Source organism: Rhinopithecus roxellana, chromosome 3 (genome assembly GCF_007565055.1).
Source record: "Rhinopithecus roxellana isolate Shanxi Qingling chromosome 3, ASM756505v1, whole genome shotgun sequence".
Lineage (NCBI taxonomy): Eukaryota > Metazoa > Chordata > Mammalia > Primates > Cercopithecidae > Rhinopithecus > Rhinopithecus roxellana.
The window spans coordinates 111,061,126-111,205,304 of NC_044551.1; the positions used below are offsets into that span (position 1 = coordinate 111,061,126).

The window sequence follows — 144,179 nt, forward strand, 5'->3', positions numbered from 1 at the left end:
GTGGGCTTGTGGTCACTAAAGGTGAGAGTGTCCAGGAACCTGGCTGACTATTTTTTTTTCCTTTTCTTTTCTTTCCTCTTCCTCTTCTTATTTCTTCTTTTTATTCTTTCTTCTTTTCTTTTCTTTTTTTTTGTTATTGTTAAGGGAAAGTTGAGTATCAAAAGGATATGGAGATACAATTGGCCTTACACACTTGTTTAAAATACAATCCCTGTATTTGTTCTCGTCTCAGAAGCGCGGGGCTTGGTCATTATTACCTCTTGGATTTCAGGAAGGCTGACTCGAGATGCGCCGTTGCCATTTCCTGGCCTTCACTTATGTGTTTATTTATTTTCCGGCGCTGGCAGTCAGCCCCTTTGTTGCGCCTCCTCTGCATTCGTTGCTGCCTGGCCTCGCACCTCCGAACAGCGCGATGGGGCTTTTTCCCGATCTTCGCGCCGAGAGCCCGGACGGCCAACCTCCAGGCGTGCCATAAAGGCCGGGGATGCCGACCCGGGGCCGCGCTCCGCCGAGCCGACCCGCTTTGTGTGCGCGCCTGTTTGTCTCCGCTGCGGTCCGACCGCGGCCGCGACCCCCGAGGAGGCGGAGCCTCCGCGCGCCCGGCCCCGCCTGGTGAAGGTTTCGCGGCCGCCGCCGCCCTGGTTTGTTCCGCTAGATCGCGCAGCCCGGAGCGCTGCGCCCGCATCCCAGGAGCCCCGAGGGCTGTCCTTCCACCCCGGCCCGCTTCCTCCTTTCCCCGGCGCGTTCTCGCTTTTGCGGGCTAACAGCTTAGGGCGGGGCGCTCGGAACACTCAGACTAAACGCAGAAAAAGGGAAAAGACGGCGTCCACGCCCCCGCGTCGGTCCTGCAGAGTTTGGGAAGGGGCGTCAACATGTCGGAGTCTGGGGAGATGCGGGAGTTTGGCTACATCCTGGAACTGCTCACTAAAGGAAAGGTGAGTGATGGGACGGGGCGCCGCGGCCTGGGCCCCCGACTCCGGCACCGCCGGGCCCGCCGCTGTGGGCGTCCGTGCTCGTTCCAGCGCCGGGAGGGCGGGAGGCTGCGGTCCGGGGCCGCGCTCGCAGCCCGGGGTCCCAGCAGCCGCGGAATGCAGAGCAGCCGCCTTTTCTGTCTTGCCTGGCATCTCTGAGACGCGCCAAGAGGGGACTTTCGGGCGATTTGGGGGCCAGCGGGGCCGCAGCCGGGTCTCCCGGACCCCGCAGGGCAGAGCCCAGCGTCCGAAGACGGAGAGGAGGGCGGGCGTTGGCCAAGGGGACGCCCCGCGCGCGACCAGGCCACCCAGGCATGGTGACTTCGAGCGGGTGACCTCGCCTGTCCGGCGCGGATCGTGGAGGGAGGGTCCGCCCAGCGAGTGAACAGGCTGGAGGGTGGGACGGGTCAGCCCGCAGTCAGGGCATGTGGTCGGGAAACAGGGGCAGCACCTTCGCTCGCCCTGCCCTGGCCTTTGCAGGCCTCCTTCCAGGTCCGCAGCTGCGGCTGCTCCAGGCCGGGAACATGTAAAGCAGCCTTTCTTTGGTAGGGAGGGGAAGATGCTGGAGGAGCGAGACTGCAGCCCGCACCTGTCCTGGAGCCTTTAGGAACCCAGGCTGGCGCCGTCGGTGGCGCCCGCGCCCACGCCCTCGGCGGGCGGGGCGGGGCCGGGCCTGAGCCCGTGCAGGAGGCTGCGCTCCGCGCTGCGCCCAGGACTTGCCGGCGGAAGCTCCTAAGTGGTTTGCAGGCGGAACGTGTCGGGAAATACGGCGGCTGCACCGCGCACTGCCCTCCGGGACTCGCAGGCGGAGAGAAGGCGGGAAAGGGCGTCAGCATCTGCTGAGCCTGGAGCTTCGAGAAGAGGTGATGGCACAAAGCAGCACTCACTCCCTGCGCGCGGTTAACAGAAAGGAGGATGATTCTGTAGCTCTGATGTGAGCGCCTGAAACCCTGCAGTCCCACAACCCACTAACTCCAACGCCGCCTGTATATATAGCATATGGAGTAGTTTTAGCTTCATGCCCGACAGTCCTAGGGTCCCGGGGCTGGTGAGCTGGTTTAATGCACTCAGCCTAAAAAGTCCCAAATGAACCCTACGCCTCTCTGAATTCTCTTGTTCTACAGGCACTGAATACGTTCATCAGAAACAGAATATTCATTAACATTGCGAAAGTGGAGCTGTCTCGGGCCTTCCCTACCATTTACAACCCCGGGTCGGAAGTACCAATGGAGAACCCTCGTTCCACTTTTCTTCCAAGCCCAGGCTCCATCCTGTACCTCAAGGGGCATTCAACACACATTGACCAGTGTATCCGAGCTCTTTGTCTCCCCAGCAGCAGCCCCTTGACCACCCTTCGGGCCTAGGGTGCATATTGCGGCCCACCCCTCCCTCTGAAGAATGGACCGTGGGGAGAGAAGTCCCCGAGAAAGAGGTGGCTCTGAGCAAAGCGGCAGGCAGCCAGAGGAGGGCCAGAACCAGGGCCTCTAAAGAGTGAGAGGTGCAGCAGGGCCCCGACTGCCCAGGTCTGGGAGAGTGGCTGACAGGGACATCTATTTGGGAATGACGAGGGGCTGGGGGTCAGGGAGGAAAAATGCCTTTGGTTGAACACAATAAATGGACTACTCTTGATAGGGTGGAGAATAAGATGATAGATGAATTTTGTCTTATGGTGCTCAGATATTCTTCAAAGTAAGCCAGAATTGTATTAGTTGGCTATACTTTCCTTCAATGACAGACAAATCCTGAAATTCTGAGAGAATAATTTCGGGGTAGGACCCAGGGATTTGCATGTTAACAACAGCTCAGGTGTGACCATGAAGCCGACTGATGGATGTCCATGAACACGAAATGGGGAAGTAGGGCAGAACCATTAAAACTCATTATAATCAAGTCAGGTAAACACAAAAAAAAACCCCTCTCAGAATAGCAATAGGTTCATCATAGTATGTTCACTATAATGAAAAAACAAACTAAGTTTCTGGCTTCATTTACTGGATTTCTCTGCTCTCTCTCTCTCTGCCTCTCTTCACTAGGCTTCAGCAATGGGCCTGCAGCAAACACATGAGCATTCCCGGTTGACTTCTAAAGGTGGAAAGGCCCGGTGTCCCTTTGAAATATCTGAGGGTGGAAAGCAGTCTCTCCCAAGAAGAACTTAGGACAGTTCCTCTCTGTTTTGTGGGGGTTGGAGGGGGAGAGTTGGTCAGCAGTAGCCTCCTAACCATTTCAATGTAAGCTTATTTCTTACCCACTCTCCTCAGGCTCAAATCCTGCCCCGCCCGGCAGCCCCAGCCCTAGCCCATTTAAGACCCCTGTTTTGTGTGTGGTTATACAGGATTTGAACACTGAATATTAACCATGGAATAGCAGACCTTTGAGACTGACTTGCTTTATTTTCCTCTGTGGAGTTAGGTTCCACTTTGTAGTTCGGGTTTGTAATGTATTGAATAATGGGAAACTGGTCTAGTTACGGGAGTTAAAGGAGAGCAGAGGCCTGTAGTTGGCCTGCCCCCCGCCCCACCATCCCTCAAAGTTGAGACCACTGAGTTGACCATCCTCTTAATTTCTCTCACTTTTCCCCCAGATTTGTTTCATCCTGTACTGGACTTCTCAAACTGCACATAATTAAAAATACATAGCTTTACATTTTTACAAACTTAATACCTGAGTATATGCTTGTTGTGAAATATTCAAACTTCACAGAAAGTTTTACAGAGTAAAAAGTGGAAGTTCATGCCCACATCCAATCTCATTCCTTCCCCACTGGCAGCAGTTTGTGTGTCTATTTCAAATTAAATTAGCATACCATATGTTCTCTGAAATGTGGGAAGTGAGCCTTTTTTCTTAGGGTAACCTAAAACCTACAGGACAAACTGGATCAGCGTATTTACTCTATTGTGATGGCTATGTTAATATTTAAAGTACATAGTGATATGTGCCATTGTGACCTTTCTGCTCATCAAACAATACTGCATAAGTGTAGTTAATACTTATGATCATTCTCAAGAGGCTTAAAAATATAAATGTATTTCCTTATATTTCACTAACAGTGAAACTTTTACCATTTCTGAAAGCTGTCTTTCTGTTTATTTTGCAGCTAATCTCTTTGGATTAAAAGAGGTTTCCAAATCTGTGGTCAATATCTAAGGTTACTCAAAGCAGTATTTTCAAACTGTTTTGGTCTCTTGAAAGATTGGCCTCACTAATTTTTTTTATCACCATCATACACTCTTCTGGAATCATATAATGAAGATTTGATGGCAAGGAATAATGAATTCAAGTTTTAGTATATCTGTTTGTATTTTGTGCAGTAGCATATTTACATTTATGTGTGAATAAACAGAAGGTACATTCGGTTCCCATAATTTAATAATTACTGTTCAGGCATATCTAAGGAGTAAAATAGTTTCAGCAAAATAAGAGAGGCTTTGTAAATCTTATATTTAATTTCGATAGGGAAATAGGCAATGATACCATTACTTGGTGAATTATTATTTTAACTTTGAACATCTTTGAGGCACAAAAAATTCAAGAATTTTTACAAACACAAACTTTAAAAAAAGAAGACACACTCTGAAGGAATTAGGCTTGGAAAGTCCTCAAATCTAGACTAATAAAAGGTCGTAAACATCTCCTGGGACCAAAACAAAAATACCACCAAATGATCTGTTTCAGAAGAATGAATAGTTGCTCACACAACTAAAATCTAAACCAGGGTGATAGTAGTAAGGTTTTCCCACTGTGTAAGTATTTTTATTTATTTATTTATTTTTGAGAGACAGTTTCACTCTGTTGCCCAGGCTGGCATGCAGTGGTGCAATCTCGGGCTCACTGCAACCTTCACTTCCAGGTTCAAGCGCTTCTCCTGCCTCAGCCTCCCTAGTAGCTGGGATTACAGGCACACGCCACCATGCCCAGCTAATTTTTTGTATTATTAGTAGAGACAGGGTTTCGCCATATTGGCCAGGCTGGTCTTGAGCTCTGACCTCAAGTGATCTGTCTGCCTTAGCTTCCCAAAGTGCTGGGATTACAGGGGTGAGCCAATGTGTCCGGCCTACAAAGTATTTTTTAAAGGTTTTTAAAATATATATATTGAAATTGGGCAAAATGTATGTGCTGTGGAGAGTAGGGAAGGCAGGCAGAAGATTTAGATTTTTGCAATATTATTTGAAAAGAGCTAATTTCATAAATACAATTTTCCTCTTTTTTTATTATATTGCGCTAAAGATAATTTGAAGAAAAAAAAAGCGTCTCCTAAGCTACTTTGTAAAAGGGTGTTTAAATCCGATTTTTAGTGAAATTGTAAATTCTGTGTTGTATACTTACCTGTGGGCAGTGCAATAAGGATGCTGGACTGAGACCTGGGTTTGAATCCTGGCTTTTTAGTATATAGCCATGTAATCTTAAGCATATTACTTAATCTATGGGTGGAGGTGGAGAGGAATTTTACTTGTTACATGTCTTCTCTGAAAAGAATTATACCTATTTCACAGGGTTACTACAAGAGTTAAATGAGTATTTTATGCAAGTTTCCTAATACTGTTATTGACACATCATAGGCCCTCAATAAATGAAAGCTATTACTTCTAGCTTTTATCACAACAGGGTTGGGCCTTGAGACACCTTATATCCACACTGTGATCATTAAGAAGTGGAGGTAGGGTTGACAGATAAAATACAGGATGTGTGGAGTTGAATTTGAATTTAAGATACTTTTTTTTTTTTTTTTTTTTTTTAGAATATGTGCAATGTGATATTTGGAACATATACTAAAAAATTATGTATCTGAAATTCCAATGTAAGTGGGTGTATTGTGTTCTTATTTACTAAATCTAGTAACCCTGAGGGGAAGAATAATGAGGTGTGGTCAAAAGAGAGGGACCTGCTAGATTGCCTCAAAATACTACCAATTTTGTTTACCTCAAGTTGGCCAAAAAACCTCTTTGCCCACTAGTTATGCAGCCAATACACTCATCATTAATGGAAAAGTGTCTGTGAGAGCAGCACTGGGTTCCTCTCATCTTCCTAATTGCAAATTGTTGCTTTGGTGCTACTGTTTGGTAGATAAACGCTTACGAGATTTTGTCTTAAATAAAAGTTTAAATGGTGGAGAAGACAAAACATCAGACATCAGTGTACAAAGAGTAGGTAGTTGTGTTAAACTGAGTGCTAGAAGAGTTCAGAATAAAGGGAGATAATCAATGAAATCAAAACTAATAAAGGAGGCTCCAGAAGTGCAACTTGAAAGATGAGGAGGATTTGGCCAGGTAGTGGAAATCTGAACTCGCTGGCTCTCTGGACTCCTCTCCTCTGACTTTGTTCCCATAGAAACACTTTATGACTGGTAAGCTTGGCCTGTCAGAAGCTTGAGTCAATAATTGATAGACAATGCCATTCATTATCCCTTCACTGGTAACCTCCTGATACCCAGTAGTACAGGTGGTCTGTGTGCCAATCTACTCTAAAACCCTGTAATTTACTTTATTTCCGTACTTTCTATTTTCTATACGTCCAGGGTCTCTCTTGATTTTATATCTATGGTTGCTTAATGATTAGGGGTTCCCAAAAGGGGGCAGGGTTTAGGGAATATATGGCCATATTACCTTGTTTCTATTTCTTGTTGAATATATACTAATAGAATGGTAGTACCCTGCCTGTCTGATCTCAGATCAAACCAGTTAATATGCACCATGGTCATTAGGTCCTGACCCAGCCAGAAATTTAATCTCTTGTTGGGTATTAGGAATCAATATGGAAAGAGACCAAGTCAGCTTATGGAGTAGTATATGGTTTATAGGGTAAGGGGTTTATATTTTAAATATCAAGCAATGAACATTGATTGAGGCTCTGTTTTATCAAAGACTGAATTGTGTGTGTTTGGAGAGGGGCGACTGTTGACCTTTTGGACTTCATGAAGTAGATGGATGTGAGACAGCTCATGTCCCTGTGATAGAAGAGCAATTAAGTGATACCAGAAGTGGAAAATAAGATATCACAATGAAGGCAAGAGTATTGAAGGTCTGTGAACTTAGGGGGATAAGAATGGAATAGGTTTTCTTATTTTGCATTTTAACCCAGATTTTAAAATAAACTACTGAAATAGGAGGTGCTAGGATACTCCAAACTGGGGAGGAGTAGGCACCGAGGGATAGCATATACAATGGAAACTAGGGGAATAATGATTTTTTTAAAGTTCAGATATTTCATGCCATTCCTGCTAAAAAGCCTTCCAAAGCTGCTCAACATCTACAAAAGTATAAAGGCCTTCGATACTTTACCAGACTTAACATTGTTACTACAAGTTTATCACCCTTCCTCTAACTCCTGCTCCCCAACTCATGTGCGCACGTACACACACACACACACTCTCTCTCTCTCTCGAATACACGTGTCCACACACCCCCTCGCCCCATTATGTTCCAATACCAAGCTGCCTGTGGTCCAGGACTGTAGCTTATTCTGCTCCTTGTGCAAATAGAGGCATGAGGACAGGGCTACACACATGGAACGTCATCTGTAAATACTGAATTGATAGGCTGCTAGGCATGTGGAGAGGGGACTTAGAGTGGGCATGGGAATCGGCTGTGAGGATGAGAAAGAACAGAATCTGACAACAACCTATGATTTAAGGCTGACCAGAGATAGACAGGGAAGAAGAAAGGAAGATAAAAAGCAAGCAAACAAAACCCACCAGGATTTTAACTTGAGGAACTGGGAAGGGTCTTGGTATCCTGGGAGACTGGGATGTTTGGATGTTGCAACAGAGAAGTTGATGACTTGACACAAAGCACGGCAGCCCAGGGAGACAGAAATGATCAGGGAACTGGGAAAGCAGTGGTTTAAAATGGCAGTTTTTGTATTTGTCATCTTCCCCCCACCTTTTGTTTTTAAAAGTTTATGGATAGAACGGATTAACATGAAAAAGTTTTAGAAGTATAACATGTACATATAAGATGCAAAGATAATACATGTGAGTGAAGAGTAAGTCTTGTATACCTGACTCTACCCCTTACTTCTCCACAATGGTTATCATTTTTTGTGCTCTATTCCAGATGCTTATTTTTGTTTGCCTATAATTTTTGTTTGCCTCATCTTTTGGCCAGAGTGGCAGCATATAGAATCCATATGGTTTTGTACTTTTTTTTTTTTTGAGACAGAGTCTTGCACGATCTTGGTTCACTGCAACCTCTGCCTCCCGGTTTCAAGTGATTCTTCTGCCTCAGCCTCCTGAGTAGCTGGGATTACAGGTGTGCGCCACCACGCCAGGCTAATTTTTGTATTTTTAGTAGAGAAGGGGTTTCACCATGTTGGCCAGGCTGGTCTCGAACTCCCGACCTCAGGTGATCCACCCGCCTCGGCCTCCCAAAGTGCTGGGATTACAGGTGTAGACCACCACACCCATCATATTTTAGAAATCCTTTGTCATCAGTACACTGATTTTAACTGCTGCATAGTATTCTATGGTATGAATGTACATTATGGATATTTAGTTATAAGGTCTCAATAAGCTCTTTGTACATGCTTTTGTGCACACATGCAAGTATTACAGTAGAAACATTCTTAGATGTGGAATTGCTTAGTCAAAAGGTATAAATACTTAAAATTTTTGATAGGATTTGTAAAATGTCCCTTTCAGATAAGCTGTACCAACATATACTACCACAAAAAGGTTTGAGCAAAATAAGAGAGGCTTTGTAAATCTTATATTTAATTTTGATAGAGAAATACGCAATGATACCATTACTTGGTGAATTATTTTAACTTTGAACATCTTTGAGGCACAAAAATATTCAAAAAATTGACAAACACAAAATTTACTTTAAAACAAGAAGACGCTTATACTCTGAAAGAATTAGGCTTAGAAAGTCCTCAAATCTACATTAATATAAGGTCTTAAACATCTCATGGGACCAAAACAAAAATACCACCAAATGATCTGTTTCAGAAGGATGAATAGATAGTTGCTCACACAACTAAAACCTATACTGGGGTGATAATGGTAAGGTTGTGCCCACTGCATAAGTATTTTTATTTTTTTTGAGACACAGTTTTGCCAAGTGTATTAACATCATGTTTGAATTTTGTGGATCAGGTAGAAAATGATAGCTCAGTGAAGTCTGATTTGCAAATCTGAAGGCCATAGCAATGTATTTTCACCAAAATATTGTCTATACAGGCTTTATTTTTAATTCCTGCTAATGGAGACTTCTAATCACTTTTACTGTGTCAACTAATAAGTTTTGGATCAAAGCAGGTGTGCTGATGTGAAATTACAGCCCAAGGGGAATTATTTCGCTCAAAGGCCAGTGTGAGAAAGACTCATAAAGCTTTCTAACGATTGAGCCTTTAAAAATATATATATATAGGCACCTAATTCACGCAGGCATTTGTTATTCTCCTGATTAGCACTTTTCAGAACCTGTGGGAAGGAAGCCTTCTCAAGTCTAGCACCTGCGGCCACGGAACAGGCATGAATCCGGATCAGAACAGCCCAGGCATTATTACCCGGCAAAGCTTTCATCCTCTGTTCACCTCATCTGTAAATGGAGGGTGTTCTATTAGAGAAAATTGCTGCAGTCCCTCAATGTTCTTAATTCTACACTCCTTATTTAGATGCCGGATTGGAGACAAGGCTACCGCTGCAGGCAGGGCTGTGGGAAGACGGCGCAACTCGCCACAGCGCGACTTCTCCCAAACAGGAAATAAAAGTGGGAAGCATTTTAAAACCTAGAGGGACGTCTCGCTACAGCTCTGTAGTCCCTACTTACCCAGAAGTTTAGGGCATCTGTTCTTAAAGCCTAATACATACGAATGAATTATTTAGCTAGCCAGGAAGGCAGTGGCGTGATCTAATAATCCTAAGTTAATTTGTTCTCCGTGTGTCCTGAAAACAACACAAGAAACACACCTGGGCCGTGGCAGGTGACATGTGCACAGCCAGTCCCTGAGGTGGTGCGCGCCTGAAGCGGGGGTGCCGGAGCCACTCAGGACCCTCTGTCCTGGTCCTCGGGAGGCAAGCCGAGGCCCGGGTGGCGGGGGGTCGCTCCCTTTCCGCGGCCTTTTAAATTCAGTCCCTGGCCAGCATCCGGGAGAGGAATCCCCACCCTGCAGGCGGTCCCCGCGCCACTGGGCAAGAACGTGTCGTGACCTCGCGACTCGGGGTATAGAAGCAAAAAGCGGGATACGAGTGCGCAGTGCCCAGTTAGGGACTATGAAGTTCACCCAACGAGGGAGCCAGGAGAGAACGGGGACGAGCCGGGCGGGACAGGGAACCCCAGGCCGCGCCTGGCTGGGGACGGCGGAGGGGCTGGCGGGGTCTCACTCGGGGCGCCTTGCGCAGCTCTGCCGTGCGCGCCGCGGCCATTCAGGGAAGGTGGCTTAGGCTCGCGCTCGCCCGCAGCGTCCTGTGCTGAGCCTGGAAGCGGGGCTTCGAACCGCGAAGGAAGAAAGCGCAGTGGGAGCAAACTGAAGGGCGGAGGGGCGGCGCGGGGCGAGGGGCCAGGGCTGCAGCCGGCTGCTCTGCCGCAGCGGAGATCTGCCCGCCCAGGCGCCGCCCCGGCACCCGCCCACCGCCCCCGGCTGCCCTCACTTCCGCTCCCCAGAGGCCCCCCAGCCTGGCATCGGGCGACGGGCTGCTGCCCGGGTGGGAGTGAGGGGCTGCTGGGTAGGGAGGAGGTGGCGGCGGAGGGCGCCGATTCCCAGCCGCGTGCCACACCCGCGCCGAGCCGAGTCCCGCTGAGCCCAACGCTCAGACACCCCGCCTACCAGCCCAGGCGGCCCCGCCTCTTTTGTGCGGCTGGCGCTGTTGCCTGGGCCACGCCCCGGCCACGCCCCGGCCACGCCCCGCTGTGCCCCGCCCAGGTCTCTGCGCGGCGCCCCTCCCAGCCGCAGTCCGCAGGAGCCGCTGCCGCAGCCGGACGCTGGGCGGGATTCCCGGGGCCGTCGCTGGGAGCGGAGCTTGCTTCTCCCGCGCCCGTGTTTTCGCCGGCCCCGGCTTACTCTCCCCGCGTCGGTCCGCTGGCCAGGTCCGCCTGACCAGCGCGTCTTCCAGCTTCGGACCGAGGCTCCACGGCCGCCGCAGGGACCCGCCCACCAGACCCTGCGCGGGGTTGCCGGTGTGCCTGAGGGGAGCGTGCCGCTGATGACACCTGGCAGAAGGCAGCCATGGAGGGCGATGGCTCAGACTCGCCGGTGAGTGCGCAGGGGACCGCCGCCCCCCACCTCGAGGGCGGTGTGCTGGCTGCTCTTTCTCTTTCCTCCGCCGGGAGCCCGCAGGGTGCCTCCTCCCGGGAGAGCAGGGACAGTCGTGTGGGGATCCTGCTTCCTCTTTGCCTTCCTCCGCCCGGGCTAGGTTCTGCAACCCGGGGCGTCCCCTTTCGATCCCCAGGAGCCGGACGTGGGGTCCCCAGAGCCGGAGAAGAGCCCAAATCCGGCGGTTGCCCACCTGAGCACCTCCGGGAATCATGGAGGTTCTCTCTAATGGAGCTCAGGCTGCAGAATTACTTAGCGTGAGGGAGTCGGGTGCGGGCGGAAAGCTGGGGCACGTGCCTCGCGCTTGCGGGACCGCCCTTTGTCTAGGCGTCGTGACCCCCGCGGGCCGGGCCGGCTGCCGCCGCCTGGGGCAGAGGCTCCTCCCCGGCTTCGCCTGCCCGCGGGGGCGGGCCGGGCCCGGGCAGCTGTCAGCCTACAAGTGTTTTTGTTTAAAGGTGTCGAATGTGCAATTCTTCCGAAGTTTCCCGAGGAACCGCTTAATTGAGGGAGCCGCCTCGTTACACTTAATCAGTTTGTTTCTCCCTCAATGACTGATGAACTAAATTTTCTTTTGGCACTTAATGTCCATTGTGATTAAAACGTCAGATTCAAGACACTGCTTCATGTACGAGAAAAATGGAAATGATTTTAGAGCCTCCCCCAGAGAAGTAAACCGTAACTGACCATATTGATACATAAAATGGAATGTTAAGAACCTATTTTGGACATCCCAGACAAGATTTTCTTTTTCTTTTGAATTAGGTGCCAAACCCTTTGTGAAATGAGATAGAGATACGATGTGAATATTTTGTATTCTTTGATGTGAATTGTGAGGTTTGGTTATCTTATTTCCAAATCCATGAATAATTGGGAGGTGATATGGCTCTTCATCACATATTTGAGTGATGCAGCAAGAGACTGCGTTGAAACACCCACTAACAATGATAAAACCAGTTGGCTCTAATGCGGTTAAATTGTCAGAGATTATTGAAGCACTTTGTGTCACTTTAGGGAGAATAGGTTAGCATACATTTTTAAATTTCATTACATTAAGTCAATTTTAATTTTCTATGTGTTTCTAGTAGCTGAAACGATTGTACAAGGTTATAAGTGCTTTGAAGTTGAGCTATCTTTAAAATTACAGGGATGCTGACTATAGGATTCATATATTTGAAGTCTGGGATACATGGAAAAAACTACATAGAGAAATGATGGCAAAACTGATAGGAGGTCATCAAACTTTTTTAGTTGTGATGAATCTAAAATGCTTCTCACTTAAAATAATGAAAGCCTGTAGTATTGAGAGCATTTGTAGTGGTGCTTATACACCTTTTTAAAGGGTCTTCTACACTCTTTTAATATTCTGTTATGGTTAGGCTTTGTGTCTACACCCAAATCTCATCTTGAATTGTAATCCCCAGGTGTTGAGGGAGAAACTTGGTGGGAGGTGATTGGATCATAGGGCTGTTTTCCCCCATGCTGTTTTCGTGATAGTGAATTCTCTCAAGATCTGATGGTTTTATAAGGCAATGTTGTCTGTTCTTACTCTCTCTCGCCTGCTGCCATGTAAAACGTGCTTGCTTCCCTTTCTGCCATGATTGTAACTTTCCTGAGGCCTTTCCAGCCATGTAGAACTGTGAGTCAATTAAATCTCTTTTCTTTATAAATTAGCCATTCTTGGGTATTTCTTTATAACACTGTGAAAATGGATTAACATAGAGAATTGGTACCAAGGTAGTGGGCACTGCTGTAAAGATACCCAAAAATGGGGAAGTGACTTTGGAACTGGGTAACAGGCAGACGTTTGAACAGTTTGGAGGGCTCAGAAGAAGACAGGAGGATGTGGGAAAGTTTGGAATTTCCTAGAGACTTGTTGAATGGTTTTGACCAAAAGTCTGCTAGTGATATAGACAAAGAAGTCCGGACCAAGGTGGTCTCAGATGGAGGTGAGGAACGTGTTGGAAACTGGAGTAAAAGTGACTCTTGCTGTGCTTTAGCAAAGAGACTGGCAGTGTTTTGCCCCTGTCCTAGAGATTTGTGAAGCTTTGAACTTGAGAGAGATGATCTGAAATTGCAACTTACATTTAAAAGGGAAGCGGAGCGTAAAAGTTTGGAAAATTTGCAGCCTTACCGTGGACTAGAAAAGAAAAACTTATTTTCTGGGCAGAGATTCAACTAACCGCAGAAATTTGCTTAAGTAAAAAAGACTCAAATGTTAATCGCCAAGACTATGAGTACAATGTCTCCAGGGCATGTCAGAGATCTTGGCAGCAGTCCCTCCCATCACAGGCCTGGAGGCCTAGCAGAGAAAAATGGTTTAGTGGAGTGGGCCCAGGGCCCTGCTGCTGTGTGCAGCCTCGGTATCACAGGATTCTTAGGGTGTCCCTTTGCCAGCCAGAAACCTCTGTGGCAAGTGTTGTCTTTGCCCAAGTTTTGCTCAGGCCCACTGGACTTGTTCTGCCCACTTGGCCTGACAGACTGTGGTTGACTTTCACTATGGCCCAGACCCCACACCTGCCAAGGGCAAGCCCAGGTGCAGAGCAGCAAGGGGTGCATGAGTGAGTGAGCACGGGGTACAGTGTGTGCAGCCAGGCATGCTGGCCGTGGCGGGCAGTCAGGTCCAGGTGCCAGCATGGGTGCCGGCTCCTTGCTGTGGCTGGAACAAAGGTGTACCACAAGTGGCTTCCACTACAAGCACTGTGGAACATGATGACACCCAGAAACTTGGAGATGCCAGGAACTGCAGAGCCACAAAGAGGATGTCACAGCCCTGGCTTGGAGAGCTCATAAGTCCAGGCTCCCTAAAGGGCTGCAGCTCTTGTCTCCTCTCTTGTCTCCTCCTCGTCACTCACAACATGGCGAGCAGCGGGGTGTATTTTAGCCCTGTTTGTGTTACAGCTTGTTTAGTCCTGCCATTTGGCAGGTCCAGAGTTCCTGTACTGTGTCCAGGAAGAATGAGCTACATGGACAACTGGAGGGTAAACAAGGTGAAGAGGTGCTTTATTGAGCAAAAGAATAGCTCTCAGGAGACCCATAGTGGGTAGCTGCTTTCTGCAGGCAGTTCCTCCCAACAACTGCAGCTCTCAGCAGAGAGGAGCCCCAGAGTGGGTATCTCCTCTCTGCAGGCAGGTCATTTTGTCGAGTGTGCAGCCCTCAGCGGACAGGAGACCCAAGTGGGTAGCTCTTAACTTCAGGCAAGTCGTCCCATCATCTGCCAGAGTCTGGCTGAGTTTGTGGTTTATATGGGCTTCAGAGGGGAGAAAGTGTGTGCTGACTGGCCAATGGGTGGCCATGGGTGGGCCCAGAAAATTCACTATAAGTTCTCACTCCAGTCAGTGGAACTGGCAGCCTGGACCCTAAGCTTTAGGCTATCTGTTGCTTGAGGTGGGGTTTCAGCAGGGATTTGTCCCTTTCCTCCCAGGAACCTGTCTGCCTCCCACTGCCATTCGTAGTACCCAGACTGTTTTACCTGAGGGATGCATTCAAGTACCATGTTGAGTCACCCTCAGCCCTGCACATGGCCTCTCTCCCATGTTCATCAGCACCCAAAGTCCAGAGGGGGCTGAGGTGGCAGGGGCCTAGTGTGTCAGCATCTCCTCAAATACACACACACCTGACCAGGTCATGACAATGCCCGGGCTTGGCCACAGCTTTTCTCCAAAATCAGAGTGGGCACTGGGAATGGGGAGAGGCCAAGCAGCAGGAGCAGGCATTTCTGAGCATGCAGGGGAAGAGGGGCATCCTGGGCCACCAAGAGCATAGGAATGCCCTAGTCCACAGCTGGGTGGCTGCATTTGCACCCGGGAGCGTGGGGCTCCCTCCCCACCAACTCGAAATGGGTAAGGGCTCCTGCCTGTTTCTGGATCCCGCTGGCTCTGCAGAGTAAGCAGGCCCGGCTGTGCCTTCCCAGCTGCAGCCAGCATCTTTGCAGCAACTGTTCCAGATGGGTTGCAGCTGCCATCACTGGGGCTTGGTGCCCTGTGCCCCAGCTGTTCCAGTACCAGTTGTGGCTAAAAGGGGCCAAGGTACAGTTCAGACCATTGCCTCAGAAGGTGCAAGCCCAGAGCCTTGGTGGCTTACACATGGTGTTGGGCCTACCAGAGCACCAGAGTCAAGAGTTGAGGTTTGGAAACTTCTGCCTAGATTTCAGAGAATGTACGGAAACACCTGGATGTCCAGGCAGAAGTCTGCCGCAGGGGCAAAGCTCTCATGGAGAACCTCTGCTAGGGCAATGCAAAGGGGAAATGTGAGGTATAAGCCGCCACACAGACTCCCCACTGGGGCACTCCCTAGTGGAGCTCTGAGAAGAGGGCCGTGGTCCTCCAGACCCCAGAATGGTAGATCCAACAACAGCTTTATTCACGTGTCTGGGAAACCTGCAGACACTCAATGCCAGCCATGAAAGCAGGTGGCGTGGGGGGCTGTACCCTGCAAAGCCACAGGGGTGGAGCTGCCCCAGGGCCATGGCAACCCACCCTTTGGATCAGCAAACCCTGAATGAGAGACATGAAGTCAACGGAGATCTCACTTGGGAGCTTTATGACTTAATAACTGCCATTTTGGGTTTCAGACTTTCATGGGGCCTGTAGCCCCTTTGTTTTGGCCAATTTCTCCCATTTGGAATGGGAGCATTTATCCAATGCCTGTACCCCCATTGTATCCTGGAAGTAACTAACTTGCTTTTGATTCTCCAGGCTCCTAGGCAGAAGGGACTTGACTTGTCTCAGATGAGACTTTGGACTTGGACTTTTGAGTTAATGCTGAAATGAGTTAAGACTTTGGGGAACTGTTTAGAAGGCATGATTGGTTTTGAAATGTGAGGGCATGAGATTTGGGAGGGGCCAGGGCCAGAATGATATGGTTAGGCTCAAATCTCATCATAAATTGTAATCCCAAGGTGTTGAGGGAGAGACTTGGTGGGAGGCAATTGGATCACGGTTAGATTTTCCCCATGCTGTTCTTGTGACAGTGAATTCTCACAAGGTCTGCTGGTTTTATAAGGCAGTTTCCCTGCTCTTGCTCTCTCTCACCTGCCTCCACGTAACGCAGACCTGCTTCCCCTACTGCCATGATTGTAGGTTTCTTGAGGCCTCCCTAGCCAAGTGGAACTGTGAGTCAATTAAATCTCTTTTCTTTATAAATTATAAATTATATAGATATAAATTTCTGTATAAATACATAAAATTCTTTATAAAGAAATTAAATATCTTTATAAATTTCTTTATAAATTGGTAATTTATATAGAAATATCTTTATATAAAGAAGTATCTTCATATAAAGAAATATAAAGGTATTTATAGCAGTGTGAAAATAGACTAATACATATTCATGAAGTGCTTTTAAGATAATTGCTTTGATATACAGCATTAGAACCTCAGGCATTTTAGCTGCATTACAGTTGCAGCATATGAAAAATGGTCGCATTTAATATAGAAAATTGCTGATAATTCGGCTTGTAAATAGATACGAACTGGGGTTCCATGAACATACTGACTCAGCTCGTGTTTAATAGCTCCTGTTATTTGCCAGTTACAGCGTTAATTCACTAAATAGGAATATAGTCTTACTGTAAGTGCTGTATTCAAAATTTTTATTGACATGATCTACTTTTAGGATTTCACTGAAGTCCTAAATCAGTGCACTGGTGATGGAGATTCGGATGATGGCTTTGTAATTTTTGATAGAATATCATGGTCCTCTAATATTTTACATAATTTTTCTCTTCTTTTCATTTTTGCCCTTTACTATCTCATGTTCCTTCAGTTCTGGGTTATGGGTGTTGAGGGCAGTTGATGGTATCAAATTTTATTGGGGAAAAGAAATTTAAAATTTTTTTTAAAAATCATTTTTTTAATTCTTTTTGGAAAAATAAACACATGTACTTATTCAAGAGGTATAAGAATGTTAATATATTTACCCACAAAGAGCCTTTAACTGGATTGTTTTACTCTCAATTTAAGGTTACCATTAAGAATATCGAAAGGGAGCTCATTTGCCCAGCATGCAAGGAGCTGTTTACCCACCCATTGATTCTTCCTTGCCAACATAGTATCTGTCATAAATGTGTAAAAGAACTCCTGCTGACTCTCGATGATTCATTCAACGATGTGGGATCAGACAACTCCAATCAAAGCAGTCCTCGACTTCGGCTCCCCTCCCCTAGTATGGATAAAATTGACCGAATTAATAGACCAGGTATGTGTTAGAACTGTGGGCTGCGGTGGTGGAGGGGGTAAGCTTATAGATATATATTCAGTGATAACTGGAAGGAAAATTATTTTTGTCATCTTGAGGGTTAATTTTTCCAGATGAATAAATTGAAACTATAGTTATAAAGGGTCCTCCCTCACTGTTGAAATGTCAAAATGAACTCTTGGCTTTTGATTCATACTTAAAGTAGATATTGGATATTGAACATGAACTTTGTGTTAAACTCCTTATTAACTGTGTTTGTAAGTCTGAGCACGGTGGCTCACACCTGTGATCCCAGCACTTTGGGAGCCAAGGTGGGTGAATCACCCGAGGTCAGGAGTTCGAGACCAGCGTGACCAACGTGGGGAAACCCCATCTCTACTAAAAATACAAAAATAGCTGGGCGTGGTGGTGCATGCCTATAATCCCAGCTACTTGGGAGGCTGAGTCAGAAGAATCGCTTGAACCTGGGAGGTGGAGGTTGTGGTAAGCTGAGATCGCACCGTTGCACTCTAGCCTGGGCAACAAGAGTGAAAATCCGTCTCAAGAAAAAAAAAAAAATCCTGTGTTTGTCTTTAGGATTTTTTCTGACTGTGTGAGTCCTTGATACATAAAATAATGGACCACTGAAATACTAACTAGGAAAACATTGATAATTCATGTATGGTAATAGGTAAACAAATGCTGCAGAGTTAAGGAGTGGGACTACCTAATGGCTAGTCCTAGATAACTTTTAAGGGAATTATTTTTTGTCGTTTTGTCCCTTCTGGTCCCATTTGAGGGTTTTATTTTCTTCATCCCTCATCCCTGTTTTTTTTTTTTTTTTTTTTTGAGACAAGAGTCTTCCCTGTCTCTCAGGCTGAAGTGCAGTGGCATGATCTTGGCTCACTGCAGCCTCCCTCCCCTGGGCTCAAGTGCTCCTCCCACCTCAGCCTCCTGAGTAGCTGGGACTACAAGCGGGTGCCACCATGCCCAGTTAATTTTTATATATTTTTGTTTCACCATGTTGCCCAGGCTGGTCTCAAACTCCTAGGCTCAAGCAGCCTGCCCACCTTGGCCCCCTGAAGTGCTGGGATTATGGGCATGAGCAACTTATTCCAGCCTCTCCATCCATTTTTGTCTGTTTTTAAAAGAAGGATTTTGAATGTCATAAATAGTAGAATTCTGTAGTAATGTATAGAAAATGAAATTGATGTACAGCACGTATATCTTTATTACATAGCCAGTGTTTAAATTGTTTCTTGTTGGGATAATGTTACTTTTTCTCTGGACAGATGTTGCAGGATTAAGGTAGATCAAAATTAACTTGAAATCACTGGAGACACTGAAATTCAGGGCCAAATACTAGTACAGAAGTCAGCTGCAAGGACCAAAATGAGTGGAAATAGTACAGGCTCATGTTAGGCATGTCCTTATGGAGGAGAGTCAGTAGTGGTCCTAAGTATCAGACTTCAGAGCAGCGCTTCCCATTTTGGGCTTTGAAGTTTCAAGTTTAATCTTTTTGTCCACTCTGTCAGTTTCTCCCTCTTAAACTATAGGAGTAACTTTTTAATCTAGTAAAAAAAAAAACTTTCAGAAAAGAGTCTAAGTTACGTTTTAGAGAAGGTTATCTTCTTTTGGTCTCTGTGATAGGGAGTCTTCTTGGGTGATACTTAATGTGTGCTCCATCAGAGAGAATGGAGAAGAGTAGATATGCTGCTATTAAAAGTTTTTCTTTTTTTAAAAAATATGGCAATCACTAGTTATTTGGATGATATTTTGCACATATGGAAGTTGTATGTATATACAAAAAAACAAGCAGCGTCACATCAGGCAAACAGAAAATTCAGAGAGTATGACGTTATAAAGGGTCATGATCCTTGTGAGGTCATCATCTTTATGTTTCCTCCCTTGCTACCAATCTGGCATACTGAGGACGGAAAGACAGCATCGCTTGAAATCAGTCCTACCAGCTTAACAACTTGATATTCTGTTGGTATATCTTCATTGACTGATTGAGAACCCCTGCTTGATTGACCAAAGAAAACTATTTGTATATTAATATTTAGCACAAACAACATTTTAGTTATGTACTAGATAGTTCTACTTATAATTAGTTTGTGCTTATATACATATTTCATGAAATTCTGTAGGCTTTTAATATTAAGATTTGGCTGGTTTTTTGTGTGATTCATATGAAGAACTAGATGAATGATTTTCTGTTTTCAGGAATTTACCTAGCATGGAACTCTGTAGATGCTTAATAAATATTTGTTGAGTGGATGTTGAATGAGAAACCTCTGCCACAGAATTTGTACAGAGCATGCCACAATGGCTTATATTCAGTAATAATGACTTTTGTCTTTTGGAATATGAGCTCCATTACACCGTATGTTTCACTGTCTAGATACGAAGTAGAATTACTGAGATGTTTCTCCCTCTTCTTTAGGAAGAACGCTATCAAGTTAGATTATGTCCTGAGAGGGGTAAAGAACGATTACGGGAGATGAGAAGGGATGACTGCAGAATATGATAGCTTTCTTATGGATAGAACGAGTGTGCTGGTTATCTCTAGCAGAGGTCCCAGGTCAATGCGTAGATGGAATAGGAAAGCACATTTAACTTAGCATGAAAGAAGACACACACACACACACCACCCCCCCACTAAGGCTGTCCCCAGAAATGAAATGGGCTGAGTATATCAGACTCCTGCCACTGGAAGTGTTTACATCAGGTGTCAAATTTAGATGCTGCAGGGCCAAACAGGTGCATTAATGAAGAGAGCCCCAGGCATAATAAATATAGGACTCCCCTTCATTTTAGTTTTTTTGCTGTAAATATGGAGACAATAAATATTTGATTTTCCCTTTATCTCAACTACTATAAGAAAACTATCAGCCCAAAGGGACAACAGCCAGCTGATTTTAGGACTCCCTGTTGGAGAAGTAGGGTGTGGTTTGGGACTGTGGAGTCTAAAGCAGATGCCTTGTTAAAGGGGGCAGTAACCACTTGCACTATCAAGGTTGAAGATGCCAGATTGTCAGATGTATTGGTTTTTCACAAAAACTTTATAGTGATTTCCATGTGAAATCTGGTTTTTAAATATTTTCAATTCAGATTATTTAAAAATACCACACCAGCTCAGTAGGGCAGGACAGCCAAAACGTATCTTTGGCTGTGACCCAGACAGCATTTGGGACATCAGTATTTGAAGACTTTGTTTAAAACAATGGGTGGGTGGCCACTGTCTGCAATATTGTGGAGGGTATTTCTGCTGTGGGTGGTAGGTTGGGCCAGTTGTTCTGTCACATGCCATATCTCCGGCACTGAAGTTCTACGCCTTATTGAATACCAGTGGAATTCATTCATTCAACAAACATTTGAGTACCTGTTGGTTACCAGATATGGCTAAATGGTTAAGAACAGTGAACAAGATAGACCCACCTCCTGTTTTTTTTTTTTTTTAAAGACACATACCCCTTAGCACTGTACAAAGCTTATAACAGATTTATTACTAGGGCATAGTCCTTTATCAACAACACATACAGAGCAAGTTAATAAAGAGAGAGCACCCAAAGGGTGAGAATGCTGTAAGTACAGAAGTCATTCCTGGAGGTTTTAATGCAAATTTTAGGATTGTCTTTTACCAGTTTTAAACTAGTAGAAGTCATTGCAGTACAAATGTGATGTTACTTGCCTCTATTTATTGGGCATTTGCCTATAATCCCTTTTCTGGTAGATTCATGAGTAATATTCCTTTTTTTCTGACAGCTTTCTTTTTAAATTTTTATCCTTTAGACATTTATTTGAGACAGGGTCTCACTCTATTTGTTACCTGGGCTGGAGTGCAATGGCTTGATCAGAGCTCACTGTAACCTCTAACTCTGAGGCTCAAGTGATCCTCCTGCCTCAGCCTCCTAAGTACCTGAGACTAGAGGTGCATGCCACTCACTCTCTCCCTGCTAATTTTTAAATTTTTTTGTGGAGATGAGGGTCCCACTTTGTTGCGTAGGCTGGTTTCAGACTCCTGACTTCAAGTGCTCTTTGTGCCTTGGCCTTCCAAAGTGCTGTGATTACGGGCGTTAGTCACTACACCCAGTCTGGTTTTGTCAGTGGTCTAATAAAGGGATTAATTAAACCTGGATTTTCCAGTACGGTAGCCACTAGCTACATGTGGCTATTGAGTGGTTGAAATGTGGCTAGTCTGAATTGAAATATGCTGTGAGTTAAAATACACAGAATAAAAAAGACTGGGAAATGATCTTTAATCATTGTTATATTGTTTACATTTTAAAATCATAGTATTTTGGATATAGTGGGTTAAATAACATTATTAAAGTTAATTTCAATTGTTTTTTAATATATTGGAAAATTTAATATATACTGGAAAAGTTAAACATAGTATATTGTAGTTTTGGCTCATATATTTCTTTTAGATAATGTTGCATTAGACTTTTGACAGTTTTTTTTTTTGAAGGGTACCTTTAAAGGAGAGTGAGATTTGTGTGCATAACACAGTAGCATATTAAATTATGTACAAATAAATGCCATATTACTGTATCCTTTGGGTCATATGTATGTAAGCTTTCCCCCCATTTTGTATTTTTCCGTTGTCTAAACTGAATATATTCAGTTTTAGTTTTTTGTTTTGTTTTGTTTTTTAACAATTTTTAGGTCAGTAAAAAGTCAAACAAAGGATGTTTGATTTCACTTTGCATTTGCAACATTTACTGTAAGTATGATTGTTTAAAAATGAACAAGATATAGGACAAAGTACTGTCTCTTAAGTGCTATATCATAATGATTCTAGTAAGATTGCTTGATGGATGTTTTATACTACTGGCTTCATAAATACCATATGTACCAGGAAAAACACATTTTTACTGTTAATTCAATAATTGTATTATTTTCAGGACACAATTACCGCTTTCTCTTTTGTTAACAAGTTGTGAATCTTCTCTTTGAAATGAAATTCTAAATCCAGCTTTCTGTTCATTGTTCACAGCATCACAATGGAGATCTGTGGGGTGGAGAGGTAGAAAATGTTTTATTGCTTTTGTGGCCGCAGGCAGTATGGTGTTAGATTTAAATTAAATAATCTTGTGTAAGGTTCTTAAACATCAGTGGTCAAGTCTTCAAAATTGTGTAGAGAGTGAACAAATTGGGCTGAAATGACTTAAAGGTCAACAGGACTACATTTCCAAGCAAGTTCTGATGTTTTTAAAGAGAACACTGATTATTGGTGCTTGCATTTTGTCGATATACTGACAAAATATTTTTGAAGAAAATGATTTATACCGCTTTTGTATGTTTTTTTGTATATGGTATCTTAAAAATCCTTTACATTTGCTTAGTGGAGCAAAGCTTGATATTGCTACATGTAAAAGGTTAAATAAGCTAATGCTTTCTTATGTATTGAAAAATGTGATTAAAGGTATTGATTATTTTTCTATTTAATGATATCTTTGCTCATTTTATACATATAGAGTCTTTGTTGATGTTTTAAAGTACTTGGCATCAGAGTTTTAGCATTGAGGTCTTACCCACTTGTGGGTAAGTGTACACTCCTTTTTTAGAGTTTTGAAATATTTGATTCTATGTAAAAGATGGGGCAACCTATCTTATTAAAATTTATTTTTACTCCAGTTGACCTTTAAAAATAACATAGACTGCTTTTTTATGGGATGCTGGTGATACCACCCTCTATTTCATGGGAGAATAACACCTGAAATTTATCCCCTTTCTGTCTTTTTCTCTTTCTTCTGCATTTCTTGACTTAAAAATCTTGTAACCACGATTAGAAGTCATGTATAACTCTTTCTTTTACAGGCTTTCGAGAATATAAATTTTAAGTGTTGAAATTTGGTAATTAGAAGGAGAGATAGGAGCAGTTTGCTTTAAAAAAGCTACTACCCATTTTTGATTCAGAGGGTAGCTGAGAAAAATAATTTTTACAGGGTGAAGAATGCCGATATCATACCCAAAACGTAAATGTAACTCATAGGCATCAAATAGAATGTGCCAAAAGAGGCATTAAGGTGGCGGCAGAAGGTATCAGGCCACTGCTAAACAGCCAGAGCCCAACAGTAGTGTCCACCATTGGGAGAGGTAGTTGATGAACTGTCAGGGATAGCGATGGGGAAGTCGCAGCCAAAATATGGGAGAGGATGCAACTGGCAGAGGTTTGCAACCTGTTAGTTAGGAACTGACTCTCTTCTCTTTGTTTTGAAATACTTTATTTTCTCTTTGATATTTAATCGGTTAAATGAATGACTGAAAGCTGACTTTTTTAGGGGATTTGCTATAAACCAATTTGAAAATTTTTGGAGTCTTTATTTTAAAATTATGCTGACTTTTTAATCTATCTTTGAAGGAAAGATTTGTGGGAAAAAGAATAGATTCTGCAAGGTGCTAGTATTCACATAATTTGCAAATATCAGATTCAATTTGACATATAAAATTGCATTTCTTGTTCTACATTACTTCCTTACCTTTCCAAGCCATCATTATTTTTCTTTATTTTATTTAAAAAATGTTTTAATTTCCATATGTTATTGGAGTACCCGTGGTGTTGGGCTACATCAGTAAGTTGTTCAGTGGTGATTTGTGAGATTTTGGTGCACCCATCACCCGAGCACTATCCACTGCACCCTATTTGTAGTCTTTTGTCCCTCACCCCCTTCCTCCCCTTTCTGCCCGAGTCCCCAGAGTCCATTGTGTTATTCTTATGCCTTTGCCTCCTCATAGCTTAGCTCCCACTTCTGAGTGAGACCATATGAAGTTTGGTTTTCCATTCCTGAGTTACTTCACTAAGAATAATAGTCTCCAGTCTCATCGAGGTCACTGTGAATGCCATTAATTCATTCCTTTTTACAGCTGAGTAGTATTCCATCGTGTATATATACACCACAGTTTCTTTTTCCACTCAATTGATAGGCATTTGGGTTTTTTCCACATTTTTGCAACTGCTAATTGTGCTGCCATAAACGTATGTGTGCAAGTATACTTTTTGTATAATGACTTCTTTTCCTCTGGGTAGATACCCACTAGTGGGATTGCTGGATCGAATGGTAGTTCAACTTTCAGTACTTTTTTTTTTTTTTTTTTTTTTTTTTTAAGATAAAGTTTTACTGTTGTCCCTCAGGCTGGAGTGCAATGGCGTGATCTTGACACACGGCAACCTCTGCCCACCAGGTTCAAGCGATTCTCCTGCCTCAGCCACCTAAGTAAATGGGATTACAGGCAAGCACCACCACAGCTGGCTAATTTTTCTATTTTAGTAGAGGCAGGATTTTGCCATGGCAGCCAGGCTGGTCTCGAACTCCTGACCTCAGGTGATCCACCCACCTTGGCCCGCCAAAGTGTTGGGATTACAGGTGTGAGCCACCACGCCTGGCCTCTACTTTTAGTTCTTTAAGGAATCTCCACACTCTTTTCTGTAGTGCTTGTACTAGTTTGCATTCCCACTAGCAGTGTAGAAGTGTGCCCTGTTCACTGCATCTACGCTAACATCTGTGTTTTTATTACGGCCATTCTTGCAGGTATCGCCCTGTGCTTTTGATTTGCATCTTCTTGATCATACAGTGATACTGAGCATTTTGAAATACGTTTGTTGACCATTTGTGTATCTTCTTTTGAGAATTGTCTATTCATATCCTTAGCCCACTTTTTGATGGGATTGTTTTTTTCTTATTGATTTGTTTGAGTTCATTGTGATTCTGGATATTAGTCCTCTGTCAGATGTTTAGATTTTGAAGATTTCTTTTCCATTCTGGATTGTCTGTTTGCTGACTATTCCTTTTGCCATGGAAAAGCTCTTTAGTTTAATCAAGTCCCAGCAATTTGTTTTTATTGCATTTGCTTTTGACTTCTTGGTCATGAACTCCTTGCCTAAGCTAAAGTCTAGAATGGTTTTTTCTTTTTTTTTTTTTTTAGAATTATTTTATTATTATTATTATTATTATTATACTTTAAGTTCTAGGGTACATATGCATAATGTGCAGGTTTGTTACATATGTATACTTGTGCCATGTTGGTGTGCTGCACCCATCAACTCATCAGCACCCATCAGCTCGTCATTTACATCAGGTATAACTCCCAATGCAATCCCTCCCCCCTGCCCTCTCCCCATGATAGGCCCCGGTGTGTGATGTTCCCCTTCCCGAGTCCAAGTGATCTCATTGTTCAGTTCCCACCTATGAGTGAGAACACGCGGTGTTTGGTTTTCTGTACTTGTGATAGTTTGCTGAGAATGATGGTTTCCAGCTGCATCCATGTCCCTACAAAGGACACAAACTCATCCTTTTTTATGGCTGCATAGTATTCCATGGTGTATATGTGCCATATTTTCTTAATCCAGTCTGTCACTGATGGACATTTGGGTTGATTCCAAGTCTTTGCTATTGTGAATAGTGCTGCAGTAAACATACGTGTGCATGTGTCTTTATAGCACCATGATTTATGATCCTTTGGATATATACCTAGTAATGGGATGGCTGGGTCATATGGTACATCTAGTTCTAGATCCTTGAGGAATCGCCATACTGTTTTCCATAATGGTTGAACTAGTTTACAGTCCCACCAACAGTGGAAAAGTGTTCCTATCTCTCCACATCCTCTCCAGCACCTGTTGTTTCCTGACTCTTTAATGATTGCCATTCTACTGGTGTGAGATGGTATCTCATTGTGGTTTTGATTTGCATTTCTCTGATGGCCAGTGATGATGAGCATTTTTTCATGTGTCTGTTGGCTGTATGAATGTCTTATTTTGAGAAATGTCTGTTCATATCCTTTGCCCACTTTTTGATGGGGTTGTTTTTTTCTTGTAAATTTGTTTGAGTTCTTTGTAGATTCTGGATATTAGCCCTTTGTCAGATGAGTAGATTGCAAAAATTTTCTCCCATTCTGTAGGTTGCCTGTTCACTCTGATGGTAGTTTCTTTTGCTGTGCAGAAGCTCTTTAGTTTAATTAGATCCCATTTGTCAATTTTGGCTTTTGCTGCCATTGCTTTTGGTGTTTTAGACATGAAGTCCTTGCCCATGCCTATGTCCTGAATGGTACTACCTAGGTTTTCTTCTAGGGTTTTTATGCTATTAGGTCTAACATTTAAGTCTCTAATCCATCTTGAATTAATTTTCGTATAAGGAGTAAGGAAAGGATCCAGTTTTAGCTTTCTACTTATGGCTAGCCAATTTTCCCAGCACCATTTATTAAATAGGGAGTCCTTTCCCCATTTCTTGTTTCTCTAAGGTTTGTCAAAGATCAGATGGCTGTAGATGTGTGGTATTATTTCTGAGGACTCTGTTCTGTTCCATTGGTCTATAGCTCTGTTTTGGTACCAGTACCATGCTGTTTTGGTTACTGTAGCCTTGTAGTATAGTTTGAAGTCAGGTAGCATGATGCCTCCAGCTTTGTTCTTTTGACTTAGGATTGTCTTGGCAATGCGGGCTCTTTTTTGGTTCCATATGAACTTTAAAGCAGTTTTTTCCAATTCTGTGAAGAAAGTCATTGGTAGCTTGATGGGGATGGCATTGAATCTATAAATAACCTTGGGCAGTATGGCCATTTTCACGATATTGATTCTTCCTATCCATGAGCATGGTATGTTCTTCCATTTGTGTCCTCTTTGATTTCACTGAGCAGTGGTTTGTAGTTCTCCTTGAAGACGTCTTTACATCCCTTGTAAGTTGGATTCCTACGTATTTTATTCTCTTTGAAGCAGTTGTGAATGGAAGTTCATTCCTGATTTGGCTCTCTGTTTGTCTGTTACTGGTGTATAAGAATGCTTGTGATTTTTGCACATTAATTTTGTATCTGAGACTTTGCTGAAGTTGCTTATCAGCTTAAGGAGATTTTGGGCTGAGACAATGGGGTTTTCTAAATATACAATCATGTCATCTGCAAACAGGGACAATTTGACTTCTTCTTTTCCTAACTGAATACCCTTGATTTCTTTCTGTTGCCTGATTGCCCTAGCCAGAACTTCCAGCACTATGTTGAATAGGAGTGGTGAGAGAGGGCATCCCTGTCTTGTGCCAGATTTCAAAGGGAATTTTTCCAGTTTTTGCCCATACAGTATGATATTGGCTGTGGGTTTGTCATAAATAGCTGTTATTATTCTGAGGTACGTTCCATCAATACCGAATTTATTGAGCGTTTTTAGCATGAAGGGCTGTTGAATTTTGTCAAAGGCCTTTTCTACATCTATTGAGATAATCATGTGGTTCTTGTCTTTGGTTCTGTTTATATGCTGGATTACGTTTATTGATTTGCGAATGTTGAACCAGCCTTGCATCCCAGGGATGAAGCCCACTTGATCATGGTGGATAAGTTTTTTGATGGGCTGCTGAATCCAGTTTGCCAGTATTTTATTGAGGATTTTTGCATCGATGTTCATCAGGGATATTGGTCTAAAATTCTCTTTTTTTGTTGTCTCTGCCAGGCTTTGGTATCAGGATGATGTTGGCCTCATAAAATGAGTTAGGGAGGATTCCCTCTTTTTCTATTGATTGGAATAGTTTCAGAAGGAATGGTACCAGCTCCTCCTCGTACCTCTGGTAGAATTCAGGTGTGAATCCATCTGGTCCTGGACTTTTTTTGGTTGGTAGGCTATTAATTATTGCCTCAATTTCAGAGCCTGCTATTGGTCTATTCGGGGATTCAACTTCTTCCTGGTTTAGTCTTGGGAGAGTGTAAGTGTCCAGGAAATTATCCATTTCTTCTAGATTTTCTAGTTGATTTGCGTAGAGGTGTTTATAGTATTCCCTGATGGTAGTTTGTATTTCTGTGGGATCAGTGGTGATATCCCCTTTATCATTTTTTATTGTGTCTATTTGATTCTTCTCTCTGTTCTTCTTTATTAGTCTTGCTAGCAGTCTGTCAATTTTGTTGATCTTTTCAGAAAACCAATTCCTGGATTCATTGATGTTTTAGAGGGTTTTTTGTGTCTCTATCTCCTTCAGTTCTGCTCTGATCTTAGTTATTTCTTGCCTTCTGCTGGCTTTTGAATGTATTTGCTCTTGCTTCTCTAGTTCTTTTAATTGTGATGTTAGGGTGTCAATTTTAGATCTTTCCAGCTTTCTCTTGTGGGCATTTAGTGCTATAAATTTCCCTCTACACACTGCTTTAAATGTGTCCCAGAGATTCTGGTATGTTGTATCTTTGTTCTCATTGGTTTCAAAGAACATCTTTATTTCTGCCTTCATTTCGTTGTGTACCCAGTAGTCATTCAGGAGCAAGTTGTTCAGTTTCCATGTAGTGGAGCGGTTTTGATTGAGTTTCTTAGTCCTGAGTTCTTGTTTGATTGCACTGTGGTCTGAGAGACAGTTTGTTATAATTTCTGTTCTTGTACATTTGCTGAGGAGTGCTTTACTTCCAATTATGTGGTCAATTTTGGAATAAGTGTGATGTGGTGCTGAGAAGAATGTGTATTCTGTTGATTTGGGGTGGAGAGTTCTATAGATGTCTATTAGGTCTGCTTGCTGCAGAGATGAGTTCAATTCCTGGATATCCTTGTTATCTTTCTGTCGATCTGTCTAATGTTGACAGTGGGGTGTTGAAGTCTTCCATTATTATTGTATGGGAGTCTAAGTCTCTTTGTAAGTCTCTAAGGACTTGCTTTCTGAATCTGGGTGCTCCTGTATTGGGTGCATATATATTTAGGATAGTTAGCTCTTCCTGTTGAATTGATCCCTTTACCATTATGTAATGGCCTTCTTTGACTCTTTTGATCTTTGATGGTTTAAAGTCTGTTTTATCAGAGACTAGGATTTCAACCCCTGCTTTTTTTTGTTCTCCATTTGCTTGGTAGATCTTCCTCCATCCCTTTATTTAGAGCCTATGTATGTCTCTGCATGTGAGATGGGTCTCCTGAATACAGCAGACTGATGGGTCTTGACTCTTTATCCAGTTTGCCAGTCTGTGTCTTTTAATTGGAGCATTTAGTCCATTTACATTTAAGGTTAATATTGTTATGTGTGAACTTGATCCTGCCATTATGATATTAACTGGTTATTTTGCTCGTTAGTTGATGCACTTTCTTCCTAGCCTCGATGGTCTTTACATTTTGGCATGTTTTTGCAATGGCTGGTACCGGTTGTTCCTTTCCATGTTTAGTGCTTCCTTCAGGGTCTCTTGTAAGGCAGGCCTGGTGGTGACAAAATCTCTAAGCATTTGCTTATCTGTAAAGGATTTTATTTCTCCTTCATTTATGAAACTTAGTTTGGCTGGATATGAAATCCTGGGTTTAAAATTCTTTTCTTTAAGAATGTTGAATATTGGCCCCTACTCTCTTCTGGCTTCTAGAGTTTCTGCCAAGAGATCTGCTGTTAGTCTAATGGGCTTCCCTTTGTGGGTAACCCGACCTTTCTCTCTGGCTGCCCTTAAGATTTTTTCCTTCATTTCAACTTTGGTGAATCTGGCAATTATGTGTCTTGGAGTTGCTCTTCTCGAGGAGTATATTTGTGGCGTTCTCTGTATTTCCTGAATTTGAATGTTGGCCTGCCCTACTAGGTTGGGGAAGTTCTCCTGGATGATATCCTGAAGAGTGTTTTCCAACTTGGTTCCATTTTCCCCCTCACTTTCAGGCACCCCAATCAGACATAGATTTGGTCTTTTTACATAATCCCATACTTCTTGAAGGCTTTGTTAATTTCTTTTTCTTCTTTTTTCTTTTGGTTTCTCTTCTCGCTTAATTTCATTCATTTGATCCTCAATCGCTGATACTCTTTCTTCCAGTTGATCGAGTCGGTTACTGAAGCTTGTGTATTTGTCACGTATTTCTTGTGTCATGGTTTTCATCTCTGTCATTTCGTTTATGACCTTCTCTGCATTAATTATTCTAGCTATCAATTCTTCCACTCTTTTTTCAAGATTTTTAGTTTCTTTGTGCTGGGTACGTAATTCCTCCTTTAGCTCTGAGAAGTTTGATGGACTGAAGCCTTCTTCTTTCATCTTGTCAAAGTCATTCTCCATCCAGCTTTGATCCGTTGCTGGCAATGAGCTGCGCTCCTTTGCAGGGGGAGATGCACTCTTATTTTTTGAATTTCCAGCTTTTCTGCCCTGCTTTTTCCCCATCTTTGTGGTTTTATCTGCCTCTGGTCTTTGATGATGGTGATGTACTGATGGGGTTTTGGTGTGGGTGTCCTTCCTGTTTGATAGTTTTCCTTCTTACAGTCAGGACCCTCAGCTGTAGGTCTGTTGGAGATTGTTTGAGGTCCACTCCAGACCCTGTTTGCCTGGGTGTCAGCAGCAGAGGCTGCAGAAGATAAAATATTGCTGAACAGCTAGTGTACCTGTCTGATTCTTACTTTGGAAGCTTCCTCTCAGGGGTGTACTCCACCGTGTGAGGTGTGGGGTGTCAGACTGCCCCTAGTGGGGGATGTCTCCCAGTTAGGCTACTCAGGGGTCAGGGACCCACTTGAGCAGGCAGTCTGTCCCTTCTCAGATCTCAGCCTCCGTGTTGGGAGATCCACTGCTCTCTTTAAAGCTGTCAGACAGAGTCGTTTGCGTCTGTAGAGGTTCCTGCTGCTTTTGTTGTTGTTGTTGTTTAGCTGTGCCCTGTCCCCAGAAGTGGAATCTACAGAGACAGGCAGGCTTCCTTGAGCTGCTGTGAGCTCCACCCAGTTCGAGCTTCCCAGCAGCTTTGTTTACCTACTTAAGCCTCAGCAATGGCGGGCGCCCCTCTCCCAGCCTCGCTGCTGCCTTGTGGTTAGATTGCAGTCTGCTGTGCTAGCAATGAGGGAGGCCCCGTGGGCGTGGGACCCTCCCGGCCAGGTGTGGGATATAATCTCCTGGTGTGCCCGTTTCCTTAATGCGCAGTATTGGGGTGGGAGTTACCCGATTTTCCAGGTGTTGTGTGTCTCAGTTCCCCTGGCTAGGAAAACGGATTCCCTTCCCCCTTGCGCTTCCACGTGAGGCGATGCCTCGCCCTGCTTCAGCTCTCGCTGGTCGGGCTGCAGCAGCTGACCAGCACTGATTGTCCGGCACTCCCTAGTGAGATGACCCCAGTACCTCAGTTGAAAATGCAGAAATCACCAGTCTTCTGTGTCGCTCGCACTGGGAGTTGGAGACTGGAGCTGTTCCTATTCGGCCATCTTGCTCCGCCCTTTCCAGAAGAAGCTAGAATGGTGTTTTCAATGTTATCTTCTAGAATTTTTATAGTTTCAGGTCTTAGTTTTAAATCTTTAATCCATCTTGAGTTGATTTTTGTATGAGGTGAGAGATGAGGATCCAGTTTCATTCTCCTACATGTGGCTAGCCAATTATCCCAGCACCATTTGTTGAAAAGGATGTCCTTTCCCCACTTTTATGTTTTACTTTGCTTTGTTGAAGATCGGTTGGCTGTAAGTATTTGGGCTTATTTCTGGGTTCTTTATTCTGTTCCATTGGTCTATGTGCCTATTTTTATACCAGTACCATACTGTTTTGACAACTATGGCCTTACAGTATAATTCGAAATTAGGTGATGTGATACCTTCAGATTTATTCTTTCTGCTTATTAGTTTTGCTTTGGCTATGCAGGCTCTTCTTTGGTTCCATGTAAATTTTAGAATTTTTTTTTTAAGTCTGTGATGAATGATGGTGGTATTTTAATGGAGATTGCATTGGATTTGTAGATTGCTCATGGCAGTCTGGTCATTTTCACAATATTTGATTCTACCCATCCGTGAGCATGGGATGTGTTTCCATTTTTTTGTGTCTTCCATGATTTCTTTCAGCAGCATTTTGTAGTTTTCCTTGTAGAGGTCCTTCACTTCCTTGGTTGAGTATATTCCTGTTTTTTGTTTTGTTTTGTTTTGTATTTTAGTTTTTTTTTTTTTTTTGCAGCTATTGTGAAAGGGGTTGAGGTCTTGATTTGATTCTCAACTTGGTCACTGTTGTTGTATAGAAGAGCTACTGATTTGTGTACATTAATGTATCCTGAAACTTTGCTGAACTTTTTAATCTGTTTTAGGAGCCTTCTGGAGGAGTTTTTAGGGTTTTTGAGGCAAACAATCATATCATCAGCAAACAGTGACAGTTTGACTTCCTCTTTACCGATTTGGTTGCTCTTCATTTCTTTTTCTTGTCTGATTGCTCTGGCTAGGACTTCCAGCACTATGTTGAAGAAGAGTGGTGAGAGTGGGCATCCTTGTCTTGTTCCAGTTATCAGAGGGAATGCTTTCAACTCTTCCCCATTCAGTATTATGTTAGCTGTGGGTTTGTCATAGATGTGTTTTATTATATTGAGGTATGTTCCTTGTATGCTGATTTTGCTGAGAGTCTTAATCATAAAGCGATGCTAGATTTTGTTGATTGCCTTTTTTGCATCTATTGAGATGATCATATGATTTTTATTTTTAATTCTGTTTATGTGGTGTATCACATTTCTTGACTTGCATATGTTAAACCATCCCTGCATCCTGGTATGAAACCCACTTGATCATGGTGGATTATCTTTTTGATATGTTGTTGGATTTCGTTAGCTAGTATTTTGTTAAGGATTTAACTTCTATGTTCATCAGGGATATTGGTCTGTAGTTTATTTTTATTTTTGTTTTTGAGACAGAATTTCGCTCTTTTTTGCCCAGGCTGGAGTGCAGTGGTGCGATCTCGGCTCACCGCAACCTCTGCTTCCCCAGTTCAAGCAATTCTCTTGTCTCAGTCTCCTGAGTAGCTGAGATTACAGGTCCCTGCCACCATACCCAGCTAATTATTTTTGTAAGCAGTGTTTTGCTCTTGATGCCCAGGCTGAAGTGCAACGGCATGATCTTGGCTCACCGCAACCTCCGCCTCCTGGGTTCAAGTGATTCTCCTGCCTCAGCCTCCAGAGTAGCTGGGATTACAGGCATGTGCCACCACACCTGGCTAATTTTTTTGTGTTTTTAGTAGAGACGAGGTTTCTTCCGTGTTGGTCAGGCTGGTGTCAAACTCCTGACCTCAGGTGATCTGCCCACCTCAGCCTTCCAAAGTGCTGGGATTACAATCGTGAGCCACCACGCCTAGCCTGGTCTGTAGTTTTCTTTAGTTATGTCCTTTCCTGGTTTTGGTATTAGGGTGATACTGGCTTCATAGAATGAGTTAGGGAGGGTTCCCTCTATCTCCATCTCCTGAAATAGTGTCAATAGGATTAGTACCAATTGTTCTTTAAATATCTGGTCGAATTCTGCTGTGAATCCGTCTGATCCTGGACTTTTTTTGTTGGTAATTTTTAAATTACTATTTCAATCTTGGTGCTTGTTAATGGTCTCTTCAGGGTCTCTAATTCTTCCTGAATAAGCTAAGAAGGTTGTATCTTTCCAATAATTTATCTGTCTCTTTTAGGTTTTCTAGTTTATGCATGTAAAGGTTGTCATAGCTGCCTTGAATGATCTTTTGTATTTCTGTGGTGTCAGTTGTAATATCTCCTGATTCATTCCTTATTGAGCTTATTTGGATTTTCTTCTTTTCTTGGTTAATGTTTCTAATGATATATCCATTTTATTTATCTTCGAAGAACCAGCTTTTTGTTTGATTTATCTTTTGTGGTTTTTTGTTTGTTTGTTTGTTTCAATTTCATGTAGTTCTGCTCTGATCTTGGTTATTTCCTTTCTTCTGCTGGGTTTGGGTTTGGTTTGTTCTTGTTTTTCTGGTTCCTAGAGGGGTGTCCTTAGATTGTCTCTTGGTGCTCTTTCAGCCTTTTTGATAATAGGTGTTTAGGGCTGTGAGCTCTCCTTTTAGCGCTGCCTTTACCATGTCCCAGAGGTCTTGATAGGTTGTGTCACTATTGTCATGCAGTTTGAAGAATATTTAAATTTCATCTTGATTTCATTTTTTTTTTTTTTTTGACCCAGTGCTCATTCAGGAGCAGGTTATTTAATTTCCATGTATTTGCATGGTTTTGAAGGTTCCTTGTGGAGTTGATTTTCAGTTTTATTCCACTGTGGTCTGAGAGAGTGCTTGATATAATTTCAATATTTTTAAATTTATTGAGGCTCATTTTGTAGCCTATCATATAGTCTATCTTGGAGAAAGTTCCATGTGATGTTGAATAGAATGTATATTTTGTAGTTGTTGGATGGAATGTTGTGCATATAACTGTTAGGTCCATTTGTTCCAAGGAATAGTTTAAATCCATTGTTTCTGGCCAGGTATGGTGGTTCACGCATGTAATCCTGGCACTTTAGGAGGCCAAGGCGGGAGGATCACCTGAGGTCAGGAGTTCGAGACCAGCCTGGACAACATGGTGAAACCCTGTCTCTACTAAAAGTACAAAAATTAGCTGGGCCTGGTGGCACACACCTGTAATACCAGCTACTCAGGAGGCTGAGGCAGGAGAATCTCTTGAACCCGAGAGGTGGAGATTGCAGTGAGCTGAGATTGTGCCACTGCACTCCAGCCTGGGTAACAGAGCATGACTCCATCTCAAAGGAAAAAAAAAAAAATCATTGTTTCTTTGTTGTCTTTCTGTCTTGATGACCTGTCTAGGACTGTCAGTGGTGTATTGACACCTCCCACTATTACTGTGTGGCAGTCTATCTCCTTTCTTAGATCTGTTAGTAATTGTTTTATAAATGTGGAAGCCCCTGTGTTAGGTGTATATATGTTTAGGATTGTGATATTTTCCTGTTGGACAAGGCCTTTTATCATTATATAATGTCCTTCTTTGTCTTTTTCAACTGGTTTGCTTTAAAGTTTGTTTTGTCTGGTATAAGAATAGCTCCTCGCTTTTGGTGTGCATTCACATGAAATGTCGCTTTCCACCCCTTTGCCTTAAGTTTTTATGAGTCCTTATGTGTTAGGTGACTTTCTTGAAGGCAGCAGATGGTTGGTGAATTCTTACTTATTCTGCAATTCTTTATCTTTTTTTTAAGTGGAGCATTTAGGCCATTTACATTCAGTTGGTATTGAGATATGAGGTACCATTCCATTCATTGTGCTATTTTTTGCCTGTATACCTTGTTTTCTTTGTTTTTTTAAATCTTATTTTTGTTTTATAGGTCCTGTGTGATTTATGCTTTAAAGAGGTTCTGTTTTGATGTGTTTCCAGGATTTGTTTCAAGATTTAGAACTCCTTTTAGCAGTTCTTTTAGAGGAAGCTTAGTAGTGGCGAATTCTCTCAGCATTTGTTTGTCTGAAAAAGACTCTTAGCTTTCCTTCATAAATGAAGCTTAGTTTCACTGCATATAAAATTCTTGGCAGATAAGTTTTTTTTTTTTTAGGAGACTGAAGATAGGGCCCCAATCCCTTCTAGCTTGTAGGGTTTCTGCTGAGAAATCTGCTGTTAATCTGATAGGTTTTCCCTATGGTTACCTGGTACTTTTGTCTCATAGCTCTTAAGATTCTTTCCGTCGTCTTAACTGATAACCTGATGACAATGTTCCTAGGCAATGATCTTTTTGCCATGAATTTCCCAGGTGTTCTCTGTGCTTTTTGTATTTGGATATCTAGGTCTCTAGCAAGGCTGGGGAAGTTTTCCTCGATTATTCTCCCAAATACGTTTTCCAAATTTTGGATTTCTCTTCTTCCTCAGGAACGCTGATTATTCTTAGGGTGGGTCCTTTAACGTAATCCCAGGCTTCTTGGAGGCTTTGTTCATATTTTCTTATTCTTTCTTCTTTGTCTTTGTTGGACTGGGTTAGTTCGAAGACTTTGTCTTCAAGCTCTGAATTTCTTTCTTACACTTGTTCAATTCTGTTACTAAGACTTTCCAGAGCATTTTGCATTTCTATCAATGTGTCCATTGTTTCCTGAAGTTTTCATTGTTTTTTATGTATGCTATCTATTTCCTTGAACATTTCTTCCTTCACTTCTTGTATCATTTTTTGGATTTCCTTACATTGGGCTTTGCCTTTCTCTGGTGTCTTCTCAATTAGCTTAATAACTAACCTCCTGGATTCTTTTTCAGGTAAATGAGGGATTTCTTCTTGGTTTGGGTCCCTTGCTGGTGAGCTAGCATGATTTTTGCTGGTGTTAACCTTGTTTTGTCATATTACCAGAGTTGGCTTCCTGGTTCCTTCTCATTTGGGTAGGCTGTGTCAGAGGAGAGGTTAGGGCTCAGGGTTGCTGTTCAGTTCCTTTTGTCCCACAGGTTCTTTTTGATGTAGTACTCTACTGCATTTCCTATGGATGTGCCTTCCTGGGAGCCGAGTTGTAGTGATTGTTCTCTCTTCTGGATCTATCCACCCAGGAGGCATACCAGGCTCTGGGCCAGTGTTGGGTGTTGTGTGCCCAGAGTCCTGTGATATGAACCATCTTTGGGTCTTCCAGCCATGGGTACCACCAGCACCTGTTCTGATGAAGGTGGCAGGCAGTGAAATGGACTCTTTGAAGCTTCTTAGCTTTGGTGGTTTAATGCACTATTTTTGTGCTGGTTGGCCTCCTGCCAGGAGGTGGCACTTTCCAAAGGGCATCAACTGTGGTGGCAGGAGGAGGAACAAGCGGTGGGCAGGGCCCTAGAACTCCCAAGATTATATGCCCTTTGTCTTCAGTTACCAGGGTAGGTAGGGAAAGACCATTGGGTGGGGGCAGGGCTAGGCATGTCTGAGTTCAGACTCTCCTTGAGCAGCTCTTGCTGCAGCTGCTGCGGGGATTGGGGTTGAGCTTTCCAGGTCAATGGAGTTACGTTCCTAGGAGGATTATGGCCACCTCTGCTGTGTCATGCAGGTTGTCAGCGAAGTGGTGGAAAGCCGGCAGTCACAGGCATCACCCAGCTCCCACACAATCTGAAGGGCCAGTCTCACTTCCCCTGTGCTGTTTCCAGGCAGTGAGTGAGCCGGACTGAGAACTTGCCCTAGTCTACCCACCTCCCAGCTGCAAAAGCAAGTATGGTTTTCCTTCTCCTGCCTGTGGAGTCTGCACACTGGATTTACACGCTCCCCCAAGTTCTGGCCAGAAGGCTTCCCCATCAGTTCAAATTGTATCAAACTTCAGCTGGAGATTTCCTTCTACCTGTGGCCTTTTCCCAGAGCCTCTGGCTGTTCTCCAGAAGGACCCCTGCCTGTGAGGCCTGACAAAAACGACCTGATGGGGGCCCAGTGAGCTTCCAGGGGTTTTCCCGCTGCTTCCTCTACCCTTGTATTTCACTCAGCTCTCTAAATTGACTCAGCTCCAGGTAAGGTCAAAATCTTCTCCCGTTATTCGGGCCTTCAGTTTCCCCAGTGGAGGTGTGTTTGGGGGCAGATAATCTCCCTTTCCCACTTCCACAGTTTGGGCCCTTGCAGTATTTAGGGTGTCTCCCAGGTCCTGTAGGAGCAATCTGCTTCCTTCAGGGGGACTGTGGGTCCTCTCAGCTTTCCTATTTTTGTAGTCATTCTGGAGCAAAATTTCACAATGCTAGCCTCCACATGCTGCTCTGTCAGAGCTGCAATCTAGTCCTTCCTCTCGTGATAGTGCTTCAATCTAGTTTGCAATGATCCGTCTATTTTTCTTTTTCATTGTCTAATGCAATTGAGCAATACTATGCAATATAACTTTCTATTATAATGGAAATGTTCAACCCTGTATCATATGATATGGTAGCCATTAGCTACATGTGTCTCTTGAGAATTTTAAATATGGCTATGGTAACCGAATAAGTGAATATTAAATTTTATTTAATTTTAATTAAATTTTAAAAGTCACATGTGGCTATTGGCTACTGTATCAGATAGCACAGCCATGGAAAGTAGAAAGTTGACTCTTCCATTTTGTTCTTAGTCCCATTGCCTTGATTTTTTTAATTAGGTTTACTTCCCGGAATATCCTAAGATTCTCGTTTTCTTTATTGCTCTGACCATCTACTGTTTGTTTTTATGAAAACAGTGAAAGAAGTATAAGACAGATGAAATAAAAGTTCTTCAACATTTGTAAGAAATATTTGAGAACTTTCAAGATCTGCTGAGAAAGATAGCCAAGATATCTATTTGAATGAGTTGTGAAAAATTACATCTTAATTTAATGTCTGATTTAAGAAGTTTAGTGTCTCACACTTTTTTTTTTACTGTAAAAATACATTAGCAGAGGTATACAGAAAAGGGGTGAAACTTTTTTGTTTTTGTTTTTTCAAATTTCTGAGGACCCAAGTCTGGGTGTCACCAGCATACATGTTAAAGCTTGATTTTGTTGTCATTATTTACTTTTCATTATCCCATTACCTTAATTGGTCATAATCTTCATAAAACCAAAAATAACTCATTTTTTTAACATTTTTGATATTAGTTTTCTATTTATCTAAATTTTCATCACCTAGTTCATGTATGGAAACCTGCAATTAAATATGAATTTCCATTTTTTTAAACTTGACCACTGCGCCATACCATTTCCAGAATTGTTTGGCTTGTTTTTTTTCCTAAATGAAATGTTCATTGGCATGTGATTTCAAAGTAGCTTTGCTGCTTATTTCATTATATGCCTGCTGTGGTGTGAAAGATTTTGGATTGTATTGCATGTTTTTAGAATTATTATCTGAATATATTTTAGGATTTTCAAATTTTTATTGGGCAGCTTTTTTGTATGCATTAATGTTTAAAAATGTAAAAGTTAATAAAATATCTTTAAATGAAGATACTAAAATATTCTGCATGTTTGTTGTATAAGTAGATTTTGGGGCCCAGTGCCATATAGCATGCTATAACATCACTTCCAATAAGTAATATTGTGGGCTGATTGCTAAATTTTACCTGAACTGATATCATGTCAGACATCTTTTAAGACATTCTTTTGAGTGATGACAGTTACATGGTATACCAAATTCAGCCATTCATTTTTGATATTGGATACATGGTAGTATGAAAGAATGTAGGTTAAGAAGTTTGTGTTTATGTTAAGGGAGTTATTTTGTGGGCAAGTAAGACTACATACTCTTAAGAACAGATTTACAGCTGGGCGCGGTGGCTCACGCCTGTAATCCCAGCACTTTGGGCGGCTGAGGTGGGTGAATCACAAGGTCAGGGGTTCAGGACCAGCCTTGCCAGATGGTGAAACACCATCTCTACTAAAAATATAAAAATTAGCCAGGCGTGGTGGTGGGCGCCTGTAATCCCAGCTACTCGGGAGGCTGAGGCAGAGAATTGCTTGAACCCGGGAGGCGGAGGTTGCAGTGAGCTGAGATCACACTCCAGGCTGGGCGACAGAGTGAGACTCCGTCTAAAAAAAAAAAAAAAAAGAACAGATTTACAAATGGGGTAATATGGTATGCATGCACCTGTGGTAAATGGACAGCCCTGGAGTCCTGTGAACCAGTGAGTAAGGACTGTCATACATTGGTTTCTTGATTTATTAAAATTGGGATAATGATACTAAAAAGTGTGATGTTTAAGGTCATTCATTGTTTTATATATGTTGTAAAATTATTGGCAGTATTTTTGGGGTAACTTTTGGCTTACTGAATTAAGTAATCTTAGTGATTCTTTGTTTCAGGTCATAAGAAGATGTTAAATGGTTGGTCCCTCTTAAAAATCACTGAATTATAGGTCTATGGATGCATTTTTCACTCTTCTGTAGATTGCACTCGGTTAACTCATGATCTTCCCTACTGAGTTTTTCCAGATAAAACAATACTACAGTGGGAAACCCTCTATTGTAGTGTTCTTAAAAATTCTGTGGTCACGTCACATACTCTTTTGAAAATCTGATAAAAGCTGTGGGGTTTTACCAGAAAATATTCGTATGTATATAGATGAAAGATTTCTAATAGTTCATGGATCTGCCTGGCGCCTCTTCATAGGCCTTGTGCTAGGGACCCCTGCTCTTTTATGTATCAACTCATTTCCTGTCAGTCAGCAAAGACTGTTCATTTAAATGCCTTTGGATATAGTGTATAAAAGTAACTATAAATGCTAATTATATAATTTTAAAAGATCTTGACCCCATGTAGTATTGTATTATATGTTTTATCTTTATGATTTAATATGGGCTTGATGGGGGTTTTCTATAGAATATTTTCCTTTTTGATTTGATAACTAATAACTTGGGCTTGTCTTTTGTATACTAAGGAAAAATTTTTAAAAACATTTTCACAATACAAATTTCATGTGGAGCCACTTTGGATACTGTTTTTGTGATATATTTGTAGATATGTTTCTAAGACATGACTCCTCTTTCCTTCACTCTAATCATTTTCCTACAGCTGTAACTAAACAAAGACTTACTAATTACACAGGCTGGAAGCGCAATTCATTGACCCCGAGGACAACTATTTTTCCTTGCCCTGGCTGTGAGCATGATGTGGATCTTGGAGAACGAGGAATCAATGGTCTGTTTCGAAACTTCACTTTGGAAACTATTGTGGAAAGATATCGGCAGGCAGCTAGGGCAGCCACAGCCATTATGTGTGACCTTTGTAAACCACCACCTCAAGAATCCACAAAAAGCTGCATGGACTGTAGTGCAAGTTACTGCAATGAATGCTTCAAAATTCATCATCCTTGGGGTACAATAAAAGCTCAACATGAGTATGTTGGTCCAACTACTAACTTTAGACCCAAGGTAAGTGAAGTTTTTATTAGAGTGTTATTTTAACTTAATGTTGTGAAACTTTTATGTAACTTAATGTTATGAAATAAATTACTGAGTCTAGAACTTGACAGAAAGGAAGTAACTTTTAAAGCAAGTGTGAGAACTTAAGGCCTAGTTGGCTGGAGTTACTTACTATGGGGCTAAACATCCCCACCAATAGAGGGCAATATTGTGGCTTATTCGATTATAATCCAGTGTGATATACTACAATAAATGAATGTTTGTAATGATAACTCTGATTAAAGGTTATCTCAGATATACTCTTTTTTTTTTTTTTTTTTTTTTTTTTTTGAGACGGAGTCTCGCTCTGTCGCCCAGGCTGGAGTGCAGTGGCCGGATCTCAGCTCACTGCAAGCTCCGCCTCCCGGGTTTACGCCATTCTCCTGCCTCAGCCTCCCGAGTAGCTGGGACTACAGGCGCCACCACCTCACCCGGCTAGTTTTTTTTGTTTTGTTTTGTTTTTTTTAGTAGAGACGGGATTTCACTGTATTAGCCAGGATGGTCTCGATCTCCTGACCTCGTGATCCGCCCGTCTCGGCCTCCCAAAGTGCTGGGATTACAGGCTTGAGCCACCGCGCCCGGCCAGATACATTCTTTAAGATTGAAATGGTTAAAGTTAAAAAGCTTTTTTGTGCTTTAGTGTGATAAATCCATAATTGCTCAAAAGGTTTGACTGCGAAACATATTTTTGTTTTTAGTTAGCTAGAATTGTACAATGAATAAAAGTAATTACAGCCTATTATTTTGTAGCTTGTAGCTTGTGATATAATGGTTATATGTTATCTAAGGTAGAATTTGCATTTCTTAAACGTTCTGAGTAATTTCTTTAATATTGCTCAAAAGAAGTTTATGTATTGTTTGCCCTGCTGTGTGCCTGGAAATAAACTGATCTTTTGATATCTTCACTTCTTTCTGATTTATATCGATTTTTAAAACATGGGGTTGAGTTTTTCCAAGTTCTTATTCCTTATAACGTAGTAACCTGTGTATGGAATTCTATTTGCATTCTTAAGTGTAAAAAATTTGTAATAAAAAATGGGAAAAACTCAAAAGTTTTTTTGAAACTATGAGCTATTTCTTAACTAGTGAAGGATTGGCAGATTAAGGCAAAAACAATCTGTGCTATCACATTTTGAATGACCTTTCTCAAACTGTGTCAGTCTGACAGTAGATTCATCAGATAGCTTTTAATCCTCTGTTATGTTCCTCGTTTTAAATGCTCAAGGCCATCAATTTTTAAAAATTTGTAACTTCAACCTGATGTTTTAATGTTTCTTTTAAATGAGTAAATTGATTTCTACCATGAAATAACCTTTGATTAAATGACTTTTATTAAGCTTGGGTCTTTGTGAATTAAAGATTTAAGGAAATTTTAAGTATAACCTTACAGTTTCTATTTACAAATGTAATAAAAGATTGATAAGACCAAAAGAAATACAGATAGGTTATACTGAGAAACATTTCATTTGTCAAGTAGTTAGTGCTACTCAATATAGTAAAATTCTAAAACGGTGTCCAAAATGGTGTTCCTTATTGCTATGGAATATTTGCCTATAACGTTGAACTCTTTTGATCATTTCTTGCAGATAGACAAACTTTGTATTTTATTTTAAATGTAATGGCTTTGGGGATGTGGAAGCTTGGACATGCTGAAAAACTTGAAACATTTTCCAATTGTTTTTCTCCTGAGCCTATGTATTGGTATTAGGACTTTCTGTATTGTACTTTTTGTTTGTTCCTTTTAAATGTAAGTTACAAAATTAGCTGGGCATGGTGGCACATGCCTGTAATCCCAGCTACTTGGGAGGCTGAGGCAGAAAAATTGCTTGAACCCAGGAAGTGAAGGTTGCAGTGAGCAGAGGTTGCAGTGAGCCGAGATTGCACCATTGCACTACAGCCTGGGCGACAGAGCGAGACTCCGTCTCATAAATAAATAAATAAATAAATAAATAAATAAATAAATGTCTATAAGTTATCAGACAAGTTACAGTTGCTTAAAATGTAACCTATTGGAATCTTTAACAACTTTTGATTTTATTAACATACTAAAAGGAATTTCCCCTTTCTTTCAAATGAAAAGTTATTTTACATAAAATTTCATATATTATTTATCAGATAGCTTTTAGTCCTCTACGATAATAGTTTACAGAGTAAAAAGGTAGACAAATCAGAAAAACAGTTCCAAATTTGGTCAGTGCATTTGTAATTAATTTGTAAAAGGAAACACATCTAGAAGCTTATAAAGTTTTCTGAGACTCTTTTAGTAACAGATTTCTGTTACTGAGGCCATGAGTCTCATAAATTGTTATGGTACTTCATTAAAAATATTGACTATGATCGTTAAGAATTGCCTCATCAGTGTGGTCAGATGGCCTTTCTAACTTGGCTAAGTGTTCATTCCATTTGAATCTGATAGGAATGAAACTCTAACCTAACAAGTTTTGGAGAAATAACATTTACATATTATGAAGAGATTGGGCACGTTCAGGGGGTATGGCTGTAGACAACATCTACACATTTAATCATTTGAACCCTCAAATTGAAAAATAGTAATTCCGATATAGAGAATTTTCATGCGATGTATCAACCATTTTTCTTTTTACATTCATATTCACTTAAATGGCTTTGTTTAGTGATTTTGTAAAGCAAATCTTTGTATTTTGGTAGTTTGCCAGGTTACTTGAAACCTAGATCCTTAATCACACTTTTATTCTTTATGCAATAGATTTTAATGTGCCCAGAACATGAAACAGAGAGAATAAACATGTACTGTGAATTATGTCGGAGGCCAGTTTGCCATCTATGTAAGTTGGGTGGTAATCATGCCAACCACCGTGTAACCACCATGAGCAGTGCCTACAAAACCTTAAAGGTAGGACTTATTTTTGGAACAGAATTTTGATTCTTCGTAACTTTATGCCTTTAACTTTTAATTTATAAAATCATGATGTGTTATATGGCCTTTTTTGTACTAAACTGAGTTAAAGTGTTACTTAATGATCTACTAATATTAGGTTGTTAGTATTTCTGATCAGCAGTTATTTGTGGCACTGATAAGGCCTGGTATATATTGTCACCTACATTGCATTAGCTCTGAATTCTGAGGGAAGAGAGAAGGGTGAAGGACACTTCATCATGATACCCAAATGAGCCCAATGTCTATAATAATGGATGTACACGTAGGATTGACATACTTTGAAGGGTTGTGGCTGTTTTAAGACACTTGTTTCTTATTTCTTACCTGTAGAATTAGTATTTTGTTCATTCTGATGGCACCTTTACAATTTAAAACTGAATTACTTCCTTTCTGTTAGCTTTATTGATGACGTTTAAAACTTTCAGATTTGATAATCAACGGCAAAGCAGGCAGTGGTAGAAAACTTTATGTTTTATTCTTTTTCCCTTTAAACAATATTTTTAAAAGAAATCGTCTGCATACCTACCACCCATTTTGTTTCCTTCCTCTCTTGAACAATACGCGTATGCATTTTTTGCCTCTTAATTGCATATATGCAAACTGTTTTGTGTTTTGCATTTTATATTTATGTTGTGCTCTATCTTCTCCGTGCATATGGAATACAGGTATAATTGTATAATTGTTCTTGCCTACTAATTCTCTCATCTGTTTCACTACTAGGTCAGTTTTGATTGATTTTTTTTTTTAATTAGAGTTTATATTTCTCTGCTACCTTGCATGCCTGCTAATTTTTGATTGGCTGCCAGTTATTGGATATTTTTGTATTCCTGCAAATGCTGTTTTCTTTGAGTATGTGATTAAGTTACTTGGAAATGTTTGGATCTTACTTTGTGAGGCAGGACAGAACAGCTTTTGGTTCTAAGGGCTAATGTTACCTGACTATCGAAGTAAAAGCCTTAGATTACTTTTTTCAATGCCCTGTGAATTTTGAGGTTTTTTTTTTTTTTTTTAATCTCACTGGTGGGGAATAGACACTCTTTCCGGCCTTGTGTAAGCTCCTGGCATTGTTTCCTCAGGGCCTGTAGGGTGATTCTTTGCCTGGGCTTGGGCAGTTTCCTCACACACAAGAGTTGATGAGGACTGCTGAATATATAAGGGGGACTGTTTGTGTCTCTGGAGTTCTTTCTCTTTACAACAGTCTCTTCTTAGGTACGTGCTTTACAACGTATGGCCTCCTTGGACTCAGCTGCATCTCCTCAGGGTTCTTGGTTTGCCCTCAGGAGACTCTGATATACACTGGTGTTTGAGAACGACCGATCCAGAGGAAAGCTTCTGTGCAGTTTTGAATTCCCTGAGAAATTAGCCTCTGATTAGTGCCTAAAGAACTGGGGTCCTGATTTATCTAAAGGAGTTAGTGGTAGCCTTAGTCTTTTTACATTTTAATCTTCAGTGCCTATTTTCTGTGTGGTGCATATACTTTTTGGAGACAAAACTGATCTAGTCTTTTAAAACAAACTGGCTATGTTTGAGGGGACTGTTACGACTGGAGCTGTCTCAGATAAAAGCTATTCTCAGATAAACATGTAGTTGGCCAGATACTTTGAGCATTAAAACTCAGAGAGTGGTGCTTTTAGATCATGCGTCTGAATTCTGCCCTGTATTCTTCTCCGGTCCTTACCTCTTTGAGTCAATTAACTTATCTTTTCCTATCTTGTAGTTCTAATGTAAGCTGCTATCATAGAACTAAGCCTTACTTAAATTTAAATGGCCAAATTTGTCTCATTGCTGCCATAGTTAAAAAAAGGTACCACCACTTGCACCTAGTACTTCTGATCTCCACGTGGGCCTGCTGGGGATGGTATTGTCAGAACTGCCATTTTACTTTCAGCTTGGTGGTAAGAAGTACCTCTCAGCCTGCGGAATAGTGTTGAGTGTTTAATAGTGCCCCCTTCTTGAGCACCCTTTTCCTTTCAAGTCATCGGTGGTAACTGAGCCTGAAATGCTCAGATCGGCCTGTAAGGGCTACAGCTTGAAAGTCATTTTCGGGATGTTCTTGTTCTTATTTAGACTCTGAATACATTTTTCTGTTACAACTTTTTACCCCATGGTGTTTCGGGGCTTTTGTGTTTGGTTTTTTGTGTATTTCAGTGTAGGTTTTCTGGGCAAGACCAGAAATCTCACCAAAACCTGTGACGGTATTTCTATGGGAAAGAAACTATACTTACTTCAAAATGTCTGCCTTACAGACAGATTATTCAGTGAGCTCTGGAAATTGCCTGTTTTTATAAAACTATTTTCATTATTGTGTAATTATTTAATAGGCTGGGATGGACTGTGAATATTATTTTGGAAGGCTCTTTGTTGCTATTCCTATTATGTATAGGTGTGTGTGTGTGTGTGCACATGGGTGTTTGTGAGAGTAAATTGTAAAATCTGAAGACAAAACTATTTGAATTGCTGCTCTTCCATTTACTTAGAAGCCTTAGGAGCAGGAGCTCTAGGAATGACAATGAAACAATAAAAATGTATTATTTTTGTATTCAGAAGTTTTGACTCTTATTACCTTGTTCTTTTTTTCCAACTGATTCTAATATGTCATACATCCTTTGGCCCTCTGTGCCTCAGGCCGTTAACTGTTTACTCTAGGTTCATAATGATAATTGCCACAGTTGATTTTATTATCTGTTTATCAGAGGCTGTAGAAGAGGATGAGTCCTGTGTAATTAAAAAAAAAAACAAAACAAAAACTCTGCACGGTCTTTGTTAAACTCCCGTTTTGCCCATTTGTGTTATGAATGTGTTTCAACAGGAGAAACTTTCAAAGGATATTGATTACCTTATCGGTAAGGAAAGCCAGGTGAAGAGTCAAATATCTGAACTAAACTTGTTAATGAAAGAAACGGAGGTAAGTGATAAACCGTCTTGCACATTTTAAATTATTGTTATTTTATCTAGACATTCACTCATTTGTTCATAAAATGCTGAGAGTATTATATGAGCTGGGAATGCAAAGTTGTGTTAGATTTCACCCCTGCTTTTCTGGGGCTGTGGAAACAAGTATAAAAAATGAATTACAATGTTGTGCGGTCACTTCTGTGATAGAGCTAGTGATTAAATGATACTGGAACACAGAGGGAAAAATGACTATTTGTGTGGCAACTAACAAGATCTCAAAAGTATGTAATAGTAATATAAGGGAAATGATAGGTTTTACTTATTTTTATTATATTTTTTAAAATTAATAGATCACTTTTGGAAAACGTGCTGTATGCAGATTAGACCAGGTTCATTTTAAATTTCAGGTATTCCTGAGTGTATACCCTATATATGTTCTCCAAAAGGCATATATCAGAATGTTGGTGGCTGCCTTGTTTGTAATTGTCACAAAGTGGGATCTACCCGCATGCCCATTAACAGTAGAATAAAAACAGCAGTAAGAATGAATGATGTGCGGCTGCACACAGGAGTGTCGATTAATCTTGCAATAATGTTGAAAGGAAGGTGCCAGATACAAAGGAATGCGTACTATGTGATTACATTTATAAAAAGTACCAAAAAAGGTGAGACTAGATGATGATGTGAGAGTTGAGGGGTGGATTAGTGTCTGGAAAGGTTCTATGGAGGCTTCTGGGATACTGGTAATGTTCTTTAATCTGGATTTTCTGTTGGATGCTGGTTATATCGAGTGTGTGGGTAAAGACTCATTAGTCTTTATACTTACGTGTACATTTTTCCATTTGTGTATTATATTTTAATAAAAAATTGGAAAAGATAACAGCATTTTAAAAATATAGTAAAAGGGGATTGGGTTGGGTTATTTTAAAAGTCCAGATATGCTTCATTGACTTTGTTGTACACTTGTGTTTCTTCTCCATTTGAAACAAAGTTGAGCCATGACTCCTGATTTTTAGTAATTAAATATAAAAATATCCCAGCTAGTATGACTCTGTTACTTGAAGAAATTTTTTTCCAATATGGGGTGAAATTATTGAGAAATCATGTAAATTAACACCCTTACCAGTAGTGCTTTTGTTTTTAATATTATTTTCCTGATCTTTACTGATTGCATTCACCACCCTGTCAGTCGTTTCTCCATGCAGTTTGGGGTTTTCTTTTTCATATTTTTGTTGGATTAAATGACAGACTGTCTCAACACAAAGCAGATGAGCACCTCAGTAGTTTGCTTCAAGTGTTGCATCTTTGATCATTTTATTAATAGCCTTGTTTGTTGGTCCTCTCGGTCCTGCTGCCCTTCACTTCTGAAATAAAGACCGAGAGTCTGTTTTGGGATTTGTCATCAATAGGTTAAAAATTGCGGAACTTAGGTGTCAAGTATTCATGTAGACACCGATTCCCTGGGGTCGTGGGGACATTATTGAGTTGTTTTGTATCATTTGCCTAAGCTGTATCTGCAGGCTTATCAATAAGATTTTTTTTTTTTTTTTGAGACGGAGTCTCACTCTGTCGCCCAGGCTGGAGTGCAGTGGCTGGATCTCAGCTCACTGCAAGCTCCGCCTCCCGGGTTCACGCCATTCTCCTGCCTCAGCCTCCCGAGTAGCTGGGACTACAGGCGCCACCACCTCACCCGGCTAGTTTTTTGTATTTTTTAGTAGAGACGGAGTTTCACCGTGTTAGCCAGGATGGTCTCGATCTCCTGACCTCGTGATCCACCCGTCTCGGCCTCCCAAAGTGCTGGGATTGCAGGCTTGAGCCACCGCGCCCGGCCTAAGAATTTTTTTTATGGTAGATAACTTGCCTCCATTCTTGACCTTTACTCAGTGATGGTGGTGATACTGTCTTTTTATCTGTAATTATACTTACCTGGAAAAAAATCTCTATAATGATATTTCTGAGTTTAATGTTGTGATTTGTCAGTGAAATACTATCAAAATATCACTCCCTTCTGCTCCTTCTCTTTTAAAAATATGTGGTTTTCAGGGTTAGGAAACAGGAGATCTGGAAAAAATTTCCTTTCATTATATTGGTGTTGGCTGGAAGCCATTGGAAAATGCACAGTACACTTCTGCCATATATTGTCAGCTTTTAAGAATGTTCTTGGCCAGGCGCGGTGGCTCACGCCTATAATCCCAGCACTTTGGGAAGCCGAGGCAGGTGGATCATGAGGTCAGGAGTTTGAGACCAGCCTGGCCACAGGTTTCACATGGCGAAACCCAGTCTCTACTAAAGATACAAAAAAATTAGCCAGGCATGGTGGCGCACGCCTGTAATCACAGTTACTCGGGAGGCTGAGGCAGGAGAATTGCTTGAACCCGGGAGGCGGAGGTTGCAGTGAGCCAAGATCACACCATTGCACTCTGGCCTGGGTGACAGGGCGAGACTCCTTCTCAAAGAAAAAAAAAAAAGGCCGGGTGTGGTGGCTCACACCTGTAATCCCAGCACTTTGGGAGACCGAGGCAGGCAGATCATGAGGTCAGGAGATCCAGACCATCTTGGCTAACACGGTGAAACCTCGTCTCTACAAAAAATACAAAAAATAATTAAATGGGCATGGTGGCAGGCGCCTGCAGTCCCAGCTACTCAGGAGGCTGAGGCAGGAGAATGGCGTGAACCCAGGAGGCGGAGCTTGCAGTGAGCCAAGATCGCGCCACTGCACTACAGCCTGGGCAACACAGCGAGACTCCGTCTCAAAAAAAAAACAGTGGTCTCAAAGACTTTTCTGTTGGCTGCTGTGAGTCTGTTGTAATAACTGCTTAGGAGCGCTTTGCCAGTCTTCTCAAATCATGAGCTCTGATTTTATAGGAATTCAGAATGTTTAACCAATAGTAGGATCATTTTCTGACAGTTTGTATGAATGTTTATTTACAGTATGTGACATTGTGGTATGTACTTTATGTAAATAACCTTTTAAAATCTCTTCACAAAAACCTAAATGGTTTTTCTTATCCCCTATTTTCAGAAGAGAAAAACAGAAAGAGAAGTGAAATGATTAGCATATGGTCACACAGCTAAGTCAGAATTTAATTATAATTTATATTAATGTGAAGAGGATACTTTTGTTTTTATATCTTAGTAAAGAATGTCATATTTTAGAGTTTTGTGGCTAAAACCTTTTTTAGGCTGGGTGCGGTGGCTCACGCCTGTAATCCCAACACTTTGGGAGGCCAAGGAGGGTTGATCACAAATGAGGTCAGGAGATCAAGACCATCCTGGCTAACACTGCAAAACCCCGTCTCTACTAAAAATATGAAAATAAATTAGCCAGGCATGGTGGCATGTGCCTGTTGTCCCAGCTACTTGGGAGGCTGAGGCAGGAGAATCACTTGAACCCGGGAGGCAGAGGTTGCAGTGAGCTGAGATCGTGCCACTGCACTCCAGCTTGGGTGACAGAGAGAGACTCCATCTCAAAAAAACAAAAACAAGAACAACTTTTTAAAATGTTGGAGTAGCGTAGAAAGGGTAAAATATTTCTGAATTTGAAATGAATTCAAAGCTCTGGACTTGTGTTTTCCTGTTTTTGGTTAAATCAGTTCATTTCTCCTTCAGATTCCTTTATATACCACTGAAAGATTGTTCTCTTATTTAATTGACTAAATTGTCTACACTGGACTTTGGAGATGAAAAGCTTAAGGAAGTACAATATTATAAAATTAACAAAGTAAATCTGAATAAAAGTTGTCATTTGTTCTTTGCTGAATGTATTTGATGCCAAAATATTGTTTTGAAAATTTCAGAGTCAGATAAAACTTTTTTTCTTTATAATATCTAGGTTGGTTTTATTGAATTTTAATAATGTTGTCATCACGTAGATGAAATATAATTATGTAGAACTTTGTGGAAAGCCATTTGGGTTTAGCAGAAGAGGCAATGCTTTATCTTAGTGTAATGGAGATACTGTTTTTTCATAGTGTAATGGAGAGAGGGCTAAAGAAGAAGCAATTACACATTTTGAAAAGCTCTTTGAAATTCTGGAAGAGAGGAAATCATCTGTTTTGAAAGCAATTGACTCCTCCAAGAAACTAAGATTAGACAAATTTCAGACTCAAATGGAAGAGTACCAGGGACTTCTAGAGAACAATGGACTTGTGGGATATGCTCAAGAAGTGCTAAAGGAGACGGATCAGTCCTGCTTTGTACAAACAGCAAAGCAGCTCCACCTCAGGTATTCTCTTTTACTTCTAACTTCAGAACCTCTTGAGCAATTTTATTAAATGCTGCTGTGTATTCTCACTGTAGCTCTGAGTGGTCCATAATACTGTGTTAATGTGAGGTACATCTTGCCTCATTCTTAACTTTAATTTTGAATGAAGTGTGAGTTTTATTTTGTTAATCATGTTGCAGATATTTAGTTTGATTTGCCTTCTTGAAGAATCATTTTTTGTATAAAATATCTGTCTGCAGAATACAGAAAGCCACAGAATCTTTGAAGAGCTTTAGACCTGCAGCTCAGACTTCTTTTGAAGACTATGTTGTTAATACCTCTAAACAAACAGAACTTCTTGGAGAATTATCTTTTTTCTCTAGTGGTAAGTCTTAATGAAGGCAAAAACCTCATTCTTTTTGTCTGAATTTATATTGTGTGGAAGAAAACACAAGTTCTCTTAAATTTAACATTATAAAACAGCATATCACTTGCCCAGGACTATCGTAGCATCCTGAAATCATATCCTATTTATGTTTTTGTAACTGTATTTTTATGCACAAAAACTATGTTTCATTTGTTTGTGTGTTTTTAAACATTGCATAAATAACATTATGTTGTATGTATTCTTTTTATAAATTCCTTTTTAGAAAATTAACGTAAATATTTGTTAATATGTGAAATTTTGGTTTAAAGTGATATTTTAACTGTTTACAGTATTTCGTAAGTAAATAAATCATTTTCCTACTAAGATACTTTTTTCTATTTTTTTCGTCTTTTATAAAGCAATGCTGTATTGCACATCCTTGTCAGAATTTTTGGGGCAAGTGTATGTGCGTTTCTCGGACAGAAGCCTAGAGATGGAATCTGCAGGCTGTCTACATTGCTGTATTAGTTTGCTGGGGCTGCAGTGACAAAAGTACCATAGACTGAGTGTCTCAAACAAATTAATTTTCTTACATTTCTAGAGACTAGAAGTAGGAGATCAGGGTGTTGGCAGGGTTGGTTTCTTCTGAACCTCTCCTCTTGGTTGATACATGGCTGTCTTCTCCCTGTGTCTTCACATGGTCCTCCGTTTGTGTGTGTGTGTGATCTAATCTTCTCTTTTTGTAAGGACACTGGTCATATTGGAGTAGGGCCCATTCTAATGACCTGATTTTAATTTGATTTCCTCTTTAAAGACCCTATTTTAAAATACAGTCACATTCTTAGGTACATACTGGGGTTTAGGACTTCAACTTGTGAATTTCCAGGGGCGAGGGGTGGGGTCTGGGGGACTGGGGAAGGATGCAGTTCAGCCCATAACACTTGCTTATGTTTCTGTTTTGCTGCTCCCTAGCAGGGAGGTCTTCCTTGCCTGTTTTTCTTCTGCTTACCTCATTCCTCTCCCTAAGGTTTCTCTTCTAGTAATGGTGAACAATTACAGTCCTTAGAAAGATATGCTTATAGTGTAATTACTTTATAGGTACAGATTTGTAGATTTGTGTGTTAATAAAGGACATTTGTCTTGTTAAAAGTTTAAAACTGAAGGATTACCGCGACCTCTTTTTCAAATCTGTACCTGAATCAGATACTTAGTTATTATGATTACCTTATTTTTTCAAAGATATTTGTCATCACTTAAAATGCTGATTGTATTTCATACACTATACTGTGTTTCCAAAATGTATACTTGAATAGTATATATACAAATATATTTTTGCTTACCTGTGAGTCCTAGGTCCTCCCTCCCTGTGGATCCCAAAGTGGTTGCTGGAAAGGTGAGGTTGAGGGTGGGTGGTCCTGGGTTATACCATTGTATAGCAAGGAAAGAGATGGATGAGAATGGGATAGTAGTCACCTAGCTTCTGGCTGATGGATCTTCCCCTCACTTTTTGCTACATGCTTTTTTTTTTTTTTTTTTGAAAGCTATCTTTCAGAAAAAGAAAGAAAAAGGGTATGGGGTAGGGGGCATACTATTTGTGTTATTCTGTAACTTTTTTTTAATTTTAAAATGTATTTTGGGTAACTTTCCAGAACTCGTTATGGCTGCATAACGTGCAGCTGTATAAACGCAGCATACACAGACATGCTTCTACATTCGGAAATCAGGAGAGGAGAGAGGCTCTGCTGCTTATTCATGTCCTTCTCTGTGATTTGACATAAATGTGTGTGTGTAGTTTTTATAGCATATTGTTCTTAGCATATGATTCCAGCAGTTAAGCTTAGGAATTGGCTCTATAGAAAGGACTATGCATATGGACAAAGATTTAGCTTTTAATCATTTTATTTTTAGTGAAAAACCGGAAACCTGTTTCCAAAACTAAACAGTTAAATGTTGATATATCCATGTAGTAGTATACCACTGAGGGGGAAAATACTGGCAGGATCTATGCAAAAGGGTTATAGTAAAATCTTTTAATGTGTATTTTTTAGTTTCTGATTTCCTTACAAAAATATGTATCATGATTCTATTCAGAAAAATTAATTTGCTTTGCAACTCTATAGAAAAAAATATGAAAAGAAACAATATTCATTGAGAGGCCGGGCACCGGTGGCTTATGCCTGTAATCCCAGTACTTTGGGAGGCCAAGGTGGGCAGATCACAAGGTCAGGAGATCGAGACCATCCTGGCTAACGTGGTGAAACCCCGTCTGTACTAAAAACTCAAAAAATTAGTATGGCGTGGTGGCACATACCTGTAATCCGAGCTACTTGGGAGACTGAGGCAAGAGAATCACTTGAACGTGGCAGGCGGAGGCTGGAGTGAGCTGAGATCATGCCACTGCACTCCAGCCTGAAAAACAGAGCAAGACTCTGTCTCAAAAAAAAAAAAAAATTCATTGAGAATTTGATATTCTTACCAGACTTAGATTTTAAAATATTAAAATAATAGTTTGTTTAGGGAAGGACGTAGGTAAAAAAATTTCAAGTCATGGACTGTTATTCAGTAGGTAGAAGGCGCGTGGTTAAAAAAAATTTACTTGTGGCTTTGAGTCAGTTTTTTTTGTATTATTATTATTATTTCTCCTTTCAGTTACAAATATAGATATATCTTTTAAATATAAAATATATTTAAAAATTTAATATATTTAATTTTGTGCTTTCTTATAGTATTATAAATTTAGAAAATAATTGGACAGTATAGAAATCAGTAAATAGCCGGGCGCAGTGGCTCACGCCTGTAATCCCAGCACTTTGGGAGGCTGAGGTGGGCGGATCACGAGGTCAGGAGATCGAGACCATCCAGGCTAACACGGTGAAACCCCGTCTCTACTAAAAATACAAAAAATTAGCTGGGTGTTGTGGCAGGAGCCTGTAGTCCCAGCTACACGGGAGGCTGAGGCAGGAGAATGGCGGGAACCCGGGAGGCGGAGCTTGCAGTGAGCCGAGATCGTGCCACTGCATTTCTGCCTGGGAGATAGTGAGACTCCGTCTGGGGGAAAAAAAAAAAAAAAAATCCGTAAATACTGTTTATATGTTATTTTTTGAGGAAAACCACTGGTTTTCAAATGTCAATATTTTAATGTTGTTTTCTATTTCATAATTCTTTCAGGCATAGATGTGCCAGAGATCAATGAGGAACAGAGCAAAGTCTATAACAATGCCTTGATAAATTGGCACCATCCAGAAAAGGATAAAGCTGATAGCTATGTTCTTGAATATCGGAAAATCAATAGAGAAGATGAAATGTCATGGAATGAGATAGAAGTGTGTGGAACAAGTAAAATAATTCAAGACTTGGAAAACAGTAGTACCTATGCTTTCAGAGTAAGAGCTTACAAGGGTTCAATCTGTAGTCCTTGTAGCAGAGAATTGATTCTTCATACTCCTCCAGCTCCAGGTATGGTGAATATCAGGAATAAAAAAAGCATAGAGTTGCACGAGACCTTGATGAAATAAACTAGTCAATATCTCCATGTAGACCTGCATTGAAACCAGCTCTTGTTTTTAAAAGACTCCAGAAAAGTAGCTTCTGTCCCAACTGGGATTTAGAAATGAACTGAGTACTCGAATTTTACCTTGTAGGCTGAGAACAGGATTAGGTTTTAACTGATATCAGATAGAGAAAAACATGGAAGGAAGAAATTCGGGTGAGCAGAGCTATTAAGTTGGGATTAAAATAGCATAAATGGTACTTTAAAAGTTTTAAATACATAATTCTGTATTTTTGGTTAGTTTATGGAAATCTCTAAAGCACAAGATCTAGGTAGGTATTTTTAAAATTTATTGATGTAATATCCTAAAATATAATTTTGATTTAACCTAATTCTGATTTGTCTGGATTTTTTATCTAACTTGGCAATTCTCAGCTAATAGGTATGGAAGCCATATATTAGAACCACATGAATAACTTTTCATCCCGCGCTAAAAGCTCCTCATGCCCAGTCATCGCCCCCTCCCTTCCCAAGTTAAAAACCACTGATACTACATATAGAGCGCCTAAAGATTTTTATAGAATGAGAATGACTTTAAAGGTTCATTGATGTTCACTATGATGTCTCCATGAACAAGGGATATTTAGAACCAAAGTTGTGCTCAGCCTGGTTAGCAGGAACACATTTTCCCCTTTCAGTCACTGCCTTACAGATACCTTTAATTGGATTTTAGGTCCACTGCTCCCTGCCTGTTTTTAGTGTCTTATGTACCCACATTTTCTGCACTCTCCTCTTTCTTCCTTTTTTCTTCAAAATAGAAAAGCACAATTTGTTTTTCATGCACATTGTGGCTTTTAAAAAATTGGAATACAAACATATAAGATTGGCTAAAATTATATTTCTTAAATTTTAACAAAATCCAATAGAGAGTTTTGGGATGAATTTGCAAGTATTAAGTATTTTATGGTTTATGCTATTTCTGCTTCCTTTTCTAGTCTTTCTGCCTGAAAGTGGTAGAAAAACCTGGACATAATCGCTGTTTTCAGTCACATAGTGGAGGGGGAGGGAGGAGAGGAAGTGTTAAGGGTTGTCTTCCTTTTTATGAGAGAAGATACATGACTAGGGTGACCCTTTAAATTTATTTTGCAAACTGGGAGACTTTTGAGATTGAGAGCAAGCACAAATAATCATGCCAGGAAAATAGGCATTAGCAGGAAGAATGGTCGGCTCGCATGTTGGTCATGGTTGTAGTTTGCTAGCAGCCTTTTTTTTTTTTTTTTTTGGAGGTGGAGTCTGGCGGCTTTGTCACCCAAGCTGGGGTGCAGTGGCACCATCTCAGCTCACTAGCTCACTGCAACCTCTGTCTCCTAGGTTCAAGCAATTCTTCTGCCTCAGCCTCCTGAGTAGTAGCTGGGGTTACAGACGCAGGCCAGCATGCCTGGCTAATTTTTGTATTTTTAGTAAGGCCAGCTTTCACCATGTTGGCCAGGCTGGTCTCAAACTCCTAACCTCAAGTGATCTGCCCACCTTGACCTCCCAAAGTGCTGGCGTTATAGGTGTGAGCCACCACGCCCAGCTGCTGGCAGCCTGTTTAAAAAATACATATAGAGAGAGAGAGAGATGGGGTCTCACTGTGTTGTCTGTGTGGCCTCAAACTCCTGAACTCAAGCAATCCTCCTGCCTCCCGTGTAGCTAGGACTAAAGGTGTGCACAACGATGCCTGGAGGTCATTTTTTTAAATTGGGATGTAATAAAGAAAAAGGTATTATCCTAACAGTTTTTAAGTATACAGCTCCTTGGCATTAAGTACATTTACAGTATTGTTCAACTATCACCACTTGTATCTCCAAAGGTATTATCCTAACAGTTTTTAAGTATACAGCTCCTTGGCGTTAAGTACATTTACAGTATTGTTCAACTATCACCACTTGTATCTCCAAAGGTATTATCCTAACAGTTTTTAAGTATACAGCTCCTTGGCATTAAGTACATTTACAGTATTGTTCAACTATCACCACTTGTATGTCCTTAACTTTCATTATTCTGAACTGAAACCCTGTGCCCATTAAACAGTTACTCCTGTTTCCCTCTCCCCAGAGGCTGGTAACTTCGATTCTAATTTCTGTCTCTATGAATGTGCCTATTCTAGGTGTCTCATATAACTGGAATAATGCAATATTTGTCCTTTTACATCTGGCTTATTTATCCATGTTGTAGCATGTATCCAAATTCATCCATGTTGTAGCACGTATCCACATTTATCCATACATGTTGTAGGATGTATCCAAATGTATGTATCCAAATTTATCCATGTTGTAGCATGTATCCAAATCTTTCCTTTTTAAGGCTGAATAATATTCCATTGTTTGTATATACCACATTTTCTTTATTCATCTGTTGATGGACTTTTGGTTATTTCCCCATTGGCTAGCAGCCAATGTTATGCTTAATGTATTTGAATCAATATAGACTTATGGAAGTAGTATCATCATTCTGTAGATGAAGAAATTAAAGTTTGGATCAAACTCTAGTTAAATGCTTGAGCAGGATTCAAACCCAGGTCTCTCTCAACCCAAAAGCTGTGTTTTTGTTTTTATTTTATTTTTTTTCTACACTGTCCCATGTTTCTTATGTCTGCCATGTTGGTTGATACAGAAAAAGCTTTATTAAAATAGCTAAAGTGTCCCAAATTAACAAAACTTACAATAAGAAAATATAGAGCTATTTATGAAAATATATAACTTTATTATTTTTTTCTTTAATAAATATAAAAGAACAAATTTAGTAGTGTGAAATACCTGATAGATTTGCTATCTCTATTCCAAAGAGCTGTTTTTATAAATTTTCACATGTATTTAAAATATTTTCATCTGCTTTTTGAGATTTCTGAAGATTTTTAGGTAGAGAATATACTGGGTAGGATATATTGCTAAGTTGGGTTTGGTTTGTCACAGTTGTCTGGTGTAGTGTGACACCTCCTTCCCGCTTCCTGTCTCTCTTCAGTAATTTCTGTAAGAAAACCTATCGGATTTAACAAACTAGCGCAATGATGATTTTTAGCCTGATATTAATTTTAAGCTCTATTTAGTTTTCAGCTTTCTCTTTGATGAAAAATGTGGCTATAATAATGAACACCTCCTGCTGAACTTGAAGAGAGACCGTGTAGAGAGTAGAGCTGGATTTAATCTTCTGCTTGCTGCAGAACGCATCCAAGTGGGTTATTACACAAGCTTAGACTACATCATTGGAGATACTGGCATTACAAAAGGAAAACACTTCTGGGCCTTCCGTGTGGAACCGTATTCATACCTGGTAAAAGTGGGAGTTGCTTCTAGCGATAAACTACAAGAATGGCTCCGTTCTCCCCGGGATGCAGTTAGTCCAAGGTAGGTTTTTGTATTGATCTAGAACTTGATAATTTTTGAAAGTAAGCCTGAAAATAGATTTGACTTTATTACATTTGAAGTATACATTTCTTATTTCTTAGATTCTAGTATTTTGGCTGTGGCTTGATTGAGAAAAGGAGCTGGATGTTCTTGTAATCACACATTGAATAAGGAGAGTTAGCAGTTACATTTTAATATCATGGGGAAATCTGTTTTGGATATCTCTTGATTATGATATGGCTTCACAGTTTTAAATTTTGAAAGTCTTTTGCATTTTACCTAAATTATGTGATAAAAATTACCCAGGTGTATAATACAATGCCTCTAATTGTCATACTTCACAATAAAGTTGTTCTTTTCTTATGGGACACAGTTTCTTTAAACTTTCCCTTAAGTCCTTTTCAAAACTGGGTCGTGGTAGACATATTTCCACAGCAAAGACTTCCAGTTTCTTAAGAGATTGACCAATGAAGATTGTGCAGTTTAGTTCTTTTAGACGGAGTAAGGTCAACTAGCTTTGAAAAATAATTTTTGACCACTCATCTGAACAGTATCCCAGCTTAACAATCCGAATGATAGGAAAAGCTTTTTGCAGAAAGGTGAAAAATTTATATAATGCTGAAAATTGTAACAGTAAAACATAGTGGCATGTCCACTTGATAGAAAATTTGTATTAATGTTTAAAAAGTTCATAACATGAGAAAGATTAGAAGTGGAGAAACCTAATAAACATTATTGATGCAGTATTATCCAAAATAAATAAAAAGCAACATAGGCATATTGAAAAAAATGGGGGACATGTTTCAAAATATTCTATAAGTTTTTATTGTTTTATGATAAAGGCGAAAAAGCTTCCTAATCTTTGTTTGCCTCATACATCCATGTTGAAATTCCAACCAGGAAATAGAGTTCTTGGGACGAGAATGAAACATGCTTTTTTCTCTTGCATATTTTACAGTGCTCGTATATTTCACTTAGCCTGGTAATTCCTTGGTTTAGGGCATACATCTTATCTTTGTATTTTCTTTTTTTTCTTTTATTTATTTATTTTTTTCTTTTGAGACGGAGTTTTGCTCTTGTTGCCTAGGCTGGAGTGCAATGGCGCGATCTTAGCTCACCGCAACCTCTGCCTCTTGGGTTCAAGCGATTCTCCTGCCTCAGCCTCCCAAATAGCTGGGATTATAGGCATGCACCACAACACCCAGCTAATTTTTTGTATTTTTAGTAGAGACGGGATTTCTCCCTGTTGGTCAGGCTAGTCTTGAACTCCCAACCTTAGGTGATCCACCTGCCTCGGCCTCCCAAAGTGCTAAGATTACAGGCGTGAGCCACCGCGCCCAGCCTGTATTTTCTTACACAGTTTTGTGTTAGCTTAGCAACAGGAATATGTTCTGAGAAATATATTGCAAGGCAATTTCGTTGTTGCGAGAACATCATAGAATGTTCTTACGCAGACTTAGATGGAATAGTCTGCTACGCACTTAGGCTATATGGAACAGTCTTTTGGTCCTGGAATACAAACCTGTACAGCATGTACTGTAATACTGTAGGCAATTTTTTTTTTTTTTTTTTTTTTTTTTTTTTTTTTTTTTTTTTTTTTTTTGAGACGGAGTCTCGCTCTGTCGCCCAGGCTGGAGTGCAGTGGCCAGATCTCAGCTCACTGCAAGCTCCGCCTCCTGGGTTTACGCCATTCTCCTGCCTCAGCCTCCCAAGTAGCTGGGACTACAGGCGCCTGCCACCTCACCCGGCTAGTTTTTGTATTTTTAGTAGAGACGGGGTTTCACCGTGTTAGCCAGGGTGGTCTCGATCTCCTGACCTCGTGATCCGCCCGTCTCGGCCTCCCAAAGTGCTGGGATTACAGGCTTGAGCCACCGCGCCCGGCAACTGTAGGCAATTTTAATACAATGGTAAGTATTTGTATATCTAAACATAGAAAAGGTACAGTAAAAATAAGTTATAAAAGATAAAAAATTGTATGCTTGTGTAGGGCACTTACCATGAATGGAGCTTGCAGGACTGGAAGTTCTCTGGGTGCATCCATGAGTGAATTTGAAGGCCTAGGACATTGCTGCACACTCCTGTAAACTTTATAAACACACTATACACTCAGGCTGCACTAAATTTATTTAAATATATTCTTCTTTAGGAAATTAACCTTAGCTTTATAAACTTCCAATTAAAAAAAATTTTTTTACCTCTCTTGTAGGCACACTTAGCTTAAAACACTAACACATTGTACATCTCTATACATTTTTTATACATCTCTATACATTTGTTTTTTGAGATGGAGTTTTGCTTTTGTTGCCCAGGCTGGAGTGCAATGGCGTGATCTCAGCTCACCACAATCTCCACCTCCCAGATTCAAGCAATTCTCCTGCCTCAGCCTCCCGACTAGCTGGGATTACAGGCATGCGCCACCATGCCCAGCTAATTTTGTATTTTTAGTAGAGATGAGGTTTCCCTATGTCAGTCAGGCTGGTCCTGACCTCAGGTGATCACCCTTCTCAGCCTCCCAAAGTGCTGGATTACAGACGTGAGCTACCACGCCTGACCCAAAAAAAAATTTTTATAGCCTTGTTCTACAAGTTTTTTTTTTTTTTTTGAGACGGAGTCTCGCTCTGTCACCCAGGCTGGAGTGCAGTGGCCGGATCTCAGCTCACTGCAAGCTCCGCCTCCCGGGTTCACGCCATTCTCCTGCCTCAGCCTCCCGGGTAGCTGGGACTACAGGCACCGCCACCGCGCCCGGCTAATTTTTTGTATTTTTAGTAGAGACAGGGTTTCACCATGGTCTCGATCTCCTGACCTTGTGATCCGCCCGCCTCCGCCTCCCGAAGTGCTGGGATTACAGGCGTGAACCACCGCGCCCGGCCTACAAGTTTTTTTTTTTTTAATTTTTAAAATTTTAAACATTTTAAACATTTTTGTTAAAAATGAAGACACAAACATAATAGCCTATCCAGGGTCAAGATCATCAATATCGCTGTCTTCCACTTCCACGTCTTGTCCCACTGGAAGGCCTTCAGGGGCAGTAACATGCATGGAGCTGTCTGTCATTCCTAGGATAAGAGTGCCGCCTTCTGGAAAACCTCCTGAAGGGCCTGCCTGAGGCTGTTTTACAGTTAACATTTTTTTTAATAAATAGAAGGAGTAAATCTACAGTAACAGTAAAAACATTGTATAATAAATACATGACCCAGTAACAGTCACTTATTAAATATTGCATAATGTACATAATTGTATGTGTTACACTTTTGGTTAACAACTGGAAGCACAAGTTTGTTTATAGCAGTATCACCACAAACATGTAACGCGTTATACTACAGCCTTACAGTGGCTACCACGTCACTAAGCTATAGGAATTTATTTATTTGTTTATTTGTTTGTTTATTTATTTATTTAAGACAAGGTCTTGCTGTGTCGCCAAGACTGCAGTGCAGTGGCGCTATCTCGATCCACTGTAGCTTCTACTTCCTGGGTTCAAGTGATTCTTGTGCCTCAGCCTCCTGAGTAGCTGGGACTGCAAGCATACACCACCATGCCTGGCTAATTTTTGTATTTTTAGTAGAGATAGGGTTTTGCCATGTTGGCCAGGTTGGTCTCGAACTCCTGGCCTCAAGTGGTGCACCTGCCTTGGCCTCCCAGAGTGCTGGGATTACAGGCATGAGCCACTGCGCCCAACTGAAATATTTTAGTTTCGTTATAATCTTACGGGACCACTGTGGTATATGAGGTCTGTTGTTGACTGAAATGTTATGTGGTGCATGATTGTATATGATTGTGTGCTATAAAAATTTAACATTTGATCAGTTCCTTGACTGCCCGCTGCTCCCTCACCTTCTGGAAGGCTAAATGATTTTCTAGGGTTTCACTTGTGTATGTAACTAAAGCAGTGTTTAATGACAGGGAATTTGGGGCTGAGTCTGTGGTATAATTCTAAAGTGCAATATGTCATTTTTATATTTTTGATTTTGTTTTAATAGAAAGCTTTTGATGTAAAAATTATTTTAACTTCATATCAGTGTATATTATCCTGTGAAAATGCTTTGAAGATGCTTAGATCTATGGTTGAAGATACAGATACTTTGTGTATTGCGTTTCAGATACGAGCAAGACAGTGGGCATGACAGTGGGAGTGAGGATGCCTGTTTTGACTCTTCACAACCGTTTACCTTGGTTACTATAGGCATGAAGAAATTTTTTATACCCAAGTCACCTACTTCTTCTAATGAACCTGAAAATAGAGTTCTTCCTATGCCAACAAGTATTGGGATTTTCCTTGACTATGATAAAGGCAAAGTAAGTTTCTATGATATGGATCACATGAAATGTCTTTATGAGCGCCAAGTGGACTGTTCACATACACTGTATCCAGCATTTGCATTAATGGGCAGTGGAGGAATTCAGCTTGAAGAACCCATCACAGCAAAATATTTGGAATACCAAGAGGACATGTAGTTGAAACATCTGATGTGACTCAGGACAAAAACTGTGAACAAAGCAATGCCTTAGCGTTACCCTTCGTAACGAATCACGTATCACTGAGTGTTCTGTCACCACACACGTTTGAGTAGATTCTTCTTGAAATACAGAAAATCTAGACAGTCTTGTGTCTTCTATGTCATTGTTCTGCTTTTCACAAATGATGAAAGTGAAGATGTTCTTTCCAAGTTAATACTGAAATGGTTAGCTTTTACTTTATGTACAGGATATCTAATTTATTTCTGTCAGCTGGTGTTGCTGACACTTTCCTGATGGGGGGGGGATACAAAAGTATTTATTATGCTTCTCTTGTGTTTGATTTTTCATTTTTATATCATGTTTATGTCCTAAGAGAAGATATTTTTTAAATGCCTTATGAATAGGAATTAGTACTAAGCAATGTGTCTTGCATTTGTTTTCAATAGGAAAACAAAGCTCTAGATAGGTAAAAAGAAAAACACCATAAAAATGGTAGTGTATTTAAGTGGAAAATTATGTATTTTAAAGTGTGTAACTATTAAAAGTATATTGCCTGGAAAAGGAATACTACTGTTTTGTTAAGACCACAAACTGTATTGTTAAGGACATTTGAAGAGTCTGCTTAGCTGTAACACTCATTTACCAGCATGGGTAGTAAGCATGGTTTCTTGCAGAAAACACAAAGTTCTCGGCTAACACATTAAACTTATCACTTTATATACTTTTTTTCAAAGAAATTTATCTTCAGTTTTTCTTCTGTGGAAATATTTGTTCTTATATCAAAGAATTATTTTTCAGATACATTGGTAAAGATGGACTGATATTAAAGTCATATTTATTCTTTTACCCCCTTACTGTGTTTTGTGATTTTCATTTTTGGCCCAATTATTATGTATCGGGTTTTCCTGGTTTATATTTACATGTTTGAAAGTTCATTATATATTTTAGTAGCGTTACATATATTATAAATTTTTATAACATTGTTCACTTATGTGGCATTTTCTGTTTCTCGTTGGTAATAAGCATTTCTAATATAAGCCAGTAAAAATACAAATTTAATTACTTAGAAATGATAACTAAGATCACAATGACTGTGTACCCTTTAAAATATCTTTTAATTTGAAGAATTACATTCTATCTAAATTGTGTGTTTTTGAAAGGTGTTCTTACAAGTAGGTGGTTTTTATTTAAACTACTTATTTTTTTGAAGTTAAAATGTTCAGAAACTACTGTTATGCATTGTAGCAGTAATCATTTATGGAATGCTTTTGACATGTTTTAGCAGAGTAACCAAACTTTTGGGCCTGTTTTTTTTGGTTGTCCTTGTTGTTTTATTTTTAATGAAAATCTGTTACTCAGGCTGGTAGCATTAAATTAGCTTTTTACCCTCAACTCAAGTAGAAAATATCATGGAGGGATTTCAGTGTTTAGCAGGCTGTTAATTTCCCATCTATGAATAGCACTTTATGACGTAGGCTAAACTAAGCAAATAATGCAGTGTTATGTGGATCATTGTGCAATAAAGCTGCTAAAGTCACATTTGTGGTTAAGTTTGATACTCAAGCCTTGTACAAGCACATATCATGTAGACATTTTTAAATATGAAGCTTTAACAGGAATAGGATAGCCGTTTCAAGCATTGTACAATTGTAAATAAATTGTTGTGTTTCTTTCATTTTTAATAAAAAATTAAAAAGAATTCAAGTGTAATTATTCAAATCTGCATTCCAGGAATTTTTAGTATGTTTACATGAAAAGTTGAAAGAAATTGATTATGAAAACATGATTAGCTGTACATAATAACTCAGAGCTATAGTTTTATATGAAATCATTTTGAACATTTATTAGCTTAATTTCTGTGGAAATGATTATTAGAGAAGCTTAACATAAAACTTCAATTGTTTCATATATTAAATTGTTTAATATTTCTTTTCTGATACATAATAGATGAGGTTTTGACCAGATGAGCGGTCCTTTGTTCACATTCGTACTCTTTGATCTGCGATTCTGGTAGTTGTGGTGGGTTGTGGATCACAATGAATCGTTACTAATGCTTGATGGGTCTGAAAGTTTTTTCTTTCAAGGCTATCCCTATGATTCTCAATAATTTAATTGTCATGTGCACAGTTGCTCTCTTGAAAATAGTAGGAGTCAGAGCTATCTCCTTTTGGGGACTGAACATAATCTGGGCCTGTTAAATCTCTTGCCACAGCCCATAATCTGATAAGGCCCTGGAAGTGTGTCTCGTGTGGAAATATAATCAATTGTATTGCTACAGTATTATAGGCAAAAATACTCTTAAGAAAAAGAAATTATGTTATACCAGACAAGATTTGCATTCATTTTAAAGGAGTTTTATCTGCTTGTTGATGGGAATATCCTAAAATTAGAGTTTTTCTTGAGACTCTTCTGCTTTAAAAATAAACTTGAAGAAATTTCATTTTGTTAAGTTTGATTTGGAACTATTTCATTCATTTCACAAAAGTTTTTAACTCCTGCTGTCTGTAAAGCATAGTGCTGTGCAGTGGGCATAAAGTGAACAAGACAGCCTGCTAGGTGCCTGTTTTCATGGAGGTTATCTGCTAGCAAGGAGAGATGATAAAAACAGGGAAGGGGCTACAGACTGCTGGAGGTGGGAATTGGTATTTGATTTGGTGGTTAGGGTAACCCCTCTTAAGGAAGATGTAAATTTGACACCTGATCGCTAAGGAACTGCCATGCAAAGATACGTGTGAAAAAGGCTTTAGGCTGGTGAATTGTTCAGAGTTCTGAGAGGAAACAGAATTCACCGGATATGGTTCAAAGGAAAAGTTCATGAAAGAATTGCCTAACAATATGGGCAGCTGTAAAGAAGCACAAGCACTGGTGAGGCACTTAAGACTAGCAACAGCCTGGAGCCATTATTGCCTATAGCAGTGATGCCAGCATAAGGACAAGAGGAAAAAATCGTGTTTCTTGGATCTCAGAAGATTTAAGATTTCATAGCAGGAACTGAGGTCGCCATGAAAGGCAGCTATTGTCAGAGATGTGGTGTCATCCTCCACCTATTCTACTGGTGCTGTTTATTGGCCAAACCCAACTGGTAGACAGCCAAAAAGGGCTCTCTAGGGATGCAGACAGCAGGATTTATCTTCCTGGGGGAGAGAAGGGGAAGAATAGACATGGTGGTGGCTGAGGGGGTACTGTAAATGGGAAAATGGACATGGTGCTGACTGCTTAAATAAAGGTATTTATAATGTTCCGAGATGTTAGAACAACTCAAAAGGAACTGTTTTGAAGACTTGGAAAGCTATTGCAACTTTTTGTTTCAACTTTCTGGTATTTCTGTTTTGAAGACTTGGAAAGCTATTGCAACTTTTTGTTTCAACTTTCTGGTATTTCTGTTCCCGGTTGGCCATTCCATGCTGAGATAATCTGAGACTATAGGAGTTGCTGCTTCTCTTGAGTTTATGCCTCTTATTTGAGCTCTTACCTTTGCAATAGAGAAGAATCATTGTTACAATTAAAAAAGAGTAAACTTAAAATTCTGGCAAGACTCTGACCTGAAAGATTGTAGAATATTGTCAAAATACAAATAAATTGAAATATACCATACATGAATTATAGACTACAGTTTGCATACCTATGGATAACTTAAAAATGCTTCAAAATAAAATTCTTTTTCCCTAGATTCCTTTTTGTAACCTATCTGAACTCAGTAGTTGGCTTCTTTTTATTTATTTTTGTAATTTCAACTTTTATTTTCAAGTTGGGGGTAGGTGTGACGGATTTTTACATGGCTATGTTGTGTGATGCTAAGGTTTGTGATATCTCGTCACCCAGGCAGTGAGCATGGTACCCAACAATTTTTCATCCCTTGTCCCCTCCGTCTCTTCTTTATTAGTCCCCAGTGTCTGTCGTTGCTATCTTTATGTCCATGAGTTCCCAATATTGAACTCCCACCTGTGAGAACGTGCGGTTTTCTGCTCTTGGGTTATTTCACTTATGATAATGGCTTCCAGCTGCATCCATGTTGCTGCAAAGGGAATGATTTTGTTCTTCTTTATGGTTGTATAGTATTCCATGGTGGATATGTACCATATTTTCTTTATCCAATCCGCTGTTGATTGGCATCTATGTTGATTCCATGTCTTTGCTGTTGTGAATAGTGCTGTGATCAACATATGTGTGCATGTGTCTTATAGAATCATATATTTTCATTTGGCTATATATCCAGTAATGAGATTACTGAGTCAAATGTAGCTAATTCCTTTGAGAAATCCCCAAACTATTTTCTTCAGTGGCTGTACTAATTTACATTCCTACCAACAGTGTTTAAGCATTTCCTTTGCAGCCTCACCAGCATCAGTTATTTTTGGACTTTTTAATAATAGCCATCCTGAGGCCAAGTGTGGTGGCTCGCGCCTGTAATCCCAGCACTTTGGGAGGCTGAGGCGGGTGGATCATGAGGTCAGGGATTTGAGACCAGCCTGACCAACATGGTGAAACACCATCTCTACTAAAAATACAAAAATTAGCTTGGCGTGCTGGCGGGCGTCTGTAATCCCAGCTACTCAACAGGCTGAGGCAGGAGAATTGCTTGAACCCGGGAGGTGGAGGTTGCAGTGAGCCGAGATCGCGCCACTGCACTCCAGCCTGGGTAAAAGAGTGAGACTCCATCTAAAATAATAATAATAATAATAATAGCCATTCTGACTGCTGTGAAATAGTATCTCATTGTGGTTTTTGATTTGCATTTCTCTGATGAATAGTGATGTTGAGGCTTTTTTCATATGTTTGTTGGCTGCTTGTATGTCTTTTGAGAAGTATCTGTTGATGTCCTTTGCCCATGTTTTCAATGAAGTTATTTGTTTTTTGTTTGTTCAATTACGTTTCTTATAGATTCTGGATGTTAGAACTTTATCAGATGCATAGTTTGCAGATATTTTCTTCCAACCTGTAGGTTTTCTGTTGACTCTGTTGATAGTTTCTCTTGCTGTGCAGAAGCTCTTTTTCAGGTCCCATTTTTCAACTTTTTTTTTTTTTTTTTTGAGACGGAGTCTCGCTCTGTGGCCCAGGCTGGAGTGCAGTGGCCGGATCTCAGCTCACTGCAAGCTCCGCCTCCCGGGTTCACGCCATTCTCCTGCCTCGGCCTCTGGAGTAGCTGGGACTACAGGCGCCGCCACCTCGCCCGGCTAGTTTTTTTGTATTTTTTAGTAGAGACGGGGTTTCACTGTGTTAGCCAGGATGGTCTCAATCTCCTGACCTCGTGATCCGCCCGTCTCGGCCTCCCAAAGTGCTGGGATTACAGGCTTGAGCCACCGCGCCCGGCTCAACTTTTGTTTTTGTTGCAATTGCTTTTGAGAATGCAGACATAAATTTTTTCCCAAGGCAAATATCCAGAGTGGTGTTTCCTAGGTTTTCTTCTGTAGTTCTTACTGTTTGAGGTCTTACATTTAAATCTTTAATCCATCTTGAGTTAATTTTTATATATGGTAAAAGGTAGGGGTCCACTTTAATTCTTTGCATGTAGCTAGTTTTCCCAGCACCATTTATTGAATAGGGAGACCTTTCTCCATTGATCATTTCTGTAAACTCTGTCAAAGATCAGATGGCTGTAGGTGTGTGGCTTCATTTCTGGATTCTCTATTCTGCTCCATTGGCCTGTGTGTCTAGTTTTGTACCAGCACCGTGCTGTTCTGGTTACTGAAGGTTATAGTAAGAGGTTAGGTAATATGATGCCTCTGGCTTTGTTATTTTTGCCTAGGATTGGTTTGGCTATTTGGGCTCTTTTTGATTCCATGTGAATTTTAAATGCCACCAGTGCATGCTTTGGGAGGACCTTAGAAAGTTCCTCAGTGGTTATGTTGACATGTGGTTCAAATGCAGTCTGACTTTATGCTGATCGGGCAGATTATATGACTGCTTATGGATATCTGCATGCTTTTCCTTTTAATCTTTCAAGTCTTGATCTCCTAAGACAAGAATCTTCTAAGTGCAAAGATAATATCCTTCAGAATAGTATGCCTGTCTTATGATCTTAAGACAATTGAAGTAACTCTGTTTTTCCTTCCTTGTAGGGTGATGAACAATGTTAGCCACTATAAAAGTATTTTATAATCTCTTAAAAATAATAATATGTACATATATCTGCCAATCTCCAAGAAAATAAATGCAAGAGTTTATAAAGTCAAATAAGACACATAAAAACAGATTTCCAGTCCCCCATCTCTGCCCCCAACAAGCCCCTCAGTCAGCAACATTGTTCTCCTGCATTAACAGCTATATTAATACTATTCGTTTTTTGCTAAATATGAGGCATTATTTATCAACATTATGTAATGTTAAATGAGGATTTTAGCATCTAAGTCTTGTTTGATATTCAGCCAGGTAGGTGTATTATGATTACATTTCTTTCTATCTTTTTTTTCCTTCTTTCTTGGAGTTAATGAATACCTGTTTCTCTTACTTAGTTTTCTTTCAATCTCTAAGTGGTTCTGTGCTTTCCAAAAGCTCTGTAAATGGTCTGGTAAGGCATTTCTACAGGGTCAAACATATTTCTATTTGTTTTCCTGGGGAATCTCTCTTATAATGGTCATCCTACTTCAGTATGACTGGTTAGTTCCTGGGCCTGCTACATAGCTCTTGGGGCTTTCTTTTGCCTCTATTCTAGGACTAACCTTTCCTTCTCTTCCAAATTAAATCCTATTTCCTGGATCCTATGTCTGTGTTTTAGTTAGTTTATGTCCTTGTCTTAGTAAAGTATATTCTCCAGTGTTTTGAGAGAAGATTGAGAGAAGGTAGAAGTTTTGAAATTTTGCATGCTCTAAGATTGCTTTGCTCTAGCATCCACTTAACAGTTCAAAATTGTTTTCTTATTTTTCAAGGCATTGTTCTGTTATCTACTAGCAGGCAGTCTTGCTAGTGAAGTCTGATGCCATTTTAATTATTGATTCTTTAGACATGAACTGTATTCTCTGGAAACTTTTAGCTTCTATTTTTATCTCTGGTGTTTTGAAATTTTATAATATTTCTTAGTGTGAGTTATTTTTCTGCATTCTGTGTTTTGGGCATTTGGTCCTTCCCTTCAGTTCCAGGAAGTTTTCTTATTTCTTTGGTGATTTCTTTCCCTCAAGTCCACTACCTTTTTGAAACTCTCCTACGACTTAGATATAGACTGCTTCATGTTCTTACCATTTGAAAGCATGCTGTTTTTGTTTCATTGATGATGCATTTTTCTTACCACTTCTAGACTTTATTATATTTCTTTGATTTTTTTCTCCCTACATTTCCTTTAAGTATTCCTGTAGGTTTTCCATTGTTTGGTTTTTGCCTTTGATGTTAGAGAATTTTCTCAAGTGCTTAGTCTGTTTTTTAAAAAAGAGATTTTATTTTTTAAGAGAAGGTTTAGGTTCACACCAAAGTTGAGCAGAAGGTGCAGAGATTTCTCATATATCCCCTAGCCCCATTCATACCTCCCCCATTATCAACATCTCTCACCAGAGTAATATATTTGTCACAGTGACCTATCATTATCTCTCAGAGTCCATAGTTTACATTAGGGTTCACTCTTGTACATTTTATGAGTTTGGACAAATGCATATGCACATATGCATTCACAAGTAGTACCTCACAGTAGTTTCACTGCCCTAAAAATCCTCTGTTCTCACACTGCTAATAAAGACATACCAGAGACTGGATAATTTATAAAGGAAAGAGGTTTAATTGACTCATGGTTCCACATGGCTAGGGAGGCTCACAATAATGTCAGAAGGCAGATGAGGAGCCAAGTCGTGTCTTACATGGGTGGCAGGCAAGAGAGCTTGTGCAGGGGAACTCCCATTTATAAAACTATCAGATCTCATGAGACTAATTCACTACCATGAGAACAGTATGGAGGAAACTGCTCCCATGATTTAATTATCTTGACCTGGCCCCACTCTTGACATGTGGGGATTATTACAATTCAAGGTGAGATTTGGGTGGGGGCACAGCCAAACCATATCATTACACCCCTGGCCCCTCCCGAATCTCATGTTCTCACATTTCAAAACCAATCATGCTTTCCCAACAGTCCCCCAAAGTCTTAACTCATTTTAGCATTAACTCAAAAGTCCACAGTCCAAAGTCTCATCTGAGACAAGGCAAGTCCCTTCTGCCAATGAGCCTATAAAATGAAAAGAAAGTTACTGCCTAGATACAATGGGGGTACAGGCATTGGGTAAATACACCCATTCCAAATAGGAGACATTGGCCAAAACGAAAGGGCTACAGGCCCCACGCAAGTCCAAACTCCAGTGGGGGAGTCAAATCTTAAAGCTCCAAAATGATCTCCTTTGACTCCATGTCTCACAGGTCATGCTGATACAAGAAGTGGGCTCCTACAGCCTTGGGCAGCTCCGCCCCTGTGGCTTTGCAGGGTACAGCCCCCCACCCCAGCTGCTTTCATGGCTGGCATTGTCTGTGGCTCTTCCAGGCACATGGTGTAAGCTGTCAGTGGATCTATCATTCTAGGGTGTGGAGGACAGGAGCCCTCTTCCCACAGCTCCACTAGGCAGTGCCCCTCTGGGGGCTCTAATCTCACATTTCCCTTCCACACTGCTCTAGCAGAGGTTCTCCATGAGGGCACTGCCACTGTAGAAAACTTTTGTCTGGACATCCAGGTGTTTTCATACATCCTCTGAAATCTAGGCAGAGGTTCCCAAACCTTGATTCTTGTCTTCCATGCACCCTGCAGGCCCAACCCACGTTTAAACTGCCAAGGCTTGGGGATTGCACCCTCTGAAGCAATTGTACTTTGGCTCCTTTTAGCCATGGCTGGAGCAGAAGCAGTTGGGACACAAGGCCTGATGTTCTGAGGCTGCACAAAGCAGGGGTCCCTGGGCCTGGCCCGTGAAACCTTTTCTCCCTCCTAGGCCTCCAGGCCTGTGATGGGAGGGGCTGCTGTGAAGGCCTCCGACATGCCCTGGAGACATTTTCCCCATTGTCTTGGTGATGAACATTTGGCTACTTGTTACCCATGCAAATTTCTGCAGTCAGTTTGAATTTCTCCCCAGAAAATGGGTTTTTGTTTTCTATCACATCATCAGGCTGCGCATTTTCCAAACTTTTATGTTCTGCTTCCTTTTGAATGCTTTGCCACTTAGAAATTTCTTCCACCAGATATCCTAAATCATCTATCTCAAGTTCAAAGTTCCACAAATCTCTAGGACAGGAACAAAATGCCGCCAGTCTCCTTATTCTAGTTCCCAGCAAGTTCCTCATCTCCATCTGAGACCATCTCAGCCTGGACTTTATTGTCCACAATCACTATCAGCATTTTGGTCAAAGCCATTCAACACGTCTCTAGGAAGCTCCAAACCTTCCCATCTTCCTGTCAGCCCTCCAAACTGTTCCAGCCTCTGCCTTTTACCCAGTTCCAAAGTTGCTTCCACATTTTCAGGTATCTTTACAGCAGCGCCCACTACCTGGTACCAATTTAATGTATTAGTCTATTCTCATGCTGCTAATAAAGACATACCTGAGACTGGGTGATTTATAAAGGAAAGAGGTTTAATGAACTCACAGTTCCACATGGTTGGGGAGGCCTCACAATCATGGTGGAAGGTGAATGAGGAGCCAAGTCACATCTTACATGGTGGCAGGCAAGAGAGCTTGTGCAGGGAAACTCCCCTTTATAAAACCATAAGATCTTGTGAGATTTATTCACTACCATTAGAACAGTATGGGGGAAAACACTCCCATGACTCAATTATCTCCACTTGGCTCTGCCCTTCACATGTGGGAATTATTAATATTCAAGGTGAGATTTGGGTGAGGACACAGCCAAACCCTATCAGTGTGCTCCCTATTTATCTTGCCTCCCCCAACCTCTGGCAACCACTGATCTTTTACTGTCTGCATACAGCATGTAGTCTTTTCAGATTGGATTTTGTATTAGTCTTTTCTCACACTGCTATAAGGAACTACCTGAGAGTGCGTAATTTATGAAGAAAAGAGGTTTAATTGACTCACAGTTCTGCAGGTGTACAGGAAGCCTGGCTGGGAGACCTCAGGAAATTTACAATCATGGCAGAAGGGTGAGGGGGAAGCAGGCACCCTCACATGGCAGCAGAAGAGAGAGAGCAAAGGGGGCAGTGCTATCCACTTTTAAACAACCAGATCTTGTGATAATTCACTGTCATGAGAACAGCAAAGGGGAAATCCACCCCCATGATCCAATCACCTCCTACCAGGTCCCTCCCCCAAAACTGGGGATCACAACTCAACATGAAGTTTCAGTGGGGACACAGAGCCTAACCATATCAGATTCTTTCATGTAGTAATATGCATTTAAATTCTGTCTTTTATGGCTTGATAGCTCATTTGTTTTTAGCACTGAGTAATATTCCATTGTCTGAGTGCACCAGTTTATCCATTCACCTGCTGAAGGACATTTTGGTTGCTTCTGGGTTTTGACAATTATGAATAAAGCTGCTGGAAACATCCATATGCATGTTTTTGTGTGGATGTAAGTTTTCAATTCCTTTGGGTACAATACCAAAGAGCTCAACGGGTGGTGGATTGTGTGGTATTTGTTTTTTGCCAAATTGTCTTCCAAAGTGACTGTACCATTTTGTGTTCCCTTTTTAGGCTTTTTGTTTGTTTGCCATTTCTATTAAAGATGAAAGCACTAAGTGCTGGTTAATAGCTTTGTGTGTAAGTAGGGCTTATTGACTATTGGACTTCATCATGGCATAATGAAGGGATAAATGGTTCTTGTTGGATCCTCCCCACAAGTCAGTGTCTGGTCTTTTCTCTGGAGATACTCATTTTCTCTAAAGGAAGATGCTTCAATCTTCTATCTGTGTAGTGGTCCTCAGAAATGTGACTGGGAACTAGGCTGGTGTTTCTCCATTCAGTAAGTAAACTCTTCCTATTCTACTGATTTCCTCTATGTACTTAGTGTGCCTGAATGAGAAACTTTTCCAGTTTTCTTCAGAAACTCCACCTCCTATCTTGTTTGCAAGTTGTTGGTGGTGGTGGTAGTAATGAGTCGGATGGAGAGGAGAAGTGGGAGAGAGGGTAATCACCTGATAATGTGGGGTGGGTGGAGTTGGGAAACTAGAGGGGTGGGATTTAACTGCTCCTTATCAAACTGTCTCTTTCAGCTCTATTTTCAGAATATATCCAGAGTTCAGCTTCTCCCACCTGTGATGTTATCACCAACATTCCAATCTCATCATTGTAATAGCTTCCTAACAAGTCTCCTTTCTTCTTCCCTGTATTAGCTGTATAGCTAAGTTCTGTTAACAGACCCTGAAACCTGTGGACATAACCAAAATGTACTTCTTACTCTCACAAAATCTACTGTAGATCAATAAAGGCTGCTCCACCAGGGATGAAGGGATCCAGATTCCCTTCATTTTGTGACAGCACCTAGCACATGGTTTGTAAAGTTACTACAACAGAAAAAGTACAGAGGAGTCCCAACAGCTGTTAATACCTATTAGTGCCTCAGCACATCTCTTCTATCCACATTTCATTGGCTAAGACTAATCACCTGAGGCTAACTCACAGACATCGGAATGTTACCCTGTGAGTACCCAGGAAGAAGAGAACTAGATATGGTTGAACACTAATGATTGCTACCTCAAACCCTTGCACTATTAATTTCCATTTTCAATTTGAAAGCCAGAGTGATCCTTCTATAAATATGTAAGTCACTTCATATTGCCCCTGCTATTCCAGATATCCACATAATCCCTTACCACCTTTGTGTTTTTTTAGATGGCACTTTCTCAGTGAGAACCATCTAACTACTGTGTGTGTGTTTTTTTGTTTGTTTTCTTTTGTTTTTTGAGATGGAGCCTCCCTCTGTCACCCAGGCTGGAATGCAGTGGCACGACCTCAGTTCATGCAACCTCTGCCTCCCAGGCTCAAGTGATTCTCCCCGCTCAGCCTCCCAAGTAGCTGGGACTACAGGCACTGACCACCATGCCCAGCTAGTTTTTGTATTTTTAGTAGAGACGGGGTTTCACCATGTTGGACAGGCTGGTCTCAAACTCCTGACCTCAAGTAATCCACCCACCTTGGCCTCCCAAAGTGCTAGGATTGCAGGTGTAAGCCACTGTGCTGCCCAGCCCTAACTACTGTATTTAAATTACACCTCCCTGCCACCAACATACTCTCCATTTCCTGCTTTGTTTTCCATAGGACTTTTAAAGTTCACTGTCGACTGCATCCTATAAAATGTAAGCTCTAAGGCCGGGCGCGGTGGCTCAAGCCTGTAATCCCAGCACTTTGGGAGGCTGAGACGGGCGGATCACGAGGTCAGGAGATCAAGACCATCCTGGCTAACATGGTGAAACCCCGTCTCTACTAAAAATACAAAAAGCTAGCCGGGCGACCTGGCGGGCGCCTGTAGTCCCAGCTACTCGGGAGGCTGAGGCAGGAGAATGGCGTGAACCCAGGAGGTGGAGCTTGCAGTGAGCTGAGATCCGGCCACTGCACTCCAGCCTGGGCGACAGAGCGAGACTCCGTCTCAAAAAAAAAAAAAAAAAAAAAAAAATGTAAGCTCTACAACAGCAGAATTTTTACCTAGTTTTTATCACTGCTGGATCCCAGCACCTTGAATCTCCCTTGGTTACTAGCCTGTGACTTACCTCTGCCTTTGGTGGTACTTGAGTACCTGCAGTTCCTGAGCCTGACAGAGGATCTACGTTGGTAAATTGACTTGCTTCTCCTGGGTTTCTCCCTCTGCAAGCTTTTGAACTTCACTTTTCCTTACTAAGTCTTTTGCTATTCCCGCATATGCTCTCCTCGCATTATAGTTTACTGTTATAAATGTCTCCTAGTTGCATTTTAATTGGAGTTTACTTCTGGTTTCTTGTTCAATTTGTTTTAGGATGATTTTCAAAAGGAAGAAAAAGTTGGATAGAATTTTGCCATCTTGAAACTGAACGAAATAGTTTTGGAATGATGATTTTAGCTAGAAGAAATGACATTTAATATTTATTCATTGGATTCATAATTAGTATCTTTTCTACATCTTCATTTTATAACACCCTAGGGAATACTTCCGTGACTCTTCAAAAGCAATATCAATGGTTTTTCATTGTTATTTTTTAAATGATGGATATAGTACAGGGTGTAGATGTCACAGCAGACATATTTTCTTGGGAAATCAATTATAAAATTGTTTGTGAAAATAAATAAAATTGAAAAGCTGCTGAAACAACCTCAAACACTTTAGAACTTGTGATTGTGATCTGAGTCACATATGGTTTCAACTTCTGTCCTCAGATTACAGATTAACTTGTCTTCTTATTTTTCTTGTTCTGTACAATGACCAGAGAGAATTAAACGATGTCAGGGACAAAAACTTCCTGCCTTTTTAATGACTGGTATAGATCCCCTTTATTGTCCTTTGTTTAGACCAGATGACAGAAATCTTGTGACTATTACACCCTCTCTAAAAAATGTTAAGTGTACCCTTCCCAAAAAGAAACAATGCCTGTAACCAAATATTCCTATAACTATGCACCAACCTTGTGTAAATAATGTAATAATCCTGCTAAAAACTCCTCTGTCTCTGCCTACATAAATGAACCGTAACTTCTCTACTTTAGATCTCTGATTCTATTCCTTTGGAGTTGGTGTTTCCAGATGAGTCATCCTCTCACATTTTGCTTGAATAAACCTTTAAATTAGATTCTCACCCTTTTGATTATTTTAGGTTAACGTATTTGGTGAGGGGATTTAGTATTTGATAAAATTTGAGAGTTTCAAGGTGCTGCATAACACTTTGTTATTTGTATTATTTATACCCTAGATTGTCCTTGCATTTCTTAAGCAAAGCATATCTCTACTATGGAAATATTTGTAGTCCAGAAACTATTTTCCTAGTAAAATTTCTTGTGTTACCAATTCTGCCTGTAGCTTTTACATGCAAGTATTTACATTCCTTTTTGGAGTACGTCGTAAGTGCCTTAAAGTCGTTGGGTGATAGGGAATTCTAAAAACTTCTTAAAAAATTGTGAAGGTGGCCAGGCATGGTGGCTCACACCTGTAATCTCAGCACTTTAAGAGGCCGAGGTGGGTGGATCACTTGAGGTCAGGAGTTCGAGACCAGCCTGGCCAATATGGTGAAACCCTGTCTCTACTAAAAATACAAAAATTAGCCAGGTGTGGTGGTGCATGCCTGTAATCCCAGCTACTTGGGAGGCTGAGGCAGGAGAATTGCCTAAACCTGGGAGGCAGAGATTGCAGTGAGCTGAGATCGTGCCACTGCACTCCAGCCTAGGCAACAGAGGGAGGCTCTGTCTCAAAAAAAGTTGTGAAGATTAGTACATTGTAGTACATGTCTAAAAGGTTGATCTCAGTATTATACAGGTTTTGAGAAAGGGAGAGGATTCCATGAGCAAATAAATTTGGGATGATATTCAGCTAGGCAAATTAGATATTTCTTTTAGTTTTGACTGCCGGAATTCTTACAGCATTTAGTGCCCATTTGGCTTTAACTCTAACAGAGCAGTCCATGGAACACACTGTAGAAATATAGCGGTAGTAGTGGTTAATACACTGGGAGTTAGGCATCCAAGGCCCCAGTGGATGCTTGAAACTGTGACTAGCACTGCTACCAACTGGAAAACATTCAAATGATATGTTTGAATGTCAGACATGAATTCATACCTAAGCGTTTTGAATTTATATCTGAGCTTTGTTTCTTAATAGTTGTGGGAACTTAGACACGTTATTAGCCTCTGAGCTCCATCTTAACAGAAAAATAGTTCTAGCGCTGTATACTTTAGGTAAATTAGATAATGTGTACAAAGCATCGTGTCGTGGATACTAAGTAGTCACTACATGGTGGCTTCACATAAATATTCTGTTTTCAAATAGCATTTCTGGATCTGGGTGCAATAGTACCCGACTGTAATCCTTGCTACTCAGGAGGCTAAGGTGGGAGGATTGCTTGAGCCCAGGACTTTGAGACCAGCCTAGGCAACATAGAAAGACCCTGTTTCAAAAATCAATAGCATTTCTGAAAATGGGATGTAACCCCCATAAGAGAGCTTTTTGCAAATGATTTTATATTTGAATAGAAAGTTGGGCTAGGGAAATCATTAGTATATTCAGCAACTATTTTTAAGTTTATCATGACCAAAACAAAAACGGAGCTATATGAACAATTACTTTGAGGTGTAATTTAATCCATCAGGTAAAATTTAAATCCTGTTTTCTGAGAGATCAAGATACTATGATCCAGGTGTGTTTTTAGTATTACATAACAGTGAACGAGAGCTCATAAAATGCAAAAGAAAAGGATTTACAGAATCTGTGTCAAGTATTAGTATTTAAAGTTAACTTAGTTCATGACAGATTTCTCTAGTGGCTCCGAGAAACTGCTGATAGTCTTGTTAAAAAGCAGCATTACTACAGAGCAGCACTTTTCAAACATTAACATGCATAGAGATCATCTGGGATTCTTGTTAACATGCAAATACGATTCAGTTGGCCTGAGGCAGGCTCGAGAGTCTGCATTTCTAACAAGCTCTATCCAGGTGAAGCTGGGCTTTGTAGACCAGAAATGTTGCTCTGCGCATGTGTGGAGGCGGAGCCAGACTAGGAGGTATAGGAGCATACACATTAGTTTACTCGGAATTTTTTTTTTTTCTTTTTTTTTTGAGACGGAGTATAGCTCTTGTTGCTCAGGCTGCAGTGCAATGGTGAGATCTCTGCTCACTGCAACCTCCGCCTCACGGGTTCAAGCGATTCTCCTGCCTCAGCCTCCCAAGTAGCTGGGATTACAGCCAAGCACCACCACGCCCGACTAATTTTTGTATTTTTGGTAGAGATAGTGTTTCTCCATGTTGGTCAGGCTGGTCTTGAACTCCCGACCTCAGGTAATCTGCCTGCCTCTGCCTCCCAGAGTGCTGGGATTACAGGCGTGAGCCACCACGCCTGGCCTACTCGGAAAATTAAGTGGATCAACTGAAATGAAAACTGTCATCTGAGGTAGCCCTTGTGATATTTATAGGTAAGGCCAAAGTTGTTTCTTAAGCTTTGAATCGGCTTGGATTTTTGGGGAAACATTTAACTGACTCTCCTAAGATACAATCTCATACAGCATACAGGAGAGTGTGGACTCCTCAAATTAAGTGCAGGGATTATAAATCACCTCAACTGTGTAAAACAAACCAAGCAATCTCGGTATGGATCTTTCAGAATGTGTCTGAATAGAATTTAAGTGATTCCGACCCTGTGTCTTTGATAATACTAGAATGAGTTCATTGCAGAATATGTCCACAATTAGCTGAAAGATTTGTTAGGGGTTTGTTGTTGTTGTTGTTGTTGTTTAAAGTCAGGGAGTTAAAAAAACTCTTCGCCCAAGCTGGAGTGCAATGGCTATCACAAGTGCTATCATAGCATCCTTCAGTCTCAAACTTCTGGGCTTACGCGATCCTCCTCCATCAGCCTGTAGCTGGGATTATAGGCCTAGGGCCTTGTTCCTGGTTCAGGATTTATTATTTCAAAAGTTTACTATTTGTTGAGTCCCGTATTCCAGGAACTATGCAACTTGCTTTATGTAGATCTTACTTTAATTCTCATATCTTTTTTTTTTTTTTCTGAGACGGAGTCTCGCTCTGTCACCCAGGCTGGAGTGCAGTGGCCAGATCTCAGCTCACTGCAAGCTCCGCCTCCCGGGTTCACGCCATTCTCCTGCCTCAGCCTCCCGAGTAGCTGGGACTACAGGCGCCCGCCTCATCGCCCGGCTAGTTTTTTGTATTTTTTAGTAGAGACGGGGTTTCACCGTGTTCGCCAGGATGGTCTCGATCTCCTGACCTCGTGATCCGCCCGTCTCGGCCTCCCAAAGTGCTGGGATTACAGGCTTGAGCCACTGCGCCCGGCCTAATTCTCATATCTTAAGTGTGTCATTTTACCCATTTTACAGGTGAGGAGACGAAGATCAAAGGGGTTAATAACCTGTCTAGGGTCTCGAAGCTTGTAAGTGGGATTTGAATCCAAATGTGTCCCAAAATCTAAACTTTAAACAATCATCCAACCTTCCTTTTAAAACCATTTAGATATTGAGGAATGTTTGCCAAATATAACAGTAATAATAATTGGAAAAATTGTTTCTAAGATTAACTCTTAGAAGAAAAGATTTAAATTACTGCATGGGATTTTGTTGTTGGATAGTAAGGTTTTTTAGAATTTGTTTTTATAAATAATACTTTAAAGAGCGGCCTTGGTATAGGAATTTCAAAGTGGCTACTCTAGGAGGAATATATTTGTGTATGTTTTGTTTCCTCACCTGTAAATGGAAAAAATACTTACCTTGTAAAAAAAAAAAAAAAAAAAAAAAAAAAAAGCTTGATTTTGAATGCCTTTCTACTTTCCGGCAGGACATGCCCTCTTCAGCATCGGGCTCACGTCAAGCCTTTTTTACTTGCCCTGCCTCTGAAAGCCTGAGTTTCAGACTCACATAGAGTTTGAAGAGATGTTCGGTAGTTCCCCCTTATCCTCAGGACGATGCGGTCAGAGACTCCCAGTGGTTGCCTGAAACTACGAATAGCACTGCCATCAGTTGGAAAACATTTCTGTTCACATCCTCCACAAACTTACTGCCTTTTTCATGTTAACTAAGCACTTATTGCTCACTGTGGCTGTAACTTCTGCAGTTTGAACTGCAACAGCAAAACTAGCATGATTTTCTTTTTCCTTCTTCACAGTATCATACATTTGTTCTTACTGTAGATCTTAGCAACCTCAGCATACAGTTTTTTTCTTTCCTTAAAAAATCGAGAGCTGTCACCTTTTTACTTAAGGGAAGCACTTTACAACTTTTCTTTGGCATATCAGCCAGCATCACTAATCTTGTTCTTTGGAGCCATTATTATGTAAAAAAGGGTTACTTGAATATAAGCACTGTAATACCTCAGCAGTTGATCTGATTACAGAGATGGCTCCTAAGTGACTAAGGGTGTGTAGCATCTACAGCGTGGAAATGCTGGACAAAGGGATGATTCAGTCCTGGACGGGACAAAGAGGAATGACACAAGATTTCATCTCACTACTCAGAATGGCAAGCAATTTAAAACGTATGAATTTTTTATTTCTGGAGTTTTCCACTTATATTTTCAGACTGAAGTTGACCGTGAGTAAGTATAGTTGTGGAAAGTGAAACCACAGATAACGGGGACTACTCTATAGCTAACTGGGAAAACGAGAAATTCTCCATCTTTTCAGTAGCTTTAGTAGACGTAAGCATTTTCAAAGGAAACTTGTAAAGTGGTAATGCAGATGAATTGGCAGGGAACCTGGTGATCAGAAGTCATCTTCATGAGCCATTTTCAGATTTAGATGATTCATTCTAAAATGAGTGGAGTTACTGGATTCTAGCTAGGAAAAAACCCATTATCTACAAGGTGTAGAACTATTCTCAGTAGCACCTTGTCCACCGTTAGTAGAGATGTGTGGCACATTGGTGACAGTGCCCCCAAATCTGTCATAATTATCTCATCTTCATGAGCCATTTTCAGATTTAGATGATTCATTCTAAAATGAGTGGAGTTACTGGATTCTAGCTAGGAAAAAACCCATTATCTACAAGGTGTAGAACTATTCTCAGTAGCACCTTGTCCACCGTTAGTAGAGATGTGTGGCACATTGGTGACAGTGCCCCCAAATCTGTCATAATTATCAGCTTAGTTTATTTCACTCTTCACTGTTTTCCTTTGTGCTATCATAGAAATTAATTAAGAATGATTTTACTGTGTGAATAGTCTCATTTGAAGTCTGTTTGAGATAATTTTCCTAAGTTCCCCAAAGATATTTTGCTTTATCAGTTTTTTTTGTTTTGTTCTGTTTGGAAACAAGATCTCACTGTCACCCAGGCTGGAGTGCAGTGACACCATCTCAGTTCACTGCAGCCTTGACCTCCTAGGCTCAAGCGATCCTAACATCCTAGTCCTCCAAGTAGCTGGGGCTCCAGGCGTGCACCACCATGCTCAGCTAGTGTTTTTGTATTTTTGTAGAGATGGGGTTTCGCCATGTTGCCCAGGCTGGTCTGGAACTCTTGAGGTCAAGCAATCTGCATGCCTTGGCCTCCCAAAGTGCTGGGATTAAAGGTGTGAGCTACCATGCCTGGCCTGCTTTGTTGGTGTTAATTTAACCAAGAGCCACAATAATTTCTCTCCAGAATTATTATTTATTTTACTTCAGAATCCAGGTAAGAAAGAGAGAATTAAGTAGACATAAAAGCCTTCAAGGCTGGTTTGAGCCTGTCCACAATTTGTATGTAGTTTGAGAACCAAAATTATGTAATGCTTTAAAAGGTTGTTTATGAAACTACAAAGGTTTTCAGTCTATATTGACCCGCTTACTTCTGTATCCCAGCATTCCACCTCATTCTATTTCTATTGATTTAGGGTCAGTAGAAATGTAAGAAGCATTGATTTCAAAGAAGTAATCACACTGAACATGGTCCAAACTATTTTGTTAATGCAGATAAATGAAATAAAGTTTAATTATGTAAATGAATTATGTTAGTTCCTAAATTAATCTAGAAATTAAATTCACTCATTTAGACTCAATTTATGACTTTTTACCATTCTTACGTTATGATAATCAATTACTTGGTCCTTTTCCCCCAATTGACGATTTTACTAAAGATATTTCTAAGTATTTGCAATCTAGAATGCCTGTGAATAAGGTCATTAGATGACCTTTGACATTTGGATAGTTGTTAACTTGGATCTAGACATCTGAGGAATCTAAAATAGCATTAATAGAAAAGATGGATGCAGTATGACAGAGTGTGACTCAGAAGGATTAGGTTCCTACATGTGCTGTTAACATATTAACTGAAATTAGGCTGTCTATCCTCATCTCCTTTACTAAGAGATTAGATTGCAAATATGAGGAAATTTGATATTTAAAGATCAGATCTCTTATAAACAGATGAGTTAAGTCTTTAGAGGAAGATTAGAGAATCTGGATCATTGCATTTTTCTCATCTTGACATTCTGTGAGAGAATTTTAAGTCATTTCACACCATCTGTGTTTGCTTTTGGAGTTTTAGGATTTCATAATTCCAGTATATTAACTAATGCTACCAACAGTGTAGAGTCCTCACTCTTGGATGATCCCAGTCCCTTGGATGCTCTTATCCTTGCACATGCCTTCACCTATTTGCCAATTGCTCTACAAGTTAATGTTTCCAGCCTTAACCTCTCCTCTGAGCCCCAAAGCCATTTATGTAACCACCAACTTTGCATGGACACTTGGATGTCTCAATGGTGCCTCAAAATGAAACTTATTTCCCAGGGCTCTTGACCATTCCTCTCAGCCAGGCAATTATGCCGGGCGCGGTGGCTCAAGCCTGTAATCCCAGCACTTTGGGAGGCCGAGACGGGCGGATCACGAGGTCAGGAGATCGAGACCATCCTGGCTAACACGGTGAAACCCCGTCTCTACTAAAAATACAAAAACTAGCCGGGCGAAGTGGCGGGCGCCTGTAGTCCCAGCTACTCGGGAGGCTGAGGCAGGAGAATGGTGTGAACCCGGGAGGCGGAGCTTGCAGCGAGCTGAGATCCGGCCACTGCACTCCAGCCCGGGCGACAGAGTGAGACTCTGCCTCAAAAAAAAAAAAATAAATAAATAAAAATAAAAGGAAAATTTTATTTCAGTAGCTTTTGGAGTACAAGTGGTTTCTGGTTACATGGATGATTTATATAGTGGTACATTCTAAGATTTTAGTGCACCTGTCACCTGAGTTGTGTATGTTGTACCCAATATGTAGTTTTCATTTCACACCCCACTCCCACTCTTCACCTTCTGCGTCTCCAAAGTCCATTGTATCACTGTATACCATTGCATATTCATAGCTTAGCTGCTATTTGTAAGTGAGAATATATGCTATATGGTTTTCCATTTCTGAGTTATTTCACTTAGAACAATGGCCTCCAGCTCCATCCAAACTGCTTTAAAAGATATTATTTCATTCCTTTTTGTGACTGAGTGATGTTCCATTGTGTATATATTATATGTGTGTGTGTATTGTATATAAGTGTATGTATTATATGTGTGTGTGCATTGTATATAAGTGTATATATTATGTGTGTGTGTGTTGTATATAAGTGTATATATTATGTGTGCGTGTGTGTATTGTATATGTGTATATATTGTGTGTGTGTATTGTATATAAGTGTATATATTATATGTGTGTGTATTGTATATGTGTATATATTATATGTCTGTGTGTATTGTATATAAGTGTATATATTATATGTGTGGTGTATTGTTATATAAGTGATATATTATATGTGTGTTGTATTGTATATAAGATGTATATATTACTAGTGTGTGTGTATTGTATATAAGTGTATTATATTATGGTGTTTATTGGATATAAGTGTTATATTATATGTTGTGTGTATTGTATATAAGTGTATAATTATGTGTGGTGGTATTGTATATAGTGTATAATATGTGTGGTGTGATTGTATATAAGTGTATATATTTATGTGTGTGTGTATTGTATATAAGTGTATATATTATATGTGTGTGTATTGTATATAAGTGTATATATTATGTGTGTGTGTGTATTGTATATAAGTGTATATATTATGTGTGTGTGTGTATTGTATATAAGTGTATATATTATGTGTGTGTGTGTATTGTATATAACACAGCGTATTGTATATAACACACATTTTCTTTATCTACTTATTGGTTGATTGGTACTTACGTTGGTTCCATATCTTTGCAATTGTGAATTGGGCTGCAATAACGTAAGTGTACATGTGTAATTTTAATATAATGACACTTTTGCTTTGGGTTGATACCCAGCAGTGAAGTTGCTGGATCGAATGGTAGATCTACTTTTAGTTCTTTAAGGAATCTCTAGATGGTTTTTCATGAAGTGTGTACTAATTTGCATTCTCCCTAGCAGTGTATTCTCCCCTTTCACCACATTCATGCCAATGTTCTTTGACTTTTTAATGCCATTCTTGCAAGAGTAAGGTGGTATCGAATGGTGGTTTTAATTTTCAAACAATTCATTGTTAAAAGAAGAGCTATTAAAAATCTTGTAAGAGTTGGAATAGTGGGTTGAAAAGATAATTTTGATAGAGGGTCATTTTGGTATCCTCAGTCGCTCATCAAAGTATATCAGAGAATTGTGTCAGCAATTTGCCATACCATTTCTGAAAGTCTGAAGAATAACAACTTCTGTGGTAGATTCTCTCCCCTCCCCCACCTCATAAGTGTCATTTAAATTCTGGCTTAATTGTTCCCCTGGATTTTGCCAACTTTGCATTTGGCACTCTTTTTGAATCCACTGTCTAGGGATTGTAGTGCAACATAGAGAACTTTGACACAAGCTAGACTTGAGCTCAAATTGCAGCTCCACTATTTATTAAGGAATAACCTTGGCAGCTTTGTAACCCCTCAGAGCCTTGGTTTCCTCATCTGTAAAATGGGAAAAATACCTTTCTTGTGGGATTTCTGAAGATTAGATTAATAATGTATGCCTGGCATATAAGTACTCAGTGAAAGTTAATTCCCTCCCACCTTTTCTTTTTTCTTTTTCTTTTATTTTTTTTTTTGGAGACAGAGTCTCGCACTCTCACCCAGGCTGGAATGCAGTGGTGTGATCTTGGCTCACTAAAACCTCCACCTCCTGGGTTCAAGCAATTCTTGTGCCTCAGGCTCTCTAGTAGCTGGGACTACAGGAATGTACCGCCACGCCCAGCTAATTTTTTTGTATTTTAGTAGAGACAGGATTTCACCATGTTGCCCAGGCTGGTCTCGAACTCCTGAGCTGAGGCAATCCATCCACCTTGGCCTCCCAAAGTGCTAGGATTACAGGCATGAGCCACTGCATCCAGCCCCCCTCCCACCTTTTCAGACTGCGAATAAACTTCACAAAGCTGCGATTCCTCTAGAAGCCTTTGAGTTTCTTTATAATTCTCTCACAGGATGGAATTTATTTGTTGGTGCCTACCAATAATATGAAGATTTCCTTTGACCTTGTTAGATTTGAAGAGTGTTTTTCTGTTTTTTGTTTTTTTGTTCTCTGGTGGTAAGTGTCCTGTTAATACGGATTATGCCCAAAGCAACAACAAAAAATACATTTTACTAGTAAAAATGTATTTTTTTAACTACGCCAATTTTATCTTTTGAACGACTCCAATATATTGGATTAGATGATTAAAAAGTTGCCCTTAGATTGTTGTGTTGCTTCTATTGACAATTACCTTGGAGCTGGTTTTTGAAGTACATGCTCTTGGTAGCTTGTCTGGCATGGTTTCTGGTATATAATAATTGCTCACCAAATACCAGGTCTGATTAGCCTATGGTACAACTATCATCATGTCAATATTAATGACTAAATTATAATGACTTTTTTTCTTTTTTTTTTTGGAGACAGAGTCTCACTCTGTTGCCCAGGCTGGAGTGCAGTGGTCCAATCTCAAGGTTGACGCCATTCTCCTGCCTCAGCTTCCCAAGTAGCTGGGACTACAGGCGCCCGCCACCACGCCTGGCTAATCTTTTGTATTTTTAGTAGAGATGGAGTTTCACCGTGTTAGCCAGTATGGTCTCAATCTCCTGACATTGTGATCCGCCTGCCTTGGCCTCCCAAAGTGCTGGGATTACAGGCGTGAGCCACCGTGCCCAGCCTATAATGACTCTTAACCATAGACTGGGAGTCCCCAGAAGTATCAGACATATCCTCAGGACTGAATTTGCTTGTGTCCTTGCACTATCACCCTTGACCACCTTTGTTGTCAGTGACACCAGAAAAATGCTGCGTTCCTTGCTGGGCTCAGCTACTCTGCACTGTAGCTTTTAGCAGAGTGCAGCCGGTCCTCTGTCCACCTTTTGTCATATTTGAGTATGTGGGTACTGAATCATTGCTGCTTGTGTCCAGGCTTAAGCCAATCCTTCAGTTGGGGTTAGCAGGGAAGGAAATAGAAGAAATATATTACATATCCCTCTTTCTCCTCCCCCTGCCCTCAAGCCAGCCATCCATTTACTTCCCTCCTTATACTTTCAAAAGTCTAAAACCCTCTGTATTTGTTTCCTAGGGCTACTATAATAAAGTGCCACAAATTGGGTGGCTTAAAATGACAGAAATCTGTCAAAATCAGGGTGTCAGCAGGGCTATATTCTCTCTGAAATCTGTAGGAGGATTCTTTTTTGCTTCTAGCTTCTGGTATCCCCAGGTGTTCTTTAGCTTGCGACAGCATCACTCCAGGCACACGGCACTCTTCTCTCTGTGTCTCTACATCATCTTCCCTTTGTGTACGTCTGTATCTGTGTCCATATTCCCCCCACCTTTTTTTTTTATATATAAGGACACCAGTCAGTGGATTAGGGCCCACTCTAATGAACTCATTTAACTTGTTTACCTTGGTAAAGGTCCTATTCCTAAATAAGGTCACATTCTCTGGTACTAGGGGTTAGGACCTCGTCATATCTTTTGTGGGGATCCATTATTCAATCCACAGTAGTCCTCTATCTTTTAACTCAGGCGCTCCTGACAACCACATTCTCTAACATCTATATTTGGGATCTTGAGCTCTGTAGGGATATTTGTGTGGACAGGTAGAAGACTAAAACAATGATAAAGTGTTAACAGATTTTTTAAAATGATGACTCTCATTAAGACTTAGGCAGCTTAACAGTGGGGCTTGCTCATGCTTGTAATCCCAGCACTTTGGGAGGAAGAGGTGGGCAGATCACTTGAAGTCAGGAGTTCGAGACCAACCTGGCAAACATAGTAAAATCCCGTTTCTACTAAAAGTACAAAAAATTAGCCAAGTGTGGGGGCACACACCTGTAATCCCAGCTACTCGGGAGGCTGAGGCAGGAGAATCGCTTAAACCCGAGAGGCGGAGGTTGTAGTGAGCCAAGATGATGCCATTGCACTCCAGCTCAGGCGACAAGAGTGAAACTCCATCTCAAAAAAAAAAAAAAAAAAAAAAAAAAGACCCAGGTGGCTTACATTTTTCTCTTAAAATTTTCTAGCAATCTATCTTCCTCCAGAAGTCTCGTAAGAATCCTAAAATGAGTTACTTTGGCTTGAAAACCAATACTAGTTCACTCACGTAAATGCCACTGCATTTAACAGACTAAAAGAGTACACAGAATTTACATGTGTCAACCATCTCGGAACATACCATGGCTTTCTGATCAAAGCTCATATTACCAGGTAAATTTCAAATGTCTCTAAAGTCATAAATAGGAATACACTATCTCGAAACACATTGTCATGCTCCATGACTAGAATGCGAGGTCAGCCCAAATCCATATTCCTTCAGTGTAGGTGATTCTTCCTAGTAGTAGTTTGTATCTAGAGTGGTGAGGGTCCAAACAACCATGGCTTCTCAGTTACTATGTGAGGAAGCGGAAATCTCAGCATTTACTACCCTTTGAAATCTTGAGAAGGATTTGGTTTTCAAATAAAATAGCTGAACATTCTTTCAAAATGATATTAACAAGTTTAGAGTGGCTTCACCTCACTTCATCCAACTCAGTGGAGAAACCTGAGCCTAGTGGAAAAATTGCAGCACAAAAATATACATTAAATCGATTTGTAGGGAAAAAGTCACACTGAAGAGGTAGAGCATTTCTTTGCGCTGGTACACATATTTTGTATACCATGTATCAAAGCTGTAAACATAGTAAGACAACCCATACAATAAAGAACAAAAGACTTGAGTATATCACAAAAGAGGAAATTCAAAAGATCAATAAACATTCAGAAATATGCAAAATAAGATTACATTGAGATATCAACACACCAGATTGGCAAACATTTTAAAGTCGGACAATGCCAAGTGTTTGGAAGAATTTGGATCAATAGGAACTCATACATTGCTGGTAGGAGTAGAGATTGATACAGCCATTTTTGGAAAATAGTTTATCCCTGTAAATTTGAAGATATGCATACCCAGTGTGATGGTTAATACTAAATGTCAACTTGATTGGATTGAAGGATGCAAAGTATTGATCCTGGGTGTGTCTGTGAGGGTGTTGCCAAAGGAGATTAACATTTGAGTCAGTGGGCTGGGAAAGGCAGACCCACCCTTATTCTGGGTGGGCACCATCTAATCAACTGCCAGCAAATCTAATAAGGCAGGCAGAAAAATGTGAAAAGGCTAGACTGGCCTAGCCTCCCAGCCTACACCTTTCTCCTATGCTAGATACTTCTTGCCCTCAAATATTGAACTCCCAGTTCTTCGGTTTTGGTACTCGAACTGGCTTCTTTGCTCCTCAGCTTGCAGATGGCCTACTGTGGGACCTTGTGATCCTGTTAGTTAATACTATGTAATAAACTTCCCTTTGTATCTATATATCTATCTTATTAGTTTTGTCCCTATAGAGAACGCTGACTAATAACACCCAGTGACCCAACAATTCTACTCATAGGGATATGTCCCAGGGAATTTCATACTATATTATTTAGAAATGTATTTGTAGGTACAAAAAATATTTGGAAAGTGCCATTACCATAAAAGTCAAAATAGTGTGGCTGGGCGTGGTGGTGCATGCCTGTAATCCCAACTACTCGGGAGGCTGAGGAAGGAGAATCGCTTGAACCTGGGAGGCAGAGGTTGTGGTGAGCTGAGATGGCACCATTGCATTCCAGCCTGGGCAACAAGAGCAAAACTCCATCTCAAAAAAAAAGAAAAGAAAAGAAAAGAAAAGTCAAAATAGTGTTAGTGTTTTTTCTAGGGATGAGAAAGAAAGCTGTGTCCGGGAAGCAACTAATTGGGGAGTATCTTCTGAGATGCTGGTAATTTCTTAATCTGAGTGATGATTATAGGAGTGTTCACTGTAATTTATTCCTTAAAGTACATATTTGTTTTTGTGTGTTTTCCTCTGTGTAATATTTCATAAAAAAACAGCTAATGCAGTAGACTTTTATTTTATTTTATGTTTTTCTGAGATGGAGTCTTGCTCTGTCGCCCAGGCTGGAGTGCAATGGCATAATCTCAGCTCACTGCAAACTCCGCCTCCCGGGTTGAAGCAATTCTCCTGCCTCAGCCTCCTGAGTAGCTGGGATACAGGTGCCTGCCTCCACGCCCAGCTAATTTTTGTATTTTTAGTAGAGACGGGGTTTCACCATGTTGGCCAGGCTGGTCTTCAACTCTTGACCTCGTGATCTGCCCACCTCGGCCTCGCAAAGTGCTGGGATTACAGGCATGAGACACCGCGCCCGGCCACTTGATTTTATTTTTAGATGCTTATTTTGGAGCATAAGTGAGAGGAAGGTGCCTATGGGACTCTGGAAAGATTACATGGCAACTGTTCTCACTGGGACTATATGTGCACATGTGACATTGGTGACCACAGGGCTGTTCATTGTACCAGGATGTCCTGGTAGTGGCTTAGGCAATAAAGACACCTGGGTTCAATTTCTCCTTTTTTCCCCTTTACTACCATGTAACATGGGAAGCCTGGAATTAGGCAGTTTCCCCAACTGTGAAATAGGGCTCAGATGAGCCACCTCATAGGACTGTAGTGATTAAATGAGGACCAAAATAAGATAACGCATGAAAGGCATTTTCACCACCAGGGCCTCAGTCTGCTGCTGTAGTGCTTTTGTGCGAATTAGAGGGGCACCTCCTCCTGCAAGACACTGTTGGGTTTGAGGGCACACAGCTTGGAGAACAGACAAAACCACTGTCCATTTAAAAGGTACACCTTCCAGGCAGAGGGAAGAGCTGAGTTTTGGGTCCCTGTCTCATTCTGCTGAGATGAGTACTGCTGTGGTAAATTGCAGAACCATGCAGCAGCCTTGACATTAAGCATATAGTAAATGTTTAATGTAATTGCCATGATATGGATCCAAATTCCTATCCACTCAAAAGATGAGCTATGTACTAGGAAGCAGATGAGCTTCCAAGGTGAAAACATACAGAGCTTCAATTTTTCCTGTTGGAGAAGTTTAACTTTTTGTACCAGTCTGAGGAATCATTTTCTGTTGATTCTATTGTGTTTTTAAATACAACATGACTGGAAAAGAGCAGTTTCCTCATCTTCAAAACAGGAGTTGAGCTGAAACTACACTTTATGTAACTTGCTGGCAAGAAGCCCAGGGATGCTTCAGGGTTAGCAGAACAAAATGATTAGGAAGGGGGAGGTGGGGCTGCTGCTGAATGGGTGAGGCCAGGGGTCTCCTCCCTCACCCGCTCCAGCTAAGAACATTACCTTTTAATTTTTTTTTTTTAATTTGAGATTCTGCACGAGAGTTCACTTGAAGACAAAATTTCGCTAGACCTTGCTTTCAGAAGTCACTCTGCTCTAGCATTCTCTGTCTCTTAAGACTTCTGGATGACAGCATAATACAGAGATTAACATGTGAGTTTTGGTGTCAGACTGTGTTCTACTCACTTATCCATTCAACTGAAATGACCTTGAGCAAGTTATTGCCTCATGGAATTTACATTGCTCTGAAGGTAAAATGAGTAACATGTTTAGCAGAAAAATAAGTGCTCTGGTATTGATGCAAAAACAGACACATAAACCAATGGAACAAATAGAGACCCCAGAAATAAAGCTGCATCTCTTCCACCAACTAATCTCCAACAAAGTCAACAAAACAAGTAATGAGAAAAAGACTCCCTATTCTATAAATGGTGCTGGGGTAGCTGGCTTGCCATGTGCAGAAGATGGAAGCTGGACTCCTTCCTTAAACCATATACAAAAATCCACTCGAGATGGATTAATTACTTAAATGTAAACCAAAAACTGTAAAAACCCTGGATGATAACCTGGGAAATAGCATTCCGGTCAAAGGCCTTGACAAAGAATTCATGAGAAAGGTGACAGAAGCAATTGCAACAAAACCAAAAATTGACAAATGGGACCTAATTAAACTAAAGAGTTTCTGCACAGCAAAGGAAACTATTAACAGAGTAAATAAACAGACAATCTACAGAATGGGAGAAAGCATTTGTGAAATATGCATCTGACAAAGGTCTAATATCCAGAGTCTATGTGGAACTTAAACAAATTAAGAAAAAAACCCATAAAAAGTGGACAAAGGACAGGAACAAAAGACATAAGTGGCCAATAAGCATATGAAAAAATGCTCAACATCACTAATCATTAGGGAAATGCAAATTAAAACCACAATGAGATACCATCTCATACCAGCCATTTTTAATAATGGCTATTATTAAAAAGTCAAAAAAAAAAAAAAAAACAGATGCTAGTAAGATTACAGAGAAAAATTACTTACCTACCGCTGGTGGGAATGTAAATTAGTTCAACCATTGTGGAAAGCAATGTGGGTTATTCTTCAAAGTACTTGGAATTACCATTTACTGCTAATGGAATTACCATTAGCAGTTCCATGACTGGGCATATACCCGAAGGAATACAAATTGTTCTACCATAAAGACACACGCACACGTATGTTCATCATAGCACTATTCACAATAGCAAAGACATGGAATCAACCTGAATGCCCATCAACGATAGAATGCTGAAAGAAATTGTGGTACATATATGCCATGGAATACTGCACAGCCATAGAAAACAATAAGATCATGTCCTTTGCAGCAACATGGATGGAGCTGGACGCGATTATCATAAGTGAATTTAGGAACAGAAAACCAAATACTATATGTTCTCATTTATAAGTGGGAGCTAAACATTGAGTACACATGGACACAAAGAAGGGGCAACAGGCACCAGGGCCTACTTGAGGGTGGAGGGTCGGAGGAGAGAGGATAAAAAACTACCACTGGGTCCTGTGCCTACTACCTGGGTGACTAAATAATCTGTGCACCAAATCTTCATGACACACAATTTATATAACAAACCTGCATGTGTACCCCTGAACCTATAATAAAAGTTTTTTAAAAAAGGAAAACAAATGCTCAGAAAATGTTAATTTTGAAAAGTGGACAAATCTCTCTATCCTAAACTATGACTTTCCATAAACCTCATAATTACTCTCCCGAGACAGTTTTTCCAAAGAGCAACCTGACTTTGTTCAGTTGTTTGTTAGGTAACCTGTATATGTGCAATTTTAGATACGAGAGAGGGCCTTTAACTCTAAAATAATATACAATCTTTCCCAAGCATTTGGGAGGTAGACTGTTTTCATGCTTTTCCCTAATGAAGCTTAATTAACAAATTCTCCATCCTCCCTCATTCCCTACCCCTGAATGAGTGTATGTTTAATCAAATCTAGAAATGTCAAGGAAATTACCTCTCCCTTTTTAAATTCAGCATCTGGGTAAAATTAACTCTTGAAAAAAATAGTTTTGATTTGATGGCTGGTTGATAGGCAGTGACAACAGAGGCTGTGAGAGTTATGGGCTCTGCTTACAGAATCATTCACATGGAAAATGACAAGCTCTAACTGCCCAGGTAAAAATCAGAATTCAGCAACTACTGTTGAGAGTTTTCAAAAATAATTGGAGAGCAAGTTTTCCACAGCCCCCAAGTGAATTTCAGATGGCATTTTATTTTATGTCCTATTTGGATTCTTTAATTGAGAAATCCCCTAGTTGGGAGGAAAAAAGCAACAACAGAAACGTGTTAGGCGTGTGCAAGTGAAGAGTAGATTCTAAGTGAGGATATTGCCCCCTAGTGTTGAAATGTAGCCGAACCAGGAGCACCCCACAAAGCACAGCTGAATACAGTTATGCAAAAGACTCAAACTATTGATCTGATTTGACTTACTTGTGGATGCTCAAAATAATTAACATATTAGACAGTGTTAGCCAATCTGCAGCTAACAATAACTCTTGTTTGAGTACCAGTTGGAAAACTTCCAGGGACTGTGATCTTATGTAAGTATAAGGTAGAGGTGATGACACCTTTAGAAGTAGCAGCTCATTCTGGTGAAGAGTTTTGGTTCATGAAGATTTTCTTTCACATTTGTGGCAAGTGGTCAATAATTTTACTGTTTGAATCTTGCCAATAGGATATACAGCCAATTGTCTTTCATGAAAGATAAGCTTGTTATATTTTTATATAACTTGTATTAAGTATTGCTAGTATTAAATTCTGTATACAACTTCAGGATATTGAATTCAGTTTTTAAAATTTGGCTAACGTGTGAGTTTGTCCTATGTATCAGGCAAAAGGCTTATGTGGGTTTTGTTATCAGGGAGAGAAAGTTAAAATGGCTTCTTCATCTGACAACCTGTGTTGGTCAGGGGCCAACCAGGAGACAAAAACCACACAGTAATTTGAAAGGGAAAAGCTAAAGTATTAACTATGACCAAGGATTCGAATAACAGGGAATTGGCTGGTAAGAAGTAAAGAGAATGTTAAAGAATACAGAAATAGCAGTTACAGGGAACAGCCACTGTCCCTCGCACTGAGAGAGCACCAACAAAGGTGCAAATTTCAAAAAACATCCCCAAACCCCACCACCTCTACCGCCTGTCAGGACCCCTGGCTGAGATCCAGACCTCAATGGAGACCCTGTGGGTGTGGCCATGATGCTGAGATGCCAAGATGGTGGCGCTCCTTAGAAATGCTAAGGGAGGCTGGGTGCTGTGTCTCACACCTGTAATCCCAGCACTTTCGGAGGCCAAGGAGGGTGGACCACTTGAGGTAAGGGGTTCAAGACTAGCCAGGCCAACGTGGCAAAACCTTGTCTCTACTAAAATACAAAAATTAGGCCGGGCGCAGTGGCTCACATCTGTAATCCCAGCACTTTGGAGGCCAAGACAGGCAGATCATGAGGTCAGGAGTTCAAGACCAGCTTGACCAACATGGTGAAACCCCATCTCTACTAAAAAAAATACAAAAATTAGCCAGGCATGGTGGCATGCGCCTGTGAATCACAGCTGTTCAGGAGGCTGAGGCAGGAGAATCACTTGAACCTGTGGGGAAGAGGTTGCAGTGAGCTGAGATTGCGCCACTACACTCCAGCCTGGGTGACAGAGTGTGACTCCATCTCAAAAAAAAAAGGAATTAAAAGTACAAAAATTATCTGAGTGTGTTGGCAGGCGCCTGTGATTCCAGCTACTCAGGAGGCGGAGGCAGGAGAGTTGCTTGAACCTGGGAGGTGAAGTTTGCAGTTAGCCGAAATTGTGCCACTTCACTCCAGCCGGTGTGATAGAACGAGGCTCCATCTCAAAAAAAAAAAAAAAAAAAAAAAAAAAAAAAGAGGAAAGAAATGCTAAGAGAGCTGTTCAGAGGGAGGTATTGTGCCTTAGGGCCAAAGTGGGTGTCAGAGAAAGCTGCCTACAGGGAACTGCTATAGACTGTGGGCTGCCAGTTGCCTGCTGCCACATGCTGCATGAGCCAAGAATGGTGGAAATGGCGTGCTTCAGAAGCCTGCTGAGAGGAGCACACCATAATCTGAAAAGCCATGCTGTCTCCTCCTCCTGTGTTCCTTCCATGTGCTCTACTGACAAAGCTTAACAATGCACCAGCTGGCAAAAGGAAGATACAGGTTCTTTCTCTTTTATTATGGAGCAGGCAATGAAGAGTGGATTTGGACCCTATTCAATCAATGAATAACTGTACAGGATATTTTTAATATTATTCAGTATGGGAAACATGCATTTTTGTTGTTGTTGTTTTCTTTTTGAGACAGAGGCTTGCTCTGTTGCCCAGGCTAGAGTGCAGTGGCGCAATCATGACTCACTGCAGCCTCGATCTCCTAGGCTCAAGCCATTCTCCCACTTAAGCCTTCTGAGTAGCTGGTGCTACAGGGATGCACCACCATGCCCAGCTAATTTTTGCAGTTTTTGTAGAGATGGGGTTGTGCCATTTTGCCCAGACTATTCTTTTCTAATGTAAGCACTTAACACTATACATTTCTCTAAGCACTGCTTTAGCTACATCCTACACATTTCAACATGTTGAGTTTGATTTTCACTCAGTTAAAAATGTTTTATAATTTTCCTTGTAATTTCTTTTCACCCATGTACTATTTAGAAGTGATCTCCTTAATTATCAACTACTTGAAGATTTTCTAGTATCTTTCTTTTATTGTTTCTAGTTTATTTCTGTTGTGGTAAGAGAATAGACTCTGTATGACTTTACTCTTAAGTATACTGAGACCTGTTTTACCATTCTGAATATGATGTATCTTAATGAATGTTTCATGTTCCTTTAAAAAGAATGTTGTTGGGTGAAGTATACTACAAATTTCAACTAGGTCAGGTTAGTTGATGATGGTGTTCATGTCCTTATATCCTTGCTGATTTTTTATCTACTTATTCTGTGAATTACTGAGAGGGGAGCATTGAAATCTTCAAGTTATAATTTGGATTAGTTTGTTTTTCCTTTCAATATTCTCACCACTATACAACCTCAGAAAATGCAAGTTCTGATTCAGGAGGTTTAGGGTAGAGTCTAATAGTCTGCATTTCCAACAAGCTCCTTGGTAGTGCTGCTGCTGTTGCTGATTCCCTCATTACATTTTGAGTAGCAACATTCAAATCTACTATTTTATAATTTCCTTGATGAGAAGAACTGCTTGGTTATTAAAATACAAATTATTGGGCCTCATTGCAGGCATGCCAAATCAGCATTTCCAGGGAAGGGCTCTGGAAAGCTGGATGTCCGATCAATATTCGTCAATTTATATCAGGTAAGTTTTGGGTGGGTGGGAGAATTGAGCATGTCGGGCGATAACTATCAGCTTAGTTCTTATAAGCACCTATCTTCCATTAGTTATTTTCTTGATCATTCAGCTACCGGGTTTCCTTTGGCACAGAAATATTCTCAGCTAATCACACATTTTCTTTGTTTGCTTTGGATATTCTAAAATTTGTCTATTTTTCTGTGAGGTATTTGTATAGACCATGAAGGTAGGTAGGCAAGGCCAAACTTAACTTAGGTTTAATCTGCCCATCTGAAATTTGGAGTTCAAACAATTTTCCTTTTGCTCTAATAGTGTATGTAACTGTGATGCAAATCAGAGAAATCCAAATGCCCACATCAACAGTTGTCAAAGTACAGTCCTTAGGGGCTGGTTCGGCTACTGGGGAAACCAGGATGCATGAAGCCCAATTGACTTTAAAACTGCTTTTGTTTCTGACAAATAATGAGTGATCCTGTAAGATTTTAATTGAATAGTCTCTTCTATTAAAAACAGATACCAACAAAAATAACAATGGGTAAAACTTTTAAAACCTGTGCCCTAGCTGATTAAAATACAATTTCTGATGAACCTCCCTTTCTCTCTCATGTCCACATGAGATTAGAATGTAAGGCAGGCACCAGGAGAAACTCTTGAGATACAGATTCTTTGGTGACACTTAGTGGCCTTTGGTCTGTTTTCCAAGCTCCCATCTCCCTTACTATAAATCATGGAAAACTCCAGAAGATGTGATAACCAAAGATCTCACATTCCAGAACAACTGATAATAACTATTCTATATGAAAGTGACCATGAATCATATAATATACCCTGTTACACACAAAATAAATGTATCCCCAACTCAACTTGCCCTTAGCCAGATTCCAAAAGTGCCCTTGGCCACACCAGTGCCTTTTGACAGAAGGGAAGTCAAAGTGAAAAGAGAAATGTAATAGAAGTCTTAGTTTTACCTTTGCAAATTTTACAAAAACATATGAACTTGTGAATATCTTGCTAGTGCCCTTTCTGGGAATTTCGATGCTCCTATGTAAGTGAGGGGCCTTGAAATTAAGCTTCATTAGCCTTATGGTAAATCCAGCTCTGGCCACTAATTCACCAAAATGATTCCAGGTGCAGGTTGCCAACTCCAGTGGTCACGTCTTGGTCCTCCTCTTACTCTATCAGCATTGGGTTACGACCTTCTTATGGAAACACCTTTTCTCTTGGTTTTCACAGCTTTTATTCTCCTGGGTTTTTCCTATGTCATAGGCTATTCCTTCTCTGTCTACTCTGTGTGCCTCAGAGCTCAGTATTTGGGCCATGAGAGTATTTACACTCACTCTCTCATGATCTCATCCAGCCCTATTATTATACATATTGGTTATAAAAATATACCTTTCAAATTTGTACCTCTGTCCTGGACATCTCCCAAGGCTTGAGACATGTAAGTTATCTGCCCACTGACTACCCCACTTGGATGTCTAATGGGAGTCTCAAAATAATTGTGTTCAAAATGAAATCCAATTCCAAACCTATCTTTCCATTTCAGCAAATGCTTCCACTCAGTAGGTCAGTCTACAACCTAGGACTTACCTCTTGATTTCTCTTTGCCTTTCATGTCATATCAGTCCATGAGCAAGTACATCAGTACTACCTTCAGAAAGTCTGAGTCCAACCATTTCCCCACTTTCCAGCACAGCTGCTCTCATTCCAGACCATCACTATTTCTTGCCTGAACTCTTGTAATGGCTTCCATTCTGGTTCCATGTTTCTACCCTTGCCCCATTATAATTTTTCTTCATCCTCTGCTCAGAATCTGCCAATGCTTCCAGTCACATTTAGAACAAAATTCAAAGTCTTATCAGGACTTGGAAAGCTCCCATAGTGTGGTCCCCAGGCCAGCAGGATCAGTATCACTTGGGAACTTGTTAGAAATGCAAATTCCCAGGCCCTACCTATTGAGGCAGAAACTCTGGAGGTAGCCAGCAAAATGAGTTTTCACACACAGGGTACGCTAGTGAGACCAAGACAGGCTAAATTTTGAGAAGCACAGTCCATATTACCTGTCCTATAGCTGGTTCTCTGGCCTCCTCTCCTACCAGTCTTCCTCACCCATGGAACTCCAGGCTCACTGGCCTAGCTGTTCCTGGAACAGGTCCGATCAACTCCTCAGAGTTTTTCACTTATGGTGCCTCAGCCTAAACTCTTCCTTCAGCCCTGTGAATGACTGAATCCTTTGCTTCAGGTAGGGCTCTTGCTCAAGTGTCATCTGTTTGGAGAGACTTTCCCTGGTCACCCTTTCCAAAATCACACCACTTTTCCTTGTTTTTCTTCATAGCCCATGCTTCTGATACTGGGGGTCCTTGTTCTTAGAGCTCCCAAGATGGTGGCAGACTGCTTCCAAGATGGCGGCAAGCCTCTTGTTCTCTGACCTGGGGTTCTTGGCCTCAACGCTTCAAAGGAATGGAATCTTGGGCCATGTGGTGAGTGTTATAGCTCTATTCAGCTCGATTAGGATGAACCCTGGGCACTTAGCCCATGCAGGAACAATGGCAAGCCTCTAGCCTGATTGGGAGTGGCAATGGGTGCCACCTCACTGGATCAGAAGTGCAGTGGACACCCTGCCATATCTGGAGGATTGGAAGTCAGTGGCGGCATCTGCAACAACAGCAATCAGCAGCAGTGGATGATGAGCAAAAGCTCAGTTCAAACCGGAACAAACACGGACCAGAGAGTGTGCAGTTGCAAGATTTAATAGAGTGAAAACAGAGCTCCCATACAGCAGGAGGGGACCCAAAGGGGGTTGCCATTGCCAGCTAGAATACCTGGGTTTATATCCTGATCATTGTCCCTCCTCCTGCACTCTCAGACAATAGATGATTGGCTAATTCTTTACCTCCTGTTTTAGCCTAATTAGCATTTTAGTGAGCTCTCTTTACTACTTTATTGGTTGGGTGTGAGCTAAGTTGAAAGCCCCATGTTTAAATGTGGATGCGGTCACCTTCCCAGCTAGGCTTAGGGATTCTTAGTTGGCCTAGGAAATCCAGCTAGTTCTGTCTCTCAGTTCCCCCTCTCAACAGGAAAACCCAAGTGCTGTTGGGGAGGTTGGCTGACGACCACTCTAAATGCTTCCTGCTGAAATGGGGCGTAGTAGAGGTCGTGCAGTTGAGATTTCCTTGGGAGGGGTGCCTTTGATGTCATCAACATCGGAGCATGGGCTAGCAGGCTGGTCCAGGGGTCCGTGGTAGACTTTAGTCATGGACTGCATCTGGGGTTCCATTTGAAGAACCATTTGTAGCTTTACAGCTTCGATTCTGGAAGAGACAAAATTAACAAGGAGGTTAAAGATGCAGGGTCCAAAGTGAAGTACCAATCTTATAGCTGCTAGAGGCCCTAGGAAGGGGAGAATCCAGGACATCCATTGGCTGAGGAGGCCTCAGGGTCCAGTCTTTTGAAGTTCCTCTGCTCTACATTGTATTTGATCTTTAATTTCTTTAACTTTCTCAGTGACAATTCCAGATTGATTAACATAATAACAGCATTCTTCCCCTAAAAATAAACAGATTTTCTGTCTTTTGACCATTAGCAAGTCTAAAGCTCTTCAATTTTGAAGGACTTCTGCTGCTAGGGAGTTAAGTTGATCTTACAAGGTGACCAGTGAGTCGGTGACCCATTCCATGTCACCATTTAGTTCTTGAGATAGTTTATAGTAGAACTGAGTAGAGGTTGTGATACCGCCAATGCCAGTACCTAGTCTGCCTAGCGCTCCTGCTCCAATAACAAAAGGAAAAATGGGTACTCTTTTGTTGTGGGGCTTAGGTACAACATAATTTTATAAATCTTGTTCAGTGTAGATGGCCATGGGGTCACTAAGAATGAGAGGAAGCACATAGATTCTGAAGAGCCATTTAAACAATGATAAGCTGAGGTACTACAAACAAAAAATTATTCCTGAGGGTAGGCAGACCATTCCTGTGGGAGGAGTTACCCACCTGATGCATTGGGAGTTGGTTGTTTCTATATTATTACTAAAATTTACACAGGTGAGGTTTGAGGTATGGGTTATCTCCAGATTAGAAACAAGAAATCCTACTAAAACGGAAGTGGTGTTTATTTCTGTGCTGAAGTTGTTTTATTGTTCAGGTACAGGGATTGATATGTATGGCCTGAAGTGCAGGGGGAGACACATCCAACAGTTAGTATGGTTTTGAGATGAAGATAAGCCAGTGTAGACTGGATACATTCCTCACTGAGGGCCTTGGTGCCTTTGGATAATTTTAGCCCTAAGTATTTTTTTTTTTTTTTTTTTTTTGAGACGGAGACTGGCTCTGTCGCCAAGGCTGGAGTGCAGTGGCCAGATCTCAGCTCACTGCAACCTCCGCCTCCTGGGTTTACGCCATTCTCCTGCCTCAGCCTCCAGAGTAGCTGGGACTACAGGCGCCTACCACCTCGCCCGGCTAATTTTTTGTATTTTTAGTAAAGATGGGGTTTCACCGTGGTCTGGATCTCCTGACCTTGTGATCTGCCTGCCTCGGCCTCCCAAAGTGCTGGGATTACAGGCGTGAGCCACCGCGCCCGGCCAGCCCTAAGTATTTAACCTGCTGTGAGCAGAGCTGAGCCTTTGGTTTGGAAACCTTGTAGCCACAGGTGGCAAGGAAGTTTAAGAGCACTTGGGTGGCTCGATGGCACAAGGTTTCTGAATGGGCAGCTAAAAGTAAATCATTCATGTACTGAAGGACAGGAGTGTCCAGGTATAAGAACTGGCTCATCTTGGGCTAATGCCTGGCCAAATAGATGGGGGCTATCCCTGAGCCCTTGGGGTAAAACGGTCCTGGTGAGTTGAGACGTTGGGTTCGAAGGATCTTCAAAAGCAAACAAGAATTGAGAGTCAGGATGTACAGGGATGCAGAGAAAGGCATCCTTAAGGTCCAGGACTGGAAACCACTCTGCTTCCTCTGGTATTTGGGAAAGCAGAGTATAAGGGTTAGGTACAGCTGGGTATAGAGGGACAACAGCCTCACTGATAATCCTGAGATCTTGCACAAACCTCCACTGTCCGTTGGGTTTCTGTACTCCTAAAATTGGAGTATTGCAGGAGCTATCGCATGGTTCTACTAGGCCTTGGGCTTTTAGGTCCTTAACAATCTTTTGGAGTCCTTGTTGGGCCTCGGGTCTAAGGGGGTACTGCCTTTGGTAGGGAAAAGAGGCAGAATTCTTTAGTTTAACTTGAACAAGATGGGCATTCTTGTCCATATTGTCCTTCTGTTGCCCAGACTTAATTCCTTCCTCAAGCAGGGACAACAAATGGGTGTTCCTTCTCCTATGTTCAGGTGTATTATGGCCCCTGCTTTTGCTAGAATGTCTCTCCCTAACAAAGGAGTGGGGCTTTCAGGCATAATTAGAAAAGCATGTGGAAATAGTAAAGTTCCTCAGTCACAACTTAGTGGCTGGGAGAAGTATCTAGTGACTGGCTGTCCTAGGACCCCTTGGATAGTGACAGATCTGGAGGACAGTTGTCTGGGACAGGAGAGTAAGACTGAGAAGGCCGAGCCAGTGTCCAGGAGACAGTTAACCTCCTGGCCCTCAATGGTCAAGCATACCCGGGGCTCTGTGAGGGCAATGGCATGGGCTGGTGCTTGCCCCGGGCACCCTCAGTCCTGCTACTGGATCACTAGGTTAGTGACTTCGGACTCAGAGGACCTTCATCCCCTAGGACAGTGGGACTTCCAGTGATTCCCTTGACATAAGGGGCATGGATGAGGGGGCGGCTTATTTCTATTTGGACAATCTTTTTTAAAGTGTCCTTGTAGACCACACTGGAAGCAAGCCTTATTAGACATTTGATTTGCCCAGCTTTTCCCTTTTCCAGAGTCTCCAAAGTCCGCTTGCCTGAGGGCCATGACTAAAGTGGTGGCCTTTTATCCTGTTTGTCTCGTTACACCAGCTCCTCCTGATCTCTATTGTAAAAAACCGAGGTCGCTAAGTTCAATAGGGTTTCTAAGTTTTGCTCTGGGCCTAAGGCAGACTTCTGAAGTTTTTTTCTAATGTCTGCAGCTGACTGAGTGATAAACTTATCCTTTAAGATTAGTTGGCCTTCAATAGAGTCAGGTGACAGGGAGGTATGTTTCCTCAATGCGTCCTTTAGTCTCTCCAGAAAGGCAGTAGGATTTTCTTCCTTTCCCTGTGTTATAGTGGACATCATTGAATAATTCATAGGTTTCTTCCTAGTTTTCCCTAGTCCTTCTAGCATGCAAGTTAGCAAATGTCTGCGGCACCAATCTCCATGTTCTGATTCTGTGTCCCAGTGAGGGTCTACACTGGGAACTGCATGCTGGCCCGTGGGGAATCATTCTCTTTCCTCTGTTGTCATTCTGTCATTGACCTGACTGAGATATCAGAGATCGCCAAACTCTCGGGCTGCAGTTATGGTAGCACTTCTTTCATTTGGGGTTGGTGTCTGATCTAGCAGTAACATTATATCTCTCCGTGTCAGATCAAAGGATTGTCCTAACCCTTTTAAAACATCAATATAGCCATCAGGGTTATATGAGAATTTACCTAGATCTATTTTAATTTGCTTCAAGTCTGAGAGAGAAAAAGGTACATGCACTCTGGCTGGGCCAAATTCTCCTCCTCCCACCACTTGAAGGTGGCATAATTGGGGAATATTGGCAGTCTTTGGTTCATTGTTTACGCCTTTGTCTATCTCCTTTTGGACTATTTGGGTTGAAGGGGAGTCCTTATTAGTTGGGGAAGGAGTCAGGGGATGCTGAGGTAGGGAGGTAGACTCTGAGGGCTTCCTGTAGGGCATAAATCACACTTTTAACATAACTGTGAGTTGTCTCTTAATGAAAAGAAAGTTTGTACATACGGCACTTCACTCCATTTGCCTTCTTTTCTACAAAAGGGTTCTAGATGTAAGATGGTGTTATAATTTATACTTCCCTCAGAAGGCCAGATTTCTCCCCCTTGAAGGGGATATTGTGGCCAGGCGGTACTGCAGAAGAATATAAGTCATTTCTTTCTTAGCGTCTGTGGGTCAAATTTGTCCCAATTCTCCAGAATACATCTTAGAGGCATTTTTGCCTTGGGGGGAATGTTTCCCATCTGAAAAAAGAACATAGCAATGACAGCACCCCTAGAGTGCTACAACATAATACAATGCTCATCATTTTCTGATGAGCATTAGTCCTAGAGCATCCTCTATGGTCCTAATGCTTATTTCTTTTCAGCATGTGTAACCACCCATGGACCTCTGCTTATCAGATTAGTTACACTCACTGATGTAGCAGTCCTGCACCCCTTTTCCCACCTTTCTTGACCACAAAGAAAGAGGTCCGGACTGCTGGATTCTAGTGGTCCTTTACCAGCATGCCCAACATTGCCTTTGTGCTTAGGGGTGAGTTCTAGAGCTGGGCTGGGTTCCTGAATATTTCATAACAACCCAGTTGCCCCATCAAGATGCATTCCCACAAACAAGAGTTCTTATGCAAATTCATTTCAGAGAGGGTGTGGGTAATCTTTTGAGTCAGAATTGAGATAGCTTTTTGATTCTGTAAGTACTTTAAGGATTGGCTGAGTGCAAACATCTCTCACTTTTGAGCAGACCAATTATTAGGCAATTTTCCTAACTCTGCTTCTATAAGGGTTTCCCTCAATTACTGAATAACCATTGTGTGTGTGTGTGTATGTGTGTGTGTGTGTGTGTGTGTGTGTGTGTGTTTCAATCACCTGGGAGGAACCATCTATCGTTCTGTCCTGAAGGGGGTACCTTCTAGGTCTGGTCGGACCGTTGTATGGTAATCAAGATATAAATCTCCTGTTAGGAAATCTGCTGGGTTAAGGAAATTATCTTTTTTTTTTTTTTTTTTTTTTTTTTTAACAGAATAGCCCTATAGTTTAAGATTTTTGAGTTAGAAAGCTACCCCCTTTTTCTTTTTTAGACTTAGGATAGTTCTGAACTGTGAAATGTGCTCACAATGAGGTTTCCTCTAAAGACTAATTTTCTACTTTCTTCTGTTAGCAAAGCAGTTGCTACTACTGGGATCTCTCTCTTTCTTTCTCTCTTTGACTTTCTGTCTGTCTCTCTCTCTCTTTGACTCCCTCTTTTTTTCTCTCTCTCTCTCCTCTCTGTCGCTCTCTCTCTCCTTCCCTTTTCTTTGTAGATGGATTTTAGGAACACAGTGGAAGGACATTCACTTGTTGCCCCCATTTGCCACTATAGGAATATGTGCCTCCCTTTTAATTTACTCAATTCGCTTTCATCTTGATCTATTATGTTGTTGTAGACCCAGTTCCAGTTGTTAGAGTACTGGGTTGTCAGTTCTAAGGCCCTGGCCAAGAAGCCAAGGGTTGGAGATTGTATTGTGTGGCTGGGAGTCGGGGGGTAAGCTGGGTAGAAAATGGGGGAGGAGAGCATCTACACAAAGGGAGAGCAATCCTCCCAGCCATTTACAAACTTGGGGCCCTGGCAAGGGTGGTGAGGGATGGGTGTCACATAACTGTCCATGTCAAGAGCTGTAGACCTACATTGGGTGGGGCACCAGGGACAAGACTCCCTGGGTTCATAGCCTAGATGCCCAAGGATGCAGCATTGAGCTTCCCTAGATCCCTTTGCAGCATCGAGCTTCCCTAGATCCCTTTGGAGATACAACTTGTTCTAATGCTTAGGAGAGGAAGTGAAAGTCTGAAGCATTAGTACCTAGGAGGCAGGGATCAGAGGAAGTAGATTCAGAGATAGAGAATTTTGGGGCTACACTTTCAAGAAAGTCATTGTTGGGACCCAGGAGGTATGGGTCAGAAGGAAAGGTAGCAGCACACGCATGGGCGACTGTTGAGTAGAAACTTCTGGCTGCACCATGATCTCAGCTAGCTAATACTGGGAGTTTTGGATGACAGCTTTCTGCCTCTAGTCGGCCCTCTGCTTCCCCAGGAAAATTGAAAGCAGAAACTGGTTCCAGGCAGATCAACGCTCCCAACACTGAAGGGTTGGAGGTTGTTAGAAAGTCCTTTCCCAGACAGCCTCACACCTAAGTTTTAAGTTCTGCGGCCACGCTAACCATTTTTTTAACTGGCCAACAGGTGCCTGGTATTTTCCTCCATTCTAAGGAAGGACAGAAAGAATAGCAAGTGAAAGTGGTCCAGTATTACTCACCACTTTGGAGAGTTTCTTTGTGGTAGCCAAAATGTTACCAGGGGATCCTTGCCCCTAGAGCTCCAAAGATGGTGGCAGGCCACTTCCAAGATGGTGGCAAGTCTCTTGTTCTCTGACCTGGGGTTCTTGGCCTCACAGATTCCAAGGAATGGAATCTTGGGCCATGCGGTGAGTGTTTTAGCTCTATTCAGCTTGATTAGGACAAACCCCAGGCACTTAGCCAGTGCAGGACGAATGGCAAGCCTCTAGCCTGATTGGGAGCGGCAATGGGTGCTGCTTTGCTGGATCAGAAGTGTAGTGGACACCCTGCCAGATTGGGAGGGGTGGAAGTCAGTGGTGGCGTCTGCAAAGACGGCAATCAGCAGTGGTGGATGGTGAGCGAAAGCTCAATTCAAATCGGAACAAACATGGACCAGAGAGTGTGCAGTTGGCAAGATTTAATAGAGTGAAAACAGAGCTCCCAAACAATGGGAGGGGACCCAGAGGGGTTGCCAGGCTAGAATGCCTGCGTTTATATCCCAATCATTGTCCCTCCCCCTATGCTCTCAGGCGATAGATGATTGGCTATTTCTTTACCTCCGGTTTTAGCGTAATTAGTATTTTAGTGAGCTCTCTTTACTACCTTATTGGTCGGGTGTAAGCTAAGTCGCAAGCCCCATGTTTAAATGTGGATGGGGTCCTCTTCCCAGTTAGGCTTAGGGATTCTTAGTTGGCCTAGGAAATTCAGCTAGTCCTGTCTCTCACTGTCCGCTGCCGTGTTGTATGTCTTCATTATCAATCTAAACTCTGTGAGGTTAGGGGTTTGGTTCGTCCCCTTCTAGTCCATCTCCCATGCTCAGAACACTGTTTAGCACATAGCAGGAGCTCAATAAGTACTTGCTGTATGAATTACTGCAGCAAGTAATATTTAAATAGTGGACGAGCCACTTCTTACCTCCCTTTCCACTTTCCCCAGTAAAGCTTGCCCAAGTATTTCTAGCTCCTTTGTTCAATTGACCTTTGTAGATCTTGGCCGAATTTAGGTGCACTTTTTCCCCATATTTGTGAATCTGACAGTAGAGTGTGGAAGGGGAAGGGCTCCAGCTGTAGTGTCAGCAGGCTTTTCTTTTTGCTTTTCTGTCTGGCTCTGCCCCAGTTGCTGACTTTGGGCAGAGGTTTGATCTCTGTAAGTACCAGCTCCTACATTTGCAAAACAGGGATAATAATCCTCATCCCCAAAATCGAGGTGAGTTGAGGATTAAATGCATGAAAGTCACTTTCATAGTGCCTGACATTGGTAAGTGCTAAAGAAATGTTAGATTTCTTTGGAATTTAGTGACCTTATGACTAGGCTTTGGGGCTTATGCCTGTAATCTCAGCACTTTGGGAGGCCGACATAGGAGGATCTCTTGAGTCCAAGAGTTTGAGACCAGCATGGGCAACATAGGGAGAGTCACATCTCTATTAAAAAAAAAAAAAATTAGCTGGTAGCATGCCTGTAGTCTCAGCTTCTCAGCGGGGGGAGGTGGAAGAATCGCTTGAGCCTGGGAGCCTGAGGCTGCAGTGAGTGGTGATCCTGCCACTGTTCTCTAGCCTGGGCAACAGAGCTCCCTGTCTCAGGAAGGAAAAAAAAAAACAAAAAAACAAAAGAAAAATTGTGATCTTGCTTTCTAAACTATGGAGCTATCCCCAGAAGGTAATGAGAATGACCTGAATATCTGGTTTGCTGGGAGGTGGTTTACAGTGAAGGAGAACCTCATCTGCTTAGGAAGCTCATTTCAAAGCAGTATTACAAAGTAATTCTTTTTCTGAGGTATTCAGCATCTGGTGACTTTGCAAGCTTTTAGCTTTTTATTTTATTTTCTCAGAAAAACATTCTTGCTTTTCCTGAGCTGCTAATTCACCTGTGACCAACTCTTTTTCTTGTTAAAACCCAGCAAGATATGCAAATACAGAGAAGGCAGGCACTGACTGCAGGGAAGTTGGAAGCCCACCACTGGGGCAGTTATTCATCTTGGGGCAAACTTCTTTGAAATGGTTCATTTGTGGCCAGGTGCGGTGGCTCAAGCCTGTAATACCAGCACTTTGGGAGGCTGAGGCAGGTGGATAACCTGAGGTCAGGAGTTCTAGACCAGCCTGGTCAACATAGTGAAACCCTGTCTCTACTGAAAATACAAAAATTAGCCAGGTGTGGTGGTGGGCCCCTGTAATCCCGGCTACTTGGGAGGCTGAGACAGGAGAATCGCTTTAACCTGTGAGGCATAGGTTGCAGGGAGCTGAGCCAGCACCATTGCACTCCACCCTGGGCAACAGAGCAAAACTCCATAACAACAACAACAACAACAACAACAACAACAACAACGACAACAACAGGTGCATTTATGAAATTCTGAAGAAGCCCCGAAGGCTGAGGCAGTGAGTGGGAGGAGATCTGCTAAGAAGTTGACATCTGCAACCCTGTGTCTTTGCCAGTACTTTCTAAGCCGGCAAGTTACACCTTAGCGAGCACCTGCTCTAGAATCCATGCAGGTTTCCTTGTTAGTTCTCTCCCTTTCAGATGTGCCTGTGTGACGTGTGTGCCTGGGACATATGTTGACCTTGGTAGAAACAGAATGGTTAGAAATGTGTATTTGCCTCCTCCCAGGTTTCCCCTTTTTTAGGGTTCTCACCTCACTTTCTAGTCTCAATTCTCTTTCCACTGGGGCCTTGAAAAAGATCCTCCCCAAAGGGTGATAGTTGGAAATGACTTTAGGCTGATATCCTTGCCCTTATTTGCATAAGACACCAAAGGCATTTGAGATCTTAACGAATTGAATTTCAAAGGCTGAATTTCAGTGGAGGAAATGAGAGGAATTATCTCCACTGGAGCCTTTCTAGGGCCCCTCAAATTACAGTATTGGTAGCTATCTCCTTCTGTGTGGCTATCAGTCCTTGAGAAATGCAAGGTATTGAATTGATTTCCTTTGCTCTTAGTTCAATCTGTTTTTGTTGTTTTTATTTTATTACAATAATGCTTTCATATTATATTTTGTGATTACTTCTGAGCTTACCACAAAACAAAAACCATACAAACTTCATAAAATTGTCAAAACATTAGCTTTATTAAAGACAGCGCTGTTATTGAATGATTCTTCTATTATTTATTTCCCTTGTAGCTTGCTAGATCTTTGTTAACTTTCAGGAAGCCCCAGATCACAGGGTTGTAAGTTGTTCTATATTTTAAATGTGCCAGTGCAGCCCCAATATAACACTTTCCTTTCCTTGATTTGCTCAGCGTAAAAACGTGGAAACGAAACCATGCTTTTCCTGGATTTCTCTACAGTTTCTAGCAGTTCTACTGCCACTGATAAATGCTGACTTCTTTTTACCAGTAGAGCATTTAAATTTTCCTCCTAAGTCAGCATAGAGTTCCAGATATCTGCTGAGAGCTGACAATCCTGTTCAGGGCAAATATGTTGGTGAAGCTGATGAATAAAGATTATTCACCATCTGTCTTTTTTTTAATTTATTAAGGATATTAACCCTTTACTGTATTTATTGCAAGATTTTTTGCCCCCAGTTTCTTGTTTAGCTCTTGAATTTTTCTTTTTTTGAGATGAGGGTGTCCCTATGTTGCCCAGGCTAGTCTCTTATCTCCTGGACTCAAGTGGTCCTCCTGCCTCAGCATCCCAAATAGCTGGGATTATAGGAGCACACCACCACACCCACCTCTGACTTTTTTTTTTTTTGTAGTATACTTTCCCCCCAAATGCTTTGTATTTTTATATGGTAAATAACTAAATATTTTTCATTTATGGTCTGGCCATTGTCATAGGCTAATCTGTTTTTTCTCAGTAAAAAGGAAAATTTCCAATGCCAGAGGCCATATAAGGTCATTCTTGTGGCTTAGTCTTGCCCCCTTGGACTCAGAAGACAGGTTATACTTAATTGTAGTTTGTGGGGTACAGGGTTTTGCTACTGAATATCCCAACCTGTAAGTCAAGCTTTTCTTCCAAACCAGGATTAATTTATGAGGACTGCACATTGTTAGTGTGGCTTCTCTAATCTGGCTTTCTACAGTCACAGCCAGAGACAGCTGAGCTTTCCCATCCTTTGTGAGTAAATGAGCAGCTTTGGGGAAAAGAATTGGCAGTACCCAGGATGGTGGTGATCTTGCTACAACCAGCAGATCTGTGACTGCTGAGAACAATGCTGTGCACAAAAGTCCAAACACAACAGGGAGTAATGTCACACTTAACCCTGGGCACTTTAACACTCTAATTTCTCCCTCCTTAAAAAATGTTTTTCCTCAGCCCCAATAAAGTGATGATCATCCCTGTATATTTCCATCCACAAGGATCTGTTTTTACTTATTTGTAGTTGTAATTAGAATAGACAAATTATTGTTTTTCAGTTAACATTGTAATCCACGTGTCTTTCTGTATTTCTATGTACATATTTTCATTGGCCACATATTATTCTATTAGTTAGAAAATATGATAATTTTCTTTGTCTTTTTATCTTAGCCTGGGTTTCCCCCCAAAGTAGACTTTAGTCAAGGATTTTGGGTGTAAGGAGTTGAATAGGAAGGTGATCCCAGGACGCCATGGGTGAAAGTGGGGAAGTCAGTCAGGAAAAGGAAGAAGGCCATTGAAGCTGCATTAATAATGGGTAACTTTTGAGGGTGACTGGAGCTCAGTCTTATTAATATCCCTCTAAGAAACTGTGGGAAATAATCCGAACATTTCCCATCAAGAGGTGAGAAAGCTGGGTCATTATCAACTCCAACTCTGGTTGACAGTCTCTGAGACATTAACTCCCTGGTACTTCCAGCCTGCCCCGTGTGTGAGCCAAGCACAGTCCTGGGCTGGAGAGTGCCTGTGGACTGAGAGGCACAGGAAGCCAGTGGACAGTAAGGGAGTTATCTTCAGATGACCTCCAGGGTGTGTCAAGGGGATATGGGCAGGGCATGACTGCATCTTTCACAGTATGTCCTTTGTATTGCTTACCAATGTGCCCATGTTAAGTTCACTCTGTCATTAATTTATGGCCTTAATCATACCCCTGATGGAAGGACCTAACAGCACGGTGGTTGGTGGGATGCTGCTGCAGTGTTTCCAGGCTGTGGGGATATTCATCCTCTTCCTCACAGAATGTTCATTCTGGAATCCCCTCCTCTTTGGTTAATGTTTCTACTGGTCTAGGTTGCTCACCTAATGGGATGACCAGACCTTCTTCCCTGGTGAGTCAGGCTTCCTGGTGATCTTGCACTTGGAAGGCTATGGAAGCATTAAGGGGCACCCCACTGAACCACTGACATTCTCCCTGCTCCCACTGTGTAGCAGCAACCACGTCTCCTTATCACAATCCTCATCAGTTATGCTTGCTAGTCTATTAACTTCTTTAGAGGATCCCCAGATGATCAGGAAGCAGTGGTAACTTCAGGTTTAGGAAAACTCTGTTGTGTATATTCCATGCCCATAGACTAAAATTTCTAATCCTTCAGAACCTAAACTTGTAAGGACAGGAATGCCAAAAAACATAAGTGGTTCACTGGAAGTGATGGTGAGAGGATTTGTCCATTTGGGCTTGGTCCAAATCTTGGTCCATTTGGACTGTTATAACAAAATACCACACACTGGGTGGCTTACAGACCGTAGACATTTATTTCTCACAGTTGTGGGGGCTGGAAGTCTGAGAACAGGGTACCAGCATAATTGAGTTCTGGCAAAGGCCTTCTTCTGGTTGCAGACTGCAACTTCTACTGTAAACTTGCATGTTGGAAGAAATGATCTGGCTTTCTTGGGCCTTTTTTATAAGGGCACCGATCCAATTCCTGAAGATGCCACTCTCATGACCTAATCACTTTGCAAAGGCCCCACCTCCTAATACCATCAACTTAGGGTTTAAGATTTCAACATAGGAGTTTTGGGGGGACAAAAACATTCAGACTATATCAGGGGTTATTCCTACTCATACCCCTTCATTCTGAGTCCTATGTATTTTTAACTACTTAATGTCTGTTGATTCAATGTTTGTATCTTATCTTGAAAGACTACACCTCAATTGGCTGACATTCGCAAGCTGGAACCATAGCTGTGTCTTTAAAAGATCATTCCAATGTTCTATCACATTGGCAACCTTCTGGGTGGAGTGGTAAATGATAGGACCAGTGGATCCTGTGAACATGTGCTCGTTGTTGCATTGCTATAAAGTGGGTCCCTTAGTCCAAGTAGATGTTATATAGGATCTCTTACTGGTAAGTCACATACTGTATGAACCTTCCAATAATCATGTTGACATGGACAGTATAGGCAAAGAAGGCAAATCTTACCTGGACTATACATCCATCCTGGTAAAGATGAATCACTGCTTCTCTAGTGTGTAAGGAAATCAACTTGTCACCAAGTGATTTGTTGGCTTCCTTGAGGGAATGAATGCCATATTTAGGCCTCACTATTAGTTTCTTTTCCTTCCCTCCCTCCCTTCCTTCATTCCTGTCTTATTCTGTTGCCCAGGGTGGAAAGCAGTGAAGCAGTGATGCAATCACGACTCACTGCAGCCTCGACCTCCCAGGCTTCCCAGTAGCTGTGACCACAAGTGTGCCACCACATCCAAATAGTTTTTACTTTTTTATAGAGATGGGGTTTCCCTATGTTGCCCAGGCTAGTCTTGAACTCATGGGTTCAAGCAATGCTTCTGCCTTGGCCTCCCAAAGTGCAGGCATAAGCCATTGTGTCTATCTTAGTTTCTTTTTAAAATTTTTATTAAAGAAATTGTTTATTCTTGAGACAGGCTAGAGTGCAGTGTGGCACAATCATAGCTCTCTGTAGCCCTGAACTCCTGGGCTCAAGTGATCTTCCTGCCTCAGCCTCCTGAGTAGCTGAGACTATAGGTATGAAACACCATGCCTAATTTTTTTTTTTTTTTAAATGGGGTCTCACTATGTTTCCCAGGCTGGCCTCAAATTCCTAGCATCAAGTGATCCTCCTGTCTTGGCCTCCCAAAGTGCTGGAGTTACAGATGTGAGCCACTGCACCTGGCTAGTATTGGTTTCTGATACTGACATTTAGCAGTGGTGATAACTAGAGTATCTTTGATAAGAAGGGCCTGTGCTATGAGGCTTTGGCATAGCTTCCATCCCTGCCACCATGATTACTCTAGTCACAAACTTACTGTGAAAACACTGGAGTGCCTGAAAACAGAGGCTGGCTACCAGTACAGGATGAGCCTTCCTGTGTAACCCCTCTGTGATGAATGATCTGGTAGGTACTGACCTGAATCACAAACATCAATACATGTGCTCCTTCTCCAGACTTCCTTGATCCTATCTTCTAATATTTCTCCCTTTCTCTTTTCAGGCCCTGACCAGCCAACAGAGCTGTTTACCAATTCCCAGGAGTTCTTGAATATCTCTACCTCTGGCCACTTTTTCCTTCCCCTACAGTTAATTACTACACATGCTGCTCAAAGCTCTTTCTACTGGGAGAGCTTTATGTTTTTCTCTCTCCACCGACTGATCTTAGGAAATCCCTCACAAGGTCATAGGTAAGAATTAAGGGAGAGGCAAGAGTGCAAGAGTTTGGTAACTTAGCATCTGGGTCACCCTTCTGTGTAACTTAGTTGTGTCTGCCAGACCTCCTTAGGCCTAATCCTGAATGTCATGGTGCGTTGGTCAGGAAGCAATGGTACAACATTCATCAGAGTGGTGAGCAGAGGAGTGAACTCAAAATCTGTCCTTTCATTCCAAGCTCTTGGCCTCCATTTTAAAATCAAATCAAATTGACCAGGCATAGTGGCGCATGCCTGTAATCCTAGCACTTTGGGAGGCCGAGGTGGGCAGATTGTCTGAGCTCAAGAGTTTAAGACCAACCTGGGCAACATGGTGAAACCCCATCTCTACTAAAAATACACACACAAGAAATTATCTGGGTGTAGTGGTGCACACTTGTAGTCCCAGCTACTTGGGAGGCTGACACATGAGAATTACTTGAACCCAGGGGGTGGAGGTTACAGTGATCCAAAATCATGCCACTGCACTCCAGCCTGGACGACAGAGCAAGACTCTGTCTCAAAACAAAACAAAAAACCAAATCAATAATGGACATCTGTCAGCTGGCTAGATACGCTTAGCGTGACAGCCATTCTTAAAGACTTGGATATCAGGCTTGCTGGGGAGAACATGGAGAACCCCAAAATACCCACGGGTCAGTGGGAATGTTGGTCATGCTTCAAACCAGCTTCTTTTCACAGGGAATCTTAGCCATAATGTGAGGCTGGGAAGAGTCCTGAAGTAACTAAGAATTTCTGGCCGGGGCACACCCTGGTGTTATTCAAAGGCTTCTTGACTGGACCCAGCCTCCGACAGCCTGCCCGGTGTTGTTAAAGGATCCCCAGCTATCCTGTCACAAAACTTTCCTTCTTTTTCTATCTGCGGTTGCTATGTCTCATTCTCTCTGTGTATTGAATATGTGTGAGTTTTTACAGCCTGGGGAAGTAATCCTGTTAGGCAAGATCAGGAAATGCTGTAACAACCAGGGACATAGCTCAGGAGAATGCCACTGCCATCTTCTAGGAACAGAGGTCTTCCTTTCTCCCATAGTGAGGTCATTCGGTACTAGTCCTCTGGTGAGCACGTGGTATTTCTAAGCCAACAGTGCCCCCTAATGGAAATATAAATCCTCTTTATAAGACACATTGCTGGTACTCTGCGGTATACTGCAACTTCCCAATTTTTCCTTTTTGCACCTTTCTATTGGAAACCAGGCTTTATGCTGCTTCTGTGAATTTGAAAGTTCTGCCTTAAACAATTAGGAGTAAAATGTCCTCTGAAGCCAAATTTTAGTCCTGATACTGCCCCTTTAGCAGGAAAATCGCCATTAGGTCCCCACGTCCCTTTAAGACACCTATTCTGTCTCTGATTAAGACAGTACTTAATTAGTAAGGGGATTTTTAAGGTCCAGAAGTTAAACAGAACCATTTTTCTAAGGGTAAATGCTTTACCATGGGTCATAATAGCAGGCAATCTATCACATTCCCTCCATTGAAGGAACTTTGCCTTTTATATAGTCTTTCCCAAGATCCTTTTTGTGAGGGGTGGGTTGGCGAGGAGGCACACAGGTCACACAAGTCTAGGAAGTCAAAAGGAAATCACAGGCAGAGGACTAGAGCTACTTGGGTGAGCATGACTAGCCCAATAGCTTAGTATCTCTGTTGCCATGGCTTGGAGGGTCATTCCTACAACCATGGGTGACACATTTAACGGGGTCCCAGGAACCAAGAAGCCAAAAAACAGTCAGGGGGGACACTCCCACTGTCTTCTTCTCTACCCTGGGTCACACACAGAAAGGAAGGTGACAGGGACACCTTTTTCTCACTTCTCTTTCTAGATGGGTAACAGATCATCTTCAGCATGCACTCCACTGGAGTGCATTCTAAAGCACTGGGACTCCTTTAACCCTGAGACTTTGAATAAAAATCACCTCATATTCTGTTGCACAAGAGTATGGACTTCTTACCATCTTGGGGACAGAAAAACCTGGCCTGCTGGGGGGAGTCTTGATTTTAATATTATCCAACAATTGGATCTTTTCTGTAGACAGAAGGGCAAATGGTCTGAGGTCTCCTATGTACAGGCTTTCTTCGTCCTGCAACACAACACAAACCTTTACAAGCTTTGCCTGATCAACCTAGTTCTCTTAGCAGCCATGGCAGGCAAATCGACGGGGAATAGTTCCCCAGAGCTAAAGCAGATTCCACAGGAGCAATCTGAGACAGCTATTGAATGTCCCCACCCTCCTAGCACCCCTCATCCAGAACCCCCTCCAGTCATACCATCAGCTCCTCCAGCTCTACCATCTCCAGTATTACCCACTTTCCCCACTTTTTACCTCTGCAGGAAATGCCTGATGGAAATGGTGCCATGAGGGTTCATGTTCCCTTCTCATTACAGGACCTTAAGCAAATAAGGGGAGACTTAGGCCAATTTTTTGATGACCCCAGTAGGTATATAGAAACTTTACAAAATTTAACTCAGGTGTTTGACCTCACATGGAGGGATGTTATGTTCCTCCTAGGTCAGAGCCTTACTGCAGCTGAGAAGCAGGCAGTTCTGCAGGCAGCAGAAAAATATGGAGATGAGCAACTTGTCTGCTGTAGCAGACCAAAGAGAAAAAAGGGGATAGGGAAGGTGAAGAAGTAATGGAAACTCCATTCCCACCAGGAAGAGAAGCAGTTCTGGTAGACAACCCTGATTGGAACCCCAATAAATCAGCAGATGAATGGAAAAGGAAGCACTTTTTAATATGCATATTAGAGGGCTTATGAAAAACCAGGGCCAAACTTCTTAATTAAGCTGTCCATGATAGACTAAAAAGCAGATGAGAATCCCACAGCCTTTATGGAAAGGCTGAGAAAGGCACTAATAAAACACACTTCTTTATCCCCCAATTCAGTTGAGGGACAGCTCATCCTGAAGGACAAGTTGATTACATAGGCAGCTCCCGATATTAGAAGGAAACTACAGAAGCAAGCTATAGGACCAAATAGCACCCTAGAAAACCTCCTGAGAATAGCCACTTTGGCCTTTTACAGTAGGGATTAGGAGAAGGCCTAGGAAAAGGAGAGGAAACCAAGAGAAGGACAGAAGCTCTAGTAGCAGCGTTGCAAGCTTGCAAAGTCCAGGCTCCCCAGAGCACATCCACTAGCTGTTATCAATGTTGCAAGTCAGTGCATTTTAAGAAGGAATGCCCAGGCAGCAAGAAGAAGCCACCTCAACCCTGTTCAGCCTGTGGCGGAGACCACTGGAGATCAAACTGCCCCTGGAGATGGAGGTCACTGGGTTCAGAACCAGTCTGATAGTCCAGCAGGACTGACAGGTCCTGGGGCTCAAACCCCTGGCTCCAGCAGCTCAGACTGCCATTACAGGAGCCCTGGGTAATTCTGGAAATTGAAGGAAGGAAAGTAGATCTTCTTCTGGATACTGGAGCCAGTCTCTCTCTTCTCCTCTTGATTCCAGGCCTCCCCTCTTCCCACAGCACAACTATAAGTGGCGTCTCAGGAAAAACTCTAATCCGGTATTTTTCTCAACCCCTTAGCTGCAGATGAGGTGGGACTTATTATTTACACATATCTTTTTAATCATGCCTGAAAGTCCCACTCCTTTATCAGGTAGAGATATTCTACCTCACATGGGGGCCAGCATCTGTATAGCTCCAGGACAAACTCTTTGTCTCTCCCTGATGGAAACTAATATTAAGAAGTGTGGGCAACTCAAGGAAGAATAGGTTGAGCTATAATCTCTAGGCCAGTACAGATCCATCTTCTTTTCCTAACTAAAGACAATATCCCCTGAGGCCAGAGGCTAGGAAAGGGCTAGAAGCCATTATTAACCTAAAGATGCAGGACCTCCTCAAACCCTGTAATAGCCCATGCAACACCCCAACATTAGGAGTGCAGAAACCCAGTGGAGAATGGAGACTAGTTCAGGAACTCTGCTTTATTAATGAAGCTGTAATTCCAATCCACCCAGTAGTCCCTAATCCCTATACCTGTTAACTGAAATACCTGAGGGAACTAAATGGTTTACAGTGTTAGATTTAAAGGATGCCTTTTTCTGCATACCATTACATCCTGATTTTCAATACCTGTTTGCCTTTGAAAATCCCTCCTGCCAAACTGCCCAGTTAATATGGATGGTGCTGCCTCAGGGAGTTCGAGATAGTTCTCATCTGTTTGGACAAGCAATGTCACAAGATCTCTCTGAGATTTTCCACCCTCAAGTTATGGTCTTGCAGTACATTTATGATATTCTGTTCTGTGCCCCAGCTGAGGAAACTTCTCATGAAGGCACCAAAGCTCTTCTTAACTTCTTAAATAGCAGAGGATATAAGATTTCAAAATTCAAGGCCTAGCTTTGCAAAACCTCAGTGAAATACCTAGGTTTAGTGCTGTCAGAGGGGATCAGAGCATTAGGGGAAGAAAGGATTCAGTCGATTTTCTGCTTCCCCATCCCCAAAACCCTCAAGCAACTATGAGGATTTTTGGGCATTACAGGATTTTGTAGACTATGGTTATCTAGGTATGGTGAAATAGCTTGTTTGTTATTTAACCTCATAAAAGAAACTCAGGGAGCTAAAACTCATCTTTTAACCTGGGAACCTAACAGTCAAAAGGCCTCTGACCAGCTAAAACAAACCTTGCTTAAGACACCAACTCTCAGCCTTCTTAGAGGGAAGGCCTTCAACCTGTATATATCAGAAAGTAAGGGAATGGCCCTGGGAGTTTTAACGCAGGCCTGAGGACCAGGTCAACAACCAGCGGGTTATCTAAGTAAGGAACTTGATTTGGTGGCTAAAGGATGGCCAGCATGCCTCTGAAACATTGCCTCAGTGGCCCCACTGGTCCCAGAAGCCTCCAAATTAACCCTGCAAAATGATTTAACTGTTTATACCCCACATAACATGGCAGGACTACTGTACTCTAGGGGAAGCCTTTGGCTAACAGATAGCGGACTCATTAAATATTAGGCCCTACGGTTAAAGGATTCCAACATCACATTAAAAACTTATTCTCACCTAAATCCAGCCATCTTCCTCCCTAAGAAAACTGGGGAACCTGAACATGACTGTGAACAGGTCATAATACAGACCTATGCAGCCAGGAAAGATCTCAGGGAAACTCCTCTAGAGAACTCACTCTGGGCCCTCTTCACAGATGGGAGGTCTTTTGTAGAACAAAGAATCTGCAGGGCAGGACATGCAGCAGTCACTCTAAATGATGTCACTGAAGTGCTTCTCTCTCCCCGGCATAAGCTCTCAATTAGCTGAGCTAATAGCTCTTAAAAGAGCACTTTAATGAAGCAAAGGAAAGGTAGCTAATATTTACACTGACTCCAAGTATGCTTTCCTGGTTCTCCATGCTCCTGCTCCCATTTGGAAGGAAAGACATTTTCTTACCACGAATGGATCTCCTATAAAATATCACCAGGAAATTAACAGATTATTATCCTCAGTCTTCCTTCCATGAGGAACAGCAGTGATGCATCGTAGGGAACATCAGGAGGGAACAGATAAAGTAGCTGAAAAAAACAGATGAGCTGATCAGGCAACTAAGTCAGTGGCAAGGAAATCTCAAGACATCAACACACTTCAAACCCCTCTAATTTGGGGACGCTCTGTAAGAGAAATGAAACTTCAGTACTCCCTACAGAAATAGCATGGGCCAGTTCTCGAGGGTATCCTTTTCAGTCCTCAGGATGTCTACAGTCAAAGAATGGCACACTCCACTTGCCAGCCTCTAGCCAATGTAAAGTCCTTAAAATCCTTGACCAAACTTTTCACTTGGTAAAGGATAAAACTTATCAATGTGCCCAGAGATTGTTTTCAGGAGAGAACATACTAGAAACATTCAAACAAGTTGTTAATGCTGGTGAAGTCTTTTTCAAAAATAGTCCCCTGAATAGGACTCCTTCCTCCTCAAACCAAAGAATAGGAAGTTATCCAGGGGAAGACTGGCAGATAGACTTCACCCACATGCCAAAGATGAAGGGCATTCAATACCTTCTGGCGTGGGTAGATTCTTTCACTAATTGAGTAGAAGCATTTGCATGCTGCACAGAGAAAGGCTCTGAGGTAATAAAAGTATCAGTTAATGAAATAACTCTCTGCTTTGGCCTACCTAAGTGCCTTCAAAATGACAATGGCTCCATGTTTAAGGCAGCTGTCACACAAGGGGTCTCAAAAGCGCTAGGCATAGAATATCATCTACATTGTGCTTGGAGACCCCAGTCTGCAGGAAAGGTAGAGAAAACTAATGATATTATCAAGAGACACCTCAGAAAATTATCCCAAGAAATTCACCTTCCTTGGGCCACTCTTCTTCCCAAGGCCTTAATACAAATAAGAAATACCCCTTCAAAAGGAGGTCTCAGCCCTTTTGAGATGCTGTGTGGACAGGCTTTCCTCACCAATGATTTTCTGTTAGATCAGGAAACCTCTGAGTTAGTTAAGCATGTCCTCTCCGGCTCACCTCTAACAGGATTAGCACAATTAGCAAAAGTCCAGCCCCAGGAAATAGGACCACCTCTTGTCAACCCAGGAGATTTGGTACTGGTAAAGGCTCTCCCTTCTCTCTCTGCTTCTCTAAGCCCAAACTGGGAAAGGCCTTATGCTATTCTTTCAACCCCCTCGGCAATAAAATTTACAGGAATAGACTCCTGGATGCACTGCACTTGAGTCAAAGCCTGGAGAGCTGAGGGAACAACCCCTGACAGCCCACAGGAATGTCCTGAATATCAATGTGAAGAAATAGGAGACCTTAAGCTAAAAATCATAAAAGAGAAGTCATTGAGTGAGAACTACTCATCTTACTCATTTTCACCCCTACCTCATCAAATACTTTTTGTCATTTCTGCCTCTCCTTTTGAGATTTACTGCCAAATATTAGAATTTCTTTTTGAGGCATATTTGCAAGGAAATTTTTAATTATCCATGGAGTTACATCTGTAACTTCATAGAACTGTAAAGATAAATTCTATATATCTTGGCAAATAACAGTTTTAGATGGAAATTACTTACCATGCCACCCTTGTGGGAATTGTTATACTCACTCTACTATTTGCAGTAGGAGCATGATATGGGAGCACTTTCAGCTGGGCAACTAACTCCTCTGAGAAAAACACTCTGCCCCCAGTGCCAAAGACCACTCTCCCCCAAAATAAGCTTCACACCCTCAGGCTGGGAAAAGTTGACCGGGTAATACAAATGCCTCCCTCTGCTTTAATTTTATTTATTTTATTTTTGAGATGGAGTTTCACTCTTGTTGCCCAGGTTGGAGTGCAGTGGCACGATCTCAGCTCACTGCAACCTCCCCCTCCTGGGTTCAAGCGATTCTCCTGCCCTAGCCTCCCGAATAGCTGGGATTACAAGTGCCTGCCACCACACCAGGCTAATTTTTGTATTTTTAGTAGAGATGAGGTTTCAGCATGTTGGCCAGGCTAAGTCTTGAACTTCTGACCTCAGATGACCTGCCCGCCTCAGCCTCCCTAAGTGCTGGGATTACAGGCATGAGCCACCATGCCCAGCCACCTCCCTCTGCTTTACAAGCAACAGGGAAGGACCATACTTGGGATATCTCAAACATTGTCAAATCACACTTGTAATTGCTGATAGTTCAAAGATTTGGGGAGGAAAGTGCAGTAAAGGTGATCTAAAAGGATCAGAAGCTCTACTGGGAGGCTTTCAGAATCTAGCCTCTCCTGGTTGGAAGTTCCAATAGAAATGGCATGCTCTAACTAAGCACTTTGACTATAATGTAAATAACACATGGGCCTTTCCAAACATGCCCCCTCATGGAATTCCAGACCCTTGTATGATGTTCGCTAACAGTAGCAGCCTACAAATTTGTGGGCAAACCGGAGACATCTGGACTGACAGCTCTTGCCACAAGGATCATCTTAGATATTGGCCAGGGCATATTATGTCTATAATTTTTCAAAACTCCATTTGTCAGGTTGACCCTTCTCACTTGGCATGTCCAGTTCCAAATGGCATCGTAAATGACTATCCTGAATATCCATATCCAAGGATACCCCCATTATATGTAAAGAGGGGAAGCTTTTAATATATGAGAAAAAACTGCTGGTGTCTCTATCAAGCCACAACTTAGAACCGTCCCTTCAAAGAACAGGGCTATATTTTCTTTGTGGTTCCTGACTACACTTAATCCTCCCAAGGCCTTGGAAGAGAATATGTACTATAGTAACAGTAGTTCCTGAATTATTTTATTTTATTTTTAAATTACACTTTAAGTTCTGCGATACATATGGAGAATGTGCAGGTTTGTTACATAGGTACACGTGTGCCCTGGTGGTTTGCTGCACCTATCAACCCATCATCTACATTAAGTGTTTCTCCTAATGCTATTTCTCCACTAGGCCCCCACCCCCCAACAGGCCCTGGTGTGTGATGTTCCCCTCCTTGTGTCCATGTGTTCTTATTGTTCAACTCCCACTTATGAGTGGGAACATGTGGTGTTTGGTTTTCTGTTCCTGTTAGTTTGCTGAGAATGATGGTTTCCAGCTTCATCTATGTCCCTTCAAAGGACATGAGCTCATCCTTTTTTATGGCTGCATAGTATTCTATGGTGTATATGTGCCACATTTTCTTTATCCAGTTTATCGTTGATGGGCATTTGGGTTGATTCCAAGTCTTTGCTATTGTGAACAGTGCCACAATAAACATATGTGTGCTTGTGTCTTTATAGTAGAATGATTTATAATCCTTAGGGTATTTGGCATTGCTGGGTCAAATGATATTTCTGGTTCTAAATCCTTGAGGAATCACCACACTGTCTTCCACAATGATTGAACTAATTTACACTCCCACCAACAGTGTAAAAGCGTTCCTATTTCTCCATATCCTCTCCAGCATCTGTTGTTTCCTGACTTTCTAATGATAGCCATTCTAACTGGCGTGAGATGGTATCTCATTGTGGTTTGGATCTGCAATTCTCTAATGACCAGTGATGATTAACTTTTTATCATATGTTTGTTGGCTGCATAAATGTCTTCTTTTGAGAAGTGTCTGTTCATAGTGTCTGCCCAGTTTTTGATGGAGATGCTTTTTTTTTTCTTGCAAGTTTGTTTAAGTTCTTTGTAGGTTCTGGATATTAGCCCTTTGTCAGATGGATAGATTGCAAAAGTTTTCTCCCATTCTGTAGGTTACCTGTTCACTCTGATGATAGTTTCTTTTGCTGTGCAGAAACTCTTTAGTTTAATTAGATTCCATTTGTCAATTTTGGCTTTGCTTGCCATTACTTTTGGTGTTTTAGTCATGAAGTCTTTGCCCATGCCTATGTCCTGAATGGTACTGCCTAGGTTTTCTTCTAGGGTTTTTATGGTTTTAGGTATTACATTTAGGTCTTTAATCCATCTTGAGTTAATTTTTGTATAAGGTGTAAGGAAGGGGTCCAGCTTCAGTTTTCTGCATGTGGCTAGCCAGTTTTCCAAACACCATTTATTAAATAGGGAATCCTTTCTACATTGCTTGTTTTTGTCAGATTTGTCAAAGATCAGATGGTTTTAAATGTGGGGTGTTATTTCTGAGACCTCTGTTCTGTTCCATTGGTTTATATATCTGTTTTGGTACCAGTACCATACCGTTTTGGTTACTGTAGCCTTGTAATATAGTTTGAAGTAAGGTAGTGTGATGCCTCCAGCTTTGGTCTTTTTGCTTAGGATTGTCTTAGCTATACAGTCTCTTTTTTTGGTTCCATATGAAATTTAAAGTATTTTTTTCAAGTTCTGTGAAGAAAGTCAATAGTAGCTTGATGGCAATAGCATTGAATCTATAAATTACTTTGAGCAGTATGGCCATTTTCATGATATTGATTCTTCCTATCCATGAGCATGGAATATTTTTCCATTTGTTTGTGTCCTCTCTTATTTCCTTGAGCAGTGGTTTGTAGTTCTCCTTGAAGAGGTCCTTCACATCCATTGTAAGTTGTATTCTTAGGTATTTTATTGTCTTTGCAACAATTGTGAATGTGAGGGTTCACTCATGATTTGGATCTCTGTTTGTTTATTATTAGTGTATAGGAAAGCTTGTGATTTTTCCACATTGATTTTTGTATCCTGAGACTTTGCTGAAGTTGCTTATCAGCTTAAGGAAATTTTGGGCTGATATGATGGAGTTTTCTAAATATACAATCATGTCATCTGCAAACAGAGACAAATTTACTTCCTCTTTTCCTATTTGAATGCCCTTTATTCTTTCTCTTGCCTGATTGCCCTGGCCAGAACTTCTAATACTATGTTGAACAGGAGTGGTGAGAGAGGGCATCCTTGTCTGGTGCCAGTTTTCAAAGGGAATGCTTCCAGCTTTTGCCCATTCAGTATGATATTGGCTGTGGGTTTGTCATAAGTAGCTCTCATTATTTTGAGATATGTTCCATCAGTGCCTAGTTTATTGAGAGTTTTTAGCATGAAGGGGTGTTGAACTTTTCTGCATCCATTGAGATAATCATGTGGTTTTTATCACTGGTTCTGTTTATGTGATGAATTACATTTATTGATTTGCATCTGTTAAACCAGCCTTGCATACCAGGGATGTAGCAGACTTGATCATGGTGGATACACTTCTTGATGTGCGGTTGGATTCGGTTTACCAGTATTTTATTGAGGATTTTCGCATCAATGTTCATCAGGGATGTTGGCCTGAGATTTTCTTTGTTTTGTTAAGTCTCTGCCAGGTTTTGGTATCAGGATGATGCTGGCTTCATAAAATGAGGTAGGGAGGAATCCCTCTTTTTCTGTTGTTTGGAATAGTTTCAGATGAAATGGCACTAGCTCCTCTTTGTACCTCTGGTAGATTTTAGCTATGAATTTGTTTGGTCCTGGACTTTTTTTGGTTGGTAGGCTATTAATTACTGACTCAATTTCAGATCTTGTTATTGGTCTATTCAGGGATTCTGCTTTTTCCTGGTTTAGTCTTCAGAAGGTGTATGTGTCCAGGAACTTATCCATTTCTTCTAGATTTTCTGGTTTATTTGCATAGAGGTGTTTATAGTATTCTCTGATGGTAGTTTGCATTTCTGTGGGATCAGTGGTGATATCCCCTTTATTATTTTTTATTGTGTCTATTTGGTTCTTCTCTCTTTTCTTCTTTATTAGTCTGGCTAGCCATCTATCTATTTTGTTAATCTTTTCAAAAAGGTTTTCTGTGTCTCTAGCTCCTTGAGTTCTGCTCTGATCTTAGTTAGTTCTTGTCTTCTGCTAACTTTTGAATTTGTTTGCTCTTGCTTCTCTAGTTCTTTTAATTGTGAGGTTAGGGCATAAATTTTAGATCTTTGCTACTTTCTCCTGTGGGCATTTATTGCTACAAATTTCCCTCTAAATGAGGTTTTTTTTTTTTTTTTTTTTTTTAATTCTACTGAGATGGCAGCATAATCTGGGGACATCCCTAACTTAGGATCTTTTCTAGAAACTGCACTATCTTGAATATACTGGACAAAGAGATCTATCATTTCTATGCCCTCATATGAAGATCTAACTGGAAGGGAAGACTGGGGAGGGCATGCACATCACAATTCCATCTTAGAGCACCCATTGGTGGGAAATTCTATAGCTGGAAATCTATTCTGGTTTGCTGACATTCCTCTCCTTAAAAGATTGGTACTTAGAATTTCTATTATGATGCAACAAGGTTGGAAGGCAACTGTAGGAGCCATAGATCACAACAATAATCTATAGATGCTTTAGCTTCAGTAGTAGTACCAAATAGACAAGCCTTATATGTTCTTACAGCCATAGTAGGAGGTACCTGTGCACTTTTAAATGAAACTTACTGCTTCTGGATTAACACCTCTAGTCAAGTAGAAGAAAACCTACAGGTACTTAAAGATCACATCAAAATCATTGACAGGCTAAGAGAAAATGTGGGCTTCAGCTCTGGGTGGCTACAGTCCCTCTTTAATGAATTCCAGTCTTCCTTATGGAATTGGTTAGCTCCTTTATTAAGTCCCCTCTTGCTTACATGTCTTGCATTAATATTTGGACCTTGTACACTCAAATTGTTTTCTCTTGCCTAGAAGTGATCAAATTCCAAATGGTGCTACAAACAGAACCACACGAGGAAAAGTCATTCTTCTGAGGACCCTTAGATTGACCCCAGGAGGAACCCTAGCTGTTGTTTCCCACTCAATGCCCCTTTTCAGCAGGAAGTAGCTAGAAAGAGTTGCAGTTCAAAACCCCCTAACAGCAGTTAGGCTGACATCTTCTGAGGGAGGAAATATTACAGGAGTTATTAAGAAATTATTTTAGGCAGCTAGAGAGAGTAAAAGAGTCCTTGGTAAGGCTTTTTGTTTAATTAAAACAGTCCCCAAAACATTTCTTTTCTAACAGAAAGCAGCCTGAAAACCTAGATCTGCAAGCATTGATATGCAAATGCTGGTGGCTAAAAGCCAGGTCCACTCAATATGGTGGTTGGTTCCCTCCACTTTTTCTTTGTTGCCACATATGTAGGACATCATGGCGACCAGCCAAGTAGAGGCCACATGTGCAGGACATCATGGTGACCATCCAGGTAGCCACATTTGCATATTAAAATGCCAGGGTGGGAAGGCCAGTCCTCTCACAGGCTACATGAATGAATGACACACCTGGTCAAACTGATCCCCTGGGACTTATGTAAATCACACACAACTTCCTCCAGCCTCCCAATATAACCGAATGCTTTCTGCCACACATGGAGTTTTTTGTTCAGAGCCCTCCTCCCTCTGTATGGGGGTGCTGTTTTCTTCTTTCTTGCCTATTAAACTTTCTGCTCTTTAATCCACTCCATGTATGTTCGCCAAGGACCCTGGGTGTTTCTCTAGACAATGGAGCTGTATCAGTAGCATTTCCCTTGTGCTGGGCATTTATGTTGAGGCTGCCTGATCTTGGCATTTAGTGATCTGGCCCTACCCAGCTTCTGAATGGGTAGCTCTGGTCACGTGGTCTCGTGATTTTTCTGTGGTCCACCATTTAGTCTCTAGCAACATGTTAGAAGCTGCTTTTCAAATGGTGAATAACTGTTGGTGTTGCTGTGATATTTTTTCTCCCACTGGACTTTTCCAGAGACTCCATATAACAATCTTGTTTATTTGAGGGGTGGTTGCCAGAAGTACTATGAGAGAGTCGGGGAGTAAGGCAAGAGAAACCATTAATGAATGATAGACAACCAGACCTCCATCCTGCTGACACGGTTTTTGGAACATAGCTGTAATCATCCCCATTGAGGGGCAGGAAGCTTAGGGTATTTATCTACCAACTCTCCTCCTTCATTGGGGCGTTAACTCCTTGGCCCTTTGGCCTGTTGTACACAATAGGCAGACACACTCCTATGGCCAGATGACCTCCTCAGGCATAGAGATGCCAGAAGTCAGCAGGAGGAGTAGGAACCACCTTGTGTGACCTTTGGGTAGGCTGAGGTCATAAGTACAGGTCACCCATAGCATCTGCTTTACACTTCTGTATTTCTACAAACTCTTACCACTTTTAATAATGAATAAAACAGTTCTGCCTCAGAAGGGAGTTAGAAAAGGCACAGGTCATGTTACAGTAAAAACAACAGAACCAAAATGCTTATTGGACACCTACAGTACAGAAACTAAATTTCACTCTGTTCCCCCAATTCCCAGAAATACCTGTAAGTTTGAGATTTTTCTCAGGTCAGGATACTAAGGAAATTAGTTGGCAGTGTTATTAGATGATTTGGAGATAAGTGCTTCGGTGTGCATGTAAAATTACATAGTAAGGTGCTCTAGCATGTACTTGATTTGTTTGGTCTTAATGGGTAGGTATTACATGTAGTATTTTGCTAGAAAGCATGTTTTTGGTGTGTGACATATGGAGGTTCATCAAAACCAAAAGCTTGACCCTCTGTAGGGAATAAATATCTTAAAGATGAGCTCTGAAGCTAGCAGAAGAAAGTGGTCAATGCTACGTACATGTCTCTTTTCTAAGCTCCTGAGTCTCTATATGAATTATCTTGTTTGCTACTGCTGGGTGGTTTGCAAATCTGAACATTTTCCTTGGGTAGGAGTTTTTTGGTTGGTTTAAGCTAGGGAAAGGTGAGTAAAGCTGTAGTGTAATTGCTTCTGGATGGCAGGAGCAAGAGAATTGTAAAATACTGGGCTGTTGATCAACTCCCCCCAACCCCACTTCTGCTCATGCCCTTGTCTTCCCTGCCAAGCATCAAACTGTCAGATGCTCTCCTTTAAGGGTGACATATTGTCAGAGAAGGCATTGTTTTTCCTACAAAGTCATTGGTTGTAGATTTCATTTTTGGCTCTGTAGGAATGGGTTATACCTGGGTTCCAACTACTCTATCTCTAGACCTTCAATCAATTCTTTTTTCTTTAGCCGCTCACCCTACCTGTGCCTTTGATATTAGGTGCCTTTTGATGAGCGGGATCTCAGCGACCTATTTCACATGGTTCTTAGCAGCACTGCTCTCTGTGGGCAGTGAGGTAAAAATGCCATCACTCTAAAGGCTACCCTTACTCAATTTTCTGCAAATGAGTTTAAATCCCTTGGCTGCTGTTGCATCCTCTCCCATTCTCTTTGTCCTTGTGAGTAATATATTTTTTATTTTGTTGCTGTCATTTTGAGTGTCAGGAGAGGAAGGAAATGGCTCTGTGTGGTCAATCTGTTATGATTAACTTGAAATTCATCTGCACTTTAAACAGAGAAAAGGTCGTAAAATCTAAAATTTTCCTAAAACCCATCAGGCTTTTTTTTTTTTTTTCCAATTTCTGACAAGTGAAAAGGAAGGAAAATGAGAAGGACTGGTCAGTTTTTCTTCCTTATTGTCATCTTTTCTCAAGAGTTAGAGAAAACTGGGGCACAAAATTAAAGCATGAAAAAGAGTCATTTTGGAAGGGGTTGCTATTTGTGAGATGTTTATGATGTGAGGATGTGGATGTAAGACATTGAAATCAAATTTGCATGACATGCTTTTGATATGTTTAATATTTTTAGAAATTTATAATTTTATATGAGCTAGGTAAATATATCATTTTTAAGAAAACCTTTCAGTTTGAAGGTCATTAAAAATGTTAATGTAAGAGTTTAGTTTAGGCTTTTACATTTGATTGATGTTCGTTCAGTTGAGCTCACAGATTCAAGTTCCAGGGAAAGAGAAAGAAGCTGCTTTATTGTGCACGTTGTCCACAACCCTATTGCTGTGGGCCCTGTATTCTTGATGATGTCTGCTGATAGACTGAGCTGGGAAACTCCTCCTTGGCTGTGTTTACGAATTTTCTCTGGGAAGTTCAAATTTGCTCCTTCTCTCTGATGCTATTCTTTTTTGTGCAGTTTCTTCTTTTTCTTTCTTAAAAAATCCCAAACTCTTCTCTTCCTCCAGCTTTATTGAGGTATGATTGACAAATAAAATTGTATATATTTAAGGTGTACAAGATGATATCTAATATACACATACATTGTGAAAAGATTACCACGACTGAGCTAATTAACATATCCATCACCTAACTGGTGTATGTGTGTGTGTGTGTGTGTGTGTGTGTGTGTGTGTGGTGAGAACACTTGAGATCTACTCATTTAGCAAATTTCAAGTATGCAAAACAGTATTATTAACTATAGTCACTAGGCTGTTCATTAGGTCTCCAGAACTTATTCATCCTGTAGTGTCTTAACAAAATGAGATCTTCTGCCAATGAAGGGCATAAAGACCATTGATTTGTTCATACTCTTTTTTTCAAGAAGACACAGATGTTAACAGTGACTTAGAGGAGAAAGCCTCCTTTGACTGCTTCCAGTCTTTCTGTAGGTGTCTGGCAGATCTGGGCCTTGGGAGATCTAAAGCTAGAATCTAAGTTCTAGAATATCTAGCAGAGGCATCGTGTTCAATTCTTGTCATTCCTTTTCTGTCCTTGCACCTGGATGTTCCTGTTTCTTGCCAGCAGGTGGCAAGCTAGGCCTGGGAAAAACAGCAAGAACTTGAGGGTTGTGTGGAGTTGGTTTTGATCTTGCAGGGTTATTGTATGGGACTGTGAAGAATTCCCTGAAGGAAGCAAATGGTTTCCTTGTAGGAATCTCCTCAGTCTAGACAGAGGGTCATCTTAGTATTAGTTTTAAAAAAAATGATATGTGCATATTTATGCCTAACACATATAGAAACATACACTAATACACCTTTATTATGAAAATGTTATTAACTCATGCATGTTAATTGTTCCAGGCATCCAGTTCATGACACGAGGTTCCACACAGATCTACAAAAGGGAAGACTGATTGAGTTGATGGAGTTCCAGACTGATGGGACTCTGTAAGGGCTGACTGGGCTCAAATCAGAGGCAAGGACTTAGGATAATGCAGACCCCCCAACTAGAAAATGTGGTGAAAAACAAAGAAATTGGAGTCAGTTTGAGGGACTAAGTGGCTAAGTTGGCTGGACTTCCTGGGTCAATAGGGACTTCCCTAAAGGGACTTTCCCCTAAGTCAAAATGAGTCACAGCTGTAAGCTAAGGGATTGAAACTTCAACCAATCATATAGGGATTTTAAGCTCCAGCTGCAGCCTGATGTTTTTAACCCATCAGGCCCACCAACCCACAAGCGGATAGAAAATAAGCTAATTCTATAGGACAGAAAACGGAAAAGAGGAGGGGTCATAAGGAGATACAAGCATAAGACACGCAAGCCAGAAAGGGCAACCCTTCCGGGTCCCTCCACCACTTGGAAGCTTTACTTTCGCCTTCACTTGAATAAATCTTGCCACTGCACACTCTTTGGGTCTGTGTGTTTCTTTAATTGAGCTGTGACACCTGCTGCTGCAGTTCACAGCTTCATTCCTTGAAGCTCATGATACCACGAACTCTTCGATGGATAAAAACCTTCTATCGGAAGAAGGTTTCTCATCTCAAGTTCACTAAGTCAAAGCCAGGGACTGTGGTCAATGAAGACAGCTTAGGTAAGCCAGAAGTAGGAGACAGAGAGAAACATGGGACTCATGAGCTGGACATGACTGGGCCGGAAGGGCTGTATCTGGTGTGTCCCTGATGCCAGCTGCCATAATCCCGTTTACCCTGGGCCTGTTGGTCTGATTCTTGGCAGATGTCTAGCGAGATGGTTAAGGGCATAGGTTTTGAAGTTGGAGTGACTTGGGCTTGAATTCCAGCTCTGCCACCTCATCACAAAAGGATTGTGACCTGGGGCATGCTACACAACATCTCTGAGCCTTTGTTTCTCATCTTCCAGATGTGATAATTGACAGAGCAGGAGCACCATCACCTCAGACAAACAAAGTTCCAGGTACCTTTCCAGCTTCATGCATTTCAAGGAAATCACTTCTCTTCTAACTACAAGCAGCCAGCAAAGAGCAGATACTAAAACACAGATAAGACAGCTCAGGCACAGAGGAAGGCAGAGGGGAAGTCTCTTGGGTAACTGCCAAACTTCACCCTCATACATTGGGGTTCCAGTAAAATGGTGGGTCTTAATCACATTCCTTTCCCTTCAGGTGCACTAAGATACAGAAGCCAAAGGCAAACTCGGGGGGTACGCCTGCAGCTCCAGAAAGATGTGTGGGAATAGACTTACAGTTCTCCCTCCCAGATAAGCACAACAAAGAAGCACAGAAGCAGTCCAAGGCTCTGATAAACTCTCTCACCCTGAATCCTTAAAAACTCTTAGTCTATAAGAAACTGCAGCTTCTGACCTAACTCTGTCAGTAGTCCCTGCAAGGTTGGAAATAAACCTGTTGACTGTTGAGCCACCCTTCTTGTTTCTCTCCTCTTTCTTCAATTCTTAAAATAATAGCACTCAGTTCAAGGGTTGTTTTCAAAGTTAAAGGAAAAGGGCATATTACTGTTCCTGGAATCAATGAGGTGGTTAACAAATGGTACCTTCTGGTATAATTATTCATTTAATAAAGGATAATAAAAAGAAAAAGGAAAAAGGAGAGGCATCTAATAAATCTAATTTTTTGTCATGAGGGGAAATCTTTATAAATACAGATTATGAGACTTCTCATAAATATAATCTTTAGTTACAAGTAGGAAGGCAACACTCCAAGTGCCTGTCCTGCCCTAGGTGTGTAGGTCACATCTTTCTATAGACAACACAGTATCTTTGATTTGTTTGTGATGGATGTGAATACTCAGAGCACATCTCAGTAGCCCACCAGGTACATCATCTAGGTTGATAAATGCAGACAGCCTGAGCACAGAATACCTTGAAGGTAGCACTGACAATGCTGTTTAGCTTATACGGTGGTACACATTCTTTGATATTCACTATCTATTTTTGTTTTATTTCTATTCTAATAGCAATTATTTTCTAGCACAGTCATATTTAGCCTCATTTAGGAATCAAATAAATGCTCAGAACATTCCCAGATATACTTTTTAAAAATTTTTTAGCCGGGCGCGGTGGCTCAAGCCTGTAATCCCAGCACTTTGGGAGGCCCAGACGGGCGGATCACGAGGTCAGGAGATCGAGACCATCCTGGTTAACACAGTGAAACCCCATCTCTACTAAAAAAATACAAAAAACTAGCCGGGCGAGGTGGCGGGCGCCTGTAGTCCCAGCTACTCGGAGGCTGAGGCAGGAGAATGGCGTAAACCTGGGAGGCGGAGCTTGCAGTGAGCTGAGATCCGGCCACTGCACTCCAGCCCGGGCGACAAAGAAAAAAAAAAAATTTATTATTACACTTTAAGTTCTAGGGTACATGTGCACAATGTGCAGGTTTATTACATATGGATACATGTGCCATGTTGGTGTGCTGCACCCATTAACTCATCATTTACATTAGGTATATCTCCTAATGCTGTCCCTCCCTGCCTCCCCACAATAGGACCCAGTGTGTGATGTTCCCCTTCCTGTGTCCAAGTGCTTCTCACTGTTCAATTCTCACCTGTGAGTAAGAACATGCGGATTTGATTTTCTGTTCTTGCGACAGTTTGCTGAGAATGATGGTTTCCAGCTGCATCTATGTCCCTACAAAGGACACAAACTCATCCTTTTTTATGGCTGCATAGCATTCCATGATGTATACATGCCACATTTTCTTAATCCAGTCTGTCACTGGTGTACATTTGGGTTGATTCCAAGTCTTTGCTATTGTGAATAGTGCCGCAATAAACATACGTGTGCATGTGTCTTTACAGCAGCATGATTTATAATCCTTTGGGTATTTCCCCAGTAATGGGATGACTGGGTCATATGGTATTTCTAGTTCTACATCCTTGAGGAATTGCCACACTGTTTTCCACAATGGTTGAACTAGTTTGCAATCCCACCAACAGTGTAAAAGTGTTCCTAGTTCTCCACATTCTCTCCAACACCTGTTGTTACCTGACTTTTTAATGACTGCCATTCTAACTGGTGTGAGATGGTATCTCATTGCGGTTTTGATTTGCATTTCTCTGATGGCGAGTGATGATGAGCATTTTTACATGTGTCTTTTGGCTGTATGAATGTCTTCTTTTGAGAAATGTTTGTTCATATCCTTTGCCCACTTTTTGATGGGGATGTTTGTTTTTTTCTTGTAAATTTGATTGAGTTCTTTATAGGTTCTGGATATTAGCCCTTTGTCAGATGAGTAGATTGCAAAAATTTTCTCCCATTCTGTAGGTTGCCTGTTCACTCTGATGGTAGTTTCTTTTGCTGTGCAGAAGCTCTTTAGTTTATTTAGATCACATTTGTCGATTTTGGCTTTTATTGCTGTTGCTTTTGGTGTTTTAGACATGAAGTCCTTGCCCGTGCCTATGTCCTGAATGGTACTGCCTAGGTTTTCTTCTAGGGTTTTTATGGTATTAGGTCTAACATTTAAGTCTCTAATCCATCTTAAATTAGTTTTCATATAAGCAGTAAGGAAAGGATCCAGTTTCAGCTTTCTACTTATGGCTAGCCAATTTTCCCAGCACCATTTATTAAATAGGGAATCCTTTCACCATTTCTTGTTTTTCTCAGGTTTGTCAAAGATCAGATGGCTGTAGATGTGTGGTATTATTTCTGAGGACTCTGTTCTGTTTCATTGGTCTATATCTCTGTTTTGGTACCAGTACCATGCTGTTTTGGTTAGTGTAGCCTTGTAGTATAGTTTGAAGTCAGGTAGCATGATGCCTCCAGCTTTGTTCTTTTGACTTAGGATTGTCTTGGCAATGTGGGATCTTTTTTGGTTCCATATGAAGTTTAAAGCAGTTTTTTCCAATTCTGTGAAGAAACTCATTGGTAGCTTGATGGGGATGGCATTGAATCTATAAATAACCTTGGGCGGTATGGCCATTTTCACGATATTGATTCTTCCTATCCATGAGCATGGTATGTTCTTCCATTTGTTTGTGTCCTCTTTGATTTCACTGAGCAGTGATTTGTAGTTCTCCTTGAAGAGGTCCTTGACATCCCTTGTAAGTTGGATTCCTAGGTATTTTATTCTCTTTGAAGCTATTGTGAATGGGAGTTCCTTCATGATTTGGCTCTGTTTGTCTGTTACTGGTGTATAAAAATGCTTGAGATTTTTGCACATTGATTTTGTATCCTAAGACTTTACTGAAGTTGCTTATCAGCTTAAGTAGATTGTGGGCTGAGATGTTGCGATTTTCTAAATATACAGTCATGTCATCTGCAAACAGGGACAAATTGACTTCTTCTTTTCCTAAATGAATACCCTCTATTTCTTTCACTTGCCTGATTGCCCTAGCCAGAACTTCCAACACTATGTTGAATAGGAGTGTTGAGAGAGGGCATCCCTCTCTTGGCCAGTTTTCAAAGGGAATGCTTCCAGTTTTTGCCCATTCAGTATGATATTGGTTGTGGGTTTGTCATAAATAGCTCTTATTATTTTGAGATACGTTCCATCAATACCGAATTTATTGAGAGTTTTTAGCTTGAAGTGTTGCTGAATTTTGTCAAAGGCCTTTTCTGCATCCATTGAGATAATCATGTGGTTTTTGTCTTGGTTCTTTTTATATGCTGGATTACATTTATTGATTTGCGTATGTTGAACCAGCCTTGTTGAACCAGTTCGAGCTTCCCGGAGGCTTTGTTTACCTACTTAAGCCTCAGCAATGGCCCGCGCCCCTCCCCAGCCTCACTGCCACCTTGCAGTTCGATCTCAGACTGCTGTGCTAGCAATGAGGGAGGCTCCATGGGCGTGGAACCCTCCGGGCCAGGTAGGGACATAATCTCCTGGTGTGCCATTTGCTAAGACCCTTGGTAAAGTGCAGTATTAGGGTGGGAGTTACCCAATTTTCCAGGTGTTGTGTGTCTCAATTTCCTTCGGCTAGGAAAAGGAATTCCCTTCCCCATGCGCTTCCCAGGTGAGGCAATGCCTCACCCTGCTTCAGCTCTTTTTGGTTGAGCTGCACCTGTGGACCAACGCCAACTGTCTGACATGCCCCAGTGAGATGAACCTGGTACCTCAGTTGAAAATGTAGAAATCACCTGTCTTCTATGTTGCTCACGCTGGGAGCTGGAGACTGGAGCTTTTCCTATTCAGCCATCTTGGGTGTGCCCACTCTCCAGATATACTTTTAAATAAGATAATGATACATAGTATAGGGTAGACCCTAGGAAGCAGGCAGGGCCATTATTCCTCCTCCTTCTCAGTTTCCCACTCAAAGCATCTCTTCTGGGATGAACAGCATCATCCCTTAGACCCACACACCAGCCTTCACAGTGGAAAGTTTTGGATATCTCAGTTGATGGAATTTCTTTTGTGTCCAAGTACGTTGAGTGTCGTGGCTAACTTTTAAATCATTGAGTTGGAATATAGACATTCTGACTTTTAAATCTCACACTTCTAATGTTGCTGTCGTTCAACTTATGAGCACTGTTCAGTTGAGAACAGACAGTTACGGTAAACTTGTAAGCTTATGTGTGTAAGGGGCACCTGTGGTCTTCTCCTTCCACTTTTATGTTGAAGCTCTGCTGGATAGAACAGGTAGGTAGCCTACTTCCGACACCGACCAGTTATGCCCCGCAGAGGTAAGCTCTATTCCACAGCCTCAAGAGTCTCCTGAATGCAGACAATAAAGGTATGAAGTTTGATCGGAGGGAGACATAAAGATAAGAGCATGGGAGGTGAACCAAGGCCTTACTAAATGTAACTGCCAGAACTACCATCCCATTCAAGATATGTCAGTTGTGTTATTTATTTATACAAAGTCTAGCACCCTCAGTTAAAATCCACGATTTTACATTTTCTATTTATTTAAAAAATGTGATCTAATCAAACCAGTTCTGTGAAAATGTCCCTTCACATTTACAGTATTTTTTTTTTTTTTCTTTTTTGAGACAGAGTTTTACTCCGTTGCCCAGGCTGAAGTGCTGTGGCACGATCTTGGCTCACTGCAACCTCCATCTCCTGGGTTCAAGCAATTCTCCTGCCTCAGCCTCCCAAGTCTGGGATTACAGGCATGTGCCACCATGCCTGACTAATTTTTTTTGTATTTTTAATAGAGACGGGATTTCACCATATTGACCAGGCTGGTCTCGAACTCCTGACCTTGTGATCCACCTACCTTGGCCTCCCAAAGTGCTGGGATTATAGGCATGAGTCACCGTGGCCGGCCCACATTTACAGTATTTATGATTTGAAAAGAAGGCAATTGCTGATTTGATGTAAGAGGAGCTTGGGGAGGATTTGTGAGAGTGGCATTTCCTTTGTTCCTTGGATCAACAACTCAAAAGGCAAGTTTCTGATAGGCTTGACATTCCTAGGTAACTGCCTGCCTAGCTTTGGTGCAGAATCCCCTGAAGCCATTAGGACTTGATCTGAAATGTTTGTTTCCAGGTTTTCCAGCACCAAACACCTTTCTGCTATTCTCTTTGCCAGGACTTCAATGACAAGCTATATTTATGAAAGTTTTCTCATTTCTTTTTTCATGTCTTTGAACTTCTCTAAATATGCAGTAAAATAGCAAAAATCATTAAATATACTTGTTGAATACATTGGTCATATTTTTGCATCTATCTGTATGGCTGATATCTATTAAGATTTTTCATTTACAGAAAGATTGCTCATATTAATCTCTAAGGAGTTCAAGAACCCCAGTTTGGGGTTCATGTTCAATAAGTCCTGTATTCTCTCACTTCGTCCCTCTTTTCACTTCCTCTCCCTAAACTTTCTCCATTTCAAACAACCTACAGTGATGATCAATGAATACCCTGGTTACTAAAACAGCACTTTGTATGCATGACCACAGGATATTTGAAATAGAGATTTTCCTGGAAATTCTAGGAGTCATGATCTTGTTAACCAATGTCATAATTTTCACAGCAATATCAAGATTTATAGAATCTTAAGCCAGGTGCAGTGGCTCATGTCTGTAATTCTAGCGTTTTTGAGGCTAAGGTGGGAGGATTGCTTGAGGCCAGAAGTTTGAAACCAGCCTGGGAAACATAGTAAGACCTCATCTCTACAAAAAAAAAAAAAAATTAAAAGTAAAAACAAAATGTAAAAATTCAGAATCTTAACCATAAGCCTTATGAACAATTTATTAATAAAAATAACTATTTCTATAACTATTAATATGCATTTCTAGTATTACTGAGAATTTACTCAGACACTGGACTAAGTCCTTTGTGTGCATTAATCGTACATCTTTTTTTTTTTTTTTTTGAGTCTGAGTCTTGCTCTGTCGCCAGGCTGGAGTGCCGTGACGTGATCTCGGCTCATTGCAACCTCCGCCTCCTGAGTTTAAGCAATTCTTCTGCCTCAGCCTCCCGAGTAGCTGGGACTACAGGTGCGTGCCACCATGCCTGGCTAATTTTTGTATTTTTAGTAGAGTCCAGGTTTCACCATGTTGGCCAGGATGGTCTGGATCTCTTGGCCTCATGATCTGCCTGCCTCAGCCTTCCAAAGTGCTGGGATTACAGGCGTGAGCCACCACGCCTGGCCTGATCTTACGTCTTACAACAATACTATGAAGTAGATGACAACTTAATTTTACTCCAGAAGAAACTGAGGCTGAGTCACTTGCTAAGAAGAGGAAGAAGTGGAACCCAGTTCTGTCTGATTATGGAGGTCATGCTCTGAGCCACAATATTGCTCCTTCATACACGGAAGTTTGGAGAAATCTCAGGTTATGAGGGGGATGTTGGTTTTCCTTTGAGCTTATTTCCTTCTAAAGAGACTAAGAAGGGAAAGAACAATTTGTAGTCAGTGTTCTTAAGGCTTTTGGATCTGCATTCGCTTCAGCACTACCGTTTGGTTTGCCAATACAGTGCTTTGAGGGCAACAAAAGCTTGCTGATGGGAAACTGGATTGCTGTAACCAACTGGGATTTTTCTAGTGTGGCTGTTGGATTTTCCATCTGATAATATTTGAGAAGAAAAATATTTTTCCACAAAAACCTCTGGGAAGCAGTTTAGTGCTATTTGGTTTGGCTTCAACTGTTTTCCACCTGATAATACTTGAGAAGAAAAATATTTTCCCCTGAAAACCTCTAAAAAGCAGTTCTGTGTTATTTAGGTTTGGCCTCAAAAATGTTCCCTCTTATTTGCCTACAAACGTTCAGTAACTGTTTTCCAATTATTAACTGATGTACTACGATGAAGGATCTATATATATTATAAACATATAGAAATATAAATATATAATATATATTTTTAGCAGTACTTCCTCACTGGAAAAGTATAACTGTCTCGTTTCTCCCAGAGAGGACTAATTTAGTCTCACTTCCCTTGACAGAATTTATTTGCTACTCAGAGAAAAAGGTAAGAAAAGCAATGCTGAAGCCTGGATGATTCCAAACACTCATGAAATTACTCTTATTTGGATTAAAATGGCTTCTTCCTTTTCACTATATTCATCAGGTGTCACCCATCTGCGTTGGTCAAGGGAAGGAATGAAGTTATGTGATCTTGCTGCCTGAAGAATTGAGTTTGACTGTCCACCCTCACATGGCCCAACTGATTCTCTTTCTTCATGAACATCCATTCTGTTTTAAGGTACTCTGGGTCCTTTGTGCATGGGAATGGCAAACTGAAGGGTCAGGGAGGGAATTACGGGAGGAGGAAGAAGGGAGAGAGGGGGATGTTATCTAAGAAAAGTAGAGCAATGAATTATTTTTTGTAAGACATCACTTCTTCAATCCTTGAGCCAACAGGGTTTTTTTGTTTTTGTTTTTAATGGGGAGTAGCAAAGTTTCAAATGACTTTGATTTTATAAGCGTTGCATGGTTCCTTTCACCAAATGAAGGATCTAATTCTCAGTTCAGGGAGTTGTTTTGGGTCCTGGAAGAGTGAATTTGCCAAATGGCACCAAACAGCCAGCCTAACCAGCATTGTTCTTAAAGGGGAAAACTAGTGAAAAGTCCAGACTCTAACTATAGGGCAATTGCTTTTACTGATTTTTGTTATTTTTCTCTTTGCAGTTTTTGCTTGTGGATCCCAGATATTAAATTTAGGGACAGGCGCCTACATATAGCTTTAAAATCACATTGCAAGTTTCACTTCCAGGCAAGATAAAAGCACATTAATTATAATAAGAAGAGAAGTAGAAGGAGGCTATGAAGAAAAAAGATGGCTCCAGTGGCAGCAACTGGAGTCTGTGGCTCACTTTGGGTAGGAACAGAAATGGAAGTTCATGTTCCTTGCAACATGAAAACAATCAGCAGGTTGAAGAGCTATAACCTTCCTGTGGCCTTTTTGCATTTTGTATGCCCAAGCTAATTGCCAGGCTTTTTCATCACTGCCCTTTTGGGCAGATTAGGGTGGGAATCAGATGCATTGTTAGTTGCCTGAGAACATCCCACTAATATTTTATGAAAGCAAAGTGTGCTGTACTTGGAGTTGGAAGATGCTTTCTACCCACCTCGAGCACAACTTGTACTTTGCTTCTCCAGTCATGGTGCTGACTTTGTAGAGATCCACCCATGACCTTCTTCTCTCTGCCTCAGTACCAGTGGTTTCTAAGGGCAGGGCTGTGAGCTGGGTTATGGGTACCGTGTGCCCTCATAGCAGCATGGAGAGCCCCAAAGAGACTGAGCTTGTAGCCTTGGTCTCCAATTAGGCCACGTGATTCAAGCAACTTTATAACAATTGATACCCAAGCTCATAACATCATTGGAACACGCCTGTGAGTGGAGAAGAAAACACAAAGGGGCTTTTGTATTTTAGGGGCCTAGGAATGTTGATGGAGGTGTTCAAATGTCAGACTCAAATAGAATTTTTGATGCCATATCTAGATAACATATGTCTTCATGAAACTCTCATTACCTAAGACTTACGGATTGCATTAAAAAATTTTTATTTTGTCTTGCACAAATTACTTTTGAAGGCAAAGAATATAAACAGAGTACAGATTGTGTCTCTGTGATGCCAAATCATCTGGATAAAGAGTAAAACAAATCAGACGAGCAGAAAGATTTCAGTCTGTTTCAGGGCAGATATTGTTCTTTTTATTTTTGTAATTTTCCTTGTGGCTGGCCAACTACTGAGTTCATTATTCTTCAGGGAATGAATGCTGAAAATGATGCTGACTTGAGTCGAATTGGTCTTAATCTGTTTTTATTTGTCATTCACTGAAGGGAGAGAGATTTATCAGTAAGTAGAATGTTCTTAAATTTTAAGATAAAATGAAATGAAACATATGACATCTCTGGGAAAATGTAGAAACCATTCCATGAGTATCCACAGGTCTATCTGTCCCATGGCTTTCTGCTATGCTGCAATACCCAGAGAGACAATTGAGGCCCAGGATGGTGTAACTAAGCTTTAGAGCTACACGGATTTAAGTTTTGCCAAGTCTTGAGGCTTGAGAGGATCTCAGTAAGTCACGAAGTAATTTACTCAAGGTCTTATAACAAACCAGCAAGCCCAAGCAAGCTGGTTTATCACCATATCTTCTCCATTTTGAGGGAAACTGCCCCACCTGGGTAAGAATCAGCCAGATGGCAACAAGAAACTTTTTCCCAAAAGTCTGATGTGTAGAAAGCACTTGCTGGGCACTGAAGATTTAGAGAAGAATTCAGCATGGCCTCAGCTGTTAAGGGAGTTACAATTCAGTGTGGAGTGGGAATAATAATACTATTAATGATACAAAATCACAGGAAAAGTGTCAGATAAAAAATACAGACAAAAATAAGGTTGGTGCCTAGCAGATAGTAGGTTTTTGGCAAACCTTTATTGAATAAATGAATGGGTGCAGAGTTTAGGTCATCATCGAAGTACAGCCCTCTCATAGGTTGAGTCCACTGGGAAGACAGACCTTCTGGAGGAGCCTTTAAGGTAAAAGTAAGACTTAGCGAAGTAGAGAATGAGAGACTCTCATCATGATATATATACATACATCAGTAAGAGCTTACTTTGCAGCATAGTTAAAATATAGAAAAATTCAGGCCATTTCTCTTAAGGGGCAATTATTTATCATGAGGATAACTTAGAGCAACTTACTGTTTGGGAATAGATTTTTTAAAGTTGTTATGTCAAAGTTGATAATACTCTTTGCTCTGGATGAAAATTCAGATGTTATGTATACAGCAAGCAAATTTAGAAACCAGAAATAAAAAATGGTTTAGCAGGAAGTGACCAGGCAAGGCCAGTGCTAATTAAAAAGCTGAGTAACATTGTCTTCATAATTCAAATAGAAATAGAAGTGCCTAATTTTTATGGAGTATTGATTATATGCAGATGTTGTGCTTCGTTTACTCATTTCATACAATAACCCTACAAACAAGGTTTCATGATTACTCTGTTTTATGGGTGATGAAGTCAAGACCCAGAGAGTTTAAATTGTGTGTCCAAGGATACATAGTAGTAGAAGCAGGACTTGAGCCCACCCAGATCTTTCTGTTTCCAAAGCCCATGTTCCCAACCACTCCTCTATCCAGCCTCCTGCAGGCCAGCAAGTAGAAATAAAGAGAGCACTCTCATATCCACCACCTAGTCAGGGCCAGGATAATGTAGTCTTCTGCAAGGTGGATTGGGATCAAGACCTTTCTCAGTGATTTATTCAGAGGATACACTTACTTTTCCTCATTTCAAGTCTGAAGTTCCTTAAAAAGGACAGTCTCAAAAAATATAGCCAGGTCTGAAGTGAACTTGTTCTTTTACCTTTATTTAAATTCCAAATAAGTCTTCTCTATTAGCACATTTATTAGCACGTTTGAGGCAAGGGAACAAGCCATTAGCTTCTGCTGTGCTGGCGATTTTATTCAAAATCATCTGGCTTTTGAAAATAATTGTTAACTGGCCCATTTAAATTTAATTTGTATTCTCTCAAAGATGATTTTCCCATTGTATTTTATTTTTACTTAAAAAAATCTGAAACCATTAAACATTCATTCAAACTTGGAAATGGCTTTCAAAACTGTTACACTGGTGTAACAGTTTGAGAGCCTGGACTGTTGCTGTTTCCCAGACTCATCTGTTCCTAAAGGACCTACAGTCTTTGCTAAAAACACACATGTCCAGGACCCTGAAAACTGAGATTCAGTAAATGTAGAGTGAGGCCTAGGAGTCCATATTTTTAAAACAAGTTCCCCAGGTTACCCTATGCTTAGGCAAGTGTGGAAGTTGTGAGGTAAAGGCTCTGGAGGAGACATCCCAAGAACGAGCTTCTCAGCACATTTCTCGCACTGACTTGGGTGAGCTCAGGGGAAGACCTCTGTCTTCTTTTCTCTCAGTTTCCTAAAAATGCTGCCATTTTATGGGCCTAATTCTGGTCTAGAAACTTGGCCAAAATTCCTGCTGTAGGCCAAAATAATTTTAATTTTAATAATTAACCTTGTGAGCTGTTTTGAGGCAGACACATCCAGGGTACAACGTCTTGTTTGCTTCTGTTCACTCCTTCATAGGTATCTGTTGAGTTCTCCCTACTCTGGGAAGAGTTCTTTCTGCCGCCACTGCTGTGTCTTACTTGGCCTTTCAGGGCCCCGTCTGTGCTACCTGACTGATATGGTTTAGCTGTGCACCCACAAAATCTCATCTTGAATTGTACCTCCTGTAATTCCCACCTGTTGTGGGAGGGACCCAATCCCAGGTAATTGAATCATAGGGTGGGTCTCTCCTGAGCAGTTCTCATGATAATAAGTCTGATGAGATCTGATGGTTTTATGAAGGGGAGTTCCCCTGCACCTGGTCTCTTGCCTGCTGCCATGTAAGACGTGTCTTTGCTCCTCCTTTGCCTTCTGCCATGATTGTAAGACCTCCACAGCCATGTGGAACTGTGAATTCATTAAATCTCTTTTTCTTTATGAATTACCCAGTCTGGAGTATGACTTTATTAGCAGCCTAAGAACACACTAATACACTGACCCTGTGCATCTCCCAGGAGAATGCAGCTCTGGCAACAAGCAGTCATAAGTAGAGTTATAGGCCCTTGAGCTGTACGCCTCCTTAGCTCATCTTCCTTTATGGTCTCAGACAATCCAGAAGCGGGGGTGTGAAGACTTCGCAGAGAGAGACTCTCATTCTTCCCTTCATGGTGTCACAATTTCTGCTGTGGCCTTTAGGAGCACCACTCACTGTGCAGGTATGACAGCTGGAACCTGATCCTACCCTCGAAGTCTTTTTTCTGCTCTACCTGAGTCTGGAGCCCCTTGGCCTAGGCCTACTCACCCTTCAAACAGAGGAGGCCTGTGTTCCCTTCTCCTCTGCTTATTTTCATGAGCCAGCAGGTGGGAAACTGGAGCCAGTTTGGGTAGGATCATTTCAGTTCATTGTTGTTTACTGACATTCCTCTACAGTGGTAGGCTGGACGAACAAACAAGACATGTTCCCTGTCCTTGAAGGGTTGATGACAGAGATAAAAAGCATGGGCTTTGGGGGCCAGATAATCCTGAGTTTGAGTGTCTGCTCTTTCTAGCTGTGTAACCTTGAGCAATTTATTTAATCTCTCTGAGGCCTGGTTTCCTCAGTTGTGATATGGGTGTCATGAAAGTAACTACCTCGTGGGGTTATGGTGAGAATTAAATGACAGCATGCAGGTAAAGCATTTTAAGTGCTGTGTGGCATACAGGTGGGGTTTGATAAATGAGGACTATTAATATCAATATGTGCTAAAGAGTCTGGCCCTCCATGCCCCTGTGTGAATGCCACAAGGTCGAATTGGAGCTCAGAAGCCCTGCTCAGGCCAAGCAGGGTTACTTTTCTTTCCCTCTCCTAGATTCTCTTTCATCTGTGAAGGACCTGCCTTGGAGGCTCTTTCCCTTGAACTTCCTTCATAATTGCAGATGTCATTCAGTGTAAAAAAGAGTCCTTCACGTTTATTTTAGTTATTGTTGGCAAAGCTCCATATTTATGTTAGCCCTAATACTGAAAGCCACTCAAGACATTAAAAACAAAACAAAACAAAACAAAAATCAGATGCTCAGAAGTCTCTGTCTAGTGGTGTTCTGATCTGAGTTTACCAGCAAGGGAGAAGTAGTGTCTTTCAAGAGCTTCTATGTGATTTACCCTAGGAGAGGAAGGGACGTGGTTCCTAGCTTCTTGATGTGGACTGCTAATTGTTGTCAGTAGAAAATGTTTGCCTAGGGCTTGACTACTACTTGTGCCAATGTCTTCTGCCCTTCCTGTTTAAGATCTGCACTTCTACCATTACAGCACTGTGCACTTTGCTCTGTATTTATAATTTATAATAAAATCCAATCTCAGTGAATACCAGAAATCAAATGTAGTTAAAATGAGGATAGGCCCAATTGGAGATAATTAGGTTTTTAAGTCCAGCCTGACCTTCCAGAGAGAGGTGGGCTGTGCCTCCTAGGGGTGGCATGGGTCAGGCAGGAAGTGGTGGCAAGGAAGGTGCCTGATGTCTTTGGCTCTGTGTGCTCTGGCTCCAGGTCACCTCCAGCACTGTTTCCCACCATAGTCACTTGACTTTGTGTTCCAGTCCTGTTGATTTTCTTTTAATTCCTCTAATGTTTCATGCTCTCTTGGCCTCAGAATCTTTGTACATGCCTGAGCCCTTTTCTCTCCTTTCCTCCCACCCTTCTTCTTTTGGTTTTCTCTGTGTACATCTCTTTACTCCACTCCCCACAGGTCAGATCCCCTATTGTATGTCCTCCTCATACCACATGCTTCCTCCTTCTTGCCATTTAGCCTGGTTGATAAGTACATGCTGATTTGTTTGGTTATCGTGTCTGCAATTCCATGAGAGCAAAGTTGCATCAGCTTCACTTAACTATTGCAGATAGTGGAGTGCTTGGTGCATAGAGGGTGTTCCATATGCATTTGTTGAATTTGTGGGAAGAAAGAATGGCCCACTTGGTAGCTGCAGTCCCCTTGACAATGGAGACCCTTATTTTACACCTGTGTCATTTCCATGGCATGACTGTCTCCTGCCTCCTGCCCCCGTGTTCCAGGCAACCACACGCTGCTGGCCAGGGTTTGTTGCAGCATCTTTGACAACAGTGAGCTAAACTGGAGAAGGTTATGTTGTAGAAGGAAAATATATGAACTTAACATTTTGTTTAAGATACTCTTGCAGGCCTCCCCATGAACTCCTGTGAGACCCGTTAGTT

The 144,179-nt window shown here is 41.2% G+C and overlaps 1 protein-coding gene across 3 annotated transcripts; it reads left to right on the forward strand.

Moving 5' to 3' along the window:
- Positions 1–411: 411 nt before the first annotated feature.
- On the forward strand, positions 412–64,260 carry TRIM36 (tripartite motif containing 36). Of its 3 annotated transcripts, none has more exons than XM_010356931.2 (10): positions 873–935; positions 17,180–17,414; positions 40,489–40,814; positions 43,570–43,716; positions 46,571–46,666; positions 50,628–50,881; positions 51,121–51,245; positions 54,396–54,683; positions 57,806–58,103; positions 62,204–64,260. In XM_010356931.2, exons 1-10 carry the CDS (start codon positions 873–875, stop codon positions 62,556–62,558), a joined length of 2,187 nt encoding a protein of 728 aa, XP_010355233.2. In that variant the 3' UTR covers positions 62,559–64,260. The 3 variants fall into 3 exon arrangements, with proteins under 3 accessions (XP_010355236.1, XP_010355233.2, XP_010355234.2); XM_010356932.2 differs by lacking the exon at positions 873–935 and adding an exon at positions 10,805–11,159; XM_010356934.1 differs by lacking the exons at positions 17,180–17,414; positions 40,489–40,814; positions 43,570–43,716; ... (4 more) ...; positions 57,806–58,103; positions 62,204–64,260 and adding an exon at positions 3,005–3,337 and having other exon boundaries at positions 412–935.
- Positions 64,261–144,179: the final 79,919 nt, after the last annotated feature.

Excerpts from the sequence above, each read along its gene's own strand:
- TRIM36 (XM_010356931.2), top strand. The coding sequence starts at position 873 with ATGTCGGAGTCTGGGGAGATGCGGGAGTTTGGCTACATCCTGGAACTG. Across the intron at positions 17,415-40,488 it reads TGACCGAATTAATAGACCAG|GCTGGAAGCGCAATTCATTG; the intron begins GTATGTGTTAGA and ends CTAATTACACAG. Across the intron at positions 43,717-46,570 it reads GTGCCTACAAAACCTTAAAG|GAGAAACTTTCAAAGGATAT; the intron begins GTAGGACTTATT and ends GTGTTTCAACAG.